Source organism: Chenopodium quinoa, unplaced genomic scaffold (genome assembly GCF_001683475.1).
Source record: "Chenopodium quinoa cultivar QQ74 unplaced genomic scaffold, ASM168347v1, whole genome shotgun sequence".
Classification (NCBI taxonomy): domain Eukaryota; kingdom Viridiplantae; phylum Streptophyta; class Magnoliopsida; order Caryophyllales; family Amaranthaceae; genus Chenopodium; species Chenopodium quinoa.
Genome location: NW_018743175.1, coordinates 1,438,959 through 1,583,137, shown reverse-complemented (window position 1 = coordinate 1,583,137; position 144,179 = coordinate 1,438,959). Strand labels below are relative to the sequence as shown.

Sequence of the window (144,179 nt, the reverse complement as noted above, 5' to 3'; positions counted from 1 at the left end):
AAATTGAGATAAAAAATACCTCTCATTAATTCCTTTATGTGGAGTAGTTCAATTTACTTAGTAGGGATAAAAATTTAATTGTACAAAAAGCATGTTTAATGATGGTATAAAACAAATTCTTGTATAGAAAGAGATTAGTTGGATAATTAAACGCCACTCTTTAGTATTCTCAACTGCCACTCCCCTTTCGAGACCAATCAATTTTTGTATATAGAGTACTAATTTAGTTAATCACCACCAAATCAACAAAATGGGCAAAATGATGGGTGAGAAGGCAAATTTCATTATTATGAGTAGTAGCTAGGGTTGATTATCCCCAATACAATTGGAAAAGAAGATTAATTAGTTGCATGGTGAGCACATCAAAATCAATTCATACTCTGAATTGGTTGTGTCTTCATTTGTGTAAATTTCCAATCAACTTATGACTTGTATTGTTATACCAAAATATATTATTTGAAATACTTGTTCTTTATGGTCTTCTTTAATACGGAGTAGATTTAGATATGTGGAGTAATAAATATTTACGGAGTAATTGCTAAAGATCAATAGAATGTTTTATAAAGTTTTCCACCTAAATTGTTGTTTTACACCAAGTATTATAGGGTGTGTATTCAGCATAAGTTGGTGATTTTGTCATTTTCATGTCCCGTCTCTTTGGTGAAAGGGTATAGGTATGTATGGCTAACTTTAATACGGATTTAGCCCCCTTCCAATTAGAAATGTTAGTTTTTTCTTTGTAAAATACTTGAATTTAAATAATTTCGATGATTAAATATTTAAATATGACTGTGTTTTTATTGATAATTGATTGATTGAGAGTAAAGCTTAAAAAAATGAGAAAATTAATTAAATGAATGATTGGTATAATGCTTTCTTGTAATTGGACAATTGCCACCGGCAACTCAAAGCAGACCTCACTTTAAAATAGGTTTTCAAAGTGTGAAATGTCTACGTTGTAGCCTAACATGTCATCATTAACTAAGAATGTCACCTTTTCTCAGCTAAAACATCCATATCCATAACTTCGATTGGAATATTCTTATTTAGGAGTTATGATTCAATGGGTTTCCAATCGTCCCCTTTTTAAATAGCCTCAATCCATTTATTTATTTATTTATTTATTTTTTCCAGATATCTTGTACTCCTTGTAACATTTCTTTGCTATTTACATTTGTTTTTAAATGTCTTTAATACACATACTATACTACTCGTATAATTTGAAATTACATCATTTTTTTTTAAAAAAGTTATTTGTTAAGAGATTTTGAAACGAATATAATGGGATTTCAAATGATATTTTTCTAATTAGGTATACATATAAATCAAGTACAATTAAAATTTAGTATGTTTACTAAAAAGTTCTATATATTCCCTCCGTTCTTATTCACTTTTCGACCGTTTTTGAATACTTGCTCAATTTTTTTATTTGGAGAGCTTTTATTCTTCTACTTACCCACTACCTTAATATTTTATTACTTTTCTCCAATTTCTCTTAAAACTCTGCGTGTGAAGAAATAGAGCAAGTATTTAAAAATGGATGGAGTACTTTATTTTTCGTACACCTACTGCGATACTTTGAATTATTTTATTTTTATTTTTTGTGATTTGTAGTTTGATTATGTACCCTTTTTAGTAAAATTTAAAAAATTACAGTAAACATTTACCTACATGGCTACATCCAACTGAAAATTGTAGATGCTAATAATAGTTAGTTGCCTGCATCAAAAAAATCTAATACGTAAAATTTTCAATAAGTAGATGAAAATTGACCTAACAAAAAAAACCCATGAACTTCAATTAACATGAATGTCACGTTTGGTTTGCCAACTTTTATAGCAAGTCCTTGAAGACCCGCACTAGCTTGAAACATCCAAAAATCCAAATAAAATATCGAAAGATCATTCTAATCTCTGTCCTCACGATAAATTATTACAGGTCGATTTGAAAATTCTACCCGATTTACGTAAACCTATGGTTAAAACTAGTGTAGTAGCTCTTGGGACAAACGGAGAGAGAAACAAGACTCCACCACGCAAGTGGGGACAAATTGCAAGCAGAGTGCCAGCCAAAAATGATTATCCCAAAAGGCAAAAAAACCCTTCTAACCATATTCCCTCTTTAAGACAATGCTCAAATGATAACTAAATTGACAAATGGACCACAATTATATGAGATGTATATGGCCCAATTAGACAAACTGAGGTTATGATAGTGCCACTAATGTGGTCCTTTTTCATCCATTACGCAACATTACTACATCCCATATGATCTCATCTCAGGCGGCCCAAAAGTTATTCCCCCCCATTTCACTCATCTATTATTAGTAGCCCATTTTATACCACCTTTTTTTTTTTTTAATACAAGTATTTATATTTACATTTGTATTTAGTTTCAAGGATAATGGGGACCAAGATTGTGACAAACTAAACAAGGTTCTTCAATATATCATATGGTATCCTATTCCTAAAGTAACTACTTTAATGGAAACATAGAGCTCTTTAGGGAAGGAATATAAATAAAGAGATGTACACGTTAAGGGATCTTCTATTACGAGTCACTCCATATATATATATATTGATCTGAATGAGAGACAATTTGATAGATCGTTATTCTATGTGGAATGTGCTCGCGCTCATACAACCAATTTGAATCCATTGGGAAGAAAAAGTACATGAACATTGGTGATATTCTTGATTACGATACAAAATTCAATCAAGTCGAAAGTGTTACACAAATCAGCATAAGAATACATACATATATTGAGCATTCTAAGAATATATTCATGCAAAGAGGTTTTTAACACGCAATATCTAATCTTATTGTCTATGCCTCTCAATGCAACTTGATCTTTAAATCTATGCCTTTATTTTTGCTTAAAAAGGTAGGACATTAGCTATTTATATAATTTGCTTGATTTTTTGGGTGTCCTTTGGTCATATTTTTTCCATTTATAACTAAACATGTAATTGGTATATTATAACCTACTCGTATAAGATTAATGAACACATTTATGAAGTTATTGAAGAGAAATAAAGATATGAAAATGAGCTTTCAACAAGAGCTGTTTGCTTTAATTTTATTCATTTCAAATTTTTCTATGGCTATTATCCCTTCACCCCCTCCCCAACCCCAAAAAGAGGGGCCAAAAGAATTACAACCCCACTTTAAATGTGAATGGTGTTTAATTTGTACTTCGTATGAAGTTAAATGTTACTCTATCTGGTTCTAAAAGTTTTTCTATTTTGATTAATTTTTTTTATTTCTTTTGAAAGAATATTTTGATTATTCATATACCTAATAGAATTGTTGTCAAAATTTAAAAAATAAATTAAAAAAATAAAATTAAAAAATTAAAAAACTTTAAAAGATGAATGAAGTACTTAGAAATGGATAGACGAAGAGGATCAAGACTAAACAAACAAACAAAATGTTAAACTTAATTAAAGGCTCATTTAAGAAAACATTACATGTAAAAGTTGAATTTGTTCTACCAAAATTAGTAAAAGTAGTCTTAGAAATATTTTGTTTCTGCATCTAACACTATTTATAGTCAGTCAGTCTTCAAGTTTGAATCTCTTTTAATATTATCTCAACATTTTTGAGTTGCTTGCCATCGTGATGAAGTCCTTTTTTGTATCTTACTTGTTGTGTCTTGGTTTATTTTACATGAATTGTACATTATTTGATTGGCAATAAATGCTGTGATAGTAACTTTCGGTCTTAATCTAGTGTTTGAATGTTATGTATAATATTTAATATAGATAATTTTGTGGACCTAATATTTCATTTCAACTTTAATTTGAACCAATTATTATGTCCGAATACATAATATTTATAGTTGTGTTGCTATCAAATGAGTGGCAAGGGCAAGTTTCATCCATGATTGTGAAGTTTTGCGTAAACCCAATAGTTTTTTTTTTTTTTTTTTTCCTCCCTTCTGATAAGAATTCCAATTATACTGAAAATGATTTATTGTTATTATTATTACCACATATTGATGTTCTTAGGGAAAGATGAATCAAGATGTTATATGATCGTGACATAAAATCTAAAGTAAGTTTAATTGTGTGAAACAATTTACATGTAAATTCTTTTGTCACGTTTAAGAACTACATAGAATTTTGTACTATTGGAGTATATCAAGTAAAGAAGTATAATTTTCCCTCGATAAAATGATTTAAAAAATGTTGATTGTGGCTTGATCATGATAAGAGAGGAGATATAAAGTCAATAAACATTTTATTACTTGTAATACAAAACTTTGATCATTAGTATGTTAAAATTGTATGCCGTAAAAATCATACTGAACATTTTTTTATTTTTTTTTTTGAAACAAATACTGTACATTATTGAAAGTATACATTGAGACAAGCAAGGAAATGTGAGGGAAGAAGTAAGAGTGAGAGACATGAGCTGAGCTGAAAGCAAAAGTGAGGATTTCAGCTAAGTGTAGTGGATAGTTTTATTTTGACTGGGCTATGTTTTTGAATTTCATGGGCCTACTGTTCACATTTAAAGCCCACATTCGGCAATAAATTGGGCCCCCAAACTTGAGGCGGCCAATAGTTCAACCCGAAAAAAAGGCAATGTAATCTACGAGATAATTTCAATGTTACTATTTGCACAAATCCTCATACGTGACTAGTCTACTACTTTAATACGGAGTGTAAAAAAAAAAAAGGTTCATAAATAAGCACGAACTTATGATTAATACTCCTGTGGCATTAATATAAATATATTGAGTATGTATTCTATGTAATTAAAATTTAGTAGTTGATTGTTAATGATGCTTTGTCCTAATAAATCCACAATGGTGGATGGGGTATCCCGTGTACACCACATTTAGCTTCTCCAATTGGATGAAGTGATGGTCCAAGATTGATTGACAGAATTCAAACCAAATCCTACCAACAACACTTGGGAGTGATCGTTTCCTTATCCTTATAATTTTATGTATTGTATTATCCACTAACAACTTCAATTAAGATTACTAGTGCAATGATTACTCATAACCATGTGAATCATAAAGGAACAAACACATTACAGATGTAAGCAACCAAAGATCTAAAGCTATCCGATTGCAGGATGAGATTCGTGCTCAAGTTCGATCCAATTTCAAAGCTAAATGGCTAACATATTAGGTAATCAAAGTAGAAAGAATATCAATAGCAAATAAAGAAATTAAAAGATAATTATGTTTGCTTGCTATTGAATATGAATATTATCATTCTACTCTGATTTGTTTGCAACAATGCACTAAGCGAACTCCTGCCTGTTTTTCAAACTTTTATACGAGGAAGATATTAGCATAGGGAACCTTTCACCGGGGCTATTTGGGGTCCGGTCCCCCCATAAATTATTGTAATTAATTAGCTGATGAACTAAAATAACCTACTCGTATATTACTTATAAATTATTGGGGCATATTGATTAGTTTTGAGCAAGAGGTTAAATATTTAAATCTCGGCCCTTCTAATGTTTTCAGCCAAGATCCACCACTGAAGATTAGTACATTTTATGCTCTCTGATACTCAGTAATGAAGTCCCATATTAACCAAATATACCCCTATTAAAGAATTAAATAAATTAAGGGTGTGTTCTATTCATTTGATTTTTACTTATCTGAACTTATTTGATCTTAACTCAACTAAACTTATTAAAATTTATTTTAGTTGTAACTTTTTTTTTTTTTTGACGGGTATTATTGTTGTAATTTAAACTTGGGTACTCCTTATCAGAGCTTATTTTCCTTCATCTGAATTTATTTGAACTACGAAGTACCGAATATCAACCCTCAATGTTTTTACGATTCGGTATTTGCGATCAGAGAGGGGGGAAGGGTAAGGGTAAGGGATCTCCACCCTCAAAGGGTCTCTACTGGGGATTGAACCCCTAACCTCAAAGGTTAGAAGGTACAATATTTTCCACTAGATCAAGTTTTACTTTGTTGTATATTCGCAGGAAGTCAGATACTTGGTTGTATATTCGCAGGAAGTCAGATACTTCGTATATTCGCAGGAATCGGTGATACTCCACAGTCCACACCATAAAGAAACAGCACGTGAAAGCATCTGAGTTACCTAAAATAAGGTCATATCACGTGATACTCCTAAATGCAATCTATATCTTCCACCAAACGCAACATAAAACACACATCTACCGATCTACGAATACAAAATATACGGCTCAAGTCAATTTGGTTGAACAATACTAACCCATATCTGTAAACATTTTAACAAAAGCGAGTCAGCAAAGTACAACACATGACAGCCCTGTTGGTCAAACAATTTAAGCAGAACTGATTATCCACCCGAGAGGCGAGAGTAAATCAAGGAAGATACAATATATCCAGTATCGCGCATGCTATAAACGCTCTCAACACAAGCAAAATGCCTGAGTGTATACGACTCTACGAGTATGCGATTTGGAAAACCTGCCCTGTTGAAAATGTAAACTCCAGATATAATATTAGGAGTATTTACTTGAGCCAGACCACATATTACACAACCCCCTTTCAGAGTTCTACAATTGTAGGTATCAAACAATTTCCACATTTCCACCAGAACAACATATAAACTTCCACATGACCAGCCAATAATGACGGTATACCAACCATTCACTAGTCCACACTCCAAACACAACAAAGAAAGGGAGGGGGAGGAACAAGTCCAAGCACACTTTACCTATGAAGAAGGGGAGGAACAAGTCCAAGCACAATTTAAATATGAAGAATCTGTAACAAACATGGCATATGATTGATCCTAAAAAGAAAGAATGTAGAATATTCATGTGAGCTATTTCAAAGTCAGAACTATATTCTAATTTCATCTAACTTACCTTTAATAGAATCTGACTATCCAATAAACCTAAAAGATGACGACTATCATAGCAGTAAATGAGGAAAATTCGACTCAATCATGAATATTCTTCACATCTCCACATTTCTGTGTAAGAAGTAACCACTTTTCTGCGACTCTAATATAACAATCTGACCCTTGCGCATCATCTTACAAATAAATGCAAGAAAGTGTGCGTATAATCAGGACTAAATACCAATAAGACATAAACTTAGACAAGTACTCCCTCCGTCACTTTATTAAAGATTTATTTGGGTTTTTTCACGGAAATTAAGAAAATTGGTGGAAGTATATAAGTGCATGTGGGATGAGAGAGAGAGGAAAAAAAAAAGTGGTTAGGAATAATTGAAGAGATTGAGATAAAGTGTTAGAAATTGATGCAAAAATTCATTATTAATACAAAAAAGTGATGACAACTTATCAAAAAGTGGAGAATATTCTCAAATAGTATAACCTTAAAATAGAAATAGGTCTTTAATTTTGATTTGCCAAAAAAGGAATACAAGTCTTTAATAAAAGGACAGATGGAGTATTTCTAATCTGAGACAATACAGCAGCCATTAAGCATAAAATGTAACCTCTAGCCAGCATAGATCAGATTGATACAAAGAACTAGGACAAAAAAAAAAAACGCCAAAGCTGATAGATAAACAGAAAGAGGACCAAAATACAGAAGTTAACAATTTAATATAGAGAATGATAAAGAATTATGGACAAGAGAAAGGAGATATAAATGAAATAGTTAGACACAGGAAAAAACTGCACCGAAAAGACACAATATGTATCATAAACCCACTCAAATATTCAGGAAAATGTAAGCAAGATTTGAATATGGAAACAAAGGGGAATCCTCGGAAGATATGCATTGTATGGCCAGAGAAAAAGGATCAAAGACTTCCAAACAATCTATGTTTTCTACTTATAAATAACTAGTTACCATTTTTACATAGGATAGAAGGGTTAGTAGAATCACAAGGCATTGTGAAGTGGGATTGTTTCCTTGGAGGAATGAGTAATTGAAACCCAACATTAGTTATTCCTCAACATTCCATCACAGTCCTTTGTCCATGCCATGTAACAGCAATGTCATCTATTCATGAAGTCTAACACCATCTCTCTAAAACTAAAAAATGAAAGCTGTATCAAAATTGTATTTAGTCATCATTTTGCTACCAATGACAAGCAAGAGAACATAACAGGTAAAAAAAAATAACAACAACAACAACAAAAACGAGAGAGAATGAAACATGCAAGAAGCACATGAAATTTGGACCTCGACTGATATTCCCTTTGCCAGAGAAGAATGATGGAATAGTTCTTCACATAAACAATAAGCTTGGAAAACACAGATAAGATTTTCAATTTTGTGATTTAGGGTTTCGAAATAAAGAACACGAATGCGAATCTGTTCCCGAACAAACTCAGGAAGCCCGTCACACATCATAATCCATAGTAAATAAACCACCTTTTCCCAAAACCTTTAAACAGTCACCGAAAACTGCTGCAACTATATGAAGCTCACAGGCTATAATCAACACCATTTCATCATAACATCAAAGATCCTTGTTATACATACCGCAACTACCCAAATCATCATGAAATTAATCTAAAATAAAACTAACTTACCCTTGCCATTGCTCTAGCTCTAGTTCTAATCTACTATGTATACCAAAAGATATAAAGCAAAAAAGTCAATGGGCATCATTCTTCTATATATCCAGACGTCCCAAATCACCCCTCTTTACAGAGAACTGTACCTCCAAATCGAGGCCCGAACACAGCAATCGGTAAGCTTTCAAAAAATTCACACTCCCCCTTTAATCATCCCCATCCTATGCACCTGCAAAATTCAAACAGCAGAACGATCTTAACATCCAAACCCTCAACAACGTCACAGTTTACAACATTTGACACAACTCAAAATCAATGCTCAAAAAATCCAGAAACAAACACTTTACCTTCTACCCAAACCAACCAGAAATTAAGCAAAAATACTTTGCAATATGTTCATATCTACCTCTGCAGAAAACAACCCAATTCAACAATCAACCAAAAATAACACAAACCCAGAAAAATCAAAGAAACCATGAATTAAAAACACACCTTTGGCGGCACATCAAGACAACGATAATATTCAGGCGAAAACCCAACCATCCATAACCCTGGAAATACATTCTACAAAAACACCCAATAAATCATCAACTCAAAAATCAGCAAAAACAACACAACATCATCCAAAAATGAATAAAACCCAGAAATTAAAACTTACATCCAATTGCTTCTGAACATTTTTAGGGCGACGAGAAGGCTTAGAACCAGTCATAGAGTAAATATCTTCTTCAATCTCTTTATTCGATAAAGAGATCCAAAACCTCTTAATCCCTCTTCTCTCACTTCCTCCTGCGCCGTTAACTCCGCCATTTCCTTGCGTCTCCAACCCTCGCAACCTTATCGATTTCAGCAAATTATCACCTCCACTTTCTCCCACAGTAGTAGCAGCACCAGAATTAGTATTCGTTGGAGTAGAATTAGTAGCAGAAGCCCCTTTCATGGCGGCAGCTCTTCTCGGCCGTAGATTCCACCCTTTCTCACCATCTCCTTCACCTTCATTTACAGCAACACCAACACCTTCTTCTGCAACTTCTGGTTTCTTCCCACAATCTCTTTCCTCTTCATCATCTTGCGCAGGGGTTGATGGTGGCGGTGTAGGTGGAGGATGGTGGTGGTTGTTGCGGCGGTTGCGAGATGATCGAGATCCTTTAGAGTTGGTTGGTTCGGCGTCCGACGAAGATGGCGGCGGAGGAGGTGAAAGAGGAGAGTTGTTAAAGTGGAGAAATATGGGAGAAAACGCTTAGCCTTCTGTATTCTATTAATCACAAATATATACCAATATACAATAGAATATCTAACTTGCCTAAAACTCCTAAACAAGATAAATTTTTCAAATATACAATATTTAACATATATGAAAAACCAAACTCTAATACTCCCCCTCAAGTTGGAGCATGTAAATCACGAATGCCCAACTTGCGTAAGAGAAAACCAAACTGTTGCCGTCCAAGAGCCTTGGTGAGAATATCTGCCAACTGATTACCTGTCGAAACATATGAGGTAGAAATATTACCGTTGATCAACTCATCACGAACAAAATGACAGTCTACCTCTATATGTTTCGTACGTTCATGAAACACTGGATTCTTAGCGATATGCAAAGCCGACTGATTATCACAAAACAACTACATAGGCTTTGAATGCTTAATACCAAGAACAAACAACAACATTTTCAACCATTTTAATTCACGAGAAGTAAAAGCCATAGACCTGTATTCAGCTTCAGAAAAGGATGTGGCTACAGTAGGCTGTTTCTTAGTCTTCCAAGAAACAGGGGAGCGACCTAGGAAAACAAAATAACCTGACAAAGAACGCCGACTCAAGGGGCATGCCGCCCAATCACTATCTCAAAAAGCTGTCAATTGCAAATCCTTCGTAGGTCGCAACAAAATACCTTGTCCCGGACTACCCTTAAGATAGCGCAAGACACGAATGGCCGCATCCCAATGAGAAACCTGAGGAACACTCAAAAACTGTGCCAAAACATGCACTGAATAACTCAACTCCGGTCGAGTGACCGACAAGTAAACCAAACGACGATACTGCTCCGGATGAACAAACGGCTCACCGGAGGCAAGTGCAAGACGATGATTCTGCTCCATCGGAGTATCAATGGGTTTACAACCCAACATTCCTGCCTCAGTCAAAATATCAAGAGCATACTTTCGTTGTGAAAGAAAGATGCCCTCGGGACTCCGAGCAACCTCAATGCCTAGGAAATACTTAAGCAAACCCAAATCCTTCATATAGAAGCATTTGCTCAAATAGGCTTTAAAATGAACGATGGCATCATGAGAGTTGCCTGCAATTATCAAATCATCGACATAAACAAGAACATGCAAAGAGACACTGCCCTGTACATAGCTAAATAGGGAGTAATCAGCATATGAGTTTTTAAACCCAAAACCTCGCAGAGCACTTGACAGTTTTGCAAACCACTGTCTCGGGGCTTGTTTCAAGCCGTATAAAGATTTATCCAACCTGCAAACTTTGCCAGGTGTCGAAGTACCGTACCCTGGAGGCAATTGCATATATACTTCTTCTTCCAAATCACCATGAAGAAAGGCATTATGAACATCCATCTGATGTAACTCCCAATTCAAAGAAACTGCAACAGACAACAAGACACGTACCGTAGTCATCTTTGCAACTGGAGCGAACGTCTCATTATAATCAACACCTTCAACCTAACGGTTGCCACGAACAACCAAACGAGCCTTGAGACGTTCCACCTTTGACTGGTCTGTGTACTTGATTTTGTACACCCAACCACAACCAATAGCCTTCTTGCCTGGAGGAAGATCCACAACGGTCCATGTGCCATTGCGTTCTAGAGCATCAATCTCATCTTGCATAGCCTTACGCCAACCGACGTCCTTAACCGCCTCTTTGAATGAAGACGGTTCCTTTCCCTTAGTGATCGTCGCCAGAAAACACCTGTGTCTGTTAGAAAAACGATTATATTCAACATGACAAGCTATAGGGAAAGGTTTACCTGAGGAATGTGATTGAGGAGGGTCGATATTTGGCATAGAGGGATCTATATTTTCAGTGATGATAGTATGAGTGACATAATTCCGATGCCAAGAAGGAGGCCGCTTTTCACGATGACCACGACCTAAATTTTCCGACGAACTCCCCCTCAAAAATTCCGGGTTAATAAAAATAGCAGAACCATCTAATTCTTGCTCATCAACCACACCGGAGCGAGAAACATCGTTAGAAACACCACCGAAAACATTAGAAACACCACCAAAAAATTCGCCGGAGCCCGGACCACCACCGGCGGACTGACCGGAGCTCACTGGCGCCACCTGCTGCCTGGAAGCCGCCTGCACAGGCTGGGCAGCATCCTGCTGATGCGTGCAGGGGTGCTGCTGCCCACCAGCACTGCCAGCAGGGGGTGTAACTTGCTAGGCAGTGAGCTCCGCAGCCTGGCTGCTGCTGGGAGCTATTCCCCGCGGCCTAGTTGCGGAGTTTTCTGCCTGGTGGGGTTGCGAACTCTGCTGGGCAGAGCTGTCCGCGGTCTGGTCGCGGTGTGGGGGTTGTTGCCGCGGCTGGGTTGCGAACCTTGCTATCCCGGGATTCGCACCCCCTTCGTTAACAAAATCACCCCGTAAATCATCCTCTTCGTCATCCCATAAAAAGAGGTTGTGCAAAATATTTTTCCCACAACATTCTCCTCTCATCCGGAAGAGACTCAAGAAACGGGAATTTATCTTCGAAAAATTGCACATCCCGACTCACAAAAAAATCATTCGTCTCCAAATCATAAAGACGCCAACCTTTCTTCCCATGGGGATAACCAACAAAAATGCATTTTCGAGATCGCGAATCAAACTTATCTTTGACACGAGGACGATTCGCAGCATAAGCAAGACAACCAAAAACTCGTAAACTGTCAAGAGAAGGCAACTGACCAAATAAAAGCTCATGAGGGGTCTTACCTTTCAAGACTGGAGTCGGAGTACGATTAATGAGATGCACCGCAGTCATAACGCACTCACCCCAAATATACTTGGGCAATTTAGCCTGAAACCGAAGAGCACGGGCCACATTTAAAATGTGACGGTGTTTACGCTCAACTCTACCATTCTGCTTAGCCGTGTCGACACACGACGTTTGATGTAAAATGCCCTTCTGAGCAAAAAATGACCCCAGACTCAGAAATTCTTGGCCATTGTCACAACGAACTACCTTGACTTTCTTACCAAATTGAGTCTTTGCCATAGCACAGAACTCACGAACCAACTGAGAAGCCTGATATTTACCAACCATCAAAAACACCCAAGTAGCACGAGAAAAATCATCAACAATGGTTAGAAAATAAAGAGCATCACAACTAGAGGCAATCTTATTCGGACCCCAAATATCACAATGAATTAAATCAAAAATTCCAGATGCTTTATTCATACTTAACGGAAAAGAGTTTCGGGGTTGCTTCCCCATAAAACAAATGTCACAATTAAACGAACAAACAGAGTTACTACTATGAGTACTATGACTACTAGAAACTCCCGGAAGAGAGCTCACAACTTGCATTGACGGATGCCCGAGACGCCTATGCCATAACAAACTTGCATCTGAAATAACCACTTTGTTTGCCTGCAGAATCCGAGCACGAACCGGACGAAAAATATAGACCCCATCACATTGGACCCCCGCTCCAATCAGGTTCCTCAAACTGCGGTCCTGAATAATGCATAGCTTGTCAGTGAACATAATAAAATAGCATCGTTTTTCTAACAATTGAGACACAGATAACAAGTTGCATGTAAGAGCAGGAACATATAAAACATTATCAAGAGTTAAATTATCAGACAAAATAACTCTTCCTTCCTTCGTTGTCGTTGTGCTCTTCCCATTGGGTAAACCAACAGGCGAAGAGATGTCATGTAAATCAGTGAAAAGATCAATATTACCAGACATATGATTTGAAGTGCCAGTGTCAATGAGCCAATCAAAGGAATTATACGTACCAAGTTTGTTGCCATCTGACGAAGAACCAGACTTGGCACCCTTTACCGCAGACATGAGTTCCTTCCATTGAGCATCAGTAATCGTAGGAACACTCCCACGATCAGAATCCGAAATTGGCTCATTATTACCACGAGAATTTCCAGCAGCACCAGCAAACTCACCCTTGCCCTTACCAGATGACCGACCACCACTACCTCCTCGACCACCACGACCACCACGACCTCCACGCCCCCCACCCGGGAAGCCATGAAGTTGATAACAATGGTCCTTATCATGACCAGACCTTTTACAATAAGTACACTCAATCCGTTCGGTAGTTTGACCGGAAGCCGTACCTATTGCATTAAAACCAACAGTCGTAGAGGAAGAGGTCTCATGTGCCTCAGACACAGATTGCTTACGCTCATCAGCAACAACTTTAGCATAAGAAGCATTCATAGAAGGCAAAGGATCACTCATCAACAAAGTAGACACAACAGAACCAAACTTCTTAGGTTCCAAACCAAGACAAAACTGATGCAACAACTCATTCTCATGCAACTTAGCATATTGTTTCGCAGCGGAACAAGTACAAGTAGGCAATTTCACATAACTAGACAATAAATTCTGCAATTTATTCAATTCACCATAATAAACTGCAACAGAACGACCTCTTTGCTTACAATCAGCAATATCATGTTTCAATTCAAAAATACGAGGACCGTTACCAAGAGAATAACGATCACGCAAATCATCCCATAAAGTTTTAGCATCATTAGGAATAATAACAGTAGAACGAATTGAAACATCAAGAGTATTATAAATCCAAGCAACAACAGTAGAATTAACAATACCCCACTGACGAAAATCTGGATGCTTGGGATCGGGTTGAACAATAGAGCCATCCACGAACCCGAGCTTGCTCTTGGACCGAAGATTGTTGCGAATTGACCTCGACCACTCTTCATAGTTGTCAATGGTAAGAAACACTAGACAAATCACCAATTGAGAGCCCTCACTAGGATGAAAGTAGTAATCGGTGAACGGCTCGTACTTAGAAGGAGGATTAGGAGGTGTGTCATCATCACCCGTCATCGCACTACACCACGATTAACCAAACCACAACTCACCAAAAAATATAAAACAAATATCAACACACCACCACCACAAGCGCACCTCACAGCACGACCAAACCAAAACCAACAAACACAAAGCACCACGCACACACAGCAGCACACACACCGTAGCACCACACACACACATCACCCCCACGCACCACACAACAGCAGCACGCACAACAACAACAACACCGCACTACCTCACGCAACACAGCACACGCACCACACAGCAGCAGCACACACACCAAACAACACCACACAGCAGCACCACGAAGCAGATCGCAGCACCCCACAAACCAAATAAAAACGCCCAGCAGTACACTCGAAGGAATGCACCACAAAACTGATCAGAATTGGGGAAAAGAAACCCTAATGCCGAAAAAAATGTAATCTTTGTAAAGTTGTAACGAAAAATTGAAGCCTAATCTCACAAACAAATGAATTTGCGGAAATAATTCAAACAAACAAACTAAGGATCGAAAAATTCTCTAAAAATTAGAGAGGCTGTGATACCATGTTAAAGTGGAGAAATATGGGAGAAAACGGCTTAGCCTTCTGTATTCTATTAATCACAAATATATACCAATATACAATAGAATACCTAACTTGCCTAAAACTCCTAAACAAGATAAACTTGCCTAAAACTCCTAAACAAGATAAAATTAGTGAGGCTGTGATACCATGTTAAAGTGGTGTTGTTGGTTTCTCTACGTATAAAAGAAGGGACTGATTGTAAATTTTTTATGTGACGATTATGCCCTTTGAGTAATTTTGGGGAGGGGTGGTGGTTGTTTTATGGGATATGGATTGTCGTTTATGAGCGTGTTATTCATGGGAAGAATGTGGTGTAAGAAATGGTTTTGTTACTTTTGTACTATGGTGAAATTGGGAGGTAATGTGGAGTAATATTACGTAGCTGCTTGGAAAGGTCAAACATCCTTCTCTATCGAGCGTTCCTAGGTCATTGAAGTTCACCGAGACACTGTAGTTTTGTCAAAGATCATGGTCGTTTATTTTGTTTAAGGTGGTATCTTTGACTTGAGATAAAAAATCTCGTCTTATATACGAAGTATAATATTGAGATTTTATAATTTTGCATAACATCGATTTTCTGTTATAGGAGTTTATGTTATATTTGCAAAATTATTATGAATTTTAATTTTTTATAATCGTAGGCCCCTATGAAGAATACTCAAGTGTAAACTTTACATGTCATAATCTCAAAACATTTTGGTTCATGTACATGCCTTTTTGAAAACGAAAATACTGAATATTGCAATTATATTTTGGTTCATTTACACCAATTTTATGTCTTTAGTGTTTGTAAGATTATAGAATACAAAGTATACAACAACAAAAGGCTAATCATGAATAAGTAAAAATTAAGTAATCCTCTAATTCTATAAGAATGAGTGTTCAAAAAAAAAAAAAGGTTCTAAAAGAATGAGATTTACACCACCTTATTGTTGTATGCTTGTATTCACTTACACCTTTTCTAAAATGACTTCCAATGAATTAAGATATAGGATAAAATTTAAAATATAGTAAACTCTTATACTGAGCTTAGCTAAGTAAAAGCCATAAACCCTTTGGAATGATTAATAATGTGAATGTGAAACAAAATGAAACCAAAAGGTTGTGTATATGCAAGTAATGCCACTACAAGTTGTAAGTGATTTACAAATGACCATTGTAATTATTTCTCTTTGAAGCTAACAACAAGTATTGTTGATAATTTGACTTTATGCTCTGTAAATTCTATTGTGTTTAAACTTATACATGTATATGATGAAAAGGACATTCAACTACTTTCTTAATATATTACACACCATAATGAAACCAATGTCAGTAGGGAAACCTAATTCAAAAATACAATCAACTTGTTCAATACAAATACACAATTTGCCAATATTAGATGCACACTCATAAACTTTAAGTTTCTTGCATATAGTTCTTATATGTAAGTCAACACACTGATTGAAGTTGAAAATAATAGAGGGATATTTAAATCCTTTCAATTGAGAAGTTAGTCGGACAAAGGAAAACTCATTAATTGATTTTAAGTAGTATGGTGTAAGACTTGTCCATATTTAGGACCATGATTCCATGCATAGGTACATACATGTTTATAAGATCGAGCTAGATATTATCTAATCTATTAGGAAACATTATCAATTGACTTTAATTATCTCTGCTCTTTTGAATATGCTTAATCACAACTCATACAAAGTTTAGGCAACTTTAGAGGATGCTATCCAATTTAATAATTCATCATACAATAAAAAGTGTATAACCATGACCTTGTTGAGTTGTTGGTCATTTAGAGTATCACCCTTGGCTATATATGTCGTTTCACATGAAACAAGGTGTTTAATTTTAAAATTTTAAGGGGTAATCTAATATTTTTGAGTTGGTTTAATCACTTGTTGTGATTAGACGTTGATGACCGTATTTATTTGCAAGAAGTATTAATTAATTTGTCTTAATGTGTAGTTTTTCTAAATATATAATTTTTACATTTCTAAATTAATTAGGAAAAATCGAAACTAATAATCCCACCTTTGTCATTTCCGCTCAAAACAATCCCACCTTTTCAAATTCTGGAAACAATCTCACCTTTAACCCCCATATACTCAAAACAGGCCTTTTTACCTAAAACCTATTGATCCGGTAATTTTTTTTTTTCAATAATTAAATTTTTTATTCCTTCTCTTCCCACCTCACCATCTTCTTCAATGGCCAACCCACCATGAGTCCATGACCACCACCTACCCCTCTATAACCACCGTCTGATCACCACCCCAAAATTCTAACCGAGCTTACCCTACCCTACCGGACCTCCACCCAAGGCTCCACCCCGAATCCCCACTACTATCACGACTCACGTGCCCACTGCACCCTTGAATTGGAACCCCTACTTATATCATGACTCACGCAAGGCTCTACCCCGAACCCCCATGAAGAAATTTGCTCCTAATTTTCAGGCTAAACCAGCTTATTTGCAAATTACATCAGAACGCCGTTATTTTGTTTTTTTCGCTTGTGTTATCTTCTAGCAGTTTTGTTTTTTATTGTTTCCTTAAGGACAGATGTATGCTCAGGATTGTAAGGCCTATAATATATAATGCTGGTCCTAGGTTGTATTTTTTAAGAGAGTGCAATTGCATAGCCGCCAATTGGCTTGAATGAAAAAAAAGGTTTGAGGAGGTGTTATTCCCAACCACCAAAAATACAAAAAGACTCAATTTTTATTGTTTGATAAAATCAGAAAATCAATTTCTTTGAAATCCCAAAGATTTCTACCTATCAGAGCTCTCTGGGATTTCTTTCTTTTTCTTTGTTTTTTTTTTCTCTTAAAGGTTTCATCTTTATTCTAAGATGGCTGGAGATGACACTTCAGAACATCATAATGCTTATCAGGATCCACTCTTTGTGGCAAATTCTGATCACTCAATTCCATTATGTTGTTTAATGGGAGTAACTTCATGATATGGAGTAGATACGTCAAGATGGCTTTGGGTGCAAAGACAAAAATGAGTTTATTGAAGGGAAGGTCAGTAAGCCGAATCCAAGGCACAAGGATTGCAATAGATGGGAAAGAGCAGACTATATGGTGAGGTGTTGGATTTTTAGGTCCATGACAGATGATGTTGCTAGAGGGCTCAGTCTCTTCAAATTGCAAAGGAGTTATGGTTTGAGTTGATTGAGAGGTATTCCAAAAGCAACATACCACTCCTTTTCCAGTTGAAAAAGGAACTGGGAAAACTTGAACAAGGTGAAAAGATGAGTGTGGGGGAGTATTATTGCAAGCTTAAGAAACTTTGGGATGAGATTTATAATATAGAACCTATACCAGAGTGCACTTACGGTATACTTGGAAAGTGTACATATAGTATGTACAAGAAGTTGTTGCAGATTGTAGAAAGGGATAGAGTCATGAGCTTTCTTATGGGTCTCAAGAAAGATTACCAGAATGTTAAGGAGAACATTATTGGTATAGAACCTCTGTCCACTGTCAACAAAGCTTTTCATTTGGTGTTGCAAGTTGAAAAACAGAAGGAGATTATAGGAGAAATTCAAGGAAATGCCGAGTTGAGTGCTTTTTAGGCCTCAAGACAAACTCAAGGTGGGAAACAATATTCTGAAATCTTTCAGAAAAATGAAAGCTTTTAGAAAAAAGGGTTTCAAGGAGGAGAAGAGAATGAAGCAAGAGCTTAAGTGTGATTATTGTGGAATGAAAGGACATATAAAGGAAGGATGTTTTGAGTTGATTGGGTACCCACCTTGGTACAAAGGGCCAAAAGGAAAGAATGTGAACAAGATGGCTGCAAATGTGGGCAGAATTGAACAGAGTGCACAACAGGATACTCCGTTTGATCAAGATGGAGAAGCTGGAAAAAATGGAAACGTCAAACCTGATAGTAATCTTATTTCAGCTGTTGTGCAAGAAGTTATTAGAGCTTTCCAGGACAAGCAGGGAGGTGCAAGCACATCTGGGAAAACAAATGGAATGAGCAATTTTGCAGATATAATATCAATCTCAAATGTAGCCACTTTTAATGACATTTTTTTATTGTAATTCATGGATTTATGATTTCGGTGCTTCTGATCATATGGCTGGAAATAAAAATCAGTTTGATGTTTTGAAAACTCTTGAAACTCCTTTGAATGTGATGTTTACAAGATGGGACTATGAGAAAAGTGTCTCAAATTGGAGAAGTCACTTGGGTCCTAAAATCATATTAGTGAATGTGTTGTATTTGCCTCAGTTCAAACATAACTTACTTTCTTTAAGTAAACTGATTCAGCACAACCACTTGAGAGTTATTTTTGACAAAAAGGGATGTGTTTTTCAGGACCCTACTAATCAAAATGTCGTGGCTTATGGAAGAAGTGCTAATGGCCTTTATAAGTTTAGTTGAAGTGAATTTGAACCCCAAAATGGATGTTTTGCGGGAAATAATGGTGTAATTAGAGCAAATATGGCAGAAAAAGAAGTTTTTTTTTTTTTTTTTTTTTTTTTTTTTTTTTTTTTTTTTTTTTTTTTTTTTTGTAATAAGTCGATTACTTTGGATGTGATGCATGCTAGGTTAGGGCATGTATCATTATCTAAATTGAAACATTTAATTTTTTGTAATCGCAAGAATGTTGAAATTTTTTAATGTGATACTTGTCCATTTCGAAGCATCATAGATTGCCTTTTCCTATCAGTCATAGCATTGCAAAGCATATCTTTGATCTCGTACACATAGATTTATGGGGACCTTATAGGATAAAAAATATAAATGGATCTACTTATTTTCTCACTATTTTGGATGATTATAGTAAGGTGACTTGGACACACCTTTTATCAAACAAATATCAAATGAAAGGGGTGATAGAAAGATTCTTAGCTTATACCAAGAATCAATTCAATGTCAGAGTAAAAATGGTAAGGAATGATAATGGGACTGAATTGTCCAAGAAGATTGTAGCAGTATGTTTGCAGAGAGAGGAATCATTCACTAAAAAAGTGTTCTAGGGGTTCCACGACAAAATGGAAGGGTGGAACGAAAACATAGTACTCTAGTAGAAACAGCCAGGGCTTTGAGATTGCACTCAGGACTTCCAAAATACTTTTTGGGGGAATGTATACTGGCAGCAACTTATCACATTAATTTGCTTCCAAGTAGAGTCATAAGTTGGGAAACACCTTATGAGAGATTGATGAAAAGAAAACCAACTTATGATCACTTGAGAGTGATAGGGTGTTTGTGTTATGCAAGTAGGACTGATAATAGCCATGATAAGTTTAATGAAAGGGGTATAAGAAGTGTTTTATTGGGATATCCTTTTGGTACAAAGGGATACAGATTGTATGATCTGCAGAAACGAAAGATTTTTATCAGCAAAGATGTTTATTTTAAAGAGCACATATTTCCTTTCATTCACTTGAATGGAAATATGAATGAAGTGAAAGCAAAAATGAATCAGTTGCCACTTGTAGAAACAGAAATTCTTATAGATTCTGATGAAGATAATGGAGAGAAATACTGCCAAATTGTGCAAAAGGATCAAGTTGATCCAGGGAATAATAAAAAAGATTTCCAAAATGAGACAGACTTAGAAGTGGCAATTCAAGAACAAACCAGTCAGTGAGAAGATCTCAGAGAGGAAGAAGAGTTTAGAGTAACTTGAAGGGGTATGCTTATGAACTCCCACCAAGTAATTTGGTTGAACATGATGAAGTTACACCTTCTTTTTCGGTCTATAAGCTGGAGGAGAGAGCACATTATAGCCCCAAGTATGTAATTTCCTTTCATAATGTAATAAAAGTGAATGAACCAACATCCTATAATGAAGCAACATCTCAAGAGGGATGGAAAAATGCTATGGAAGAAGAAATTCAAGCTCTCGAACTAAATGAGACTTGGGAGTTCGTTGATCTTCCAAAAGATAAAAAGGCCTTGGATTCCAAATTGGTATACAAGGTAAAATATGATAAGGATGGGAATGTCATCAGGTTTAAGGCGAGGCTTATGGCAAGAGGTGACAAACAAGTCAAAGGGAAGGACTATAAGCATACTTTTTCCCCCGTTGCAAAGTTCACTACTGTAAGAATTATTATAGCCCTTGCAACGATCATGAATTGGAAATCACATCAGCTACATATCAACAACGCCTTTCTACATGGATATCTAGATGAAGAAGTATATTTAAAGCCTCCAAAATGTTTCAATAAAGCTCCTGATGGGAAGGTCTGCAAATTAAGGAGGGTCCTGTATGGATTGAAGTAAGCTTCAAGGCAGTGGAACATTGAGCTGACTAAGTTCCTGAAAAAAAAGTCCTTCAATTAATCCTTCATAAATTACTCCATGTTTTGCAGAGAGCATAATGGAAAGATGTGCATAGTGCTTGTCTACGTTGATGATTTACTGATTATGGGAAATGATGAGCAATACATACAAAAGCTGAAAATTGATCTGGATAGAGAATTTACAGTGAAAGATCTAGGTAAAATTAGGTATTTCTTGGGTTTAGAGGTGTCGAGAACTGAAAAAGGAACACTTCTAAACCAAAGAAAGTATGTGAGTGACATTCTGCAATTTAATGGTTTGCTGGAATGCAAACCAGTAACATATCCTTTTCAATAGAAGATTAAACTCTCAACAGACGAGGGTGAGCTTATGAAAGATCCAAAAAGATACATAAGCTTAATGGAAAAACTTTTATACCTGAATCTGACTAAAGTGGATATTTCCTACTCTGTCCAACAATTAAGTTAATTTATGGCTTGCCTAAGAATGCCTCATTGGGAGGCAACTCTTCATGTTGTGAAGTACCTCAAGGGTACACCTGATTTTGGTCTTTTCAATCCATCTAATTCCAAGCTGGAATTGGTGACTTATTGTGATGCAGATGGAGGAGCTTGCCCCTTTTCAACTAGATCTCTCACAGGCTATTGTGTCTTCTTAAGGGGATCTCTGGTGTCTTGGAGGACTAAGAAACAAAAGACAGTCTCAAATTCTTCTTGCGAGGCTGAATATAGATGTATGTCTCAGACCACAAGTGAAGTTGTGTGGATAGATGGAGTCTTAGAACATCTGCACATCAACATTAGTCATCCAATACCTTTGTATTGCGATAACAAATTGTCCTCCACATTGCTGAAAATCCAATTTTTCATGAGCGAACAAAGCACCTTGACAAAGACTGTCATTATGTTCGTGAGCATTTGGAAGCAGGATTCATATCTACTGCTTTTGTTTGATCTTCCCTGCAAATTGCAGATATCATGACTAAGAGTTTATCTGAGCAACATCACAAATTTCTATGTGGCAAGTTAGGACTTGTTTCTCATATGCTAGTCCAACTTGAGGAGGGGGTGAAGAAATTTGCTCCTAATTTCCAGGCTAAACCAGCTTATTTGCAAATTACATCAGAATAGTCTATTTTTTCCTTTTGCTGTTATTTTGTTTTTGTTTTTTTTTGCTTGTGTTGCCTTCTAGCAGTTTTGTTTTTGATTGTTTCCTTAAGGACAAATGTATGCTCAGAATTGTAAGGCCTGTAATATATAATGTTGGTCCTAGGTTGTATTTTTTAAGAGAGTGCAATTGCGCAGCCGCCAATTGGCTTGAATGAAAAGAAAGGTTTGAGGAGGTGTTCTTCCCAACCACCAAAAATACAAAAAGACTCAATTTTTATTGTTTGATAAAATCAGAAAATCAATTTCTTCACCCCACTACCACTCTTAGCTTCATCTTGTGCAACACAATGAATTTGCAGATGATGGCGGCGGAAATTTTCAAGGTTCGAACCCCAAGCTTTGATAAACAACAATGGCGTCCGAGATTTCCTGAACTTGAAATTTAATTGAAGCTGATAACACCATGTTGTTCTTGTTGGTGGTGTTGTTAGTAAACTCATTTTAGAAATCCCAGAAAATTAAACCCAGACATTAAAATAAACAAGAAAAATTAAAATGTGTGAATTTGTTGGGGATTCCCCAATTTGCAAATCAAAGATTGACGACAAGCCTTAATTAATGGATATTAAGTGTAACTCGTTGGGTAAATTAATTTTCAAACATTTAAAAGTGTAATTGCAAAGCTTGTATCGATTTTTCCCAATCAATTACACCTCTAATCAATGAATTATACAGTACAAAAAAAACAAAAAAATAATAATTTGAGGACTGATGTTCAGTGGACGGCCAAGAAGGGGGTTGCTCTGGCAGGGGAGGAAGGTTGCTCCGGCTAGGGAGGAGGCTGCTGTTTTGGTGGTTGTTGTTGTTTTTTTCTTTTTTTTTCAAAAAATAAAAACCAATCATTAGAAGACACGTGGCAAGTAACCTTGTTCAACAGGTTACCAACTTAATAATCTGGTTAAAGGACTGTTTTGAGCAAATAGGGGGCAAAGATAGGATTGTTTTGAGCAGAAATGACAAAAATGGGATTATTAGTTTTCATTTTTCCAATTAATTAATGTATAAACACCATACATGCTAATGTAAATGAGTATGTAAACACACCATTATCCATAATTAAAACATATAAAAATACACTTTATTATTGTGTTGATCATATTTTTGAATCAAAATTCAGTAATTTTATTTTGAAGACCGGAAATCATATTTATTAGAAGAAACGAAAAGAAAAGAAAAAAAAAAGTATATTCATTCATTTGAAACACAATGACACACTACTCAGTACTCACATGACTTTTGATTAAAGATAGGCATTGCAAGAAAAAAGAAAAAAAAGCATAACATGAGAATAAGTATGCACAGCGTTACACGTTACCATATGTGACGAGTTGTAGATCGTTCACGAGATACAATTTTAGTTAAAAAAGCACGAAAAAAATGAAATATTATCTAAGCATGTAGTTTCCGCACGACAAACACAAGCCGTGCATAGTTTACTACGGAGTATTTTGAAATTTGCAACAGGACATGTATTTAATTGAGTGTGCCATGGGTTGAACCTAGCCGAGCACACCCACCATTTAACAACCTTTGTCTCTATGTTTGTTATGGTTCCGAGTTAGGTGTATTGGGCTTAGAGCTGGACATCGTGTTGTGTGGTGCCGCTGCGGGCCGTGCCTAATAGGAGACTGTGCTGTGCCGTGCCGTGCCTGGATCTTGGCGGGTCGGGCCACCAATTGGTACACCTCAGCCCACGGGACAGCACGACCCACGGGCGTGCCGTGTCGTGCCGGGAACCGGGCAGCCCATATTTTTTTTAAATCGATATATTATTTAAATAATTTATTAATTTATATTTATGTTTTTTATTATTAAATTATTATAGTTCTATTTATTATTTTTATTTTTATTATTATAGTTCTTTATTATTATTTATGTTATTTTTATTATTATAATTATTTTTATTTTTTTATTACTATAAATCTTTATTATTATTTAGCAAAAAGCAACAATGCATATAATTAGAGAATATATAGATGAGTTGATAAATGAATTGTGGGAAAAATTGGATGATGAAGTGATGTATTTATAGGGAATTAGATTAAGTAGCCGTTAGGAAAAGAAACTAGCCGGTAGAAATGGAAAAACTAGTCGTTTTATAGCTGTTGGCGCATATTAACGTTGAAAAGTGGTCGTTTTAACAGTGTCGTGTCGGGCCGTGCCACGGGCCGAATTGGCGTGCCGCCCGCGGGCTCGTGACGTGCTCATGTCGAAATTTCCAAACTTTGTTCAAGGCCCGACCTGCGACCCACTCTTCGGTCATCGTGTCGTGCCGCTGGCGAGTTCGTGTCGAGCTGAGCCAATGTCGTGCCATGCATGTGCCGCCCGCGGGCTAGCAGGGCCCATGCCCAGCTCTGTTGTCTACCTTTAACAGTAGATAAAAATACAATATGGTAGGGCATACAAGAGTTACTCCCTTCGTTTCATAATGTTAGTCCCATAACTCCCATTTATATATATTGATACAAATTTTTTATCGCAAATATCTTAAATCTCACACTAGGAAAAATTATAAAATTTAGACATTAATAATTTACACAAATTAAATTATATCTCATACAACTATGTTTAATATGTTCTTATACATAGAGAGAAATGAACATATCCTCTTTCAAATGAAATTAACATTATGAACAGAGGAAGTACATGGAAAATTGTCATTTCAAAAATATAAATACTAATAGAATAAAAGTAGATAGAAAGATAAAAAAAAAAAAAAAAAAAAAAAATCTTGAAACAGAAGAGCAAAGAAATAAAAAACAAACGAAGGGAAGTAAATCAAATGCTAAATGTCCTTTTTTGCAATATAGAAAAACATACAATAATAGTTCGTAAAATTAAACCATAAATCAATTCTGCCTAAAAATATGACAACTAATATACTCAAATTTTTTAATAAAACACAAAGTAATCAATCTTCCTACGATTATAAGTAATTTAGAAAATATCATATCACTAATAAATAAAGTCGATCTCGCAGTCAGGCTACGAGACAGCGACACTTGGCATTTCAGTTTTTCGCCAAATGTCGTGCCACGTAGGAGATTAATAGGTATTATTACGACACATATGATGCTAAGTAAGCGATTTTTGGATAGATTTTTTAAGATAAAATTGTTGCATATATAGAGTTTTATTATCGATAAAATTATAATATGTCAATATGTCAATATGTCATATATACAAAATTAATCATAATTTTTAATAAATATCCTATAACTCAATTCTATTTCCATCATCAAATTCGTTTTAAAAAGTTCTTTAAAATAAGATCCATTTATAATGTATTTAATCACAAACTTTTATATGTAGCTGGCCAAACCGTGTCACCAACTATTACAAGATCAGAGTTATAGCGGTTACTTCGTTAGTGCTATAGGAATTACTTGGTCAGTGTTATAGGGGGTTATTTGATTAGTGTTATAGTGGTTACTTAATTAGTGTTATAGAGGTTACTCGATTAGTTTTATAGGGGTTACTTTGTCCGGCCATATGGGTGTGGTTAGCCGCATACAAAATGCATTGTTATTTAATAATATTAGATAATCAGTAAAAAAAATTATCGTATGTCCCGGCACAAATTTAATTAGATTATAATTTAAATTCAATAAAAATAATTTCAAGTCAATAATAACATAAATATCTATTTACAAACAAAAGTACACTTCATATGATTTCGTATGTCTAAATATCCTACATTATCTGAACGATTTATTTGACCGTATTTAACATTCATGTAAAAATGCTATCTTAAAATTTAATCAATCATCTGGGCATCGCTTGAGCACAAAATTAGTAAAAATATAAACTTAATTAATTATTTAATTATACTTGAGGCTTTTGGGAGAAATTTACTTTACAAAGGGGGTATATATATAAGTAGGAATTGTTCATAAACTTTGGAAATATGTATATAAGAGGAGAGAAAGAAATAAAGAGAATAAGATATCGCTATTAAGACACCATATATATAGTGAAATTGATGAAGAAATAATAAACACTTTAAAAGAGCTTATTAAACAAGACAAATGGAGAGGTTAGAGAGTAATTAGGATTACTAATATGTTCAAACTATAAAAGAAAAATTAAGGGAAGAAGAGGGAATAAAAAGGTAGGAGAGAGAGGGATAAGAAGTAAAAAAATAATGATAAAGTGGAGTTGAAATATATTGACTATACAAAAGTCCGCGGGGGAGGGGGGGGGGGGGATCAAGAACGAAGGTGGGAGGGACTGGGAGCTAGAGGGATAGGGAGGAAAAAATAATACAGATGCAGAGAACTTTATAAAAGGTTTTTTTTTTTTTTTTTTTTTTTTTTTGAGAAATTATAATGGGGGGTTATATAAATATAATTAGTACTTGTTTAAAGATAATAGTTAAGCCTTTTATTAAATACCTAGGTATTATTGAACTAAGTCTGAAAAAAGGGTAAAATAGCCTCCACTATTAAAATGTTTCATTTTTATTAGTAATAATATTTAGTATTTTAATTATATTTTTATTTTTAAAAACAATACGTTTATTATTTTTTTACAAAGATTGTCATGCATTTTAATTTACATTTTACCACTACACATCTCAACCACAAATTTTGCATTAATTTGTTCAAAGGATTATAATTTTATAAATTAGGCCTTGTTTGGATTAGGGGTAATATATTAAGGGGGTAATAAAAGTCAAACTTGAAAAAACATAAGTAATTAAAGGTGGTGTTGTAGGAGACATAGTGTTTACAAATGAAATAAAGTATTTATGCCATGAGGAAAAGATAGAGATGGAGGGATTATTACCCTCATAATGAGGGTAATAGTTACCCACCCTCCCTTCAGTGTAACTATTACCCCCAAAATGAGAGTATTAGTTCCTCTTTCTTCACCTCATATCACACCATCACTACATAATTTTCTTTATTATCACACCATCACTATCTCCTCCTTCCCTATTTTCACTTTCATTTTTGCTTAGTTTGACTATTATTACCCTAGTAATACATCTCCCCCAATCCAAGCATGCCCTTAATGTAACAAAATAGTTACCACTGCAGCACATCAAATCACACAAATCATATCGCCAAGTAAAAAAACGTTGGACTATCGCGCGCGAGAGGACGACTAGTTTTTCTAAAAAATAAAACTTAGATTTTGGAAGCACGCAATATAATAAATCGAAAATCGAAGACAAGTCAAATTCAGGGTTAATTGGAGGATGAAATGGAATCGTTTGACTCTTGAAATTGCCCTTTTCAATCTCTTTAGTTCTAAAAATAATGTGTTCCTTTAATGGGAGAGATGTTACTTATATTTGTTGGGAGATTGAGCAAAATTTCAATTTCAGGTTTACATAAACCCTTGTTGAAGGAGGATGGTAGTAGGTGTTGTTAAACCCATTTGTATGTGATGACGGTAAAAATCATTACAACATCATGCCCTTGTATGAGAATATATATAAGATATGGTTTTGTCAGATCGCAAAGAAATGTGATTGACATGCATGAAGCAAAGATCTCAAGATGATTTTATCCATTTGAAGTATTGGGGTCCCTTAAGGTAAGACATTATTGATTTTGGGTCGTCTCCGTCATTTCAGCAACATTCATAGACTTTTAATTATAGGTTAGAAAAGACCTTGCACAACACGAAACATCATCACCAACTTCCCTCGTTCTATTAATAGTTCCATCGCATGTTTAAATGTATGTTGGTAAGCCTTATTTATGTTGTCTTCACTTGTTGTAATAGTTTAAAGGTAAATATCGTTAATGACCATAGTTGATATTGTGTAAGGGCTTCTTATGCCTATAGTAACTTATGTTACTTTACTTTCCTTTCGTTTGTTGTAAACTTAGTTTAATTAATGTAATTTCAGCTGTTTAAAATTTTAAAAAAAATATATAAAAAACGAATTGATACAAGCTTTGGTGTGTGAAAATAATACTTGAGAAATGGAAGAATCAAGGAAAACTAATTCTTTTAAAATAGGTTTACGTAAAACCCTTATAAGGTCCGCCCTGCTCATAATTAGACGATCATATAAAGGCCCTGCTTGGTAATTTGCGGTTAGCTGATTGGTAATAGCTGGTTGCATTAGCTGAATTGACTAGCTAGTTGCATAAACTGTTTTGACTAGCTGATTGGTAAGAACTTATTATGTAGAGTTGTTTGGTAAAATTAACTTATTAGTTGTAGCTGTTTGTTAGTTGAACACATAAAATGACAATTTAGGACATTGCAATTTTTTTATCATTGCAAACTATGATACCATATATGTATCTACCAAACAAAATGGTTAATTTTTTAAAAAGCAATAAAATGAGATATATTTGTGCTATCATATTAAAAAGATGATCATAGAGGTTTGAGTTTACTAATAAATCGTTTATGCTACACTAATCTTCTTTCTTTCTTTTTTTTTTTTTTTTTTTTTTTTGACGAAATGCTACACTAATCTATGTCTATCAAATTCAGTTCCTTCCCACATCCTTCAACACTCAAAGGACAGCAACATATGTTTTTTTTTTTTGAAGCAAAGGACAGCAACATATGTTAAAGCAGAAGAATATAATTTTCCATCATACAATAATCCTACATTTTAATTATGCTCTAAACAAAGTAACATACTTATTCAATATATTATAAATAACCAAAACTTAACATATGTTAAAAAAAAAAAAGCTCACCGGAAATACACAGGATTTCTCCAAGGACTGACTAGTAGCATCCCCATCCTTGGAAGCCGATGAACATCCCATCCAAGAATCTTACAAATGACATGCCCATAAGCATTATGAGCTTTCCTCTTCTTGGTATTAGAAATAGTTACAGAATGCTGAACAACAGCAACACAATTCTTATACTTCCTCAAAAGTTTACCAGCTAAAGCCCCAAAAACCAAACAATAAAACTCCCCATTCTCACAATTCTTCTTGTAATAACCCCTCAATTCCTCTTGTTCTTCAGAAACTTTCATAAAAAACTCAAATTCCTCAACATCATCACCATCATCATCACTATCACTACCTGCTTCTATATGACCCTTAAGATGAATCTTCACACCTAACACCCTCTCCTTCTCCTCGGCTGTCACGGGCCGAGAAGCCGGAGCCGAATTAAATGGGGCTTAAACTCAGGCCAAATCGACCCAGAAGAAGATGGGCATTTGGGTATTGATTCAGCAGGCCACTCCTTATCAGAAATGAGATGGGGTTCGAGGGATTTTGAAATTTTCTGGGTTTTCTTGAAAATTGATGGGATTGAGGGTTTAAGATAATGGGGTATTTCAGAATTAGGGTTTAAGGTTGAAGAAGGTGGACCTCTATGCCATAAAGAATGAAGGTAAATAACTTCATCCCTCTAAATTCTTTCATATTCTGGTGAAAAGGGGTATTGAGGAGGCAGTGGCGGATCCAGGATTTTCAATTCGGGGGACAAAATGCTTAACTTACAAAAGCTTAACAAAAAATAAAAACAAAAAAAACTCAAACACACAAATTGGTTAATACTTAGTATTAAAATTTCAAAATAAAAAACATACTTAGTCATACAATTCAAAATGATGAAAAAAATTACATTTCTTGAATCAATGAACACTAAAGCGACGTAAACCAGACACTTGTCTTTGAGGAAAGTCATGAGTTTTTGGTTGGCAAGGTTTTTTAAAAATATAACCCCTCTTAACTGCATTTCGTTCATTTGCAGGGTAATCCATTATGTTTATTCTTTTTCCCGGATCATGAGGAAGAAGTTCAACATCGTATACCAAATTTTTCTCCAATGGTACATTACAAGTACTTGAACCACCCATTTCCATATCATCTTCTTGACTTTGAGGGGAGCTTAATGAGGGGGAGTTATTGGACTCATTTTCATGGAGTTTCTTTCTTTTAAACATGAATTGTCGAAGATCGGGTTGTTTTCTAGTAGCCTTGGATTTGTTTGAATTAGGTGAATCATTTGACATTTCCTAATTAAATTGAAAAATATATATCAATTTCCACAATTCACATCATTGCATAGAATGCATACTAATAAAACGGTAAAACCTAAGATTAAAATTGCAATTAAAATTAAAATTCAACAAAGATTGCAATTAAAATTAACAATAATTAAACAAAAATCTAGAAATTAGGGTTAACAATTGTCAATTGGGGATTTCAAATTGGGAATTTCGAATTAGGGTTAGCAAATAGCAAGACATACCATCAGTGACGGACGGCCGAGGCTCGACGGTCAGAAGGTGGTTGCCTAGTTGCACGCAGGCGGCGCCGATGCACGCAGTTAGTGAAGAGGCTTCCGATTTGCGAAGACCGAAGTGGTGCTGTGGTGACTTGGTGAACTGGTGAGTGGTGAGGAACTGAGAGCAGCGACGCAGCAGGGCGGTGGTTGCCTGGTTGGTGGAGCAGTGACGCACGCCTCGACGGTCGATCTCAGTGGAGGCAATGGCGAATTGGAGGAGTTAAGACTGAGTGTTGTTGGCTGTTCTTCGTTCTGTAGCAGTGTCACGTTTTGCTTTTTTTTTTCACTTTTTTTTTTTTTTTTTTAATTTTTTTTTAAAAATGGGGGGACAACTGTCCCCCCATGTCACTTAATTGGGTCCGCCACTGTGAGGAGGAGGAAGATGGTGGATTGGGTGGTTTAATGGGGGATCGTAGGGGTTGTTAATTGGTGGATTTTGAGGAATTTGAGGAGGAATTTGAGGAATTTGGTGGGTTTGGAAGGGATTAATGCTAGGATTATAGTTTTCCCTTTGCATTTTTCAGTGAGAAATTTTGAAGTTGTTGTGTTGACCAAATGAATTGTTTTTGCTACAAGAAATTCAAAAAGTGTATCACTGTATCAGGCAGTTAGGCCGCATGGCGTGTGATCAGCTGAGATATGTTCATTTTTGCTTTCAATAATTAACCCAAAGTACTGTAATAAGGGCATGAGAAAATCTATGTTTATCAACGTGATAAACGAAACTTATTTCATCACGAAAATTGTTTGCATGGTGATGGTAATGTGCATGGAATTACAAGTGTCAGAGGATGGAACTACTCATTTTTATAGTTCTTGCACACATCTTTTCTTTTTGAGTAGTTCTTGGTATTGATGATATGTATGAAATTACAAATGCCAAAAGAAAACACAAAAGATGTGAATAGTGATCTACCGATATAACAAAGTCTGAAAAGAAAACTTTTTAGACATATCAAGCATTTCAATTCATTCATATTCATCCTCTCTCTGCCTCCTTAAAAAGAACCCAAAAATGGAGTTCAAGAAACAAAAATGGGTATTACAAGACTCTATTTATTTCAACAATAAATTGAACCAAAAGACTTCAAACTCATAAATTAAAAAGCTAAGGCCACCCACCACCACAACCACAAGCAGGTCGTTGACAGCAAGCAGCCGGCCTGGCGCCTGCAGCAAAGGGGCTGGTGCGTGTAGTGAAGGGAAGCATGCCCTTTTTTTTTCCGTTTTTATGTTATTTCGAAATCAATATCAATTAATCAATCAATATGTATTATTAAACTCAATGACAAGACACGTAATTTTGCCATGTGTCGCCATTAGTTGGCATATGATATGGTGCCATTAAATAAGATTAATGATCAGAATTATTTCCTTAAATAATTTTTTTTTGCTAACATTGATATCTGAACCCATAACCATATTCATTACTTCATAATGATTCATTTTGCCACACTCCAATAGTTGAACATGTTTATAAATTTCAAACTTTAACAATGTATATAAATATATTTAACAACAATATAAAATATAATGACAAAATTAATCTCATCTCTTTCATTTAATCAGACAAAAAATAACCTTACACTAGGCAAAAAATGGTAATGAGCACCAGTTCAAAACCCCCCTTTCGCACAGGTTTTGAACCGGTGTAGATTTGAGGGAAGCTAAAAAAGAAAAGCTTTAGCACCGGTTCTTGCTGTGAACCGGTGCGAAAAATGGCCCAAAAAAATAAAAAAAATAAACTTTTGGCACCGGTTCGGTTTTAAAACCAGTGCCAAAAATGCCCCAAAAAATTAAAAAAATATAAAAAAAATTTGCATTTTTTTCACTTAAATTTATATAGAAACATTAACATATATATAAAGTTATATATTTTCATTAAAAAAAAACTGTAATATTACAATTTTGTTCAAAAAAATAAAATAAAATAACATCATGATTTGGTTAGGCTGTAATAAAATAATACATTGGAGCATCACTTAGGCTTCAAACTGGACGTTTTCTAATCTTACCATTTTACAAATTATACCTGTTGATTAATGATGATCTAAACATCGAAGTTAAGTAGGAAGCAACAATAACTTGGAAGGGAAGGGGTAATGAAAGGCTAAGTGGCTAACCATCGTCAAACGATGAGAAATCAGGTTCAGTTGGCTTTTGCAAGATGAGGAGGGGTGACCTTGGTGGAATTTTGTTATTTCCAGAAGTATTATGTCGCAGGTTACGAAGTGCATTGGTAGCAAACCTTAATGCATAAACTGTGACACCAGAGCTTGGTGAGCTTCCAACCCCCTTTGCAAGAGTGTCTCGTAATGATTTCCCATGCTTCTTTTTGCTGTATCGCCGCCATGCTGCCTGTATGAAACAGGTTGTCCATGTCCTCCACTGTTGTGAATAGAACCTGAATGCATCACTATAGACATATAAGTTCTGGCACAAACATTAAAAGTGACAGTCATCTCAAAAGATATGAATATATATGACAAACATTAAAAATGTACAAATTTATTGAACACAAGTCTATCATATCAAACAGTTTGTTACCGTGAAATACAACCAAGTGATTTATTGTTAGGATTTTAGCATATATATGATCTATAATTTGTTACCGTGCTTTCACAATTTCCTTATAAAGCTTTAAGAATAATCTTTGATCCCCTGAGCTCACGATCTGCCAATAAGTTTGGATGCAAATGCAAAAGACGATGTCAATTACTTAGTTAATGTCACGCAAGACAACACAATCAATATTTTTCACCTGAGACATCACAATCAATATTTTTCACCTCAGACATCACAAATTCATAATCCCATGTGCTCAATTCCATAGAAGAAATAGGTGCCCTATTCACTTGACGTGTATGAACAATAGTCAAAATGTGTATGTATATCAATATCACATTAGTTTTGGATTATTTACAAAATGAATGAAATTAAAGAGGTTAAATAACTTCAACTTCATACATTCTTTACTGTATATGTTTTCCTCCGGACTTTCTGTTTTTATTAGTTGGTGCTGGCTACTTGGCTGGACTGTGAGATAATAAGATTGGTGTTGGTATATACGTAGTAGCAGGGGGTGATGGAGATGGTGATGCCATGATGGGTGCGTTGGTGCTTATAGAATCTGGCTGAGGTCGCGAAGATGATGGTAAACTGTACAAATTTATTGAACACAAGTCTATCATATCAAGTCTACCATAAACCAAAACATGCAGAATAAAAGAAAAATTATAATAAATAAATAAAAACACAATTACATAACAAGTCGTATGGTAAGCTGTTACATGCAGGATAAAGATCATCAGTTAAAAAAAAAAAAAAATGTCGTGGTGCATCTATCTTAGCTGCACCAGATCTTCGTCTTCTTATTGGTACTCGCCCAACAGATCTTCTTCTTTGTTTAGATTTGCAAGCTTGGGCCCCTTCAAGCTTAGGTCCAATTTCCTTCCTTGATTGGTCCGTAATAATAATAACTCGTAAATTCTTGGACCTCTTCATGTATCGAGCCCTTACTCACCGAACTAAAATCCTTTAGCTCGATCTCGGGCTCAAATACTTGGTCATAAAATACGATCAAACTTCAGTATTCTTGTAGTGGCTTAATAAGTGTGGGAATTATCATAAATCTGTAATTTCCTACAAAATAATGCCAACTCTACAAAAACACTAGAAAACGTATAATAATAAAAAAAATAGCTCCGAAGAGCTCAAATAAGCACAAATATGACCGTGAGACAAGGAATAAAATTATATATAAAATAGACCCATCAAGGTCTCTACTTAATTCTTTTGATATTCATGCACGTTTTTCGATCAACATACATATATCAAATTAATCCTAAACCTGTTTAATCTACGTTGGTTGATTATTAATGCACAATTAAATCTAATGTTGATGATCACTTGAATTTAAATCATGTTAAACCTAAAATCAATTATTAATTAACTTATTAGGTGTGATTTCAATTATAGATTCCCTTTAAACCTGCAAAAAGAGGCGTGATCAAGCAATGAATCATTGATAATCAAGCAACATATAATTAATATAACAATCATCATCATAAGAACATCATCAAAGCATCGTTAGTAGTAAGATCCTAGGCATGATACTAAATAGATTAATAACAAATCCTATCATGTCTAATAACAAAATCAAGCGTTATCCTAAACATGATACCAGAAATCAAAATAACATCCTAAACATGATACTAGAAATTAACATAACATTGTTAACATGATTTCTACTCCAAAATAAAAAAAATATAACAAAAGGGGTGATTGAATTACTCACTTTGATGCCCCAACCTTCTTGTTATTAAAACAATACACACATTAGTAAACTTCAAAAAAGTTAAATCAATAAAGTAAATAAATCAAATATGAATTGAAATATAGATTTGGGACCAAACCCTCAAAACTATCAACCTTTCATGTCGAGGTCGAAGGCAACGTCGAGTATGGTTCGGAGTATTCGAATCACGCAAAGGAATATGGTGGCTAATTTAGAGGAGTATTAAGGATGTGTTTAAGCTAAGGCTAAGAACATGGGTGTTGAAGAATTTCGATAATTATGATGGTTGTGACTAAGGATTCTTGATGATCGTTGCTGATCTGAAATCGGGGAAAACGACCTCTATTTAGAAGGAAAAAAGAGAGTCTGGACGATCAGAAAAGATCAGAAGTTCTAAATAAAATAGAACAACTTTTGACACGACGCGACAGGATTGTCGCGCCGCACTGGGTGTAGTCGCGCCACGTCAGGATTGTCGCAGTGCGATGGTCTTGGCGTTGCACGCTTGTTCTAAAGGATATTAAAGCTATATGGAGTTTGATTTGTAATGGAATTACGTTTGCAGAAGATATCCGAACATCTTCGTATTCGAATAGAACAAGGATTATTTTATGAGAAGTTTTAATCAAGCTCGAACTTCTTTGATCTTTATCTTTTCGAAAAGGATAGATTATAACCTTCTAGAGGATTCTAGAAATTCCTAATTGATTTAGGATTGGGAATATGATCATATAAGGCCTAAACAAGATATTTGGACTCCATATAATCATTGGGTCGTAGCTAAGGTAGACCTAGGCCCGGTTTGGGCTTGGTTTAGTATTTTGGCCATAACTTATTCGTTTTAAGTCGGATTTGGGCTTATAACATATCGTTGGAAAGCTCTTTTCAAGCCTTATGCAAGTAAGATATAATTAGAGTAAGATTATGGACCAAAATAACTTGGATTGGATGTTTTTATGATTTGGACGCGAAATAAATGATTTTAAGGACACGAAATGAATAATTTTGGATTAAAACATTTTAGGAAATGTTAGGAATATGGTCAAGGCTTAAGGAAATTTCACGTGACTCTTCAACTCTTTACCGAACTCATCAATCAAAGACGTGAAAGGTACTCATCACTGAGTTTGGTTTTTGGAGAGACACAATCAAGTGTCTACAGTAGCACATTTAACATAAAAGTTCAACATTATGGTAGAAACGTGTTAGGTTCATGAGTAAGTACCTTTTTAAATGTTTGTGCAACCATAGAGAGAGAGAGATAAAGATAAAGGGGGAGATAGAGAAGGAGAGAAAGGAACTGGGAAATAGAAGGGTTGGAAGAGAGAAAGAGGGGCCTAGAAAAAGAGAGGGCAACTGAAAGACAGAGGGCGCAATTCAAAAGAGAGAGGGGGTAGTCCTGGAAAAGAGAGAGAGAGGCCGAGAGAAAAAGCGCGAGAAAAATAGGGGGACGAGAGGAGTTGGGAGAAAAGAGATATAGGGATAAAGTGCAACCTATAATTTTCAAAGCCTTTTAGAGGATGGAACAACAATAAGAAGGATTGGGAATTTTCAAAGCTTTTTATAATTTTCAATGCCTTTTAAAAGATGGAACAAGGACAAGTAATCTAATTAGTAGCACATTTTACATAAAAGTTCAACATTATGGTATATTCATGTTAGATTCATGAGTAAGTACTTTTTTTTTTAATTTTTTTTTTATGTTTGTACAACCATAGGGAAAGAAAGAGAGATATAAAGATAAAAGGGAGAGGGAGAAAGAGAGAAAGGAACCGGGAAAGAGAAGGGTTGGAAGAGAGAGAGAGAGAGGGGCCGAGAAAGAAAGAGTGTAGCCGAAAGACAGAGAGGGCAATTCAAAAGAGAAAGGGGGTATGCCAGGAGAAGAGAGAGAGGTCGGGAGGAAAAGAGTGAGAAAAATTCGGGGGGGAGTTGGGAGAAAAGAGAGAGATAGAAAGAGGGGTTAGGAAGGAAAGAGGATGAGATAGAGGTAGGAAGAAAGAGAAATAGGTCTAGGAGAATTATAGGGGGTTGGAAAAGAAATAAATGATCGATAGAGAGAGAGAGGGGCTGAGAGAAAAGGAGAAAGAGTGTATGATATAGTGATAAAAATGAGAAGGTGAGAGAGAGAGAGAGAGAGAGAGAGAGAGAGAGAGAGAGAGAAGGACCAGGTGAGAAAGAGATATGAGGAGGCCCGGTAGAGCCCTTCTCCTCACCAACAGAAAAAAAACATATGTTACGATTACAAATTAGTATTGAACCTATCTAACTATAATCAAGATACTTAAATCAACTTTATTATTAATTGTGATAAAGAAATTATGATAAATTGGGGTAGCAATTGCAAAAAAAAAAAAAAAAAAAAAAAAAAAAAAATAACTACACCGATTAATAGCATACATACACTTACGCTACATAATATCCAAAAAACTACTTTGCATGCATATCATTTCGTTTGAAAAAATTAAACCTTTACAATAAAAGCATTACTAACATTGAATTTATTATCACAATAGAAGTATCTTCACAAACAAACCAAATAGTTCATTCCAATTGTACATAAATTAAGATCTTTTTTTTTTTTTTTTTTTTTTTCAAAATTTCAATATTCGATTTAAAGCTTCAAATTTCACATTGTACTTCTATTTATTTTTTTTCTTAAAAAAATGAAAATAACAATAACTACACTGCTTAATAACTACACTTACGCTCCATAATATCCACAACCGATATTTTACCGTATTGAGCTATCGCGCGCGGTGGCTCAACTAGTTAAGAAAGATAGAGGAGGGGAACAGTAGTGGAACAAGTATAAATGAAATAGGTGTTCCATAAATTTTAACACCCTAATCTACTCAGCAACACTCATCTCTCAAATCTAAATCCTAATCTACAAAACTCTATACCAGGTTAAGCATTCGGAGAGATTGAAGATGCAACAATTTCATCGTCTTTGCTAAATTTCATGTACTCAATCTATAAATACTTCAGCCTTTGCATGTTGAATCAGAAAAATAATAATCTCAACCACAAAATATCATTTTCCTTGCTCGTAATTGCAAATAACTTCACAAATTATAGCAATGTTCTCTAATTTAGAGGCTTTCCTACTATGAGTTTTTTTTTCCTTTCTTTTTAACCAGAAACCCATAATAGCAATTTTGCACAGACAACTTCAGGTCAAAATTGCTATTAGCCTCATTTAGTCACACGCAACTTCCGATTTGTATAAGATATATGAAAAATTAGTTGACATTTTAAGTTGTTATGATACTTGATATATACTACTACTAGCAATGTATCGTTCGAACATATCAAAACAGAAAATGCTAAAAGAAAAAATCCAACTGTTGGTGCAAAACTATTGATTAAGTTAATATAGTTGAGATTCACAGGAGCAACATGTCATTTAAACACTTTTCCCTAGGTACAAAATGGAAATATACGCTTCGCAAGATCTCTACTTGAGATATTAAGATTTATAGAATTTGAACTTGTTGTAGTTTTGTAACAATGCAGTGTGAACGCTGCATGAATTTCTATGACTATCGGCTGTCGGCCTTCACTCTACTGTTTTTATCAAAATTCTCCCATAAGGTTTCCCCAAGTGTGAGTTACACAAGCGGACCACCTATTTGCGTAATAAAATTGCTGATAATTATCTCATATCGATTTTCTTTAGTTACACGCAACTTCAGATTTGAATCAGATATATGAAAAATTAGTTGTGACATTTTAAGTTGTTAATGATACTTGATACATACTCTACTAATTTGTTAATTCATAATAATTTCATGTAATTTTTTATTTTACTCTCCGTTATTTTAATTGCACTATTTAGAGTTTTCCAATACAATTAACAAGTAATATAATCCATTATTTTATCATTATTCACTATTGGATTTAACACTGCTCTTATTTTAATTAGTTATTTACTCCGTTATTTATCATTATTCATTATTCATCGCATAACAGTTTTTAATTACTTCATCCGTTATTTTAATTGCACTATTGGGTTATATACTACTAGTTTTGTGCCCGGGCGATGCCCAAATGGTAGATAAAATTTTAAGATAACATTTTTACTTTAATGTTAAATAAGGTCAAATAATTCGTTCTGATAATGTAGGATATTTAGACATATGATATCATATGGCTTTTATTTATATAATAATACTTTTTGTAGTTTTCATTGTAAATATATATCTATGTTATTATTGAGTTGAAATTATTTTTAATGAACTTAAATTATTTTTAGAAAGTATTTTTACCAAATTAAAATTAATTTTACTGATTAAAACTTATTTTTACTAATTCTCTAATATTTTTCTAAATAAATTAAATAACAATGCATTTTGTATGCGGCTAGCCACACCATCTAGTCGGACAAGGTAACCCTTATAAAACTGACCGAGTAACCCCTATAATACTAACTGAGTAACTTCTAACACTAACTAAATAACCCCTATCTATATCATTGATTGAGTAGCCACTATAACATTGACCAAGTAACTCCTATAGAACTAACGAATTAACTCTTGTAATAGTTGGTGACACGGTTTGACCAGATACTTATGTGTAAATCTTTGTGATTAAATATATTACAAATGAATCTTATCTTAAAGAACTTTTTAAAACGAATTTAATAATGGAAATAGAATTGAGTTATAGGATATTTATTAAAAGTTATGATTAATTTTGTATATTACCTACGTTAAATGTTATGTGCAACTTTGGAATATTTTATATCTCACAAATAATATCCCAAAGTTGCACATAATATTTAACGGAGGTAGTATATGAAATATTAGAATTCTATCGATAATAAAACTCTATACAACAATTTTATCTTAAAAAATCTATCCAAAAATCGCTTACTTAGCATCATATGTGTCACAATAATACCTTCTACATGGCTCGACACTTGGCGAAAAACTGGAATGTCAAGTGTCGCTATTGTGGCCTGGCTGCAAGACCGGCTTTATTTATTAGTGACTAGTTTTGTGCCCGGGTGATACTCAGATGGTTGATAAGATTTAGGATAAACTTTTGACATGAATATTAAATACGGTCATGTAATCCGATAATTTATATAGTAGTGTACTTTTTGTAGTTTTGTTTGTAAATAGATATCTATGTTATTATTGACTTGAAATTATTTTTATTGAACTTAAATTATTTTTACTGAACTAAAAGTATTTTTAGCAAACAAAAATTATTTTTACTAATTAGAACTTATTTTTACCAATTAGAACTTATTTTTACATATTCTCTATTTTTTCTTAATAAATTAAATATATCTATGTTATTATTAACTCGAAATTATTTTTATTGAACTTAAATTTCTTTTACTGAACTAAAAGTATTTTTACCAATATTCACTATTAATTTTTAAAATAAGTTAATGTATTATGAATGGATCTTATTTTAAAGAACTTTTTAAAACGAATTTTATGATGGAAATAGAATCGAGTTATAAGATATTTATTAAAAGTTATGATTAAATTTGTATATGTGAAATATTAGAAATATATCGATAATAAAACTCTGCACAACAATTATCATAAAAAATCTATCCAAAATTACGTACTTAGTATCATATGTGTTACAATAATACCTTATTTTCGTTTACGTGGTGCAACACTTGGCAAAAAATTGAAGTGTCAAGTGTCACTGTCTCGTGACCTGGCTGCGAAATCCGCTTATGATATGATATGATTTAGAGTTTTGGGCTATTATTACACCGTTCTTGGGCTTACTCCGGATAATATTTCAGACCTCGGAGTAAAAATACGCCGGAAGATTCCCCCAAATTATCTCTCATGGTTCTGTAAAAAGTACTCTCACCACTCCCAACCAAAACCCCGTTTCAATTTTTTTTTCTTCCCAATTTCTAAAACCCTATTTCAATTTTTTCCCCAATTGTATTAAAATTATCTCACCTCCTAGAACAATCTTAATCATTATTCACCAAATTCGAAAATTTACGCTAAACCCTAGCATTATCTTTCTCACTATTACTCTACTTCCAATTAGGGTTTTTGTTTGATTCATTTGTGCGATGGACCGAATTCGATACAACACCGCAAATTACCCCTCTGAATCCACTAATGGTGTCAGATTTGCTTCTTCTTCTTCGCAACCAAATTACAGCTCCAAAGCTGTTCAGGTTTGTTTCTGAAATCTCAGTTCAGTTCGTTTAGTATCTACTGCAATTTTTGCGCTATATTTCCTTGATTTGCGGACACCCCTTATTTATTTATTTATTTATTTATTTTTTGGGGTAAATTTGATTTGCTATTGCGGGTTTGTTAATTGGTGAAGTTGTTTTGGAGCTTGGCATTACGAATAATGCAACTGGGTTAGCTATAAAATGTGGATTAGTTGTCGGTATTATTAAGATTAGTGAACTTAGTTTATCGGTGAGGAAAAACTGGATCATTTTAGGGTTTAATGGTGAATCAGAGTGGCATTACTGATGCAATTTGGAAACTATAGCTTATGTTTCTAGTATCTAGATTAAGTGCCTGCTCACTATTATGTGGAGTGCTGAGGGGAGAGCCATTTCAAGCTCGGTGGCACTCATGCTATCGCGAGAATAATGAATTTAGTTTTTGGAAATTGAAATTAGAGTTTAGGAGAATTTAGTTCATAAGGAGTATGTGGTAGATGCAAGCTTCATTGCCAAAAAGAGGGGTATAGTAGAATTTGTATAGGTGCTTGTGTAGATTTTGATTATGTTTAGAAAATTAGCACTATTTTTCCTTAGAATTTGCTAGTGTTAAGTAAGAAAGTCTATGACTTAAGTCCAAAGAAGAAAAAGGAAGGAAGTTGTAGGAAGAGTGGGCATTTTGGGACGAGACTGCTGCTGGAGATGTGTGTTCATAGGAGTGGAATCGGTGGTTATAGGATGCTAATAATTGTTCTAGGTGGCACTCGAACTTGTTTCCATCTGAAGATTGATAGCTATGGCACCTCATCTGTAAGGAAACTAGCTGCTATAATTCTCTGCTACCTGTATCTCCTTAGAGCTTGCTTGTGAACACAAACAACAAAACTAACACATGGTTAATCTCATTATATGATGTTTGGCAAAGTTTGGATGTATGTAGCCTTTCTCTTGACAGTCCCGAGTATAGTTGCAGGTTATTACTGAAATGCATGTGTTGGTATTGGATTTAGTTCTCGTTGAAGGAATTTATGTTACTTAAGATTTTAATGTGGATTGCACATGTTTGTCCACGCCATGACATTTGATTTTTGGGGGTGCTGCTTTTACTATCTGTCAGCATTGTAATCATGTAAATTTACATTCTAACGCTTCTTGCAAAATTTAGGATGCTCTGCGACACCTGGCATCTATTGATCTGATTGATTTGTGCAATGAGGCAAAAGTTGAACGATGTCGTGCCAGCAGAGACCTGAGGAGTTGTGGTTGTCTTGTGGAGTCTGTCCTTAACTCATGTGGGCATGCATCTTTATGTGCAGAGTGCATTCAACGTTGTGAAAATTGCCCCATCTGTAGAACTTCTTTGCCTAAGAACGGAAACATACTGCGGCCTCGACTTTACTATGAGTGTGTTGAGGCAGGTCTTATATCAAAAGATTGCAATGTCAGATTTCAAGAAAAGGAAGATGGTGAAACACACCTCACTGCTGACGTCCAACGTCTTTATTCTTTGTTTGATGTTGCCATGGAGAACAACTTATGTTGTTTGATAAGCCATTGTATCCTCTCATATTATTTCTAACATCTTTGTCCTTAGTTCTTTTGTGTATTAATTTGTGGGCACATATTCTAGTTGTTCACCAAAATCTGTTGATCCCATTTTTTCTTTTGCTTTAATTTAAATTGACTAAAACTCCTTTTATAAGAAAAGATTAGCCTTTAAATATCCCTTGTCCTATTCAATTATTTAAAGTCAGGGGGGATTGCATTAAATCTTTATGAAGAAATAGCATGTTGAATACAGTTTTACTTTATCTTGGTCATCAATACGAAACAATATTTTTTCCTAATTTGTTGGGCTTGTACTGTACTTTCTTTTCCCTACCTGCAGCCATTTTATGACATGATTTTTTTGTAAGACTGATGTGTTGGAGATCGTATTTCCTTGACAGAAATATTGTAGATGTTACCGATGTTTGCATGGATGAAAGTGCTGTATCAAGTGATCCTGTAATAGCATTTCTGCTGGACGAGGTGGTTGTCAAGGACTGGTGCAAAAGAGCATTCAAAAACATCATAGAACAAGTTCAAGGGATATGTATCCGAGTTGCTTACGCTTTCTTAGTTTCTTACTTTCTTATTCCATTCTTAGCTAGCATATTCTTGATTGTTTTCTTCTGTTGCTTGCATTGTTTGTTTCTTGACTTTCTGACCAGATAATCTTGAAATAACTGAGATGAAAACAAAAATGGATGCACTTCTTAAGGTCTTGGCAAAGCTAGTTGGCTTGTCCAGTGTGCTGGAAGTTTTGAACTTGTCATTTAAGGATACACATTCAGCCAAGCTTGATGATCTTAATCGCCTTCAAGAGAGCATATTGAAGACCAAGCAGGTTTAGTATGTAAAATTATCTGTTTCCTGTCCAGATTGTCAACACTGTTGAAATGTTTATATACGCACACAGACACGTTTGTATGTATAATTATTCCTCCATTTCTCAATACATGTATCATTTTGGCTTTTTACACTATTCATATACTAACTTTGACCACAAGCTATTGTTCATATGTGAAAACTATTATCATTATTGTAATCTTTGTTGGATTAATCTCAATGTATGATTTCAAAATATCAAATTTTTATAATTTTTTTTATCTTATACTTCCTCCGTTTCTTTTTAGTTGACACGTTTCTTTAGTCACATTTGCCAATGCACAACTTCAACCATTAATATCTTTAATTACCGATAAACAAAAATTATAAAAAGTTGATATTTTGAAAATATATATCGTGACGAATCTAACAAAATCCCACATGACTATATTTTTCATTATGTATAAAGCACAAAACACGGTCAAAGGAAAGTGAGTGAATAGTGCTAAAGTCAAAACGTGTCAATTAAAATAAAACGGAGGTAGTATATAACTAAAGTTATTGATAGTTAAAGTTGCGTGTTGATTAGTGTTGCTTTGCATTTATAAAGACCATCTGAGTCTGCTATATGATTCTAATTCTGCTCTGATTTCTGTTGAATTTCAGCATATGGATATGATGTTGTGGTGCATTAGACATCAGTTTTTGGAAAATGTCAGGTCTCGCCATGACAATGTTTTTACATGGCGTTCAGTTGTGCGTGAAAGGAAGTCAGCTGCTGTGGAGCGAGCCTGGCCTGAAGCAGTTGAGCTTTATGGAGAGTCTACAGGACAAGATAATTCGAGTCTCTTTATTGAGGACGCATTGTTGAATCTTGAGGTTGACAAGGGTGATGAGCAGGCAAGTGCAATTGAACTAGAAGTTGCATCTTTACAAAGGGATGGAGGTTCATCTTTCTTCAGATCTAAGATTGAGGGTTTGGGAGGCAGCTACCCATTTGAAAACGTGAGGGCTGCCATTGATACACTCTTTCTTTGTGGAGGTTCTGATATGGTGGTTGCCAAACGTGCTATTGTATCCTTTACTTTTCATTTATATATGTTAAAATTCTGCCTTTATGCAGGTTTGTTTTAATTTAACATGAGAAAAATGCTTCTTAACTCCTGTTCAGTTGTTGTATTATCTGTTTGATCGCCATTGGATGATGGCTGATGAGGAATGGAGGCATGTTGTAGATGATTTTGCTGCCACTTTCAGTATAACTAGGCACTCTTTACTAGAGTCTTTTGCCTTTTATCTCCTGGACGATCACACTGATGAAGCCCTACAGGTACCTACAAGTAGTTTTCACTTGATTAATATTGTATTACTGTTTTAGCAGTGTGTTTGATGAAATGAAATGACCCATCCTCTGGATTATGAACTAAATTGACTTTCAATTGGAATTATGTTAAACATCTTTAGTGTGGTACTGTTGAGTTAATTTTTCGATAAAATCAATGCAACCTGAGTCAGCTAGCATTATTTATGTCTATCAGCTTGAATATTTTTTTATCTTTCATACAAGTTACTTGCACTGAATAACACATTAATTAAGCATTAAAATGTGGCGTAGGCCAGTGATCGAATTTTGTGTACTACTGTTATGGGCATTCTTGGATTGAAGGTAATGCATTAAGGGGGTGTTGAAGGCTAAATAAGATGAGGAAGTTAAGTTTAGGTGGTGGTCATTGGGGTGATGTAGTGATAACTCATGGAGGGAGGGTAGGAAGGGAAATCATCACCCATGATGGGTAACTATTACCCCCAATATGAGGTTAATAATCCCCTCATTCCTCCCTCCTCCTTACACAATCACTATATCATTAGATCTACTACCATGCTCATCCACCTTCTGTTTAGTATTCCTTTTTTTTTACTCTCTCTATACGTTACCATCAACCTAAGCGTGCCCAAACTGTTTATCATTGGCTGGAGAATTTTGTGACACGGCTTTTAGGTCCATGTGGTTATGTGCTAATGAACAGTGAAGCTGGATTTTTTCTTCTGTAATATGTGGTCTCTAGTTTTTTGGTCATTGTGGTTTGTTGCAAAAATTCCTGCAACTCTTTTTTTTTTTCCTCTGTTTATATATTACTGTATATTGTTGTTACTTCTACATTTCTGTTTAGGTAAGTTTAAGGGAAATTGTAACATTGACTCTGCCTACTGGAGGTCATTACTTCTGCTTCAATGAATTTTAGATTTTTATAATCTACAAAGTTACAGATACATTGTTGGAGGCTAACATTTGTAGTTCCAAACAGTTGCTTTCATGTCATCTGGCATGCTTCTATCTTATAATGCTCAAAATGTTACATTGTGTAGGAAGCTTGCCACCTTCTTCCAGAGATAGCAGGTCCAGAATCTCATCCTAAGATTGCAAAAGTTCTGCTAGAAAGGAAAGCTCCTGATTCCGCTCTTATGTTTCTGCGGTGGTGTGGCCGTGATGGTGGAGCTGAGATATCCTTGAGTGAGGCAGTCACAGCCATTAGGGTCAGAGTGGAATGCGGCTTATTAACAGAAGCTTTTATGTACCAGAGGATGCTTTGTATCAAAGTCAAAGAGAAGCAGTTGAATCATAAATTGCCAGTAGATGCTTTGGATGAATCTGAAGGTGAAGTCAGAAGTTGGACAGATTGGGTGCTTGTACTGGTAACTGAGATTTGTTATCTTTGTGTAAGAAGGAATATTATAGACCGTGTCATAGAGTTGCCCTGGAATGATGATGAAGAGAGGCATCTTCATAAATGCCTTTTAGATTGTGCTATAGTTAATCCTCTTGCAACTGCTGGAAGTCTTCTTGTTGTGTTTTATCTCCAGGTGATTACTCCTCCCCCCCCCCCCCCCCTCCCCTCCCCTCTCTCTGCCTCCCCTCAATTGTTTTTTTTATGTACATCTATAGTCTCAGTAAATCCAGTTTCTTGCCCCACCCCATGTGTCATCTCGCTTACAAGACTTCCCATTTTCTAAATTATCAAGTTGATGCAATTCTGTTTGTTTCTGAAGAAGAATTCTATTCAGACTGGTGTAGGCCTGGATCTGCATATTATTCAAATTAAAGCTATAACCATAGTTTCCTGAAAACTAATATAATAATGTGGCTGTTTAAATACTTCAGCGCCACCGGTATATTGATGCATATCATACAAATAAGGAGCTTCAGTTAGTGGAGGAGGATTTATTTTCAAAGAACAGTGTTGATGAAGAGGGCTTGTACAGAATGAGATCATCAGCTGACTGGAGATCAGGATTGGTTGTAAGTACTGCCACTCTGTACTGATCTCTTATTTTAATCTTGATAATCTTGTGTTTGTAGAATATTGTTTTGATTTCTTTCTCAGTTTTACCGGACTTGCCTGAGTTCTCTCTGAGCTTTATACTCTTGTTTTTTCAAAAAAAAAATTTTTTAATTTTTTTTATAGTGAGTTTCCAATTTTAATTATTTCTGGGGACGATCTTGGGTTTAAAGTGTTTTGTGTATATTGGCTCAGTTGCATTCGCCGCCATCATGGAGTAAATGACAGGGATGATTCTTCTCACGTGCATAGTGTGTTACCGTTGGTTATGGAAATTACTTTTAATTTTGTTGGTAGTTTTTTTTTTCTGGCCATTTTTCTTTCAGTCAAGCATACTGCTTTTGTGCTGTTCTCAATATTAATTACTTTCTCTGTTCCCGTAATATTGCAACAATTACCGTTTTCAGATGTTTTACCAAAATAGCAACATTACCATTTATGCACATGTTTTTTCTCTATCTCTATCCTCATCCCATAAGCCACCCCCCGCTTCTCTCTCTCTCTCTCTCATCTTAAATTCTGTGCCTTCCCCCCTTATTGCACTATTAGGGGAACAGAGGAAGTATTTAATTTTAGGCAAGCTCAAGAGTAAAAATTTTCTAGCCAAGTGTTTGTTGTAACTTGATGCTAAATGCTGTCTTTAAGAGCTTAGATAAATTTGTTCAGAGTTCTTATGCATCTTTTTCCCCATAATCATTTTCTTTGCACTTCCACTGTTTCATATTAGTTGATATGTGTTTTTTTTTTATTTTTTTTTATTTTTTTTTATATATATATTTTTTTAGCAGTGTTCGCATAAGTTAATTTGACTTCATATTATGGATAATGATTTATACTTAAAAACATGGTCATGTGGGGTTTTGTTATATTCGTCTCAATGTTATCTTTTTCAAATACAACCTCTTTATAATTTTTTTTCTTATACTGATTGAGGATGCCTAGAAATGTGTCAACTAAAATGAATTGGAGGAAGTATTTATAGTTTTCACATGGTACCTCCATTAAAAGGCCACCTCTGTGAACCGACCTCTAGTAGAGTATATTGTATAGTTTAAGTCTCTCACTAATGCACACTTTTGATCTTGTTTTCCTTGCATGTATACCTGTTTGGCTTTGACTGAATTGGTGTCGTTCTCTTGATCAGAATAAAGCTGTGGAGCTGCTTCCGGAAGTCGAGCAGCAGCTATTGAAGGCTGGAAAATTGCCGGAGGATATGGCTTTATGCGTAGACAGGGCTGATTGTCAAAGAGAAGCAGATGTTGGTAGGGTGCTAGAAGAAGCTGGTTCTATGCCTTCAGCATCCTCTTCCTTGTGCTCTTCCCTTATTCTTCAGATGGAGCATGACCCTTCTTTCAAGTCATCTAGGTTTCCAATTTTGAAACCAGCTGGACATGTTGGTGTTACTGAACCTGAATTTCAAAATCTTGCATCTCCCTCTACTTCTCATGGAAATTTTTTTATGGATTCTGAAAAATCATCAAAACCTCCATTCAGCATGGTAAAAAATTACAAGCTTGATGATGTATTGACCTCTGGAATTCGTTCCATGAAGGCTTCAGCTGTTAAAGATTGTAATAGAGCTTCATCAAGGCTCTTCAATGGTGAATTTCAAGATGCCCAACTTGATGAAGTTTCTTCCCCAGTAGAGCAAAATGGTCTGTTTGGATCTCTTTCAAAAGTTAGCCCTCCACATTCTCGAAGGGTTATGGCTAAACCAACAAGGACGCCAAGCAGCAACCGTGGCTTACTTGATGACTCACCTGAAGAAAGATTCAAAACTGCCTCTGGTAAGAGGTTCTTACCAAGAGACCTAGATAGACCTGGAAATACGGCTTCTTTAGGTGATGCAATGGATATATCATGGAGGTAAAAGACTTAACCCTTTGATCCTTATGTTTTTATTTTGTTTTTAGCTGAAGTTGATTCCTGACGGGTTAATATCCCCCCCCCCCCCCCCCCTTCTCCTCCTCCTCCTCCTTCCCTTGAGGCAGGGGTGCTATCAATTTGATTCATAGGTGAACTTATGCAGCTTTGATTTTTGCCCATCTATCATCTCTTTATCATAATTCTTACATATGCTTTATCTCGTCACAGTCGAGAAGCATACAGCTCTCCTGCCGCTGATTTCAACACTAGTGCTCAAAGATGGAGGTCAGATGAAACTAGTGATGAAGAAGAGCAGCAAAGTCCGGAAAAGTTGAGGGTTGTTTCCTCTCGTCTGACAACAAAGAAAAGAAGTTCTATAAGGGGTCGACTGTCACGTAGATAAATTTGTGAATGTTGACTGTCGCAGGTCCTTGATTTTTTTGAAGTGGGCCAAGCTGTGAGTGTTTGCAATACTTGTTAGAAGATGAGACAAAGTCGTACACATAGCTTGCAAAGGAAAGAAATATAGCAATACTTTGCTGACGTTGGTCTCTCGACTACAACTTCTGATGTTTCGTGTGCAGGAAGAAAAAAATTGGTAAGAGAAAACCAAGTTGCACGGTTCAACCTGTGTTTTTTCTAATTTGAGGAGGAGAGTGATTTGCAGAATCATGCATCCTAAGTTGAACAACGTGAGGCCTGATACTTTGCCCTTGTTCCTCCTGCATTTGTGCATCTTCTCATAGCTCCTCTACTCTCATCTGATGTAATTTATGTGCTATGAAATTTTTGAAAACAGAGAATGTGAGCTTGGCTTGGGCATCATATGCCAATCAGCTTCAAATTGATGGGATTTGTTTTGGAAGGTGTCCAAGCTCAAGTAACGAAACGGTGAAAGTAATTTTTTGTCCATGCTCTATCTATAGTTCAAATTACCTGCAATTTTTAACAGCATGCTTAGTATGAACTTTGATGAGCCTCTTCGTATCGTTGTTCATCCTCGTCTCGAATTTGGGCTTTAATTGGCAACTACAGCTTGAAATTTTTTTTCAAGATCTGAAATATAGGTTAGCCAGTGTGGGTTCTTTTTAAGAACATTTAATTTAAATCTGGAATTGATACGATTCACTGCTTAATCAAAACTGCAACAAAAGTTTTTGAATTACTCCAAAGATTTGCTCTTTCAATTTTCTAGAATGTATTCTTCATTTATCATACTTAAGTGCGCATGAGAACAATTACAGTATATGATTGATGTGTCTTTTTGGAGACATCTGATAAAATTGGAACGATATAGTAAATGAATGATGTGATATTTGTGATACATTGAGTGACTTATTAACAACGCCTGGAATTTGAGGGGTTATAAATCATCTACATTTTTACTAAACTAATTATCATTAAAAAAAATAATAAAAATAAAAAAGTGTACTTTTATACAGAAATTTGACGTAATGGTAGACAGAAATAAAACGTGGTTGCTTAGTGGAGTGTGGTCACTAAGCCACTAACCGTTTTAACCGCCACTTTTGAAAATCAAAAAGTAACCTTCCGTACAAAAGAATCACCCTTACAAGGGCTTAACATCTAAACTCTACATTGGAGTTACGAACTTTAAATCAAACATCATATGAATTTATGATGAAAAATAAAGGTTTTAAGGATCAGTCAAATATTAGGAAGGGTCCATGGTCTGCAGAAGAAGATGAAGTTCTTATCGACTTCGTCAACAAAAATGGACCTAGAGACTGGAGCTCCATTCAATCCAAGGGCCTTCTTCCACGAACTGGCAAATCTTGTCGTCTTCGTTGGGTCAACAAACTCCGACCCAATCTTAAAGTGTGAGTTATTCCTTATAGTATTGTATGGTTGAAGAGCAATGTAGGGTAATCTCGATAGTATTGCATGATTAAGTACTTCTAGAAGAGAGCAATATAGGATGAATTACTTGAAAAGTAGAGGATTTGAATAATAGGCATCTTATTTGTATGAATTATTAAAAATATGTCTATGATGTAGAGGATTTGATTAAAGTCTTTTATAAACAACCATTGTAACCAAGCAACCACAATCTTAATATTCGCAATTTGTAAAGGCGGTCCATGGATGATGTAGATGAGCAACAAAGTTGTGGCTATGCTTTAATAGGCAGCCATTGTATAAATTTTGAAGATACATATTGTTTGTAGAGAGCCATTTTAAGTTTTTAGTAGTTTGAACATTAACATTTGATTTTTCATTTGCTTTTATACGGTAATCTTTAAATTTTGACATGCTTTTAAATATTTTGGGTGTTATTTTTTTTTGTTTCATCTGTTTTTTTTGGGTAAAGAGGTTGCAAATTTTCAGCCGAGGAGGAGAGAATTGTGGTGGAATTACAAGCAAGGCTTGGGAACAAATGGGCAACGATTGCTTCGCATTTGACAGGAAGAACTGATAATGATGTCAAGAATTTCTGGAGTTCGAGGAAGAAAAGGCTCGCAAGAACATTGAATTCTTCTTTACAGCCCAACAAGTGCCTTTGCCTAGATCAGAACAAACAGAAATCAGCTGCGCCACCTCCTCAACTTCCATCAAAGTTGGAGGTAATACTCTCTATAGATTATTACCAATGATTAATTACTGTGAATAATGTACGAAGTATATGTAGTATCTCTGTTAATTATCAACTTGTGCTTAGAAATTTGTTAGAAGTTTGAAGTAGTGCTTAAGGATTATTAGAAGTTGTCAATAATATGAATTTTCTGAATCGTAAAACTGTATTCACATTGTAAGTTAACTGCTTCATATATATATTGGCTGTCTGTTAGGAATTTTGGTTTTGAAATCTTATCTGCATGCCCTAATTTTCTGTTGATATTGTCATGGTATTACATGTGTTGTATCTATCTTGTACTCTCTCCGTTCTAAATGTAGGATAAAATTAATCCCACGATCCCTTGAAATAATGTTAAACTAGTAAGACGGAAATAATACATTATAGCATCATTTTGTGCCTACTTACTCATTCCTTCCGTATACTATCCATAAACTCGTCTAGTTTAGTTATGTTTACATATGTTTAATCAGTAGCTTAGTTATGTTTACATATGAGATGATCATTTTGTGACATCATTTTGTGGAGTAAGTAATCCATATACTCGTCTAGTTTAGTTATGTTTACAAATGTTTAATCAGTAGCTTGACAGTGATTAAATTTGGTGCTAACACATTACATACACTAACACTTCAGGTTTCTGATAGCTGCACTTCCATGATTCTAGTGGGTGCACATCCATCTTCAAATTACGACCTTCTTGGTTCCTCATCCCGGCCTTTAGATATCGAACCAATAAGCTCATTACTAGCACCAGATACAGTAAGTAGTAGTCCACTGATAATAAGCAGCAACCCTTCAGCAGAGTCCACACTATCAGAGTCATCTTGGTTTCCCCAGCAGCCTAATCCTGCACCAGTCGGCGAGTCATCATGGAGTACATTGTCATACCCTCTTCCTCTTTTACAAGATCATCACATGAACGATTTTGAACCAGTGTTTACTGAACCAATAAGCTTCTGTCAGTCATTCCCATACACAAATACTTGTGATTTTGAGATGCCGATTTTCGGAGGGTCAATAGCTGAGGGAAGCTGCAGCAAGAGTATTGTGCCTGTGCAAAGAGATGCAGTGCAAAATCTGCCCAATCACCCAGATGGTTTCTTTGATGATTTTCCAATTGATGTATTTGACAGTCTTGATCCTTTACCAATTTCTTTGGATTACTTTCATTGATTATAATTGTCTAATTGATATAATATTTACTCTTTTAACACCTATTTCAGGCTTAATTACAGAGTTAGCGTATAAATTTTCAATATACAGTATAATACATGTACAAACTACAATGTAGTGAATGTTGAAAATAAATCTAGAAAATTCTTGAAATATCTTGTACAAATTTAGGATAAATATCTAGCAATATAATAGGAAGGATCCAGATAAACTAGATAAAAGTCTACCACCTAGAATAATCTAGATAGAAAAAGAAACATGTAGAGGCAATTTGGTGAAGTAAGTCGGTGGAATGTCACCGACATTACTTACTATAAATAGGAGCATATACTTGCATGTATACAGTTAAGCCATGCAATAAGTCCATTACATCATCATTCACTCCATTTCCCACAATACAAATTCATCAATTACAATTCCACTCACTACAACAAATTGACCTTTGTGTCACAAGTTTCAAATTTCCATGCCTATATAATTCAACCACAAGAATTTTGAAAACCTCCCGTGATACAAGAGGTCGTGCCTAAGAATTTGCCACGGGAAAATAAATGTTGTGGAAAATTTTAATTTTTATGTCACGAATATTCACGTGGCAAACAAATTAATTTGCCATGATTATTAAAGTGGCTAACAAATTATTTGCTATTGATAATAGTATAGCTAATTAACATTTTTGTTTCACTTAAAATGATCATCAGTTATCAATTTATCACAGAAATAAGCATTACCTTCTTTCCAATTCATGAAATAGAAACAAATTAAGACAAATTTGACTAGTTATCGATCCAACATAATTTCAACAAATGAAATCAAAGAAGCAAACAAGCAATTAAATTGAAATCAAATCCAAACATATAAAAATACACAATAAACACAAATCATGCATAATGAAACACAAAGGTAGCAATTTAATAGAGAATAAACAAAATTCAGTTGCCCTAATTACTAGATCATATAGGATTTTAGGGGAAACAGGTTCATCCAAATGAAACTACTAAGCATGTTACATTAGCTAAATCCAAGAAATCAAAGCATTTAACATGAATAATTAGACCAAAAAGCCAAAATATAACGAAAAGATAAATAACCCAGAAATCCTAACCTCAAATTTCTGATTTTTGGTTCGGAAATTATTCGAATTTGTTGTTGCTTGAAATATTGCAAGAAAACCCCTAAAATTGGCTCGAAATTAGGTTTGGTATTTTTCGATTTTGCTCGAATTAAGGCTGGATATTCGAACTCCACCTTATTAATCGCAAAAATTGAATCCAACACTTGCAGACGAGGGTGGAGGATGATGTGAAATGGAGGAAGTAGTGAGATGAGAAACCGCTTCATGGCTTTCAGATTAGAGCCCGAAAAATCACCGACACGCCACCACCATCAGTCCACCACATTGCTAATGGGATTATTAAAATAACGAATGAGTTTCTAGAGGCAAGAGATAGCGTCATGGGGAACTGGGAAAATTTTGGGAGGAGAGACATAAAAGCATATATGGGGTAGGGTAGAACGAATTTTGAAAGGAGAAAGAAAAGGAATTCGAAAATTAATCAAAGAGAAAATACAAGTTTCTCAACACGTATTTGTCTAAAAAGGGCAAATTTGACATTTTTAATTAATAAATTGGGTTACTGTTGTAAATTTGTCTAAAAAAAATCTGTATTTTCTAGCAAATCAAAAGTTTTCATTGAATAACCACAGTCAAACGATAATGGAGAAGCAAACCTTCAATGGGGAATCGAACATAAGATGTAACCCTTTCCTTTAGGGGTTAACCATACCCTTCTTTTCACCATTTTCAGTTAGGGTTTTCGTTTAATTTGGCAGTGAAGGCGCCAAAAATATGGTGGTGAAAACGGTGTTCATGAGCTACTATGGAGGAGCAGTAAAGCAAGAAGAAAATGGAGTATGAAGAAGTTGGAGGATGAAGAAGATGGAGGAGGAGGAAGAAGAAGATGGAGTACGAAGAAGAAAATGACAAAAAAAAAAGTGCCAAAAAAATATTAAAATAATCATGAAATTCCTCTTATTTACAGAAATGCCATTTTGAGAAACACCTCATGTTTCTCATGTTGAGAAACTGGGGCTCCCTCTTAATCAAAGCACCACCTGTTTAATGAAATATGCCAGCTTTGAGTTTTTTGGGCACCGATTTTCATCTAACCGACACCTTTATTTATGCCTAGTAATTGAAATATAGATGCTTCTCTATAATATAAGTCATTCTTAGGCCTCGTTTGGTTGCATATGGGTATTAAATGTCTATAGGAAGTTACAATACATGGGAAATTTTATTGCCTAGAAAATACTAAAATTGTGTTTCGTTGACATATAGGAAATCATATTTCCCATGAATTAGTTTCCTATATTTTGTTTGGTTAACTTATGTAATACCCATGTATAATTATAAGTTGAACTACTTTTCCAAAATTTTGAGGACAATAATGTAATTTCACCTAAAATACATGTGGGAAATTTGAGTGACCAAGGTAGGGTGTGGGAAATTAATTCCCATGTTTTATAGGAATTCCAAATTCCTTAGGAATTTCCACTTCCTGCATTTTTGCTAACCAAACAACTACTCTTAAACACATTTCCCATGAATTTGTATTTCCCCCTATTATTGAAGTGCAACCAAACAAGACCTTAAATAAGTACCGCAACGAAGTTTCTAGATAAATTAATGATTTTGTAAGGAAAAAAAAAACAGTAGAGTTTAAAGGGAAAATTCCCTTTAAAAAAATCCCACTTTACTACTTTAGTATAGGTACATTATTACTACACTAGTGTAAATTTCGCCACGGGAAAAACTACACGTAGCATAAATATAAAGTTTGCCACGGAAAAAGAGTTACTCGTGGAACAAATACAAAGTTTGCCACGGGAAAAGTGCTACTCGTGGCACAAGTGTGATGTTTGCCACGGGAAAATAAATACCCGTGGCATAAATTATTCTTATTACATAGGTTTTGTATCGTAGTTCATTTTACTCGTGGCTATTTGAAATTATGCCACAAATTTGGAATTCCAGTGACATAATTCGTGGCACAAGTGGTGATTTGTTGTACTGATTACAAACCCAGTACGTACCTACTCTTCCAATTTCCAACCATGAATGATGACAATATGAAAAAATAAAATATAAAACATATTATTGTTAATTTCATGTAATGACCCGGTGCCAAATAAAAAAACATATTATTGTTAATAAAATATGATGATAAGACCAAGTCATGAATCAAACGTATTATTGTTAATTTCATGTAATGAACCGGTGCCAAATACTAAAAATCTTTAAATAATTTCATTTGTATTGAGTATTCTTTTATGTCTCATTTATTAAATATACTACAATTTGAGTTATGGGTTTCAAGGAAGCCCCAGTTTCTTCTCACATGACATTTTTGTAAATAAACCAATAACTTTATTCAATTGTGGAGCCCACAATAATGAAAAAATTGTTGATTTATTCACTAAAATGCCCCCATGAAAAACAGGGAATTTCCCATGGGTTTCAGTTCTACCTAATCAACATCAAATATTTAAAGCTATAATAATTGGCAAAAAAAAAAACAATACACATGAAATAAATTGTCTCACTCTAATTATATAGTAACTTGGGCAGTGACTGTAAACACACTACATACATACTCTTATAAAAGAATTGATTCCCATGCAACAAGATCAGATATGGAGTTGTTGCCTGCCAACTGCTCCATAAAAGTGACATAAACTTACAGCATTAAACAAGTTAAGTCAGATGTAATCCAACCGCTTTTATTATTTCTAAACGTCGAAAATAATTCAGTGAAGCTACCTTAATTAATTAGCTTTTGTGTGTGTAAAAGACTAGGCTTTAGGAAAATGGGAGAAGAGAGTATTGCTATTGCTAATCTTCCTATCATCGACTTATCGTCGCCTGATCTTGACACTACTGCTGCCACACTTCGCCAGGTTCGATTTATGTTCATATTACTTACTCCGAGTATTTAGTGGCTTTGTTCTCTTTGCCTAATTTTTGCTAGACTAACATTATATATTGCTTGTTGAAAGTGGTTTTAATGATTTTGTGGGTATAATAGGCATGTATCAACTTTGGCTTCTTCTACATAGTGAACCATGGAGTTGACAAAGAAATGTTTAAGAGATTATTTGAGGAAAGTAAGAAGTTCTTTACACTTCCTTTGGAAGAAAAGATGAAAGTGGCTCGCAAGGGAATTTGTGGATATACACCTTTATATCATGAGAAGTTGGATACCGCCAGTGCTACCAAAGGTTTAATTTTGCTCATTTATCATCCTATTGGTTGAAATATGTCGCGACAGAGGGAGTAATAGAATAAAGAATAAATGAAATCGTGGTACAAAATCTTCTTACCTTGATTTGGTTACTAAATGCAACAGGTGACTCAAAGGAGTTTATGGACATTGGTCCGTTTCATGATAAAGACAACGATTTGAACCAGTGGCCTTCTAAAGGTATTTCTAATAATTTTTGCACGCAAAATTCAAGCTGGTTTAGGCACTTACCAATTATCTCCATCCAAATTAAGTTGACACAATGCTATGAGTAGTTGACAAATTTTGTATGGTATAGTTTACAATAATGTTGTGAGATCGATTTGGGCTCGTATATTTTTATTGACTATATATTTCTTGTGTAGGGTAGCTTTTAATCGTCCCATGATGTAAAAAAAAAAATAAAATAAAAGAAGAAATAAGTAGTGTGACTAGACAACTAATTCCAAACAAAAGATTAGTTGTCATGGTTAGTTCATGCTTTAAAAATTACGTGAAAAATATGGATCTTTCTCCTCTAAATGTAATTTAAAGACCTTCATATACAAAGACTAATTACAACAATCATGATGGCAAATCAGAGCTTCTTCCAAATTGGAGACCAACCGTGGAAGCTTACCATGATAAAATTTTGTAAGTTATACTTCGGATGATTTTATCATTGTTTTATCTATACGCTTTCCTAGCATATAAATCATGGAAATTAATAAGGGGAGAAATGTCAATAGCATATAAATCCAAGTCTATTTACAATTTGCACATTACAGTAAATTTGGACATTTTGCCTCTTATTAGTTGCATATTATTAGATACATTATTAATTTCTTGCTTTGTCCCACTAATAATGTGTACCATGGTGCTTTAGGACTGCTGGTAAAAGATTATATTCACTTCTTGCTCTGGCCTTGAACCTAAGTGAGAACTATTTTGAGGACATTGGAGCTCTGGATCCACCTATGCCTTTCATTCGCCTCTTACGTTACCCAGGTACTTCCAATTATATACGTGTGTCGTGTGATAATTCAAGGTCTACACGAATTTTTTTTATCATTATCATCGTAATTTTTCTTCTTTGATTTTACAATTTCAGGGGACCTAAGTTATTATACTGATGAAGTTTTAGGAGCTTCTGCTCACTGTGATTATGGAATGATGACTTTACTAGCAACCGATGGTGTTCCTGGACTGCAGGTACATACTTGTACATAACATGATAGTTTATTTGCTAATTGTTACGTTAAGTTACATTAATACAACCCTCGCGCAGAGGGGCACCTAATGTAATTTTTCCTTAGATTAACCAAAATATTATGTGAAGTTGCAACTGATTATCGATCATGCATGTTTATTACCTAAGGTTTGCCGGGAAAAAGATCGCCAACCTCGTATTTGGGAGGATGTTCGTCATATTGAGGGGTAAATTTTCCACTATAGTCATGAAACTACAAGTTAAGGTCTTGATTTTAATTGTGACAAGTTTGATACATTTAATTTGCAGGGCTTTAGTTGTCAACATTGGTGACCTTACTGAGAGGTGGACCAATAATGTTTTTAGGTAAACGACATTATGTTATTTGTCAATTACCAAACCATTATTTACATGACACTCTTTTGTTGTTGTCTGTGGATATCGACTAATAACTTAACACGGGTAGTATTGTATTTAAAACTCGGGATCAAATATAATCAATCTAAATTGCGGCATACACTATGGTTTTCCTATCCTAGCTTCTGGATGGAGTAAATGTAATGCCAACTTATGTTTTCTCCTTACACATATTGTCTTGTTTGCTGGTTGCAGGTCAACATTGCATAGAGTGGTGCCAACGGGACAAGAACGTTACTCTGTATGTGTTACTTTATTCTTTTTGCTTCAATGATCTTCTATTGTTCATTTATTTTTACCGTACCCTTGTTCAATAATAATTCAATTTGTTATAATCCTTTATAAAAACTGTGCCACAAAAAAAAAGGTACTTCATTTTTTTGATGAAATACTTTATATATATTTACAAGTATAATTTTCAAGTTCTTCATATTAATCGATTCTGAAATCTATGTATGTGTTGCATTACTAATTGACAAAGACTACTAAAATGTCCTGCAGGTGGCTTTCTATCTTGATCCATCGCACGATCTTATAGTGAAGTGCTTAGAAACTTGTTGCAATGACTCAAATCCTCCAAGGTTAATTTCAACCTTTTTATGTCTGCTTTTATTTTTGTAGTTAATCGTTATTTTTTGCATGAATTATACTCGTAAAACACTTGATCCCTTAATGTGCATCATCTTATTTTTTCATGAAATCGGCTATTTAATTAACTTTCTTCTTTCATCAATGGCAGATTTCCTCCATTTCGCTATATTGATTACCTTCTAGAACGCTTCAAGGGCACATTTGAAGCTTGAAGTTACACGGAATATATCATGTAAATAAAGCCTTAGAATTTACAAGGATAGATTATTATTATTATGTAAAAACGCTTTGGAAAGGGTGTTAAATAGCTTTGTCTCTTTGATGTTAAGGGCTTTGATGATTTTCTCTTGTTTGTTTGATGTAAAATCCTGCTATGCTCATGCATGTCTCAAACGTGATTTGCGAAGAACACACTTCGTTTTTTCAAGTTCAAGCTTGTGAAGCCTACTTTCATTTAAAGCCGTTTATGTTTGGTGAAAAAAAATTAAAAAATTTAGTGCCAATTCGAATTTCGAATAGTTGAATTTTTGAAAGCTCCTTATTGGTGCCAATCTACAAATTAGATGGTGTTACGTTGACCGTGAATTCAAGAGCGATCATTTATACTTTGTACGAAGTAAATGTTTATGAACCATCCACCAACTTAACAGTTTATAAGTGACTTGTTTAATTTAGGGTGTGTTGTATTCACTTTATTGAACCTGAACTTATCTGAATAGAACTAAACTTAAATCTTATTGGAACTATTAAACCTTATTTACTACTACTAGGTCTACTACTAAACCTTTTTAGGGTCTAGTCTAATACACGAGATGTTGGGCAAGTAGGGTCAATCTTTACTCTTTAGAGAACAAGCAAAGATAATCAATTAACGAGTCTATGCTAGGTCGAACTCTCGATTTATCAAGCAAATAATAGATAAGATCAAGCAAATAATCATATCTAAAAATGATACACTCGTATGAGTAATATGAGAAATTGAGATAAGGTTAAGTCTTAACACTTTGTTTGGATTGAAGGAAATAGAGGGAAAGAAAATGGAGGGATAAATTATCTTTTACGAAGTATTTGGATAACAAATGAGGGAAGAAGAGAATTGAAGGGGGAGAGAAAGGGAGGGATTAAATTTAAAAGGAAAACTCATCATTCTTCCCTTCCCACCCCTTGTCCCCTTCCCCTTTCTCCCCTTCTTTTACTTCCATTTTCTATATTCAAACCCACCGTAAGAGGTTGTTTGGTTACACAAAGAAAATGGGGAAAATGGAAAATCATGAGAATTTGAAAATGTAGGAGTTGTTTGGTTGACAATAAAAAGTGTAAATGAGGGAATTGCAAATTAATGAGAATTGTGACTTCCCACAAAACATGGGAAGTTAATTACGCAACTTCCCCTAAGTAAGTCAAAATTCCCATGATTTACAACTTCCTTCATTCCAACCAAACAACTTTATGCAATTCTCATGAATTTGATGTAGTAATTTAAATTCCATGAAATACAAATTTCTATGAGAAGTAAATTCCCATAGCAACCAAACGACACCTAAAAGTGATAAAAGACACGTTATATATGAAAAAGTATCCAATAAAAATTTCTATTTTTTCAAATTCACCTCATTCATTATCGACTTATCATTAGATCAATTGATGTATTTGATTGTAATATTGTAATTACATATTGAAATTGATGTTGATGGTTGTTAATTTGACGTGTGTTGATGGTTAAAGTATTAAAAGAAGAGGCGAAGAGAGTAGGGAAAAGAGTTATGAAATGAAAGGAAAATAAGTAAATTAATACTCCTACTAAAAATGAATACACATACTTTATCGATCCAACTCCAACCATTAGAATAAATGGAGCTGATAAACGTGTCATGTCCTGTCATTTTCGTGTTCGAAGTTAAAAGAGTTGATAGGCCTCAACACTAACCCAACCCATTTAATAAACATGTTATGTCGAGTTGACCTGTTTAACTAATTGTGTCGGAAACTTTTGACACTAACCCGCTATTTTCGGAGCTCTTTCCCAAATTAAAGTCAAGAAGAACCGCAATTCCCAAATTGCAGCCAAATCTTTTTATTTTCCCATTCTACCGTCCACGTAAGCACTGGTTAAAAAACCGGTTTTTTTTTTTCCGGTCCAGGGTAAACCGCTACTTGAAGTAGCGGTTTCTTTGCAATAAACCGCCACTTCAAGTAGCGGTTTCTTAGTTTAAAACCGCTACTTGAAGTAGCGGTTTGTTTACAAAAAACCGCTATTTTATGTAGCGGTTTATTTTGGAAAACCGCTACTTCAAGTAGCGGTTTACTTTGAAAAACCGCTACTTGAAGTAGCGGTTTACCCTGGACTGGTTTTTTTTTCAAACTTGCATAATCACTCAAAAAAAAAATCTGCAAGTTGTGTACCTGTAAAACATGAGATATATAGCATATTTTCAACACAACCACCATAAATAACAAGTTTATGAAGATCTAAGGAAGTCGAAATTGCAAAGTCGAATATTTTTCAATTGATTAAATATAACAAAATCCAATTCTAAGCATTTACAAAAAAATTAGTTTAGTTCCAAAATATACACTTAGCTCGGGCGTTGCTTCTTCCCATGAGGTGACGATGAAGATGATGCAGCTGTCTCCTCTGGAATGTCATCCAGGCCAACTCCAACCCCAGACGTAGTGTTGCTACGCCGTCGGTTTCTCTGATACTGGCGATGCACTAGTGGAGGAGATGTCATGATAGTATGCTGAGAAGGAGTCGGTGGACGGAAGGCACGTGCTGAATGGCCTCCACGATGAGGTGGTGGTCTGATCGGCATAGTGTGCACAGTAGAAGATGAAGACGTGGACGGTCGAGGCTGCTGAATAAGGTGTGACTGCCCCACCCTAGACAAGGTTTGGCCACAAAATGATGTAAAACCCTGCATCGTCTGTATGGCAAATGGTATAGCCGTCTCTGGTGGCAAGTGGGAGATGGTCTCAGTAGCTCCCGATAGCTGGACGTGCAAATCAGCAAATGCATGTGCCTACATTTAAGTGTAGTTTTAATGTTAGTAAAATGAAATCAAAAACGTAAGAACTAGATTGAAATGAAGTGAAGTTCATACAAGCAGGAGGTCAGAGGTAGCTGGCTGGTAATGACTCGGGGGGCGCTCCTGCGAAGGTGGAGTAATGACCAGTCTCGTGATGCGACGGTACCAAGCCATGTACTCTGTCATGGCCGGGGAAGAAGTCCCAGTGAACGGGTATCCCTGGACGACTAATGCCTCTCGTCGACTCCACTCGTGTACATGGTCCGAATGCCGAATCTCCCAATTATGCTGTCCCCTTCGATCCTTCCTGTGTAGAGCAACGTCCGTGTCTACATCCTGTGGGATCGGCTGGTCTAACCCGAACTGACGAAGGACTCGGTCTGGGAGGTGGAACTCAACGACGTCAAAGCATATCAGAGGTGCCCGTGAACGCCAAATGTGCATGTCTGAGCGACAAATCTCCGGAAGTCGATCCATCACCGCCTCAGTATATGGCTGCCAAATCATCTAATTCCCAAAACAAGTATGTCAACATGTATATGACTAACATAATGGAAGAAATACAATGCACAAAAAAAAAAGAAACACCGATTGTACCTGGTCCTCGCGCTGATGGTCAAACGCATCTCTGTAGTATGGTAGTCCAGAAGCAGTATGCGCACACGATAGATGGACACGTAACCACCTGTAAAGACATGTTAATAATAATTCTTGAAAGATAGAACTGTAAGAACATGAACTTGAAGCAAACATTGTACCTGCACGCCAAAGGGTCAACACCTCGCTGATGCTGAGTCCCCAAAATGTCATCCTCATCCTCAGCCTCAGGGTCCTCCTGTGGCGGATCTCGAGGCCTCCTAATGTATGGTCGGCCAATAGTAATATGCTCCCACGACCACAACTGTAGTAGGATGAGCGGGCCTCCAATCTGTCTTGAATCTCGCTGACATGCTCGACATAGCTGCCGATACAAAAAACCAAGAGTCGCACTCCCCCAGCTGTAGGTCGAAGCTGTCTCCCAGTCTCGAAGGAACGACAAGTAGTAGAGTGACACAGCATCGCCACTCTTGTCGGCGAACAGAATAGATCCCATGAGAGTGAGAATGTAAGCACGGCTATGGCGCTAAACTGTCAAGTCATCAGCTCCCTCTGGCATCTGTGAGAAGTGACGTCTGAGCCACGTCAACTTCAAAGTAGATCCCTCCAGAAATGGCTTACCGTTATCATCATGGCCAGGTCGAACTCCCAGCAACTCCTCAACTAGGTCATGCCATCCCTCAAATGGAGGTCCAATGAAAGGAGGGCCGTGCACTCTCAGACCTAACAGGACGGAGACATCCTGTAAAGTAATGGTGGCCTCACCTACCACTAGGTGGAAAGTATGTGTCTCCTGCCTCCACCTCTCAACCAACGCCGTAAGAAGAGATCGATCAAGCAAAAACCCTCCTCCCAAAATCCTATGTACACCGTAAAACCCAGCAAGCCTAACGTACTCTAGTACTCCGCCATCTACCCTCCACTCACGTCCCACGCTGACCATATGCTCCCTAACTGAGAGAACTCTATCAGCTACGCCACTCCAAACATCGTGGCTCCTATGGGAAGTCTGCAAGCGTAGAACAGATGGATCAACTGGACCTGGACGAATCACCGGCTCCATGGGACCTACACGATAACAAAAAATTGAATTAATGTTAAGCGTTCGAGAAAAAACATAAATATTAAACAAGAATATATAATTAATCATGTTACCCAGATGATCCAAATCCACCAATAAGAGTAGGACATGTCTTCTTGTTATGCCCAGGTCGCCGACAAACACTGCATGCCTTCTTCACACGATAGGGACGCTCATCCATTTCATTTCGAATTCTAGTGGACCGTCGGCCTGGGCCTCTTTTCAAATCTGGGTTGGCAATAGTAGTAGGACCATTGTAAGCTGACCAGTGGCAAGGATCAGGAACTGGTGCGAAACACTTTGCGTATGAACGCCTATATTCGGCGGTCATGAAAAAAGAATCCACAAAGTCTGCATGTGATAGGCTTCTATGACGACAAACTGCTAGTACATGAGAGCATGGGAGCTTGTATATTCTCAATTTCTCACAAGTACATGTCTTGCTCAACAGATTCACAGTGTGGGAGTTACCACCTTTACCAGCTTTTCTTCTTCCACGACCGGTCCTAACCTGATACAACCCGATGGCATCATAGTCAAAAGCAACAACCTCATGGTGCGTGGCTTTCTCCATGTTGGCTTCTATTGTCTTCTTAGCCTTTTCCGATAACTCATGGCCCTCTTCAAGTCTTCTTTTACTCCAACTTCTTCTAGTTGCAAAATAGGAGTTAACCCGGAAAAAGGTCATTTGCACTAAAGCGGTTATCGGGAGACATCGAGCCCCCTTTAAGACTCCGTTGAAAACTTCCGACATGTTTGTAGTCTTCACACCAAACCTGAAACCACCATCATGATGAATGGACCACTTACTGTACGGAATTTCCATCAAGTACCTACGGGCCTCTACATTCAAGTCACCAATTTTGTTGATGTAGTAATCAAACTTCTTCTTCTGCCTTGCAGTAGCTGCTTTGCCAAAGAGGTTCTTTATGACGACACTTTTAGATTTTGAGTTCACATTAGAAGCCAAGTGTCGTGTACAGTACTTGTGGTAGGCATTGGGCTCCTCCCAACCACTTCCAACTTCTTCCATTGCTGCTAAAATACCAGCATGTCTGTCAGATATCACACATAGCCCTTTCCTATCTGTAACTCGAGCACGAATACAAGTCATGAACCAAGACCAACTATCATTGTTCTCTCCTTCGACAACCGCAAAAGCAAGGGGGAATATTTGAAAATTGGCATCCGTTCCCATAGCAATGAGTAGAGTGCCTTTGTATTTGCCATATAAATGAGTGCCATCAATGGTGATAAGGGGTCTGCAGTGACGGAATCCATCAATACATGGCTTGAATGCCCAAAAGACTCGTTGAAAAACATGTGTTCCAGGAACCGTACACTCTAACAACCTCCACTCAACAACAGTTCCAGGATTTGATTCCTTGAGAGCTTGCATGTACTTAGGCAACTGTTCATATGAACCCTCCCAATCCCCATAAATGAGTTTTATTGCCTTTTGTTTCGCTAGCCATGCTCTCTTGTAGGTTATTTGGAATCCATCAAATTTCTCTTTCACAAGTTGCACCATTGTCTTGATTTTCAATGAAGGATCAACGCGAATGACATCTAGAAGAGCATTGCAAACGAACTCGGAAGTCAGTAGCTTATGATCTCCCGAGTCGATTGTCACCAACACAGTTACTCCTTTAAGCCTCCACGAACAACTACATTGTTCTTTCCTCTTGCACTCAACAACATATTTCTCTGGCTCTGCCTCCACAACTCGAATTGTTTGATTTCTAGCTATGGAGTAAGATTTCACAGCATCTTTCAGTTGTTGCAATGAGTCAAACTGCTGACCAACCTCAAATTCTCCCCCATTGTTATATGTCTCATTTCCTAACCAAGACATCCATGAGTTATTCAAACGAGGATCAACTTGCGCCACTTCATTGAAGTCTGAAGTGGGGGCGCTTCCTTTAATTGCCTTATCACGAGCTTCAATTACCTCTTCATCATCATCTTCATCAGTGTCATTCATCTCTGCATCGCCAAATACATCAACATTGTTTGGGTCAAGAGAATCAAGAATGCCTTGTGGTTGTGTGCTTGTCGAGGTTCCAACATTAGGCGATGAGGCCGGAGACCTAAACTGTGAGAGATGGTCATTGACATAATGTGGATCAACAAGCATTCTTGTGAATGACCCTATGCCCACACTTTGAACACCAGTGGAAAACGGTTGATCCACACTACCAAAAAAATCCATCCCCGGAAAGGAACCAGTGTTAGTTTGCACAACTGGCTCCTTTGGAACTTGTTCAATGAACAATTGCATTGCAACAGAAGAACTCTGAGTCACAGCAATCCACATAGCTCTAACAGCGTTGTCGTCATTTAACGGAATTGCAACATATGCCCCAGCCATAGGATAACGCATAACCACCTTCAACTCCACACCTCTAGGATCAACACTCAATTCTTCATATAGCTTGTTCAGAACTTGTGAATATGTCATCGCAGAATGTACAAACACAAATTTTTGATTCCCACCCCTATACGTTATATCGCTATCTTTGTGGACAATTTCTCCACCCCAATAGCAATATAGAGGGTAGTTCGGAACCTCCATGTTTCATTCTAGAAAAGACCATTATTAATCAAAGATATTAGATTGCAAAAATTCATTAACAGTGTGGCAATGTCCTAACATCAAGCAAGCAAACTACACAATTATAGCAACCTAAACTGAGCTATGAAGGTCTTAATACCTCTTGAAGCTCAACATGGGCATAAGTCATGACTACATGTACTTTGAGCTCATGTACTTTGTGTATAGAAGCTCTATTTTCACTTTCAAAATCAGCAATTATAGCAACCTAAACTGAGTAATGTGATCGAAACCATTAATAATTCTACAAGGGTTATATGTAAGGTAAGTAAATCAACAACAACAACCAAAACCAACCACAAACATACATACAATTCTGAAACTCAATAACAACAACAATAAACAAGAACACTAACAACAACAACACAACCAAAACCGAAACTCAATAACAACAACAATAAACAAGAACACTAACAACAACAACACAACCAAAACCGAAACTCAATAACAACAACAATAAACAAGAACACTAACAACAACAACACAACCAAAACCGAAACTCAATAACAACAACAATAAACAAGAACACTAACAACAACAACACAACCAAAACCAACAACAACAACACATACATACAATTCTGAAACTCAATAACAACAACAAACTCAATAACAACAACAAACCCAATAACTGAATACAAAAAATAATTAGGGCACTTACCACAAACAAGAAGATCAGCACGTTTCTTCTGAAATTAGCGAAGCCGACCACTAAAGTCGAACCCTCGGCGTCAACAGCGGCGGCCTTCGTTGCTGAGGAATGCTCCGGCGGCGTCGGTGGATTCCTTGGCTGCGCCGGCTTCCGTTGAAGGAGGTGTGATTTTGGTGGAAGGCGTGGATGGGATTTTGGTGAGAAGACGAAAATGAAAGAGGAAAGTGAAATCAGGAAATTATACCTGCTAGAAAACCGCTACTTGAAGTAGCGGTTTATTAAACAAAAACCGCTACTTGAAGTAGCGGTTTATTAAAAAGAAACCGCTACCTGAAGTAGCGGTTTATTAGTAAAAACCGCTACTTCAGGTAGCGGTTACTTCAGGTAGCGGTTTTGCTGTAGACCGGATTTAAAATTTCTTCCCCCTGAACCGGTGACGTGGACGGTACTTTGGAAATTCTTAAAACTTTGGCTGCAATTTGGGAATTGCGGTTGTTCTTGACTTTAATTTGGGAAAGAGCTCCTATTTTCGTATCCGGTTCATGTCGTGTCATAAGTCAAAATATAAGCCCCATTCAAGATAATTATCATAAAATCCATTCATTATTTATTATTTTAAGCGGCTTGATTCGTGTTAGTTTCGTGATGGAATTCAAAACTTTAACCCAACTTGTTAAATTAAACGTGTCGTGTCGTATTCACCCATTTAATCAAATATGTCATAAACCTTTGATACTAACTTAATTTTTTTGGTTCATGTTGTGTCACATCAGCTTTTTGCCAACTTTAATGATAAATGAAACAATTTTAATTGACGGTGCTATTGTATGATTGATATCCCACCTAATTCAATGATTGTGTGCTAAAATAACTAAATAATCAACCTAGCTAATCCTATTTGAATTGATGCCGACAAATTTCACTTGCTTTCGTTGTAACAAAAACAATAAACACCTCAGACCAAAATTAAAAATAGAATAAAATAATACCCCATTAAAAAAAAAAAAAATAACTTTTTTGGATGGAAATAAGTTCTTTTAAATCTTACAACGAGAAGGTTATAGAAAGGACAGAGAAAGTGAATTGGTTGAAGAAGCAAGAGCGGAGCAGAGAACAGACTAGTACTCGTAGTAGAAAATAATGGGAGAAGTTAATTTGATTGCAAATCTTCCCATCATCGATTTATCGGCAACTGATCGATTTTCTACCGCTGCAACACTTCGTCAGGTTTGCTGCTTAACTTCTTTCTTTCTATATATATGTATATGAAAGGATCACAATGGTGATGGAATAAACATAATAATACTCTAGAAGAGGGGGGGTTGAATAGAGTATGGGCAATTTTCGTAAAACTGATAAGTCAAGACCTTGAGATCAGTTACAGGGCGGAATAAACTGATCTCTGTTTTAAATTCAAGACTTTGAAAACTATTTATAATGTAAAACAGCTACTAATCAGAATGTTAGAAACGTTTGTTTGGATTTTGCTAAATATATTTAAAACAAAAAAACGAAAGCAAGAACAAGGCAAAAGTAAATGCAAAAATAAACAGAAGAGACACAAGGAATTGTTACGAAGTTGGCCTACGTCTCCGCCTAGGGTTGTTAGACCCGTAGGATTTTAAACCAACTTTTATTTCCTCCTTTAGAGCTCTAAAGCATCCTAGAAGATCTCACTATTTTCTCTCCGTAGCATCCCAGCTACACCTTAGACACTCAATTCCTAGAAATAAAAGGCTATCTCACTTTTACTATACTTTGAGTATTATAAATTTACTCTAAGTATATCACTCTTTTGATATATTCTTTTTCCACTCTTAGATACACTTTTCTTTTCTCTCAATCTAATCACACAATAAGGTATTAAAGAAATTAGAGAGAAAATATTTAACACTCTTGCTATAGTGTATGAAGCTTGATAATTTTTGAGTGTTCTTGTTCTACGTTGTTGTTCTTGTCGTTATTATTTCTTCAGCATATCTTGACGCTATTTATAAGGCTTCAAGACTGATTTCAAACGTTGTAGATTTGATTTCAAACCTTTGAAAAACACCAACCGAATTCCTTTAATCTTGCTTCTTCAACAACCTTCGGCTATTTGAAATTTGAACGTTGCTAGCGGTTTGTTTCTGTTTCAACGTTTATCTTTGAATATATCTTTGAATAAATTTCCAGCCTTATCCTATGCAACAGCAAGACTAACAACTTTCTTGAAACAAGGTTAGGTAATACAGGATAAATTAATTCAAAATATAATCTGAAAAATTAAATAGATAAGAAATATAATTATGAAATATTATTAACAAACTCAATCATATCATATAGATAAATAATCAAAACAGAAAATTAATTTGTTAGAGATAAAATGATCAGAATAATTATCACAATATATTTATGCAAAATAATATAATCATCCAAACTAACAAATCCAATCTATCATGCGTATTGGGCTTTAAAAATAAACCAATTCGTACAGTCCAATGCAACATAATATATTAATATATGTTTTGACTTCCATCATAAACTTAAATAAAAATATCATCAAGGTGGAGCCTTCAGTATATGTACTCCTTATGTTCCCGGATTAGTTGTCACATCAATAGTGTAATTTAAACTAGCAATACGATAACTTAAACATGTTGATAGTCGTGAAAAATCCCAACTCACCTTCATATTTTGATGATTAAATGAACAATAATCATCAAAAGGAGCAAAATGTTACATCTGGGTGTATATAAGAATCTCTCTGAAATTTTTTGCTTGAAGAACCGAGAAATTGATCTTCTAGTATTATTTTCCCTCATTTTCCTGTGTTTGTATTCTATTCTTCCACAAACCAAGCAAAGGAAAATGAGGATAAATGGGAAAATCATTTTCAGTTAAAACATTTTACATCAAACCAAACGCACCCAAACAACTCATCCTACCTTCAAACTCAGGTTGACACACAAACATGTCACCCTGAGTTCAAACTCAAGTTGATGTCTAAACACATCACCTTCAAACATGTCCTGCAGCATAACAATCGTCATTAGCAGTGTATTAATATGATTGTTTAATCAACTTTCAAAATTACTCATACTTTATCATGATCCAATTCTTAATGTGATCTCATGACATAGAAGAATTATCTAGAGTTGCATTTCTTGTAGAAAAGCCATTCAGGGAAATACATTTGCTAACTTGTAACATTTGGTGGTTTAGGCATGCATTGAAGTCGGTTTCTTCTACATTGTAAATCATGGAGTGGACAAAGCTCTATTCGAAAGATTGTTTGATGAGAGTAAGAAATTCTTTTCACTTCCCGAGGAAGAGAAAATGAAACTTGATAGGAAGAAGGAACTCAGTGGATATACTGCATTATATTCTGAGAAGTTGGATACTTCTTTAAACACTAAAGGTTTTGTTGATCCATGATCTTAACTACTACTATTTGCTTTTATAATTATTAAACCACCTTATTCTTAGTTACAAGAGTGCAAAGAATTTTGAAGATCTAGCAACTTACCTTATTCAATTGCAGGTGACCCGAAGGAGTCTTTCTACATTGGCCCGCTTCATGATGAAATCTGCAATTTGAACCAGTGGCCTTCTGAAGGTAAGCTTGTTATCCAGTTTGGTTTGTTAATTTGGGCTTTACTTTGAAATGATCATTCCTTAATGGAAAGATGTTAGCTCAGACTTTTTTTGTTTTTCCTTGTTTGATTAAACTTTATCAGAATTCAGATACTAATTTTAACGCGTACTAATTGTGTCATACCAGAGCTTCTTCCAAATTGGAGACCAACTATGGAAGCATACCATAGACAAATTCTGTAAGTTAAACAATGTCATCGTGTCCAATACATGCATTGTCCAGGCTTGTGGTTTGTTGAGGGACATTACTCTACTGTCAGCTTTAGGTTGTCTGATCTTGTTAGTTTCTACTTTTTAACTGGAAATGATGCTGTCAAGGCAAGCTGTGTCTTTTCATCATTTTACTTTTCCAAGTATTAATTGTTTTGTTCAATGTCGCACCTTGTACCCTTACACCCTGTGGTTGCATACGGCATTAAGGTTGAAGTGGAAATTCCTTGACAAAGATCAAGTCAGTCTAATCCTGATAGCATACACAATGTCTTGAAAACTAAAGGGAATGGGGATGGTTAGCTGATGAATAATATGGATCTGATGTATTAGTGTATTTCAGTTTATGGCTTCTACAGTTCAATAAAACGCTTAAATGTGGTGCCTCAGGAGTGCAGGAAATAGTTTACTATCACTTCTTGCGCTGGCGTTGAACCTTGATGAGAAGTTTTTTGAGAATGTAGGAGCTCTGGATCCACCAATGCCTTTTCTTCGCCTCTTACATTATCCAGAAGGTCTGATGAAATATATGTATTTACCATATCGATACTATTTTTCAACTTGATTTCCAATCCTTCCCAGCATTTCCTATTTATATTTATCCTTGTGGGACTGAACATTCTGTAATTCGCTCAACTTGAATCCTGACTTAATTTCAGGAAGTCCATCTTAATACTTCTTTTCTTATTTGTATGTTACTATCAGGTGACCCCAGTTGCCACAATGATGAAGTTTTAGGGGCTTCTGCTCACTCTGATTATGGAATGATCACTCTGTTGGCCACTGATGGTGTTCCAGGATTACAGGTATGTCTAAATTAGTCAAAAAAAAAAAAAAAAATTTAATAGTTGCTCAATGATGAAAACACATTCTGTTATGTTTTCTTAGGTCTGTCGGGAAAGGGATCGTCAGCCACAGATTTGGGAGAATGTTCCTCATGTTGAGGGGTGAGTTTCCAGTGAAAAAAGTGGCAAAAATGCCGAATTTAGTCTATGGAGCTGCACTTAAATGAACTTTTCCCTTGTTGCTCATAGAAATTTTTTGGAAAATGTGATGTAGAAGTACTATACTGAATCATTCATTACTCCAGGAAGCTTCACAATTGTAGCTCTTAAATGGGTTCTTGACTTCTCTTTACCATATCTAACTGTCTAACGGTTGCCTTCATAGCTACACATGTATTCAGAAGAGCCAAGAACAATGAAGATTTACTGTTTTCTCTATTTTCTTTTTACTCTTTACATGTTAGAAATATTTCAGGCAACATAGACCATGTATTACGTTCCAGGTCTAGCTACTATATCCTTCCCTGCTGATTCCTCAGTTATTTGCATATGATTGGCGATGGCTTAGGAAATCTGATTAATATTTTTATGTTTTTGCAGGGCAATAATTGTCAACATTGGTGACATTACGGAGAGGTGGACAAATGGTTTGTTTAGGTAAAGTTTAATGGTGTTTGTCAAAGAACTTGCTTGATTAAACATTCTGTTCTTATTACCAGGATCAGTTATCAAACCTTACATTTCTTCATACTTACACACACACACACACAGAGTCACTGCTAGAGTTACTGCTTCATTATGTTATAGGGATGTCAGCTAGTAAGGTCTCACCGTCTCAGTAGGTGATAAACAAGAACACAACTACACAAAATTTGGGATGTAATTTCTTTTGCATATATACCCATGTTTTTGCTTTTTTCCTTACCTGTTTTGTGTTATATGACGACAGATCAACATTGCACAGAGTGGTGCCAAAGGGACGAGAACGATATTCTGTAAATAATCTCTCCCCTCTTCTCTCCTCTCCTTTCCTCCTTTTCCTTTCAGTTTTTCTAATTAACTCTCCAAGTCCAGCAGGCATTGATCATATGCATTTCTTTTTACCTTTTGCTGTCGTCACTTGCATGTGTATGTCATGTTTAAAGTTGATACTAGCATCGATTCCCACTTGGCAGTCTTATTATATTATTTAGATAGATGCTAACTTTGTTAGACTAGAATGTCTTAGCATTTCTCAAATTTGTCAAGAAAATTGATGTTAATTTGTTGTTAAGATGAGACACAGAAACATTCTTGGTGTATTTGACTACTGGTCATACATAGTAAGCTAAGACTCATGTGCTGTTTTATTTGGTGATTTGTCTTCAGGCTTTTCAGCTAATTAAAGTACATACAATAATGTTAAGTGAGATTTTTGCAATGCGTTATTGTAAAGCTGTCTTGTAAATTAAATCGAATACCTAAGTATATTGACAATTTGTCAATAGAATTTGAGAAGATGAGAGCAAGAGGCTTTGCATTTACTGAGGACTAAAATAGCTGCATTTTCTATGATATCATACTTGCAGCTTTCGCTTTGTATTGTTATTCTAATTCAAGAGTACCTAAAGTAACAAATACGAGTACTGCTAACTTGTGCAGGCAGCTTTGTTCCTTGATCCTCCACACGATTTTTCAGTGGAGTGCTTAGAAACTTGCTGCAGTGAGTCAAATCCTCCCAGGTAAACAAAATTATGGTTTATTCTTAGTCTGATCTTTGTTTTGACTAATTCATAAATCAGCGGTATCCCATTCCGCTCCACCATTCTAGAGTTAGCCCCATGCTCACTCCACCATTCAATATATTGTAAGCATAAAGCATTAGTATAGATCAAGAAGGGTTTTTATCAATATATTGTTGATATTGAACACCCATCGACCCAGTGTGCTTTCTCACTAGTACTGTTGTGCCTGTGGCATCACAGTTACATGTATTGCTAAAATAGATGCGTTTTCTTCCTTCCATCGTAGATGTCTTTAACCTGATAAAATTATATACTTTGTATCTTAGAGCAAGCTAATAATAAATTATGACTTTACTCTTACCTTTCTATTGACAGATTTCCCCGATTCGCTACAGTGACCACCTCCAAGAACGCTACAGGGTTACATATGGAGCTTAGGAGCCCCCTTGCCAATCACTTACGTACTCGTACCTTAAAGAACAAGTGTTGGTTGTTCTGGGGAGTTCAAGTATGGTCATACGGAGTATGTCTCACCACTATTAATGTATAGTTGTGGAGGAATAGGTGAAAGATGGAGCTTGGAATTCATACATGTATAAATGTGTTCATCTTGTATCTATTAAAAATGTAAAATTTGCTGGATGATTTGCTCTCTTTTAGCTTCATATGAATGTGAAGTTAAAGTATATCAAGAAATGTTTAGTGTAATGTGTGAACTGAATAATGAAAGGAATTCCATCCCACTAATGACTTGTTTTAGCCCTTAGCTTATTACCTCTTAACGTAATTTGTCTGATTATTAAGAAATTGATGTGCAGATTAACTATTAAATTGTTTTTAAAAAAGAGGTGAAGAGAGCATGAAAAAAAGAGGGAAAAAGTTACGGAATTGATCCCTATTGACCATATATTCATGGATCAAATGAGAAATTGATGTGGAAGTTATTTGAATTGTCAAAAAAAGGTGAAGAGAGAAATTTTTTTATTTTTTTTAAATTTTATTTTTTATTTTTTGGTGTTTAGAGAGTCACAAAGCGGTGGTGAGAATCGATCCTAGAATCTCCTGAAATCGGAGGGAAACTCTAACCACTCGAGCTATAAAAAAAGAGAAAAAAAAAATGATAGAATAAGAGAAGTAATGAACAGTACGGAGAATTAATTGATCGAACTAACTCGGAGTTCATAAAATAAAATGGAGCAATTTTAGTAGGACATTTGGAAAAAAAACAACCTAAAGTACCAAATGATACGAGTATCAACCTACATAGTGACACCCACCTATTTTATTGATCGCGTGCTAAATTATGTACTCCAGTAGATAAAAGTACAGATGATATCAGCCTAGCTATTCTTCTTTGATTAGACGCCGACAAATCTTACCTACTAATTTATTTATTTATTTTTGAGTGGTATCAAAAACACCTCAAATCAAAATATACTTGAATGGAAGTGGTCAAAGAAGCAAGAGCGTAGCAGACGAGAGAGAAGAATAAAGTAATGGGACAAGAATATTTGATTGCAAATCTTCCTATCATCGATTTATCGTCACCTGATCGAATTTCTACACCTGCTATTCTTCGTCAGGTTTGCTGCTAGTTGTACACCTTATGTTCTCGTATTAGTTAAACTAGCAATGCAATAACTAAAAGTGAAGAAAGTAATAATAATAATAATCATGCTAGTATTAGTGACGATTCCCAACTTATCTTCATCGTTTTACCAATATTAATTACTATCATCTTGTCACTCATTTACATGAAATTTCTGAAGGAAGAACAGAGATATTTTTTTACTCTTATCAATCATTTTCCTATTTTCAGTATGTTTGTGTAATTGCAAGTTCTATTATGAAATGCATAAAGTTATTGTTTTCATGAAGAGAAACTGTTCTTCATTTTGTTTTTTTTTTTTTTTTTTAATGAATGATGCACATTATATTGTTTCTTAATTATTTAGACATGAACTTTGTTTATACAAATATCATGCTATGTTTTGTAGGATTTCATTTGTGGACAATTTACACATTTAGGATGGCCATATTTTGAAATGAATCAATGAATTATATTGATTGTTCATTGATACATGTCCACACTCCATAGTAAAATTATTGTGAGATAACCTTGTACAAAACTTGTCCGGCAGGCGGCAGCATAACAACTGTCATTAGCAGTGCAGTAAGGTAGTGGAGTCAACTTTCTACATTATTGGCATTTAATCGTGATTCTATGAAGCTGTCAATTGTTGATGTTTTCTCATGAGTGTCATGGCATAGATAAATTATCTACAGTTGCATTGCCTGTAGAAATGTCGTTCAGGGTGATACATTTACATGTTGCTAACTTGCTACATTTGGTGGTTTAGGCATGCATTGAAGTCGGTTTCTTCTACATTGTGAATCATGGAGTGGACAAAGCTCTATACGAGAGATTGTTTGAAGAGAGTAAGAAATTCTTTTCACTTCCCGAGGAAGAGAAAATGAAACTCGAAAGGAAGAAGGAATTCAGTGGATATACTGCATTATATTCTGAGAAGTTGGACACTTCTTTAAACACTATAGGTTTTGTTGATCCATGATCTTAACTATTTGCTCTTGTAATTATTAAACTACCTTATTCTGTGTTACAAGAGTGCAAGAAATTTTGTAGACTTATTAAACTTACCTTATTTGATTACAGGTGACCCGAAGGAGTCTTTCTACATTGGCCCGCTTCATGATGAAATCTACACTTTGAACCGGTGGCCTTCTGAAGGTAAGCTTGTTATCCGGTTGGTTTGTTAATTTGGGCTGTAGACTAATTTGTTTATGCCTTAATGGAAAGATGTTAATGCTCACACCTTTTTACTTGTTTTTTTCCTGCTTAATTAAACCTTATCAGAATTCAGATAATAATTTTACAGTGTGATGATTGTTTCATACCAGAGCTTGTTCCAAATTGGAGACCAACTGTAGAAGCATACCATAGACAAGTTCTGTAAGTTCAACGATCTCATCATGTGCAATATATGCGTTGTCCATGTTTGTGGTTTGTTGAAGGATATAACTCTACTGGCAGTATTAGATTGTCTGATCTTGTTAGCTTCTATGATTGTTCTTGTATAACTCCATTTTTAACTGAAATTGGCGCTGTTAAGGACAGCTATGTCTTTCTGTCGTGTTGCTTTTCTATGTATTGGTTTCTTAATTCAATTTTGCACCCTTACACCCTGTGGTGGTTGCATACTGCATAAAGGTTGTATTGGAGGAAGTTCCTTGAAAAGAAAAAAAAATAAAATCAAGTCAGTCTAATTCTGGTGGCATACGCAATATGTCCTGAAAAATCGAGGGGATGGGGATAGTTTGTTGATGAATAATACGGATCTGATGCATCAGTCTATTATGTTTATGGCTTCTATTGCTCTATGTAACACTTAAATGTGGTACCTCAGGAGTGCAGGAAAAAGTTTACTATCACTCCTTGCACTGGCATTGAACCTCGATGAGAACTTTTTTGAGAATGTAGGAGCACTGGATCCACCAATGCCTTTTCTTCGCCTCTTACATTATCCAGAAGGTCCAATACTTCCCATCATTTCCTATTTATATTTGTTCCTAGTTGGACTAAACATTCTGTAATATAATTTGCTACCAGGTGACCCCAGTTGCCACAATGATGAAGTATTAGGGGCTTCTGCTCACTCTGATTATGGAATGATCACTCTGTTGGCCACTGATGGTGTTCCTGGATTACAGGTATGTCTAAATCAGTCCAAAAAAAAAGTCATTTGATAATTGCTCAATGATGAAAATCACATTCAAATATGTTTTCTTAGGTCTGTCGGGAAAAGGATCGTCAGCCACAGATTTGGGAGAATGTTCCTCATGTTGAGGGGTGAGTTTTCAGTGTAGAATGGCAAAAATACCGAATTTAGACAGCTGGATGAATCTGCACTTAAACGAACATTATCCTTCTGTGAGATTTTATATGTATTATGCTTTTGCAGGGCAATAATTGTCAACATTGGAGACATGACAGAAAGGTGGACAAATGGTTTATTTAGGTAAATTTTAATTGTGTTTGTCAAAGAACTTGCATGATTAAACATTCTGTTCTTATCAGGATCAATTATCAAACCGTTAGATTTAGCTGACATTTCCTCATTCACATGCACGCGCGCGCACACACATTGTCATTGCTTAATTGTGTTCTAGGGATGTCAGCTAGTTTAGCTCCTGGTAGGGTATCAGTGGTTGATACACAACTACATATGATTTGGGATGTAATCCCTTTCGCATTATTGCTTGCTATTTTGCTTCTTTTTTTTTTTCCTTACGTGTTTTGCGTTATCTAATGACAGGTCAACATTGCATAGAGTTCTGCCAAAGGGACGGGAACGATATTCTGTAAATAATTTCTCCTCTCCTTTTCCTTGCAGTTTTTATAATCAACTCTCCAAGTCCAGTAGGCATCCATATGCAGTACTGTTTTCCCTTTTCTGTTGTGCACTTGCACAGTTGCACGTATACGACATGTTTAAAGTTGATTGTAGCATCTACTCCCTCTTGCCAATCTTATGTAGATGCTAACCTTTGTAAGACCAGAATGTTTTAGCAGTTCTCAAATTTGTCAATAAAGTTGATGTTTATTTGTTATTTCGTTAATTCACAGAAATGTTTTTGGTGTATTTGACCACTAATTATACATAGTAAGCTAAGAATTATGTGCTGTTTTACTTGGTGATATTCTAAAGCTTTTCTACTGATTAAAGTACGAACAAGCAACACTGTCCGTGTAGGCTGTCTAGTGAATTAAATCGAATACATGGAAGCTAGATATATAGAGGAGACTTATACTTAAAGTACCTGCATTTTTTCTGATTTCATACTTAGTTTTCATTAGTTGACTTGTATATTTAATCGTAATATCAGCAATGCCGTAAGAAACAAAAAATTATAACATGTGCAGGCAGCTTTGTTCATTAATCCTCGCCACGATTTTTTCGTGGAGTGCTTAGAAACTTGCTGCAGTGAGTCGAATCCTCCCAGGTAAACAGAACCATTGCCCAAGCTCAATTGTGTTTGCGGCATCACATCTACATGTATTGCTTAAGTAGATGCATTATTTCCTTCCAGATTAGATGTTTTTCATCAGGATATTAAGTTATGACTTCATCTTCCCTTTGTAAACGACAGATTTCCCCCGATCCGCTTCGTTGACTACCTCCAAGAACGTTACAGGGCCATATCACTTACATATGGAGCTTAGTAGTATACTAGTATGTCTTGCCACTTTTACTGGATTTTCGTGGATCAATAGGTGTAATTCGGAACTTGGGATGGAATTCATTCATTTATAAATGTGTTCATAATTTATTGTACGTCTATCTGATTATGTGTCTCGTAAAATTTGCTACGAGTAGATAATTTGCCTCTCGTAGCTTTTAGCTGCCAGTTGTACCCCTTAGTGTATAATTAGAGGTGTCAATTTGGATGTTCGGATCGGATTTGGTGAAATCGGGTCGGATCGGTTTGGGTCAATTTTTAAAGTTGAGTCATGTCAAATTATTGTGTTCACGCGAGTCGAAATTTAAATCAGATATTTTCGAGTCGGCTTCGGATCTAGTCGGATTTTGACACCTCTATGTATAATGTATGACTAGTGAGTAAATAAAAATAATTTTATCCCTCTAATGATTAATTTAGGAGAGATTGTTATATACACCCGGGTGTACCGTAAGTTTAGCCCAGTCTTATTATCAAAACTTATCTTAACTTATAAATGTGTAGTACTTTCACTTCGTATTTCCAGATTAATACTTGTGTATGATTTAAAATATTTTGAGCTAACTTTAATTCCAAATAAGGTGAACAAAATACAGCCTAAACACTAAGTTTTAATTAAAAATAAAATAAAATAGAGTTACCTGTAATACCCCACATTTTTTAATATTATTTTCTTAATTATTTTAATTTAGAAAGGGTATTTTAGTAATGTTATATTATTTGAATATAAGAGCCAAAATATGCTTTCAAATTTAGGCACCAAAATATTGGAGTTGATATAAATATTTTATCTCTTTTAGATTTTAAAGTGTTATTTAGTTATATTTGGAATTTAATGTCTAATTTCATAATTAATCACATAATAATATTCCAAAATTTATTTAATTTAGTGTTTTATGAATTTATCTTTAGATTTTATTTATTTAATTTTGGATTTATAGATTAATTAAATCTAATTGTTAATTATTATCTTAAAAATTCTGAAAAGTGATGATTAATTATGGAAATTAATTTTCTGATTTTCAAAGGGATTTTATCTTTTGAAATCAATATTTAATTAAATATTTTGAAATATCTTGAGCTTTTTACAATATTTTTACCATGCAAGTCAAAATTAATCATTTCCGGTTTATAAAACTTATTTAGCTTCAAATTCTTGTTCATGATAATTATTAAATGATATCATATTTATCCTAAATTTTCAGATTTTATAAAGTTATTTTCGGATTTTTACTTAATTAATTATTGAATTTCCGAATTAATTATGATTTTTGATTATCATTATTATTATTATTATTATTATTATTATTATTATTATTATTATTATTATTATTATTATTATTATATATATATATATATATATAGTTATGGCTGCCAAATATTTGATGTATTTAACCAGATTTTTAGTTGTTATTTTACCTAATTTATTAAATGATAAACTCTTGTATTTTCCTAATTAATTTACTAAATTTAAAACCAATGTAAATCCTATTTATTTTCACACTTAAATGCATTCCTTTTCACACTTTAAATTCTATCTTTTCACACCTTAAATTATTAAATGATAAACTATTGTATTTTCCTAATTATCTTTGTAGAAATATATATATATATATATATATATATATATATATATATATATATATATATATATACGGGGAGGTTCCGCTAAAAACAGGGCTTATGGTGAAAACTAAAAACAGAAAATCTCAACCATCCATTATTACTAACAAGATCTAACGGTTTAAAAAAAATAAAATAACATAGAGTCACTATATATAAAAATAACGTAACTATATACAAAAATAGGGTAACTATATCAATTTTTACAACATTTGTCACTATATACAAAAATAGGGTAAATATATCAATTTTGATCCTATTAATAGAAGTCACTATATACAAAAAAAGGGTAACTATATCAATTTTGACCATATTTACATAGAAGTCACTATATACAAAAATAGGGTAACTATAACAATTTTTACAACATTTACATTAAGGTCACTATATACAAAAATAAAGTAACTATATCTGAGTTTTTGACACCATTTACATAAAGGTCACTATATACAAAAATAAAGGTCACTATATATAAAAATAAGGTGATTGAACCAAAATTTACAACATTTCCATAAATCTAAGGTCATTATATCGAAAATAAGGTAACTATATATAAATTTCGGGTAATTATATATATCAATTTGACACCATTTACCCAGAGGTCAATAAATATAAAAATAAGTATTAAAAAAGTCTATGTAGGATTCGAACCTACATCCCGTGATTACACGGTGCTCGACCAATTGAGCTAATAGGCTTTCAACATGCCAAAAACGTAGAGGCTTAAAACCAACACATATTTTAGATTCATAAACATATTCACTAAAGTCAAGTACCTTTACCAGATTCATAAACATACTTTGCCTGTAAAAAAAAATCAAGGAAACTGAAATAAAACATATACATTAAAAAAAAAATAAAAAAAAAAATTAAAAAAAAAAAAAAAACAGTTATTACACTAGATAGCATAAGCATTAAGCTGAACTTCCAGTATAACAATGCAGACATAACATCCAAATAAACAAGATCAAAGCAATTACCTTTGCTAGCAATTTAGCAACCATTTTGAGAATCAAGGGCAAAGCTGGTTGGTAACTTTGTATGTATAGGGTGTAGAACCTAACCTACTAACAGCAATCTGATTGATGATAGAGGCCAGAGAGTCTCAAGGAAGCTATTTGAATTAGAAGGGGCTAATGTTAATCTATGGAGTTACTTACTATTTTTTTAAGAAGGTTTATAATAAAAATGTCAGGCTTTATTTGCACTAATAACGAATCACTCATCATGAGAACATAATGAATGAATTACACTTGCAGACTTAAACTATAGCTTTAATAAACAATGGATTACAAGATTTGCGGTACTAGTAAACCTGTAGACTTCAAAAAAATGACCGGTTTATTATCAATTACTTACTTTTGCTAAAATCAACATAAGCCATAGACTGTAATTTGCTAAAATCAACTATTTCATGTTTGCACCATTAGTCACTCCAACCAACTATGCAAGTCCAAGTAACATTCACCATAAACTATATGGAAGAAAAACAACAATTCGTCTTTGACTAAAAGATAGAAATTGAAAAGCAGTGGCTCTATTTGATATATTTTGAAATTGTAAGACCATATCATCTAATTTAGCATTAGCTGCAGAAATAATTGTAGATTCAGAAACATTAACAACCAGCTAATATTGACTAATTATATGCAGATCAGAACATACTGTTACTATTTAATACATGCAGCTAAAATCGCATTTACAGAAAGCTTTATCGGACGCCCACACAACAGCCACCAATTGCTCCACCAATTCGCCACCAAAGCTCGACTCCAACATCAGTAATTCAACCTCCAACAATCAACAATTCAGCCAATTAGAAAATACAAAATTAAACGAAAATACAATTGCATTCAAAACCGGAATAAAGTCGAGCAAAAATTACAAATAAAATACAATTGAAGCTCAAGAATGCCAAACAAACGAAGAAATTAAGTTGAATTATAACGTAATTACACTCATATGAAACTCGATTAAGAATGAAATAGCTCAAATAAAGTAAAGAGTAGAATTTCGAGCAAAAAATTACACATAAAAACCTAATTTACTAAGATCAAGCAAAATCAAATAGGAAATCGAACAAAATTGAACAAAATCAAACACGAAATCGCAAAATCAAACAAAATTGTTGAAAAAAACTTAGCACAAAAAATCTAACACAACTGAACAAATTAAGCCGTAAAAATCGAACAAAAGTGAAAACTAAAGCCGAAAAATCGAACTATAACTGAAGAAATTAAACCGAAAAATTAAAATAGTTAACTAAATTGAACATATACATTTAAACAATCGAAGAAATTGATGATGAAATTGATAAACTTACCAATTTGATGATAGAATTTCCATCCAAAACATGAAAGAGAGAGAAAGAATTGCTTGAAGTTTTAGAGAGAGAAGATGCATGAAGGAGGAAGAAGTGAGTGTATGTCTAACACACGAAATTAATCTCCTCCGTTAGATTAGAATCAATGGTCTAGATCACTTGTTTTTAGTTTTTAGCCTTAGACTTGTTTTCACATGATCCATTCCCTATATATATATATATATATATATATATATATATATATATATATATATATATATATATATATATATATATATCAATGATAATCTTATTTCTTTTCACACTCTAAATTCTATCTTTTGCTATTCATAAAACCCTAATTCCATACTCCCTAAACACTATAAATACCCCTCCTCACCTCTCATTTTTCTTCACACAAAAACTCAATTCTCTTCTTCTCTCATAATTTACTTTCTCTAAACATTTCCTTACTTTTCTTAACCTTTTTCGTAGAAAAATCAGCCTATTTTCTGGCACTTTTGCTCATTTTTAGCTTTTTACTATTTCACAGAAAGTTTCCTCTCAAAAAATCCTTGAGGTTAGGCACAAAAATCACCCAATTAGGAGTTATATTCTAGGAGTTATGGCCTTCACAAGTTCTGCCTATTCTTTCCAACACGAATTCAATCTCTTAATCCTATTCCTTTAATTCTTCTATGGTTAGTTTTCTAAAATATATATTTCTTTTCAAAGTTATAACTTTATAAAGTTTGGATCTTTAAAACATATTATAATGTTTGTTTAGGAGATCGTTTGTGATTGTAATTGGTGGGATAATAATTATTAAAGGATGAGGTACGTATAGATGGCTAGACCTTTGATAAAGGTTTTTCTATATATGTATATGTTTGAATCATTGTTTGTTTGAATGTTTGAATAAATTGTTTAATGTATTGATCTTGAAATCATGTTTGAATTAAATTGAATTTATTTAAGATTAAGGGAATTGAATTAAATTTGCAGCTCATTATAGGCCTGAATATTTAATGTTTATTATCCCTCTACCCGCGACTGGTTAAGTAAGACCATGAACTTTGTATGATCTGATCTTTCCTCGAGTATAGTCTTACTTGCTTGGGGGTTGCACACTTAGGAGAGGAATTGATTTTTGGAAAGTTCTATCTTTAAATATTTCTTTGTTGGAAGTCTATATTTGGAAAGTTTAATTTTGGAAAGTGATGAATTTTGGAAAAGTCATATTTTAGCGTTTGAATTATAGTGTAACTATTTCGGAAGCGTGTTTGCCTAATAAAAGAATTTGACATGTCTTGCATACTTAACGTTTTTGCTAACACGTATTCCTATTTGTTTTGATTCGCCCTATTTACCAATTTTGGTAAGCAATCGTGATTTCAGGTGGAGTCTATGTGGTGCATCGTGCATCGGGAGTTCGGGATTGATCACCTAATTTAAGTTTTTTTTTTTTAAGTTTCATAATGAGTTTGTACTCACCAACTTTGGCCAAGTGTTTAATAATATAAAGTTAGTTTTGATTTCCTCAACTTAGTTAGTTGGTTTGAGTTAGCCTTATGTTTTCACGTGACGATAATATGCCCAAATCTATCTCTACGGTATTTTATATGTATTATTCTAATATTTTTGTAGAGGAAAACTTGGGGGTGTTACATTACCTTTCTTGAATAATTTAATCGAATAGACTAGTTGGGAAAATAATTTTGGCACATCAAAATTTGAACACAGTGTTACGATATTTTCTCACAAATAGATGTGCCAAAATCAATTTTTTCTGGTTAGTTGACATCTACTTTGAATTGTACAAGTGGATAAAGTGTAATAATTATCTGATATTAAGGGTAATTAAAGTCTAATGAGTTAATTTTAAGATAATGTATCCATTAAGTTTGGATGGGTGTGGATAGTGATAGAGCGTAAGGAAAAGATAGGGACAAGGACATTGTACAGTAGTAGACACTATAACAGCATTTGCAAACGACTTGGGCTAACCACGTGTTTGGATTCCCTCAACTCATGCCGTTAACTTTCATACCCACCCGTTTTCTCTTCTCTCACGTGATCCCGGAAATCAGCTATATTTTGGATTATATGTGTTGCATTAATTAAATAAAACCAAACAGCTGATTTTAGACTAGGCCTATTTTGGCCCAATAATCGGCCGATCATGATGCTTCTCAATTTCTCATTAAAGACTAAAATGTATCCATAAGACGGAGGTTTATCGGAGAGATAAATGAGGAAGTTGCAAATCGGATGATAAACTAACGCTAGCTCTGAACCTCCGTCAGCCTGGGTTGTTCAAAGATGCTTCAACAATTGCCCCCCTCCTGTTCTCTGTACTTTCGAGCTTTGTTTGTTCATACTTTCTTCTAATTATTTTTTTTTTTTTTTTTTTTTAATTACTATTATTATTTTACCTATGTTTGGATTCCCTTTAGTTCACTTATGTGAATGTAGGACTAATTGTACGAACAGACGAAATACCCATCTAATTGTACAAACAGACGAAAAGACTCTTGGATAAACATTTTATGTTTATGTAGGGGATAAACTTGACCCTCGAATATAGATGGGGTAGAATTGTAAGGACGGGGCTTTGGTTTTCCGTAGGTAAAAGACCTAAAAGTGGAATAAAAAAATCTCTGCAATTAATATATAGATTGCCTTTGTTTTATTTCAATTTATATTTACCTCACATCATAATTGATTACGAGTAGACTTGTCAGTTCGAGTCAACGGGTCGGATTCGGGTTAGATTTCGGATCAACTAAAAAAATTGTCTTAAATAGTGTAAAAATGATTAATATCACTATAAAATATGTTAAATGAGTCAAATCGGATCGAGTTGAGGGTCGGTTTGTGTTCGGATCGGGTCGGATTATTAGGTCGGCCGAGGACTGGCAACTCTAATTATGAGGGATTATTATTTATTTTTACCTAATTTTTTATCTCATCCAAATATTAAAAAATTACCATAATTTTGTTAGTAGAGATGGGCATAGGTCGGACCATTTAGTCATATGTCATGCCTAAAGCTCAATCGAATTGTGTCTAGAACGGCATAAGTCTTAACATATTGGGGCAATCGGAAATAATATAAGTCTTGGTAAATTCTATCTATAACTTTTTTTTTTTTTTATTTACTCCGTAATGAATTTATTCAATGCTTCTTTAAATTACCATTTTTAAGTCCTTGATGAATTTTCCTTTTGTTGGCAAATTACTAATATAATGTATTGAGTTACAATATTTAAGAATGGTCACTTTTTTTTTTCTTTTTTTTTTTTGAGAAATTAAGAATGGTCACTTAATGATACATTAAGGTCGACATATTATGATGTTTACATGATCTGTCATAGAAAAAAAAATGCTAACACGATAACAAAAAAAAGCTACTCACCTAAAATATAAACACAATGCTTCAGTTTAACAATATTTCTAACAAGTGACCTATGGGTAATGGGTATTTGTTAAAATTTAAATATATTCTAATTTTTGTGGCTTTGCCGTCAAATTTTAAATAACTTCTATAACGACCATCAAAATTAGAGAATGGTAAACCAAATGAACATATAAATTTTGTAACCTATAAAGTTACTAAATACTTTGTATAAAATACAAGTATGAGATAGAGTAATAAGTTCCCCCATATAGTTGTTATGGTTTATTAATAAGAGGTTGATTATAGTTGTTTTTTTTTTTTTTTTTTTTTTTTGGGTTGGTAAGAAGAAAGGTCTTACTGGACTTGAACCTCTTACAGGTCCTTTCGGCCCGGCCTGAGTTAGCGAGCTAGGCATTTTGAGAGTGGAAGGGGGAGAAAGGTAAGGAAATCCCTATCTTAAAGTTTCTCTAATGGGGTTTGATCCCATAATCTCAAAATTGAAAGATACAAACCTTACCATTAGACCAAGTTTTGCTTGGTACGAGGTATATTATAGTTATTAGAAAGTATTATGCACTAGAAGATTGAAGCTCACAAGCCGAACTACTCCATAAAAAAATATCGAAAGCGCACCCATAAGGCCATAAGCATGTAACAACTTTATAAAAACGCATGATAAAATATACTGTAATTAGCACATACTATATTATCTGATTAGATTCGAGGAGATTAGGGATGTGATAAAGTCTTGATGACTTTTGGATAACATAATTTATTAATTATGTTATCTCAATGAAAAATATGGATAAGGTGGATAAGCTTATTTAAATAATACAAGTAGTACTAAAAATTGATATAAAATGAAATTGGTGGTTGTAAAATAGGGACCGTGGAAAGCGTAGTAAAGCCAAAGTATGTGAAATGAAAATGAGAATATGCGTCCGTCCTATCACGTGGATTCTTATTGTAAACCCGACCAAGATTTACAATTTTGACACTCTCTTTCTTCTTTACCTTTCGACCGCTCACGTGCTTCTTCTTCTTCTTCTTTTTTTTCACGTTCCCATTTCGATGCTTTGTGGCTCTATTAAGTTTCCTCTTCATTTCTGACCGTATATAAAGATAAAGATTTCGTATTTTATACTCTGTAATTCGTATGAGTCTTTACTACGGAGTAGATCATATACTTTGATTGGTAAAATCGGACTATTTTGATATTTAACATGAAAGATATAAACAAAGTATATATTTTTTAGCATTTGATGATTTGTAATCAAAAGCTACAAAGTACAAATTTAATTTCTTTATTTATATACAAAATTTGTTTTTAAATATTATCTAAGTAACTATATACTACTTCGTAAATATTATCTACCTCGATTCAAATGAATACGAAATATGCTTTCACACTAAATGCCATTGTAATGTTGTTTAACTCTTTGTATAATTTTATCCAATTAATTAATTTGCTTTGACACAAACTTCCAAGTGATAAGTCAATGGTTCATTTTAGAGAAAATAAGAGGATACATCTTTATAAATCAATTTTTGAAATAGTAGTGTCTTAATCATTCAAAAACACATGATTTTGCACGTGTATTTTTAATATGCCCATGCTAATGTTACAAATTTTTTTGTTTTGTTCACATACCTTAATGGATTGATGGGCACCTTTTAGGTCCAATTTTTTTCACCACTTCACCCTACTTCTTATGTCAAAAATATATGTTTAGATAAATTCAAATAAAAATTAATAAGCTTAGACTAGTTCAAATAAATAAATAAATGTAAGTTATGATTAGAGTTAATACATATTAACAGCTTAGTTGACAACTAATTTAAATTCAACTAAGTGTTTTTATTTATGAAATTAATTAGGTGAATCAAAAATACTACCGAGCTACGTATAATAAATGTCACCAATTATTTAATTAGTTTTTTTCTCCAATTTTATGATGAGCTATTCTTATACATGTTTATAATCTTTACTAATGGGGTTATCCATTAAAATTTGCTCTGATATCCACTATCAAACAAGTACTACCTCCGTTAATTTTTAGTTACAACGAACAAAGGGGTATAATTAGTGAGACATAAAAAACATAAGACTAAATTGTAATATTGACGTGCACAATAGAGATTTAAGACTAAAGAAAATTTGACCTTATTTTTGTATAATTAAATATTAATGATTTTCTTAAAAAAAAATTATATTATTAAACTTAATTACTACCTATCTAATAAGCTATTTTATGATAAAAATATGTTTTTATTATGTTAGTAAAAAACTATAGTTAAAATTTTTCGTTAAAAAAAAATAATAATCAAAGTTAATACGAAGTATATAAATAGTGAAAAAAGTTCAACATGTCCATTATTTCGTAACGGAAGGAGTATTTAACATGTAGATATACATAACTACTATGAAAATGATGGAGTAACACTTTATAACTCTTCATAATTTTCACAAAATTGATCTATCGTGTAACTATATACAAGTATTGACTAATCCAAGACAACTTCAAAGGAATAAACAAAACACTTGTTAATTTTGAAAATATCAACCAGATATTTCTTCAGGAGAAAAAAAAAATATATAATCTCTATTTGAGTGAACCACAAGGCAGATTAAATACATCATAATATCATATACAAGTATAAATACTCAAATACACACCAAATTTCTTTTTTATTTAAAAAATAAAACTAATTTGTAATATTGACGTGCACAATAGAGATTTAAAATAGATGAAACGTTGATACATATTTAAAATCAACGGCTGAAACACACCCACCTAAAAGTGGGACCTAATTATCCGAACCACACCCAATAAAACCTTCCTTTTTATATTACTTATATGGTTATACCTCTTCTTCCTCCGAATTCATTTCATTTCCCCAAATTTTCCTCTAACCTAAGCAAACCAAAACCCAACCCGACCCGAACCCAAAACCCGATAACAAAACCCACTTAAACCCGGGTTGGACTCCAGCCGCCATGACTCGACGGTGCTCCCATTGCAGCCACAATGGGCACAACTCTCGAACCTGTCCGAACCGAGGGGTCAAGCTTTTTGGAGTCCGATTAACCGATGGTTCAATCAGAAAAAGTGCTAGTATGGGTAATCTCTCTCTTCATCAAAACGGTGTCGTTGGGAATACTTCTCCTGCCGCCGGTGATCTTACTCCTGATCACGTGCCTCCTTCTGCCGACGGTTATGCTTCTGAGGATTTTGTTCCTGGTAGTTCTTCTAGTCGTGAACGTAAAAAAGGTTTGTTTTTTATTTGATTTGGTGGGAATTTGGATTGATTTAGGTTTAAAGTAGTAAAGGGGTTCTATTATGTTTTGCTGATTTTGGAAAAATGTTGTCTTTTTTTATTTTTATTGTGGGATTGATTCAGTTGGTGTTAGTTAGGTGGTGGAATAAAGTTTTGTTTTTTTTTGGGTTTTTCCCCAAATAATTGATTTTGGTCCCTGGAAAATGGGGGGTTTATTTGTTAATTTGAGATTGAATTATTGGGAAATGGGAATTTTTAACACCTGAAAGTGGTTGATTGAGATGGATTGAGGGTTATTTTCGGGAAGTTTTGATCAGGTGTGTTTTGTGGATTGACATTGATTGAATAAATTGGATTTATGTGCGGGATTATGAAATTGGAAATTCTTTTGGAGTTTTGGTTGATTGATTTCGGTTCAATTGAATTTGTTTCGATTTATTTCGTGTTGATTGATACTAGGCCTGGTTATTGGATGAAGAAATGTATCGATTAGCTTGAGCAGAAAGCGAGTTGGAGCTGTTTGTCGTGTTCGAATTATCTTGATTGGATTGGATATAGAAGTGTGTATGGTGAATTATTATGGAGAGTAGTTGGAATTCTTGTTGAAGCATGAGCAATATAAGATATAATTGAAATTGGGGAAGATTTTGTTGTAGTGAGAAGATGATTTGGTGAAGAAAGTAGAAAACTCGCTGTAAAATCCGGTGGCATTCTGCTAGTGTTTGTCACATGCCATTTCCGGCTTTTAGTAGTGACTTTTTCCAATCAAAACTTATATTTGCGATCAATTCTGAATTTGTCTAATAAAAGATGGATTTTACTGAAACTGAATTTTATAAGTTGAACATTTATTTCACTGTTTGTGCTCCAATCACAAGTTTTGATAAGTTACTCTTTTCCCTTCTTTGTCAGTTGTCACTGCTTAAATTGTCAATCTTTCTTGATCAGGTGTTCTAAGCTCTTGACATTTTTGTTCAGCAGTCATGTTATTTCATGGCATGACTGCTATAACTTCCGTGCTCTGTACCTACACCTTGATTGGTCTGGGAAATTTCTTTCATTTTCCTTACATGTATTATGAATGTGATTGTGCAGGATAGGCAACAAGCTGACACCCAAGTCTGTTTCATTAGTTTCATTGTATGTTTATTTACAATAACAGTTCTCTTTTTTTCAATAGGTGTTCCATGGACAGAGGAGGAACATCGAATGTTTTTGTTGGGCCTGCAAAAACTTGGGAAGGGTGATTGGCGGGGGATATCACGTAGTTATGTGATATCAAGGACGCCAACCCAAGTCGCTAGCCATGCACAGAAATATTTCATTAGGCAATGCAATGTGTCTAGAAGAAAAAGACGCTCTAGCTTGTTTGATATTGTAGCGGATGAGGTGATAATCCTTTTCTTCATATTCTTAATAGCTCACTTGGAATTTTGGTGAGTTTGCATAGTAGCTACTCAGAGAGTCAGAGTAACCAGTTTCTGATGGGTGGTAGATGTAACTTCTTTCTCATGTATTGCTGAAAAAGATCCCCCATTCCCACCAAAAAAAAAAAAAAAAAATTAAATAAAGATTCAGGATGTCTTGATCATTGCCTTTTGAGTTTAGATGCAACTTTTTCTAACTTGTGAAACTTTTTACTATTTGACTATTTATTACATGCTTTCTGTGTCTTCAATCTCCTTCATCCATACACAATGAATTTGAGCAGAAGTTCTCGATTGTTGCACAGAATTTTAGTTGCTCTTTAGGTTGATTATTATTTCCAGTTTCCAACACTGTGCTCTAGAACTATTGATATGCATGTTATTTCATTGCTCACTACACCCTCAGACCTGTTCCTCTCTAGCCCATTTTTTCTTCTCATTGGTACTGTTAGTTTTTATCAATCTTTGATAACCCCCCTGCCGCGTTGCTTATGTTATTGTTTTTATCGTTGCTTTTATAGGAGGGCGATACACCAATGGCGGCACATGATTTCCTCCCTGAGCATCCATCTGATGCTCAAACACAGAATAATAACCACCCATTGCCTCCTGCTCCTATTCTTGATGAAGTATGTGAGTCAATGGCATCTAGCAACTCAACCTCCAATGAGGTGGAACCTGATTTACCTAAGCAGGAAGGCGTGGAACCCTCTCAAAGCAGCTCTGTCTCAACCAACCCTCCCCCAAACTACTACCCTGTTGTATACCCTACTTATGTGTCTCCTTTCTATCCGTATCCTGTCCCATATTGGACCGGCGGTAATCCCGAACCAACCAAGGAGACACATGAGGTGGTTAAGCCTACAGCAGTACATTCAAAGAGCCCAATCAATGTTGATGAACTTGTTGGCATGTCAAAATTGAGCTTGGGGGAGACCATTGGCAGTGGAGAGCCATCGAGTTTGTCACTGAAATTGCTTGATGGTTCCTCTAGACAATCTGCGTTCCATGCTAATCCTACCCCTGGTAGCCCAGATATGAATTCTTCTGGTGGCAGCCCAATCCATGCAGTCTGATTGTATAAGTGCAGGTTAGTGTTGTTAGGTTTTAGCTCAAAGCTCGAACTCGAGCGCAGCAGTTCTAATGTCAATATAAGAATGATATATGTGCAGTTTGTTTTTTTTAGCATAATGTTTTTGTTCGTGAGATTATGTATAGGTAGGTGGTATGTTCTGTTAAAACTCTTATTCTTTTTTAGGGTTTGGAATTGTGTGTTACCGTATACAAATGTTCACCAAGTGGCCGATTCGTATCCTGAAGCTGGAATCATGCCTAAAAATTTTATACATTTTTTTTTTTTATTAAGCCAGTACTAAATTAATAGACCGTCATATTTAATCTCTGTAGTTCATAGCTAGTTAAATTTCTCAATTTCTGTTATGATTATTTTCTCGACCAATAAAAAACTCGTTTTTGTTGGGAAATAATAGTCACGCTGTCTAGATTTGTACTCTAATTAACTATTGTTGCAGGGAATGAAAGAAGGAAGTAACACTGGATATTGCAACTTCAATGAAATTTCATTGACTTGTCTAGTTGTCTCAGTCTCTTTTTCTCTACTCCCCTATTCACAGAACATCTGATAGGAAAATCTAACAGTACTACTTCTGTTTCACATTGTGTGCAACAATCGAGTATTTTGTGAGATAAAAATTATTCAATTGTTGCACATAATGTGAAACGGAGGTTCAAAACATTGTGACCTTATAATTCAAGGGTGTAAGAATTCATGAGGAAATTGATGAGCTATCTGATTTTTGTGTCCTCCCACGTTTTACAAATAAACATGAATAAAGGGAGCCAAGTATCTGGACATGTAATTTGGATCCATTCAAAGTAATAAAAAACTAGATGACCAAATTCTCTGGACTAGACCCTGTTTGGAAATTAAACAACTCATTTGCCACCTATAATTCAGTTGTACGAGCAATTGGTATTGTAGCCTATGAAAGTTGTACGTACATTCGATGATATAAAAATCCGGTTGAATATATCAGGATATGAATTTGTTTTATACTTGTATTGGAGATGTAGTGAAATGTTATCATTGGGTGGGCAGGGCCTAAGCTTAAAACTTGCAGCACCTGGTTGCTCAGAGCTGAACAATTGTTCCCTGTTATGTAAGGGAAGTATATTCCTTGCATTTTCTGGATAAGAGCACTTCCTTTGGAGGCCACTACATTAATCCATGCGCAACGCAGCGCTCTTCTCATCCCAATCATGAATTCACGGCGTGTATTGTGTAGCGGATTATGCTTGGGCTGTCTGGGTTGGGTAGGCGATCAATCTGTCATTGCTCCAAAAAATATCACAAGGTCACGACAAAAGCTCATACAATAACTCGAATCAGTTAGTAGCGATGATGCATTGCTACCTCAGGATAGAGGGTAAGCATTAGAATAGAGAATTAGGGAGTAATAAGAGTATAGAGAATTAGAGACTAGGACGTGTTTAGTTCACCTTATTTTAGCTTATTTGAAATTATCTGATCTGATTTGGTCTGGTCTGGTTTGGTCTGATCTGATCTGATATGATCTTTTTGTCTGATTTGACCAAATTTTGATCTTAAGTATACGATAATATGTAAGGAAAAAAGTATATCAATTGGGATCTTGATAGATTCGTAATAATGTGTATTTTATTAATATGTAATTTTCATAATTTTTTTTATTACGAACTTAAAAATATTTTATGATAAAAAATTGCACATAAAACGATGATCTGATCTAAACTTATTTTTTCTGATCTGAACTTATTTTTTCTGAAATAAGTAAAACTAAGTTGAATTAAACAAGGCCTAAGATGGTAAAAGGATCAGTTTCGAAGGAGAAGCTGCATCATATCTCCTTGATACTTAAGCTGAAGCAAATTAACTTGGATGGTAATTATGAAGGTGAAAATAGAGTTATATACAAGGAGCTTATCAGCTAATTGTGGTTGTAAGATGTAATTGGATCCCATAAACATGTAAATATATGATTATTGATTTGTATGGTCATAAAATCAATGTTAGGATTTTCTTTCTTTTTTTTCTTTTTTTCTTTTTAATGATGGAAGTACATACTAATGTAATTCTAACTGTCAGAGGATAACAACAAATGAGAGATGTTAATTATATTTTGGAAATTTTATGTCTGTCTTCATTACTCCGTTTGATCACACAATTCAGAAAACCAGGTAAAAGTAAGTTCATTCCCCCATTGTAAATAAAAGGGACTTATAGCTTTGGTCAAAAGGAATCACTACCAGTAGTGTAACAATAAATAAGAAATAAGCGGGCATGTTTATTTCTCAAGAAAATACACGCCGGACTCACGTGACAAAATTAGAATTTTCTTATGTAAGTTGATTTAATATTTAGCCAAAAACTTAATAATAATAAGTAAAAGATTTAAAAACGGAATATTCACAAATTCTTGAATACGGCGGACTTTCATTTACTTATTGTAAGACGCTTTAAATTTTTTTTTTTTTTTTTTGTTAAATACAAAAGTTATCCTATAATCATTTAAAATTACCCTTATATACCATAAAAGTTATCATTTTATAACATAAATTTTACCCTTAAAAACACTCATAATGTATTATACTATTATTTTAAAACAGGAAGTTGGAAGGACATCCTCTTACTATTTTTCCTGTTTTAAAATAATTTTTTTTAATTACAAAAAAAAAAAAAAAAAATAAATAAACAAACAATCATACATCTTTTCCATCCCAATCCTTTAATCATGCCTATTTAACAAAATAATTTTTTTCATCATAAAAAAATTACAACAGAAATTCAAGCAAACATCTCTTTTACATCTCTTCCATCCTAATCCACTAATCATGCCTATTTAAGAAAATAATTTTTTTCATAAAAAAAATAAATTAATTATTAAAACAGGAACTCAATAAAACATCTTTTCCATTCACAATTTTAAAATTTATTAATCATGCCTTTTCAAAATACATGTGTAGGATTATTATTAAATTTTAATCAATATCAATACTAATATTTAATAACATGAACTTTGTGCCACGTGGCCATATTTACATTCCATTTTTTTTTTCATTTTTCACCATTGATTTTTTTTTTTTTTTTTTTTTTTATTTTTTTTTTTACAATTTACCTTTAAAAAAATAGTTCTCTCTATCATAGTATCATGTTGTTTCATGAGGGCAGTTTCTCCTATCTTCTTTTAATCTTCTTCCTCTCATCTAAACATATTTTTTTATTTTACAACTCATATCCCCCTCTCTCCTCAAATCCCTCCTCTTTACAATCAGTGATTTTTTCCCAATGTAAATTTTAAATTGTATTTTTTGCTCATGGAAATTAAAGTTGAAATTTAGTCAAATTTGTCTTCAATTAAGTTTATTCCCATCAATTTAAAGTAAGTTCATTATGTTTCTCTTTCAATGTTGTATTCAAATCCTAATGGTTAGTTCATTTAATTTCAGGGAATTCCAATAGTTGCAAGTTGGTTATGATGGACTGACAGTCGCTTAGTATTTGCCATTCAAACTACTTTTTAGGTTTCCTTCTTTTCAATTTTTCTTCTTAAATTGGTATATTCTTGAAGTTTGTTGACAATGCTTTAGTTTTGGATTTGAAGGATTATTGATCGTTTATTCCTCTACTACTAAAAATTGAAGAGAAATTCAGTGTTAATTTTCATTAAGATTTGCTATATATTTTTTTTTATATAAATCTTTTTAGCCCAAATTTAATCCGTGTGAGATTTATGGAAGACAATATCAAGAGTATACCTTGATTTAATCTTCAAAATATAATATTCATTGTATATAATCTTGTATGTACATTATATTCTTGCTAGAATAATACTTTGTTACATTTTATTATCAAGTGTCTCTTTCATAAATAATTTTTTTTTTCCAATCTTTTCATAACATTTCCCTCTCTTGAATTTATTTTACGGAGTTGGTGACCTTTACATTCATAATATGTATTCATATACTATGTCATTTGTATAAGTATTTTAAGGCATTCTTCAATCTATACCAATTCAATGTTTTAAACTTTTAATTAATTGCTCCTATACATACACAGGTATCGAAACTCAAATTTATTTAGTTAACAAGTTTTTATGATTGTAAAAAATTGTGGTAATGCACAATATAGATAAAGATGGCTTTGGATAGGGTATTATAATGAAATGGTACTATAATCATTGTGTTTTATTGCTTATCTTTAAGTTGTTGATTTTTTTTTTTTTTTTTTTAGTCTTGAATTTTTAATAGTTATTAAATCAAAGGTTTCTTGAACAACCCTTCAATAATAAACATTTTCAACAAAAAAAATATAACCCATGCATTACCAGGTTTAAATTAAGCACTTTTTAAAAAACCTTTGTCAAAAGAAAATAGTCTTCTCGAATTTTAATAGTTTCGGTTTTTTTTTTTCAAAAATATAAATATAGAAAAGCTAAACCAAAAACAATGTTTTACCTCGAAGGAAGTTAATTGTTCATAAACTCACAGTAAATTCCTTTCTATTTTCATTTCACTATGCATTCATACTTAAAGTTTTGCTTATGTACGATCAAAATTTATTTTCCACATTTAACAGAATTGCTATGTTTGATTTGCAGAAAGGGCATTGTGGACCAATAGTGATTGAAGTTCAAATTGGGCTACAAATCCTCTTTAGGTAATAAGCATGTTTCTTCTATTTTACGTATATTGCAAAACAATAAATTAGAAAAAATATTTGTAGCCTTATATGTATTTGTACTATGGAGTACAAGATTTCTGTTTAAATTGTGACTATTATAGATGACATATTGTTTAAATTTGACAGACTTTAAGTGATTTGTATTTTAAAAACGCTAATTTAACACTATTGTTATAATATATCCTATTAATATAAGATTCGATAGTAATGTTTATATATTAAAAAATATATATATATATCATTATACAATGTTGAAATTCCATATTATTTTATTAATGTGTATTTTCTTAAAATAAAAAATTACAATACAATAAACAGCTGTGCATCGCACGGGTTTAATACTAGTTAACCTGTAACATGTATTCATTAGAAAATACACAATAAAATATAATCAAACTCATTACAAAATTACCCTTAAACGGGTTAGAGTTAACTACTAAGAAAATTGTTAAGATTACCCTTAAATTTTATGTCATTCAATAAAAATTGGAGAAAGTTCGCTATATGCGAGACTTATCACTTATTTTTAAACATTTCATTATCAGGATTAGGAAGGGAGTTTTAAAAAATAAATACAAATCCAAACATATGGTTCGCATGTTACATGAGAGTTTTAATAGAAGAAAATCAAGTAGAAACTTTATTTAGTGCAAATCAAAATCTGTCAAGATTATGATATCTTTTGGGGGGACAGGGGTAGACTTACTCATTTACATATAGAATTGGTCAATTTGGGTTTCATGAAAGTCTAGTATATCAGGTAAATTTTGGTCAAAATTAATAAATTGTTTTCTTAATGGACCATTGGACCCAACTTATTTTTAAATTTAGTTTGAAAGTAAGGTTAAAAGGCGTCAAAGTGATACTCCCTTCATTTGTAAGTGTTACACTTTAAAAGAGAGATTATTTAACTCTATTGTAATAAAATATATTCCCTCCGTGCCTATATAACTAGCTGACAGTCTTGATACACGACCAATAAATTTTTTTTGTCAAATTTAATTGGCTTCCTATTTTATTATGTGAGGCAATGAGATTTTTTGTATTTTTTTTTTTTTTTTTTGACGGGAAGCAAATTATATATTAAATGGCAATAGCATCCATAAGTACTTGCGGAGATACACATGGGGGAACCTCATATTCCCAGAATTGCTCTAGTCCGAAAGGGATATATTGAGCTAGATTATGGGTTACCGTATTTCCTTCTCGTCTCACATGGCTCCATAGTAAGCTATGATAGGGAGTGCTTTGTGCCATTGCATCACTTAGTACCATGTCCAGATCAGTACTATAAATCTCTTCCTTCGTAAGTCTCGTGACAAGGCCTTGGCAGTCAAATTCAATGATCACATTGCTGTATCCAAACTTGGAGCCCAGACTTGTTGCCCATACTATCGCCTTTGCCTCTGCAACTTCAGCCGACCACCAAGCACGGACTCTCCTTGATGCTGCAAACAGTATTTCCCCTTTATCGTCTCTCGCCACCACTCCCAATCCTACCCGGCCTTCCCCTGTGACAGAAGCATCCGTGTTTATCTTGATTAACCCTTGTGGTGGAGGGATCCATCGTTTTGGGCTTGAACAGGGCCTTGCTACAGCTGCTCTTTCAGAGGAAATCTTCAGCTTAGTACTCTCTTCAACCCACCTCGAGACACGAACTGCTAGCATTTCAATAGCAGCTTCCTTCCCTTGGAATACTTTCAAATTTCTGTCCTGCCATATCCCCCATAGCAAAAAGATGCCCCGTATTTTTACCTCACTTTCTATTTCTCTCCAGCTTTCCAGAAGATCACACGGTGATAGTTGATCCACATTCTTTCTCATTTCAGCACAACCCATATTGTACCAGAGATCTCTAACTCTCTCGCATTCAAAGAAAACGTGCTGCCACGTCTCAGCCTCATTGTTACACCACGGGCACAGGTCTGATTCGGTGAGGTGACGGTGCATCAATAACCTGTGTACAGGGATGGTGTTCGTACACAGGCGCCACAGGAAGTTCCGTACTTTTGGAAAGACATCCATCTTCCATATGTCCACCCATGCCCGATGAAAATTATCAAGATTGCAGCCTTTACCCAACATATAGGCAGTGGCGGATCCAGGATTTCCGAGATAGTGTGTCACCATCAATTATTGATCATTTGTGAAAGTACAATTTTTTTTTTCCATGTCTTGTTCATAATTAATTTCAATCCAAAAATTATATATATATTTCACCAAATTGATTTCAATCCAAAAATAGGACACAAAAATTCATACCACAACCAAATACAGTACTTAAGAATTCAATTTTACAAGTCGAAAATAGTACAAATAACATGTTATAAACAAATGGTACAATAAAATTATTATATTGAATTAACTTTATGATTTTTTAGTTAATTGATAAGCTTTATGGGGAAATATTAAAATTGGTTGTACAAATATAAGATATAAAAAGGGAAAAAAAATGATTAAAAAATTATACAAAAAAAAGTGAGATAACTTAAGAGACCAGTTATTAAATATAACTGGTCTCTTTAATGAAAAAAAAAGTAGCGCAAAAAAATTGCGAAATGCAATAGCAGCATCAAAGAGACCTCTTATATAAATAACAGGTCTCTTTAATATTTAAAAAAAACCACAGCTAGCAGCATTAAAGATATCTCCTATCTTAATAAGAGGTCTCTTTGATGTTGTTTGTTGTTACCAATAGCAGCATCAAAGAGACCACCTATCTATAATAAGGGGTCTCTTTGATATTTTATTTTTAAAAAAAATACTGTGTCACCGGACCCACTATGACTAAAGGTGGGTCCGCCCCTGCATATAGGTCGTTTTCACATTATACATACCATTCTTGGAAAAGGCCCATGTCAGTTCATCGGGTGGGCTTCTGGAACTTAGGGGAATCGCAAGGATACTTCTTACGTCTCTTTCATTGAAGTGTGCCTGCAGAGTTTGGTAGTCCCATTCCATAGTTTCAGATTTTATGAGCTCACTGACATTTGATAGCTCTGTCGACGGGTCACTTGTTGCAAATCTGCCATCATCGTCCCAATGCCAAGGATCAGTCCATATGTTAATGGACTTTCCGTTGCCAATCCTCCATAATATCCCTTCTTTCACAAGAGCCTTTGACCTCCATATACTTCTCCACGAGTAGCTTCCACCGTAGCCAAGGGAAGACCCCAAAAAATCCGTATTAATGAAGTATTTTGCCTTCATCATTCGGCTTAGTAGGGAGTTTGTACTTGTTAGTATTCTCCATGCTTGCCTTCCAAGAAGCGCTACATTAAAGATTTCTAGATCACGAAAACCTATACCTCCTAAGCACTTCAAGGTACATAGATGATCCCAGCTTTTCCAGTGAATACATTTCCTCCTGTCACTTTGGCCCCACCAAAAGTTTGCCATGGCCGTATGAATTTTCCTAATTACCTCCGAAGGAAATTTATAGACCCCCATGACATAAGTCGGAATCGCCTGAATTATCGCCTTTAGCAGAATTTCTTTCCCGGCTTGAGACAACAGCTTCTCTTTCCAACCTAGCAACTTTTTCCATACCCTATCCAGCAGAGCTTCAAAAACCCCCCGTTTCGATCTCCCCAAAATGCTCGGTATGCCTAGGTATTTTTCATGACGTTCAACCTGTTTCATTTTCAGGGTCCCCAAAATTTCTTCCTTTTGCTCAGCTCTAATCCCTTTACTAAAAGACACTTCCGATTTTTCATAGTTGATTTTTTGCCCGGATGCTGCTTCGTACTGGTTGAGGATATCAACAATGTGTGAGCATTCCCGTCGGTTTGCCCGGGTAAAGAGGAGGCTGTCATCTGCAAAAAGAAGGTGAGAAATTTCTGGACCCCTTCGGCTAGGTTTTGCACCATGAATATCACCCTTTGCTACCTTACTTTGAATCATATGAGAGAAAGCATCAGCCACAATAATAAATAAGTAAGGAGAAAGGGGGTCACCTTGTCGTAGACCTCTGGAAGGAGTCACCATACCACAAACTTCCCTATTTATTACGAAAGAGTATTTGACCGAGGATACAAGCTTCATCACCAAATTGACCCATCTTCCATCAAACCCCATCTTCAATAGGAGTTGCCGTAAGAAACCCCATTCAACCCTGTCATAAGCTTTGCTCATGTCTAGCTTCATGGCAATTTGGCCTCTTCGACCCTTACTTCTTTTCTTCATCGTGTGAAAACACTCCAAATCAATCAAAGCATTGTCAGTAATTAAGTGACCCGGCACAAAAGCACTTTGATTTTCTGAAATAATTTCAGAAAGTACATTTTTTAATCTAAGAACTAGACATTTTGAGACAAGCTTATAAAGTACATTACATAAACTGATAGGTCGAAACTCCATAGCATTCCGAGGTTCTTTGGCTTTTTGGATGAGGGCTATATTTGTTTTATTGATAATTTCCGGGAAAGGGTTTCCATTCAAAACACCAGTAACAAAATTTGCAACATCTTTACCAACAATGTGCCAAAAACGCTGATAAAAGATAGCATGCATACCGTCCGGGCCGGGGGCCTTGTTAGGGTGCATTTGCTTGAGGGCAATGTGAACTTCCTCCTGTGTATACGGCCTTAAGAGCATGTCATTCATAGCTTGTGAAATTGTGCTGGGCACCCTGGACAGAACCTTCGAAATGTCATCATCAGAAGGATTTGAAGATGTAAAAATACCTTCAAAATATTCGCCAATAATAGCAGCGATGTTCTCATCTCCAGTTCGCCATACACCATCTTTGTCCCTCAGACCGTTGATAGTGTTTTTCCTCCTACGTTGAGAAGCCTTGTGGTGAAAATATTTAGTATTCCTGTCTCCTTCGCTGATTTCCGCCACTCTAGACCTCACATGCCAATACGCCTCATACTTTGCTTGTAGCTCATCAAGGTGCTTCTCTATCTCGTCACACTCCTTGCAACCCTCCATAATATCAAGGTATTTTTTGGTACTTCGTAATAATTGTGGCTAGTGGATTACAAAAGACTGGAGAAATATTTAAAAATGAGTACATTCCATTTGTGGAAAGAAAAAATATATGTCAATTATATTTAATAGAGACACTTTTACACATAAAGTTTAAATTTAGAAAGAGTAAGGGGAGTAGTTTAGTCATTAAATTAAAAACAAAAGGAGTATGAAAGGTTTAAAAATGATAGTGTATCAGTTAAAAATAAAACAAACTATTAATAAAAAAATAAAAAATAAATAAGGTACTAATTAAATTAAACAAAGCAAACTTCAATTTGTGTAAATTGGTTTTCCTTACTCTCGATGTTTTCATATTTAGTAATAAGTTAAGACACCTTTTAGACTTTAAGCATTTCAGGTTACCAATAATATCGATAGATATTATTCATAGATGTCATCGGATTATTCATGTCAAATAAAAAAAAATAAAAAAAAAAAAAATAAAAAAAAAAAAAAAAAAAACAAAAAAGGCCTAGGATAAATTTCAAAAGCTGGACTGACTCTGACTATAAATTCCTTTAATTTCCGGAAACAAAATCTCTTAGTTTATGTCAAAATAAAAAAAAATCTCTTGAATTCTGTCAAATTCTTGGATTTGAGTTAGGGGATGACAATTCAAGATTCTGTCAAATTTGGGAAAATATTTCTACACGATTTTGTGATGGAAGAGTAATACAAGTAGAAATAGACAAGGATCGATTGAATTAGGTTATGTGTTTGATAAGCGCGGAACATAGACAACAATATATAAAACGTAAATTTGAGAAATAATTAGAAAATAGATGAGATGAACACACGGATATACGTGGTTCGGTCAACCAGATCTACGTCCACAAGGTAAGGGATAGTATTTTCTTATAAGCTTTTATGGAGGATAAACAAGAGAGATAACAAAAGGGGATACAACACTCTCCATCTCACAAAATCTCGCAATGGAGGAGTTACATAACGGCTTGAATTGGCTAGACTAATTAATCAATATTTAGCACTTCTAATTGTCTACCCAACGGCTCCTTATATAACATAAGAAAACCCTAAATTATTTCCCAAGGAATATCTCTGGTAGTCGTCATAAACAAACCCGAAAATAGGAAGCAAAAACATCTCATTCGACTAGGGCACGCCCGTGCCTCTTCCCCAGCTTCGACAGTCTTTCATAAAATGCCTATAACTTTCTCGTTTCTTATCAGAATTGGGCATACGATCTACCGTTGGAAAGCTCTTGAAACAAGCTATAACCTCCAACTTGAATCACCTCAAGATAACTTCTGGATTGAGAGATATGTGCATTTGAAGTTGACCCTTTGCCATTGTATTAGATTTCATGTCATAATTAACATTAAGTTTGTTATTTTCGTTTGAAATACTCCCTCCATTTTTTTTAAGTGTGTATGTATTGGTTTGTCCAACAAATAAATAAATGTGAACATTGAAGAGAGAGGCTCAATTATAAAAATTAAGGAAAAAATGTCTATAAAAAAAGTGATGCACTTAAAAAAAAAAGGCAAATTTAAAAATTAAAATTGGTGTACTAATAAACAAGGAGAGTAATGTGTTATGGTTTAAAGTTTATAAAAGTTTGATTATATAGTTTCATTAGGTGTGGTCAGGTTTGTTTAAGAAAAAAAAAAGGTATGGTCAGGTTTGATTTGATCGTTTGATTTGACTGAACCTTAGTCATAGTAGTGTGTTTACATGAAAGAAAAAAAAAATTATTATTAGATAATATCTTGTTATATTCGTTTTAATGATTATTTTCACATATCCAATTTTCATATTTTTTTTTTCAAATACAAAACTAAAGATATATGACAATAAACAAACACAAATATGGACAGTGTCTGGCCTGATTTCTTTTTATTTGATCTAATTTTGAAAATAGTAAGTAATAAGAATAATAATTACTTGTAATTAGGTTGAACTTGTATATATGAGTCAAACCTAATCTAAATAACTCTTATGGACTAGACTTGTATAATTATAAATTATGATTATATATAGTATAAGCATCACACATAATGATATGACTGAGGAATAAATTACTTATTTTAAATAATACTCTCTCCATATTTTATTACTTGCTCCACTTATAATTATTTTAAATAATACTCCCTCTGTATTTTATAGTACACCCGAGTGTATGATGAAATTTTCAATTAAGAGATTGGTCAATAAAAAAGAAAAAAAAAAATGGAAAAGAGGAAAATCAAGAAATTCTTTATAGTTTTGATTCTACGTCTCTACCAAACAATAATTACAATTATAAAGACCTAATCTTTCTCCCCAGCAGGGTTACAGGAGGTATCCATTTTCTAGAAAGGAACACATAGAATCTTAGGCAAGGCTTTATCGGAAGTAACAGGCAAAATAAATCTCAAGGTTGAATATTTGATCAGCATTATAATCATCTACATTAAGGATTATATCTTGGATGAGAAACAATGCAACCTATTCGACGTCGACCTCATGGATCTTGGCTTTGCTAAACAATAAATGGATTACTTGAGATCATATCATAAGCTGGATAACTCAACTTTGACTTAACATGGTCATCCGATCTTCTCTTAGCCTTAAAAAATGAAGCTAGGGCAATAATCTCCAATTCCATCTCCTAGAAGAATGCATGATTTTCGATATTCTAGCCACTTGGTATATCATAATAGTTGCATAATATATTTTACCTTGTACATGTTTGGGGTTAGACTGTTAGAGCAGGGGTTGCTGAGATGTGCATCGATCCATGAGTAGATTTAGTATAAAATCATGTAAAGGCAATAATATATCCTTAATCTTCCTTCGTCAACATAACCCGGATTCGTGTTAATCTCCGAGAAACGATCCTTCAACTCAAAGTATATGTCACAATGAAGAACACACTCACTTACAACGTAGTTGTCTCCAAATGCAGTTGTTTAAGGTTGAGTTATGCATGTCTCTAGAATGCAAAGGAAGGAGGTTACGCCTAGGTGCTTGACAAATTCGTTGGCCTAACCTTAACCAATGGAGAACCAGTACTAGACCGATTATAGCATACATGGTATAAAGAGCGTAGTGTTGGATTGAGCTAGGAAAAAGGAGGGATCCTAGAGATGCCAATGTTAGTGCCCCAAATTTAATCATCATATCTTTATGAGGTTCATTAGTAGTTGGTGATGATGGCAAGGATATAGTTGGTGGTGGTGGCGGCGATGAAGATGATGGTGATGTTGGTGGAGATGGTGATATCAATAATGACTCTGGTGGCAGCGAAGAGGATGGCATTCGTGGTGAGGATATTAAGCAAGCAGCATAAGCCCAACAATAAAACAAAAGCCAAACAATAGAGAGTAGTATAGTGTAAGGATTGGTAAAAAACGGGGAAATTGTATGATCTCCTTGACTCTTCAACTGAAGCAAGCCAAGTAAGAATGTGGCTATCAAGGTAAAGATGATGTTTAAGGCATTCGGGTTGATCGATTTCGGCTCTACAACAGGTGGTGGTTGATGATAGACGTTGTTAGGACACATATAGAAGTTAGCAAAGTTGCAAATTACAATCGGCTGAAGAGTTGGATGGTCTTGAGGATTTGTTTGCTCCATTTGAGACTGAAAAGGTTGATGTTGGATAAAATGAGAGATTGTTATTGGTTGATGATGAAATTGGGACATTATATATTTATAATTAGCATAATAATAACTATATTTTCTCCTTTTATAGGAAGTAGTGGCTATTTCGGTAGTCTCCGGTGGGCCAATAATCAATATCAAGTATCTACGTCAGTAGAATAACGTCAGTAGAAAAGTCAATTATTCGTAAAATGATTCTTTGTTGACATTAAGCCGCCTTCATCTAGACTCTAGAGAGAAGCTTTTTGCTTTTTTCCTCATAATTGGTACTCCATATTCCGTAGTGTACTTATGTAGTGGTACCGGTACGTAGTGTACTTAAAATAACATATAAGATCTCCTTGGGTAAATCTCTGTTTCTCATGAGGTATGTGTCAAGATATGGGGCTCCCACTCATGACACATACGCGATTCCCACTAATGAAAAATATCACATTATTTTCCAAAATGTCATTATGAGAAACAAAAGTGTTTCTCATAATGAGGAACTGGGGCTCCCTCGATCTCCTTACCTCGTGTATAGTGGCAGCTACTGTCAACGATTAGGAGTACTTGGCGATAGGGATTGGCATTGAGGACGGCTGGAGGCCGGAGACCGGGGCGTGTGAGGCGCCAGGCTGGTGGTGGTGTTGATTGTGATGTGTGGCAGCTAGCTTAGTGGTGTCTAGCAAGCTACGACTGGAGGATTAGAGGATGGTGCCCATGGTACAATGTTGGTTGAATTGTTGAGGTTCAACTTTCAACCATGTGTGCTATATACATAGAGGTAAGAGGAGGTTTATTTTTGAAGTTGCGTTAGGCAATTTCAAGAAATAATTGATATATATTATGGTTTTAATGCGCTTGGCTAATTTGCTTTAACAATGGTAAGTGGTTTAGCTTCAAAATGAAAAGCTGCACCATAACCTTGATACTTACAGCTGTTGCCAAAAGTAAATTACTAATAATTCGATACTGATTCGTATTAGGAATTTTTGGACATTGCGGGAATAGAAATTAATCCCATTGATAGATAGAACTTAGATGTTAATTTGATTGACCATACATTAGATTGACAAAATATCATTAATATAATGATTGGAGAAACAAGTTTTTAACACTTCTTTGTTACAGGTAGAGATGGCAATAATAGATTATACTACGTATAAGTTTTATGTGTCACTAAAAATACATTTTCATTCATTGAATAAGTTGCTCAATTGGGCAACAAAAGTTAATTACATAAACCTCAGATCAAAACCTTAAACAAATTCTCTATAGTTTGAATCTTTTGATTCTACTTTGCACCAAACAAAAAATTACATCGATTGAAGTCATTGAACTATTCTTTCAACCTTTTTAAATAGTATTACAGAAGGTAGCCACTTTCTAAAAAGGAACACATAAAACCTTAGGCCGCAACTCTATATCAGAAGTAACAGGCAAAATCTCAAGCTTGCAATCAAGGTTGATTAATTGATGATCAACATTAAAATCATCTCCATTAGCGAGGTTATCTTGGATGAGAGACAATAGGACTCGCTCAAGATCGCCGCCGTCGGCCCATTCATGGATCTTGGCTTTGACAAGCATTGGATTACTAGAGATCATATCATAAGCTGGAAAGTTCAACCTTGGCATAACATGGTCATCTTCTCTTAGCCTTAAGGAAGGACAATAATCTCCAATTCCATCTCCTAAATAGATCAACTTCTTGTTTCCATGTTCACATAATAGCCTTTTGATAACTAGACCCTGCAATTAATTCATAACAAATAATTAGACTTGCTTACATAAAATTTAATTTATTATACATTAAGGTTTGATAAATAATTAATTAAGCGTTACAAAATATATTTACCTTGCACATATTTGGAGGGCAAGGGTTACTGCATCCATGAGGAGAATTAGTAAAATCATGTATCGGTAATATCCTTAATCTCCCTTCTCCATCAACATAACCTGGATTCGTGTTAATCTCCGAGAAATAATCCTTTAACCCAAGATGATCTAGTATGGTCTCGATGAAGAACATATTTGCGTCACTTACAATTCTCAAATCACACCTACACGTAAATAAACATTCACAATTTAGTCATAACATCAATAATTTTAAACTCGTATCACATATCAACGTGACTATAAATTCCGAACCAAGAAATTTAAATTACCCTGCAGCATGGGCGGCTTTGATTGCGGGAACAAAACGAGGATGAATCGGAACTCTTTTCAAGACTCGTGCAATGTCATCGATTGTTACGCCTTGTGTATGCATTTCTTTCATCAATGTATCCTGTAACATGATCAAAAAAACAAACAATATATCAAATCGCTTGAACTAATTAAGGAATAAAAACAGTGGAAAAACATAAATTTAATTCAATCGAACAAAATACTAACCATCATAGTGTTCCAAGGCATGATTTTTACGAGTTGTGTTGATAAGTATTAGGTGACTCGTACTTCGTTGCTTTGTCCGCCCGATCGGGCGGACATTGCCCGGTCTGACCGGGCGGAAGAAGAAGAGGTGCCTGGCAAATTCGTTGAAGAAGCTGCTCTCGCGCCCGACCGGGCGAGCCTTCGCCCGACCGGGCGAGCCTCCGCCCGATCGGGCAGACCTTGCCCGGTCTGACCGGGCGGTGGGGGTTGGATACGTTGAAGCATTCGTATGGAGTTTTCTTCTCGCGCCCGATCGGGCGGACATTGCCCGGTCTGACCGGGCGGAGAAGGATAAATACGGAACACGGATTTTGCGATTTTAAGTTATCTTATTTTATTATCTTTCTGCCCAAGTATCTTTTATTTTAGGGATTAATATAAAAACTCCCTAATATTAGTATTAGGGTGAGAGAAGGGAGAGAAACACAAGAGAGAGCATACTTTGAGTGATTAAGTTCTTCATTGTAATCTTTGTGATCTTTGCCAGTTTATAGTGAAATCATTCGATCTCGGTGCCCGTGGACGTAGCTATCACATCGATAGTGAACCACGTAAATTCTTGGTGTTGTTCTTATTGTTTGCATTGAATTTCTTTATTGTTTTCTTGTTTGTTTACGACCTTTGCTTCCGCTGTCGCACAACAATTGGTATCAGAGCTTAGGTTCAATCCTTGGAGAGTTTCTTGAAGATAACAATGGCAGGAGATTCAACAATAAGAATTGAGAAATTTACCGGGAAAAATAGTTTCGGGCTATGGCAAATTAAGATGAAGGCTCTGTTAAAACAACAGCAGATATGGCGTCCGTTGGCTCCAAAGAGTACTACTTCGGAGTCAGAAGACGGACCGACTGACTCGCAGTTAGAAGTTATGGAAGAGAAGGCACACTCTACCATATTACTTAGTCTTGATGATCAAATCATCACGGAGGTGGCTGATCAGGAAACGGCGGCTGGATTGTGGCTGAAACTGGAGTCATTGTATATGACTAAGTCGTTGACCAACAAATTATTACTGAAACAGCGGTTGTTTAGCCTCCGGATGCAGTCAGGTACTCCCTTACGGGAACATCTAGAAAAACTTAACTCTATTTTGCTTGATTTACGTAATTTAGATGTTAAAATTGATGATGAGGATGCTGCGTTGATTTTACTTGTATCTCTACCGTCTAGCTTTGAGAATTTTGCAGAGTCTTTTGTTGTTGGTAAGGATTCTATAACCTTAGAAGAAGTGAAGGCAGCACTTCATACTAGGGAACTCAGAATGAAAGCTACGAGTGATAATGGGGATAATGGTAGTGGGTTGTTTGTTAAGTCCGGAAAGTCTAAAAAGAATAAGGGGTTTAACAAGGGGAACAATGCTGGGTCGGGTGCTGGAAACGGCAAGGATGGATCTAGTAAAACTACTACTAAAACATGTTATTACTGTAAAGAACCGGGTCACTTTAGGAATAATTGTCCGGTGAGGAAAAACAAGTCCCAGGCTGCTGTAGTTGAAGAGAAACCGAATGAGAGCTATAATTCAGAGGAAGATTTAGCATTAGTCAGTTCTGCTAGGTCTGATGATTTATCTGATAACTGGGTTCTAGATTCGGGGTGTTCGTTCCATATGTGTCCACGTCGAGATTGGTTTGATACATATGAACCTCGCAATGGGGGTATGGTTATAGTCGGTAACAATGCTCCATGTAAGGTCACAGGTATTGGTTCCATGAGGTTGAGGACTGTTGATGGGCGGAGGTTAACTTTGACTAATGTACGGCATGTTCCTGCTTTAGGAAAGAATCTGATTTCATTGGGTACCCTGGATGACTTGGGGTACAATGGTGTGTTTTCAGATGGGGAGCTGTGTATTTTCAGAGGTTCTGAGTTGGTACTTAAGGGTATCAAAAGGAACACCCTCTATGTTTTTGAGGGTGTTACACTGCCTAGTTCTGCGGTTTGCGCATCTGTATCTCACCAGGAGATGACTAAGATTTGGCACATGAGGCTTGGTCATATGGGGGAGAAGGGGATGCAGCTATTGTCCAAGAGGGGTCTTCTATCCGGGGTCAAGGTTGCCAACCTTGAATTTTGTGAGCATTGTGTGTTTGGTAAGAAACACAGGTCAAAGTTCAGCAAGGGTGCTCACATTACTGATGCAGTACTCGATTACATCCATTCAGATTGCTGGGGTCCATCTAGAGTTGAAGGTATGGGAGGTTACCACTATTTTGTGTCATTTGTTGATGACAAGTCCCGATACACATGGCTTAGGTTGCTTAAGTCAAAGGATGAGGCCTTCAAAGTTTTCAAGCAATGGAAAGCTTTGGTGGAAAATCGACAAGGAAGGAAGATCAAGAAGCTACGAACGGACAATGGGCTAGAGTTTTGCAAAGACGAGTTTAATCAGTTCTGTGCAGATGAGGGTATAGGTCGGCATCATACTGTCAGGAATACACCACAGCAAAACGGTGTAGCAGAACGGGTTAATCAGACACTGCTAGAGAGAGTTCGATGCATGCTCTCTAATGCAGGGCTTGGGAGGAGGTACTGGAGTGAAGCTGTGTTAACAGCTTGTTATGTCATTAATAGGGGTCCTCATTCTGGAATTGATTCCAAGATTCCGTTTGAGATCTGGAGTGGTAAGTTGCCTAATTCTTCGAATTTGAAGATTTTTGGTTGTGTTGCTTATTATCATGTTATTGAGGGTAAGCTGGATCCACGAGCCAAGAAGGGGTGTTTTGTTGGGTACGGGGATGGTGTGAAGGGGTTTAGAATTTTTTCACCTTCGGAGGGTCGGGTCATTCTTAGTAGGGATGTTACTTTCGATGAAAACACCATGTATTCAATTAAAAATGCAGAGATTTCAGATTTGAGAAGGGAAGGAGACAATTTATTACAGACAGATGGGGTACTTGAGGTACATCAGTCTACCATTGCTGAGTTACCTCGGGTACAATATATTGATGATGATGCTGATGTTCCAGTGCCGGGTACTCCTGAACCTGAGATTACTCCTACTCATTCTAACTCTGGGGATGAGGTGGAGCAATCTAATCAGGGGTCATCTAGTCAACCTGACACCATTCTTGAGATGCCTAAACGAGTTATCAAGAAGCCTGTTAGATTGATTGAAGAGATGGAGGGAAGAAATTGCTGTGTTGATGCGATGACAGGTTATGCATTGAGTGTAGCTGATGATGTAGAGTCATTTGAACCTGCCACATATAAACAAGCAATTAGTTGTAGTGAGTCTGCGCAATGGCTTGCCGCAATGGGTGAAGAGATGCAGTCTCTTTACAAGAACAGAGTGTGGGAACTGGTAAAGGTACCGGAAGGGAGGAAGCTTGTGGGTTGTAAATGGATTTACAAGAAGAAAGAAGGGTTGTCGGAAACTGAGCAAATACGTTTTAAGGCTAGGCTAGTTGCTAAGGGGTTCAGTCAGGTAGAAGGGGTTGATTTTGTTGAGATATTCTCACCTGTGGTTCGACATACTTCTATCCGTGTGTTATTGTCAATTGTAGCACATTTTGATCTTGAGCTGGAGCAGTTGGATGTTAAAACGGCCTTCCTTCATGGCGATTTGGAGGAGGAGATTCTGATGAAGCAGCCCGAAGGATTCGAAGTTCCTGGAAAGGAACACTATGCCTGCAGATTGCTAAAGTCATTGTATGGACTTAAGCAATCTCCCCGACAGTGGTACAAAAGGTTTGATTCTTTTATGGTTTCACAAGGTTTTGACAGGAATTCATATGATTGCTGTGTGTATCATAGTAAGCTGGATAATGGTTCCATGATTTATCTGTTGTTATATGTTGATGACATGTTGGTTGCCACAAAGAATAAATCTGATATTGCTAGATTAAAGGAGATGCTTAACTCGGAGTTTGACATGAAAGACTTGGGTGCAGCTAGGAAGATTTTGGGTATGGAGATCTACAGGGATCGGGCTAGAGGTAAGCTTTTCTTGACTCAGAAAAGCTACATTGAAAAGATTTTGTCTCGTTTTGGGATGGAAAAATCGAAGCCTATAAGTACGCCAACCACTGTTAGTTGTAAGCTGTCTTTGTCTATGTCACCTCAATCAGAGGAGGAGTTGTCTTATATGTCTAGAGTTCCATATGCAAACGCGGTTGGTTGTTTGATGTATGCTATGGTCTGTACTAGGCCGGATATTGCGCATGCTGTTAGTGTTGTAAGCAGGTTTATGGCTCGACCTGGGAGGGAACACTGGCAAGGGGTGAAAAGGATTTTTCGCTACCTGAGAGGGACAACTGATATTGGTCTTGTGTACGGGAATGGTAAGGAATGCTTGGTCACTGGGTACAGTGATTCTGATTATGCAGCTGATGTGGATACCAGGAGGTCTGTGACTGGTTATGTGTTCACTTTGGGTGGTTCTGTGGTTAGTTGGAAGTCTACATTGCAGTCATCAGTTACGTTGTCAACTACTGAAGCTGAGTATATGGCTTTAACTTCTGCAGCTAAGGAGTCTATTTGGCTCAAAGGCCTAGTAGGTGAACTGGGTATTGCACAGGATTTTGCTACAGTGCATTGTGATAGTCTAAGTGCAATTTGCTTAGCTAAAGATCAAGTACACCATGATCGGACGAAGCACATTGATGTCAGGTATCATTTCTTACGTACTGACAAGAGGATTAAGGTGAAGAAGATTGGGACTGCTGACAACCCGGCTGATTTCTTCACTAAGCCTGTTCCGTTTAGCAAGTTTAAACATTGCTTAGACTTGCTAAATATTGATTACTACGTGATGTAGTAGGCCCTGAGGGGCGAAGTTGGGGAGCTCCTGGTGTAGGTGTGTTGGCCTTAAGGTGGAGCTTGCCCGGGGCTTGTGATGCAGGTGGAGCATTATGAGTTGTTATACTTGGAGACGAGTATGTGATGGGTCTTGGTTGAAGACTTATCGGGATGTTTGGCTTATGCATGAGTCTTGCATCGGGTTTGGCTTGAGATGTTTTTTTCACTATGTCTTGATGGGGTCGTTTGCTGACTACGAGTTCTCGTCAAGGTGGAGATTGTTGATAAGTATTAGGTGACTCGTACTTCGTTGCTTTGTCCGCCCGATCGGGCGGACATTGCCCGGTCTGACCGGGCGGAAGAAGAAGAGGTGCCTGGCAAATTCGTTGAAGAAGCTGCTCTCGCGCCCGACCGGGCGAGCCTTCGCCCGACCGGGCGAGCCTCCGCCCGATCGGGCAGACCTTGCCCGGTCTGACCGGGCGGTGGGGGTTGGATACGTTGAAGCATTCGTATGGAGTTTTCTTCTCGCGCCCGATCGGGCGGACATTGCCCGGTCTGACCGGGCGGAGAAGGATAAATACGGAACACGGATTTTGCGATTTTAAGTTATCTTATTTTATTATCTTTCTGCCCAAGTATCTTTTATTTTAGGGATTAATATAAAAACTCCCTAATATTAGTATTAGGGTGAGAGAAGGGAGAGAAACACAAGAGAGAGCATACTTTGAGTGATTAAGTTCTTCATTGTAATCTTTGTGATCTTTGCCAGTTTATAGTGAAATCATTCGATCTCGGTGCCCGTGGACGTAGCTATCACATCGATAGTGAACCACGTAAATTCTTGGTGTTGTTCTTATTGTTTGCATTGAATTTCTTTATTGTTTTCTTGTTTGTTTACGACCTTTGCTTCCGCTGTCGCACAACAAGTTGATTGAAGAGTTGTGTATAACCCAATTCATCAACAACCCAATTATCACTATCACAATCGATAATCGTTTTATCGAAGTCAAAAACCACCATTAATCCCTCCATTGCTCAAAAAAATTACCAAGAACAAATTCAAAAACTTTGAAGAATTTATAAGTTTTCCTTTTCTTCTAAATTTTGGTTGTGTTTAGTAAATCTAAAGGTCCCAAGTATTTATACTTTGAAAATTTACCCTAAGGAATATACTGTAGAATATTTTGATATTCTGAGGGTTATTCTAAATCGTTGGATGAGGTGTAACAATCGAATCCAAGGGTTAAAAATAGACGGTTTAATAAAGAATAAAGGAATTAATTAGGTGAATTAATTGAATGGGAATAGAAGATAAGTAAAATGCGCGGGAATATGAGGGAATATTCTTTTTGTTTTGAGGCAGATATCCTGATTTGAGTGGAACTATACCCGTTTTCCTAACAAGATTTAAAGAGGATAATAGAATATTCTTTGTTTTGTTCTGTGGAATATTGAGATTCTTCTTAGCGTTTTTTGTAAGGGTTTAACTTTGAGAATTTCTTTGTTCTTTCGTTACCTCCAAGGAATTTGTGCTCTTTAGTCTTTACTTTACCATCAAGGCATCAATTAAGTGACAATTCGAATGGACAATTCTGCTAAAAAAAAGGGAAAAAAAAAAAATATGATAATTCTACTATAGACATAATATAGAGCATGGATTTTTTGACCCAAAGTTATACTTGTAGGTATGTATTGCATCGGGTACCGTATGTCCAAATCTTACATACTCCGTCTCATTTTGTTAAAGTAGATTTTTAAATTAATACATCTGTAAAAAAAAGGATATTGTTATATGCAGCCATGCCCCTAAATACGCGAAGATTAATGTAGTTAATGTTTTTTTTAAGAAAATATCTTTACATCTTTTGACATTAATTCATTGATTTATACACATTTTTAGAAAAAAAAATTTAGTTTATCCTCGTGTGATGCACGGTTAGAATTAGTTTTTCTTGTAACTAGGGATTCTGGCGTGCGCGATGCGCGTTGTGGCTAGTCTTTGAAAAGGGTTTATATGGTTGGCCTTAATGAATTTGCATGATATTATTATAATTATTTGCATATAGACAAATGTGTTAGATTTTGTAATTGTGCAATATTTTTCGAAACTTTAGTAGAGTTAATTTAGATTTAGCGAGGAAGTGACAAAAATTATCCAGTTCTAGAAAGGTAAATGTTTAGATTTAGAAACGTACATGTTTGGTATACTATCTTCTTTTCTTTTATTTGAAGGCTGATATACTACTACCTAGGAGTACTTATTAGGGGAAAGGTACTAAACATTTTTATGAAAAAAAGAGCTTCTTAAACTTATAAATAGGGGTAAGTATGTAAACAAACATTTTAAGGGGTATAAATGTCCTCACACTATTAATAAGAGCTCTCTCATACTTTTTAAAAGGTAAGGAAGAAAAAAAGAGCCTATTAAACTTATAAATAGGGGTAAGTATGTAAACAAATATTTTTAAGGGGTATAAATGTCCTTACACTGTCCATAAGAGGATATTAGAATATTCTTGGTTTAATTTTGTTCTGTGGAATATATTGAAATTCTTCTTAGCGTTTTTTGTAAGGGTTTAACTTTAAGAATTTCGTTGTTCTTGTTCCGGATAGGACTCGACAACCCGTATCCAAGATCAGTGATGATCCTATCGTCCAGCTGAGCACCTACACAGGAAATAAGGATTAGCTAACCCCGAGGTGAATTCGGGGATAACCACTCCGATGATGAAGTCAGAAAGTGTTTAAGAAGAAGAAAAGGAAAAAGAAGAGAAGATATCAAGAAAGTGATTAAGAAAATAAGAGAGAGGGGGAGTAATAAAAAATGCCCCCTTTTTATGAAGACCCATATTTTCTATTTATAGAAGACCCACCTACCAGGTGGCTGCATGCCATGCACCTAACATTCGTGCCAAATGTTGACCGCCTGACACCACGTGTTGCTCGTTAAACGCCCGCTGACTGTGCCGTTATAGGAATTTGCCGACATATTCATTATGACTTGTAAAAGGAGCCCGTTGAGTCTGTGACAAAGATTGATATCGGCATTTATTTATATGTTATCGGTATCTTCCCGTATAGTTCTTTCGTTACCTTTAAGGAATTTGTGATCTTTACTTTACCATCAATTAAGTTATGATTTAAAATAAACAGAAGAATATGGATTTTTTTACCCAAAATTATACATGCAGTATGAATTATATCAGTATCATACTTCCAAATGTTACTTACTCCTTCACATTTTGTAATCACACTAGGTAGTACAATAGTGAGAATGAAAATTATAATGATACCGAACGGTCCTTTAATTAAATTTTGAACGGTGAATTTTTAAAACCAAAGATCAAATTTTGTTTACAACATTTGTTCTATGAAATCTCTCTACACCAAAATATATGGAAAAAAAAAAAAAAGTGTGAACATCAATAGCAATAAACCTTAGCCGTAGATCAAATATAAATTTATCAAGAATAACAATGGAAGTACATAGAATGTTGTATCAAGTATATGAAATTATTTACTATGAGCATTAGCTTTTACCAAACTTTCAATCAAAGTTTGTCCCAGAGGTAAGAATTTAGTGGTCTAAGCTCTAACCTTATTTTTTTTTTTTTTGGAAATGAGCTAGTAGACTTATTATTGCAAATCGAGTTCCATCAAAGTTTTGAGACTTTGAGGGAAAGAGTTTATACATATTGTCATACTGGTTTAGAACTACCCTTGGTATCCCATCTCGCTACTAGATAGGCTACAAAGTAGTTACTTACTCGTTTAACATACATGAGAAATAACAGAAGCATCAAAATCATTAGCTAGAGAACTAATGTCATCATAGATATTCTAACCTTAAAGTTGGAATCGGATAGAGATTTCTTTCTTGCCCCCTACCTACCTTAGGATGGTTCTGATTAAAAGGTTAATTATATATATTTTCTTAAAAAAACCTTTAGAAAAATTTGTAAAAAAAAACCTTTTAAATGCACCATTTTCCAAAATAAAAAAAAAAAAAAAAAACTTTTAAAAGTTTTATCATAAAAAAAAAAACCTGAAATTACAAATTTTTTGTTGGAGACAACCTATTGCCTCTAATTCACTTAATTAACCACTAATTTTTTCTAATTATATGCTCTCTAACTCTCACTAAACCATTTAATAATTAAATTAATTTATAAATAGAATAAAAAAAAAACCTACTCCCATCACTAGCCAGCCACCCCCTTTTCTCCCTCCCCTGGCAGCAGCTCCCTTCCTTTTCCCCTACCCCTATGACCCACCTCCACCGCCAAGGTTGTAACGGGGGTAAGGGGGAAAGGGAGGGGGGGGGGGGGCTAGTCGGCGGTGGAGGTGGGTCACCGGGGCTGGGGGGTTCAAGGCGGTTGCTGCCAGGGGAGGAGGAAAGGGAGAGGGGCTGTTGCTAGAGACGGGGGATTGGAAAGGGAGGGGGTGGCTGGCTGATGGTGGTTTTTAAAAAAAATAATAATTTAATTATTAAATGGTTAAGTGAAAGTTAGAGGGTAATTAGAAGAAATTAGTGGTTAATTAAGTGAATTAGAGCCACTAGATTGTCTTCACAAAATAAAATTGGAAAAATTGCATTAAATAATACGACCTTTACCCCATCCGTTAATAAAAAGTTGACCGTTTGTTTATTTCAAAATAATACGACCTTTAAGTGGTGTCCGCTTTAAACAAGTCATGACCTGTTGTTGACTTGATTAATAGGTATATGGGACACGTGTCAATGTTTAATTGGGTTAAAAAAAATTAATTTGTTTTTTTATTTAATATTTTATTTTTTAATAGGTAATAATATTGATTATTATTATTATTATTATTATTATTATTATTATTTTGTGGGAAGGGGGAAGGGAGTTCGGTGGTCAGCCACCGGAGCAGTAGCCCACAACGCCAGCCAAAACATTTCCGGCCGACGCACGAGTCCACGAAGCCGCCAGCCAGAAGTGGTGGTCGCAGCCAGGCCGAAAACCCACCACGACCATTTCCACAACAACAACAATAACAGCAGCGGCATCAACAACACCAAAACCACCACGCAACTCTCCACCACCAACCAGTCGCACCTCCGAAATCACCAAACATCGCAACTCTCCACCACCAACAATTCGCCACCCACACAGCCCCACAAATCGCATCAATTCGCACCCCAGTGCCACCCTTAAACTCCCTGAACACCGCGAAACCCTCGCCACCACCCAAAACACCAACCACCACAAACCCTCAACACCAGACCCACTAACCACAACAGCAACAACACTCACAAACCCCGACTCTCCCTCGCAACCAGCAGCGCCGCATCCCCTTCACCTTCACCACCGAAATCACCATCCCCTAGTTTCGGTTAGGGCGGTTTCGGGGCTGGGTTTTGGAAAGGGGGGTTTTCAAATCAATTTGGGGGTTTTGTGGGTGAATTGCGAGGCTCCGAAGAACTTGTTGCTAATTGGTGGTGCTGCGACGGCCGTTGGTGGTTGCGGTTAGGCTTTGCTGGCCGGAGCTTGCTGCTGCGTTGCATGGTGTGTTGAGTGGTGGGGGAGCAGTGGTAAGGGAGGAGGTGGTGGGCCTGATTTTTTTTTTTGTTTTTTTATTTAATTATTAATAAATCATAATTAAAGTTGTTATTAAGATTAATTACATTGTTAAATGAATTTATTAAAAAGAAAAAAAAAAATTAACCGGTTACTCAGGTTGTAGGTAAAATAACCTGTTTAAAGCGGAGTACCCTTAAAGGTCGTATTCTGAAATAAACAAAATATCAACTTGTTATTAGCGGATGGGGTAAATGTCGTATTATTTAATGCAATTTTTCCAATAAAATTTCATAATCGGGTTTTTTGCCAAAATGTTAAAAACCGGGCTTTCTTTTGCCAAAAAGGTTTAAAAAGATTTTTTTCGCAAAATGGTGTATTTAAATTAATTATTTTTTTTATTTTTTTAGTTTTCCTAAAAAAATTGTTTTAAAAAATAAACTTTGTTTTTTTAAGGGGAAAAAAGAAAAAATTACTTAATAAACTTCGAATTTCCAAATGCTAGTACTCGTACTCCGTACCCGAGTACTCCCTACTTCCCCAGTCCCTACTCCGTTAGTCCGCTGCGATCATACATCTAAAATTACAATCTCCAAAACCCTAGGAGAGAGATTTCCTAATTGCTCCAGATTATTCTTCTCGGAGAATAAAGCTCTGTAAGTTGACATCTTTTGTAATTCCCTTTTGATTTTCATCTTTTATTTAAGAATTTGTGTGATTGGGCATCAACCCATCCTGTTTACTAATTTTTCAAATTGACTTGATGTTCATCTTTCTGGGTTCTCGAATTCTATTAGTTACCCTTTTAATAAAAAAAAACTATCAATCAAAACCATTTGTCAATCAAAACTGCCCTGTTTGGCTGCTTGAAATCATTTGACACTGCATATTGTGCCTCTTTGTTGGTATTTGATGCTTGATTTCAATTGTAGGTGTTGGTGTTTTTAATTTGATTCTATTTGTTAAGGTCTTGTTTGGATTGGGGGTAATATATTAAGGGGTAATAAAAGTCAAACTTGAAAAAACATAAGTAATTAGAGGTGTTGTCGTAGGAGGCATGACGTTTGCAAATGAAATAAAGTAATTGTGCCACGAGGAAAAGAGAAAGATGGAGGAATTATTACCCTCATAATTAAGGTAATAGTTACCCACCCTGCCCCTAGTGTAACTATTACCCTCAAAATGAGGGAATTAGTTCCTCTTTTTCACCTCATACTACACCTATCACTACATAATTTTCCTTACAATCACACCATCACTATATCCTCCTTTCCTATTTTCACTTTTATTTTGCTTAGTTTGACTTTTATTACCCTAGTAATACATCTCCCCCAATCCAAACATGCCCTAAGAGTATGGTCTTTGAGGCATATTCCCAATTCCCTATCATATCTTGTATTTATGATTGCATTACTAATTTACTACATAGTGCTATGTAGTATGTACTATGATATGGATATGATTTCTGATTTTTCAAGTGTTCTGTAGACTTAGGGCGAACACGGGATATGTAGCACTGTTAAACTGCTCGGAAGAGCTGGCCTATTCGATCCGTTGTGTTATCACATGAGGTGGTATAGTGGTAAGGGAGGCTCATGAGACTGTAGCCAATGGGCACTGTGTTCATATAAGGGCTGGTTCCGTCGCTCAGATAATGCTTGGATTAAACCACTTGCAACTGCTGATGTCCGAAGTGGAAGGGTAATTGGGTAACTAGCTTGTTTATTTTCAGATCTCTTGGCCTCCACAGGTCTGTTGTCAAATTCAGTACAACATTTATATCAATTGTATAGTTTCATAGAGACAAACATATATTCTGGCATTTTAATGAATGATTATGATCACTGGTTTCTTGGGTCTTCTGTGTAGAAATTTGTTCTTTTCAATTGTCTGATATTTTATGCTATGCTTAATCATTGGCTTAACTCTTATATATGCTTGCCTTCTGTCATTTAATAGCATTTTCGAGGCTTTGTGATGCATTTGTGAAATATTCAATATGCCTTATGTTTAAGAAAAATTAGTGAATGTCACCATATGTCCATATGATAACAAGCATTTTGTTTGAATATAGGGAAATTCTCAACGGTACCCCTACACTAGTATTATATGGTAGATTTCTTCGGAAAAAAAAAGTATTATATGGTAGAATTAGGGTCATTTGTGGGAAACAACCTCAATGGGTTTCTACTTGTAGCCTTAACCTTTGCATCTATACATTATACGGAGTATTAGAATAATTGAAAAATTGTAGGTGTATATTTAATTGATGAGCTATTAGGTTCTCAAGTCGATTTAATTTGTATGAGTCGAGAAATTTTCGACTCAGTGTGGCTTAGGTCAGATAGGTGAATATGAAACCAGGGCTGAAAGTCCTGTGTTCCAAACCCAAACTTAATGAATATTGAATCTTTACTTTGCTTGATCTGGTTGTTTGAAGGCCTAGGTCCTGTAAACATACTACGTAATATCATCTAGGGTAAATCATATTTCTTTATTTCTCTCTCTAGGATCCTCCTTAATTCAAACTCTGGTAAACCATTGGCAATGAAGCACGAGGCCCACTTCATTTGTTGTATAAAGTGTGTAGAGAGCATAGGATGACTGAGAAATTGTGGTCAACTAGTCACCCAGAAATCCATAATGCCTCTCGAAGATTATAAATTAACTCTTCATACATCTCCACAAAAAGAATAGTAGATGCAATTATAATTCTTCACTAATACAAGTATGTAGTAATCTGTCATCACTTGGGGCTTTGGTTTGTTTCATGTTTATATGTGTACATTCACCTTAACATATGTATATATGCACAAGTACTTCAAATTTTTGATTTAATTTTCTGTAAAAGCTCCTTGTGCTTTGTCAGAATGGCAATTTTGTTTTTGGTTGTGGAATTATGCTTTTGATTTGTAGGATTAACATAGGATCATGAATAATACAGAACTGAATATCAGGGCTGTATGGGTGTGTACTTTTGTGCATAATTCTTTTTTCATGTCATGATTTAGTTCTCTAAAGCAAACCTTTGGATGATATATTTACTCCTTATACATTTATATTGGAGAAAAAACTAATTAGATTGTGTTGAGACGAAGTCAGAGATTTGTAGTTGCATCTGAAGACACTTATGATGCAGAAGCACTATGATAGGACAAAGAGCAAAATTCTATTTACATTTCATGATTACACTAGGTTTTAGGACAGGCATATCTCCTTGGCCCTTCAAATATCTGTCTTGTCCAATACAAATAATGAATACACATAATGGAAGAATGTAAACTACATCAGATCTTAATCTACCATCTTTGTCTGATTGGAGACTATAGGATTCACAAAGAAATTCTTTGTTCGAAAACCTAACTTGCCATTGAGAGCTTTAGCGGTGAGGCTTATGCATATCCTCTTAGTAAATTTGGTTTCGAGCATCTATGAAAATTGAAATAACAGCTAAACATACATATGCTACACTAACTGCAGTACGTGTTATGACTTTTCCTAATATTCACTGCAGCTGCTGTTTAAGGTTAGGCTATCTCTCTGGTATGCAAAGGAAGGAGGTTCCCCCTAGGTGCTGGAGAAAATTTCTGGCATAACCTTGCCCAATGAAAAACCAGTCCTAGTCCTATTATGGCATACATGGTATAGAGAGTGTAGTGTTGGGCTGAGCTAGGGAAGAGGAGGGACCCTAGTGATGTCAATGTTAGTGCCCCAAATATAATCATCATTTCTTGATAAACCTCTTGATAAGGCTTAGTGGTTGTTGTTGATGATGGTAAGGGTATTGTTGGAGGTAGAGGTTGTGATGGCGTAGGCATCAATGATGGTGGTGGCTGCGATGACAAAGATGATGGCGGTGGGGGTGAGGATGACAAAGAGTTTGTCAATGGTGGTGATGGTTTTAAGCAAGCAGTGCAGGCCCAACAATATAGCAAAAACCAAACAATAGAGACTAGAATAGTGTAAGGATTAGTGGAAAAGGGGGAAATTGCATGATCTCCTTGACTTTTCAACTGAAGCAAGCTAAGAAAGAATGTGGCTATGAAGTTAAAGATGGTGTTTAAGGCCTTTGGATCGAACGATTTTGGCTCAATAATTGGTGTTGGTTGATGCCCTTGATGGACGTTGTTGGGAGTCATGTTGGAGTTGGAAATTACTATCTGCTGGAAATTTGGCCGGTTTTGAGCACTTATTTGCTCCATCTTAGACTGAAAGGGTTGCTGTAGGAAGAGTGGGAGATTGTTGATGTTGGTTTTATGACGCTTTATTTTGTTTTGGGTAGACTTTATAGGTTATGTGACTTGGTAAATTTGGCGTTAATGTGGGCTCTACTTTAATTCCAGAAAGTCAGTCCACCATAGCTTGAAGCTTCCACCAAAAGCTTCCACTTGTGTCGTGGTCGGTTGTTACCATAGTATAAGACTTTTTATGTGAGAAGGGTTCTTTTATAAAAAAAAAGTTGACAAATTGAAACCTTAAAATGTATTAATTTTTGTGAAAAGGGACCAAGCTTTGACTTGATTTATTTGGTGTTGACCCTCGTATGCAGAGCATGTTGCCTCATTTTTATCTCTCAATCACCTCCCCAACTATCATGTTAACTATCATCCCACAACTAGCCCACCACCACTCGCCTGTCACCACCATATCAAAATCAAACTTCATCGTATTTGTTAGGAAATTAACGACAACTGATTGATTTAGGTAATGTGTTTGATATGCGTGGAACATAGAAAACAATATAAAAAACGCAAATTTGAGGAATAACGTAGAGAATAGATGAGATGAACACACATATTTACGTAGTTCGGTCAACATGACCTACGTCCACAGAGTAAGGTATATTATTTTCTTACTAGCTATCATGGAGGATAAACAAGAGATATAACCAAAGAAATACAACACTATTTATCTCATAAGATATCTCAAGCGGAGTTACATATCGGCTTGAATTGACTAGCTAATTTAATCAATATGAGCACTAATAGTTGTCCATCAAATAGCTCCTTATACAATATAAGGAATCCCTAAAGAAACCCTAAATCATCCCCCAACGAATAGCACTAGTAGCCGTCGTAAGCGTACTCAAAATTAGGAAGTAAAACGCCTTCGAAGGCACGGACGTGCTATGCAAGGCACGTTCGTGCTTTTTCCCCCACCTTCGACAGTTCTTCATAAAAAACAAACATAACTTTCTCGTTTCTTATCGAAATTGGGCATATGACCTATTGTTGGAAAGCTCTTGTTACAAACTATCACCTTCAGCTTGAATTACCTCGAGATATGTGCGTTTGAAATTGGCCCTTCGCCATTTCACTGGATTTCAAGTCTCAAATAACAGTATCCCCTACTTCTTCCCCTGCCTTATTTGCCCTTACTCCCTTTCCCTTTGCTTTATTCTCTCCCCTCCTCGATTGGACCCAATCTTATCCACCCCTTCACACTACCTGCTATAAATTGTCGTTGCTCAAGCACTGCCCATATCATGCCACCTATCATCGACCTATGTACAAATATATCTGATTTTCTCTCTCCTCCAATGCTAGGTTTGCAAATTGTTTGCATACACCAATGCTGTAACACCCTACAAATTCCTTTCTTTTAAAATACCTATTATGCCCTTATTAAAATACGAAATAGGAAAAATCTAAGGCATTGCCGCCACCGTGATAACGACTAAGGCATTTATCATAGACACACAGTGGAAGATATTTTCAAAAACCATTCAAAACAAACCAAGTTCAAAAGTTCAACTAAACGAAAGTAAAGTCAAACCAAAGTCAAACGAAGTCAACTTACAATTTGGAACCATTGTAAGCCCTTTCAAAACCAAATAAATATTTAAAACCAATGCGTTAGTCTCATCAAACAATAATAATAATCCAACAACAAATAATAATAATAATAATAATGCATATTCAAAACAAAACTAGAATATGATTTGCTTTTCACTCAAACCCCAATATGAATATGTCGCATCACTTGAAAAGCTTCTCTTTAAACTGTCCCTACTACTCGCCATTTGAAATGGGTCATCGTAGGCAAGATAAAGACAAGACTAAACAAACACACAATCAGCAATGATGAGTACATAAGCGTAAACGAATCACACTAACATGCTTACATCCTAGCATTACACAACTTACCTTGTTGCACTTGTTTACAAGCATACAACATACAACCCAAACAATAGATAATTCAATTGCTTATTTATTTGATTACGCATTGAACGGGTTTCCCACCAAATCTTTACCTCGAATAAATTGAGGTAAACTACATCGGGAGCTAACCGGGTAGGCAAAAATGTCACTTGTGAGTGACGGACGTCCTGCGCATAAAATAAAAGGAAAGTACAACATCCTATACTCCCAATAGAAGTTATGATCAAATATAAAGTAACATAACCCCCCCCATATGTTCATACTCGAGGTATATACATTCCAAGAGTTTTGGTACGTAATCTCTTTCACTTTACGTTGTTTACATATTTTAGACTTGGTGATAACTCTTAATCCACAACACAACCAATCCATACATGTCAATGAAGTAATCAAACATTTCAATTTAGTTCTTGAATATTTAGTGATCACATTTAATTTAATGTTGAATCCTTTCTAATTAAACAACATGAAAACACCTTAGTGCATAAGGGTGCACTCCATCCCATAAACAAGGTCGTAACCTTAGTGCATAAGGGTGCAATCCATCCCATCCTAACAAGGCATAAAACCTTAGTGCATAAGGGTGCACTCCATCCCGTTCATTATATATATAGCTCCTTGATTTCACCACAACATATTTCATTATTTCCTTACCTTTCGTGCATAAAGCACCGATAATATTTTATGAACCATATCAAAAATTCCCTTTCTATATTCTCAATCAAATTAAACTTTTAGTTTAATTAAACATGCTCTTAATCATGCCAATAATAAAATTATGGTTCAATAACAATATTCCATCATCACCAATTTCATTACATAATTCGTTTCAACCAACCATGCTTCACAAACAATTCACCAAATTTCAATTCAAATCAACAATCCAATCAATTCACCAAATTCCAACCAATTCCTAGCATGCTTTTACACGTTATATAAAATTCTGAGTACGCGTACATACCTCGAAATAGCCCTTAAAGTAGCCGAATACACTATAACATTTCCCGAACCAAGTCTCCTACATAAAGGGACAATAATACTATATTAATAACCCTTGTATACACAATTTCTAGCAACTTAAACTCTCCCTAAATAACTTATACTAATATGAAAATTATTTAAAAACCTTTAATTAAACTCCTCTTTAATGGGTAATTTTACCCTTTTAATAAAACCATCAAACTAGTACTTAAAATCAATTTTCAGCACTTTAGAATAATCAAAACCCATTAAAACTTCATTAAAACATACTTTATATGCCCAATTATAATTAAAAACATGAAACATATAAACCCCCAAATTAATTGATATTAGAACCCTAAAAATCAAGTCTTGAATAAATTAAAACCCTTACTTTATAATAAACCCAAAATCTAAAATTTAAACCCAAGCTACTAATTTGAAAATATGATTCAAACCCATTAAAACATTATTATAAAACCAATTAACAAAGTTTAAACAATAAAACCAAAACCCATAAAAATAATTATAAGCATAATTTAAATAAGGAGGGGAGAGAGAAGGGAAGAGGAAGGTGATACGGTGGTGGTGGTGGTCGGCTGGTCATCGGCAGCTGGTTGGGCGGCCGAACTCTGACAGTGGGCCGGCTTGGTGACGTGGCAACACTAAGTGGAATTGGATCCACTTGATCCAATTCTCACGTACAAGGAGGAAAACAAGAGAAAAAGAAATAAGAAGAAAGAAGGAAAAAGAAAAGGAAAAATAAGGAGAAAATTAACCTTTTGTTATATAATATATGTATTTAGTGGATGCCCATTCCCTTATGATAATTCTAGGATATTCTAGATATACTATGTTTATTATTCTACAAGGAAACCCTAATTGTATCACACACACACACACACATATGTATATATATATATATATATGTATATATATACATATATATATATATGTATGTATATATGTATACACACACACACACACACACACACACACACACACACACACACACATATATATATATATATATATATATATATACTACATCATTGAATAAGAAGAATATATAGATCTATTCTCTCTCCTATTTTCTTCTCTTTAATTTCATAACACGTTATCAACACCAAAGCTCTAAATAATTAATAACTCTTTTGATTCCTATACATATACATAATTGCTAACTTCCCTCAATCCGCCGTCTCTGTCCAATATCACTCTCTCTCTTCCCCGCTCGATTTGGTTATCACTCTCTGAATTTTAATTACTCTATACATTCTATCATCTTATCACACAGTTCATCATATGCAAGAAAGTTATTTGGGTTCAGCGATATATTATACTTCCGTCTTGATCTTTGTTTGTCTCATCAATTGGGTGTAGTTTCAAGCATAGCAAATTATTAAATACGATAAAACTTAAGCAGCCTTACCTCGCTAAGGAGACGAATTTAATAGCAACTTTACTAGTATCCCTATATTCTTTTCTCCATACTTTACTGAATTTATCAGATTATTGTCCTTATTGAAATAAAATAATTATAGGTTATTAGACTAGTTATTTGATTGATTTAATTTATATGCTCCGTTTTTTTTTTATTGAAATGAAATACGAAGTTTATTAAATTTGGGATATGGCTATTGATTTGTTTTAGCTAAGTTGTCGTATTTGAATATGGCTAACTATTGATTTGTTTCGACTAATTTGTCTTATTTGAATAGCTACAATTTTGGAGAATGAAATCGGTGTTTAATCATCAATCTCTGTTGAATTATGTGATGATCATAGTATATTGATTTTTTTTTTTTTTAGTTTTAAATTCTTGGACATGATGATCTAATATATACAACCTGTTGCTTTCAATTGTGTGTGGTTTACCATCATCATAGAGTGTTCAAGCATATTAGTTATGAACTGTTTTAATAGTTGTAGATTTTATTTTATTTTTTGGATCTAGCTAAATTCCTATGAAATACATAAGATGTTAATCTAATCCTTCTTGAATTAGGCACCAAAGCTTGACTGTTAGATATGTGTTATAGGATTTAATGAAAACCCAAGTACTTTTATTCTATGATAAAGCTGAGAGTTTTTCCTTCATCACTTCTTTAGTACTGGTAGGCGTGTCGCATACCTATAAAAAATAACCTAACAGACCAATACTAATGTAGACTGGCAAGTAAGGGTCGGATCCCAAGAGACTAAGGTTCAAAAATAATCAAATAGACTCGAATTTCTACTAAGCAAGAATCAATTATAATCAATTATCTACGGAACTAAGTATGAGAAGAATTCGCAAATAAACTAAATAAGATGATTAAATCAAGTACTTAAAACATCCAAGATCTAGTTTCACCACAATTATTATTGATGCAATTGTAATTCTACCCTTAACATACGATTTCAATCGAACGGGGAAAAGTAAACCCTAATAAATACCAAGGATCTCTCTCGAGTATCAATGGCTTCCCTAACATACAATCAATCCTATTCTCATGGTATCATGCATATTATAGACATTAAACACATTACTCCCACTTCCCAATTATCAAACCCAACTACTCTCGTGTTGAGAATCAAACCCTAAATTGATTTACTCAAATCCGTTTATACCCAACTCTCGCTGTGATAAAAACAATGGAATAATCGCAATACTATAGTTACGTCTAACCCAGCATTGGCATAATCACAATCAATTTAGCAATTCAATTGTTAAAGTTATTAAAGAATTTAAAGATTTAATTCATGCATCAATAATAATAGGGCTACACTAGATCTTGAATTAAAGAATCTACTCACACATGATTAAAGAAACAAAAACAATAATAAATAATGAAAGCATAATTAAATAACAAAGGATAAAAAATAAATATCAAATCTTGAATAAAATTGAAAGTAGAAAGCTTGAATCTTGAATTACAAAAACTTGGAAAATAATAATGGATAACTAGTGCTTAAGGAGAGAAAATAAAATAAAACAACGCTTAATTAATTAATGAATGAATTAAAACAAAGCTTAAAAGAGTATATAAATAAACCTAAAAAGATAAGATTTAACTCCAAGCTTTGGCGCACTAGGATTCCAGGAGGCACGGACGTGCCTAATAGGGAGGCACGGACGTGCCTCACTGCGTAGCAAATTGCTATTGAGTCTGTCTTCCAGGCACGGACGTGCCTGGTTCTGGGCACGGACGTGCCTGCTCTGCTGCGCGTATCACTCATCTTAAATCAGTCATAACTTCATATCCGGAGCTCCGTTTGAGATGTGTAATATATCGTTGGAAAGGTATTCAAGTCTACTTTCCAATGCAGTTTTAATCACTCCATTAATATTTGTATACCAAAAGTTATGAGCATAATAGTGAACAGGTGTCATATTTGTCAAGTATTTCATCAACGTTTTGCTTCATTTTCACTCAAGTTCGTCTCGAACACATGATTTGATATTATTAAGCAATATGTTTTCGTACTCCATGATTAGTATACTCAATATTAGCCAACCATACTCCATTTGCATATAAATCACCTGAAATTCATCAAAACACACAAACGAAGAGTAGTAGAGCACAACTTAAGCAAATAATGCAAATATGCACCAAAGATCTCTAATTTTGTAATCAAATGAGCTTAGATACCCACCTAAAACATGTGCAAAATAGGACCTATCAAGTACCCACTAGCTCATATGGAGTACTGAATTGAAGATAGCGATTTTTGTTGTGTGCCTTGTTCCCTTTGATGTTGAGTGAGTCTGTGAATATCAGGAAGGTGTGATTTGGAGAAAATGGTTGTTAAGCCGTGTGATAAACTATGTTACAAAGTATTAGAATTGCATTTGGTTGGATTAGTTATTTCATTGGTTTTGGTTGACATAAAGAATAATCTTAGTTTTAACTTGGACAAGTTTGGTTGCTTCTTATTGTTTACTTTGTATTTGGTTTTATAAAAGGTATTGTAAACGAATTATGCTATTATAATCATTGTTTTTATTTCATGATTATGCCTACTGATTGCTACCAGACTTGATTAGCTTTATCGCATGATATTTTTTTTGTGAATGTGATATGTTACTATTAATAATCTAAGGTTATTAATTACTCATGATAGTTTATAAATTATGAATATATTTATCTAAGCTAATTTCTAATTCCTCATTTATAATATTATAAATTTCTCAAGGTATGTTTATTTTATAGATATAGATGGCATGTGTTTGGTATATTACTATATTGGCGTATTAAGTTCATTGCTAAAGAAATTCAAAGTGATTTTGAATTTGAGGACAATTCATTTATTTTATTAATTAGATGGGAAAGCAGTTGATTGATGAATTAGTATTGTTTGTGATGACAATAATGCCTATTACATGAGATAAATATAATTTCTACGAAATGATCAAAGACAAGTATTGTACTACTAGTAACTAATACTCTATAATTGTATACCCCCCCTCCATTTTTGGGACTAAGTTTCAAATTTTGTTTAATACTGACACGATTTCATTGTTGAAATATTGATTAATGTGCGATAGGATTCGATTATATATATATGATACTCTATGCCTGCATTAAGTTGAATTATATGAATGATGATGAGTAGATTGAACATGAAATACTCATATCTCAAGTTCCTTAAATTTATGAAGGGTCATAAATAATAATTGAAGAAAAATGAAGGTACGTATATGATTTAGAAATTTCTAATAGTTTCTAAAGTATAAGAATGAATTTATATACAGATAATTTTGAATAGTATTCTAAATACCAAACTTTGGGTGAGAACTGATGATACTAGATTAACTCACTTTCAGAAGTAAACAAGAATTTGTATGATTGAGAAGATAGTAAACACGTTTGCATGATGTTTTATTGATCATATATAATGGAGAAGTTCATTAGAACTGCAAACATGATAATATATTATCTATTTGAGCAAGAAATAGTGTTACGAGTTCAAGAATTTAAAGATGACATGTTGAGCAACTTAGCTGAAAAAATGTATTCATTATGCCCATACTTTAATTTTGAGAATTTTCGATATAAAGATTCATATAATTGGGCAAAAGAAAAGAAAAAAAATAACTTTGCTTTGTTTGATACATGCATTGCAAAGAATTTATGGCTTAAAAGGAGCAAGGGATTTAAAGATGGTTGGACTATTTTTATACCCCCATATGCAAGGATTAGGGGGAGATAGTATTCATTCCATTATTTTTATGTAATCCTTGCACATGAATAATTAAATATGTTGATGGTCATACACTAGCATAAATATCAATAATTTATTTAATAGAGGTGGCCACGCACATGATAATCAAATATTTAGAATGATACCATCCTGAAGATGGATATGAATAAATGTCATTAACTATATGTACTAGCTATAAATGTATATATTAAGTTGATGTCCTAGAAGGACAAGATCAGTTGCTATTGAAACTAGCACACCTGAAGTGTGGTAATCCAAAGGGTTACAACGATAAGAATCCTTAGAAGAGGAAAGGAGCAATATTTGAGAATGACAAATTTGAGAAAGTGACACATTTTGGTGAATCTCCTGAAGAGATCATTTCTAGTACATTAAAATATGTTATGATTATATAAAGTACTCCAGAAGAGTATAAAATGTTGTCCAACAAGATTAGCATGTATCAAGATTACAATCAATTGAGTATTAATTAATTGTCTTGCTAATTGTAGAAAGAAACACATGAATTGGTGTACTTATATCACATCATACTCATTTCCATGCATAAAGTCTTTCTAATAAGGTGATCACCAGTATTATAAAACTGACCATAATTTAAATAACTAAAGGAAAAGTGATTGGATGTGATAATTAAAAATTAGGCCATCTCGGGTTTAATAAATTCCTGTTATGGAAACCTGAAGTTTCATTTGATATGAAAGAAATAATGTGCTGACGCTCTCTCATGTTAAATATATGAAATAAATTGAATGGCAAGACATAACATTGAGATTGAGCTATATTTGGATTGTGTTAAAAGAAATTTTCAAGAGTTAATAGGTTTTGATTTTTATATATACGAAAGAGTAATAGGTGACCAGAAGTTCACCAAAATAACTTATATATTATTGTCAAGTGTTAGATGACCAGAAGCTCACCAAATACACTATTTAAGTCTTCAAAGATCCAGGAGATCACTATATAGTGGCTTTACATACAAGTGATTTCATTATTCTTGATTGGGGCTATTTTATGTCAGCACATAAGAAATAGAATAAGAAAATAGACAAATGCACAATTCATGACTCCCTATTAATATTGATCTCTAGAAGAGAACACAATTTCATTATTCTCCAAAAAAGAAAGAAATTTGTTGATTATGATTAATCCTGCAAGATGAAATTTGTTGCACATGAAATTTATATACTAAGTTGGTATAGAATTAGACGCCCCTATAAATAGGATATTTTACCAACTTAGGGGGAGAAGAATCAGCAAAAGTTAGAAAATCGAAAAGAATTTGATGATCCCTATAATGGTAGTTTGAAAAGTTATATGCCAACTTTTGTCTATATATTATCAAGATATGTTGCACATTTATGATTTGATTTGTATTCAATTATGACTCATGTTGCATAGCGTTGAAGATACATTTTGGTCATATTATGTGTATACATTGAGATAAAATCTTTCCAATTATACTTGAATCACTACGCCTGAAGTGGGTTGTATGATCGGTTCCAAAATAAAGATATGATATGTGACAAGATAGTGCAGTTAACACTTTTAATATTGTAATAGTATATAGATATCATAGTGTATGAAATACCCCAAAAGTGGTGTAGAAATCTGAATTATTACAATAGATGGCCTATGATTTAAGAAAATTTATGATAGTACCAATGAGAAATGTATTCAGATATCATTGTCAAAATATCATGCAAATTAAAATTGTACCTTGCGGAATTATATGATGATACCGATATATGATGGAACTGATATATAATATGCATATGCAGAAGGAATGGACTTGTGCATAAGGGATCCGAAATATATGTCCATTTTGATGTCAACATGAAACTAAGATAATAAATCAAAAGCTTATCATGGACAAGAAGTCCAATGAAATATGAATGCTAATGATCAAAAGTTTATCATTTCTAAAATCCACACTGAACAGTGTTTGCATTTTTAAGACTTTTATTATATGCATGTTTGAGTTTCAAATTTATGAATTACTCATTGTATGTATAGGATGTAGTTTAATGCATTACTCATTACATATATATTTTGTTTAATATTTTATCATGAATTCTACATCTCATATTGCATGCATTAGTAATAGTTCTATACAACAACAATTGTGTTATATGTGAATGTTTGTGGTATGACGAGTTTATAATTATGATGAAGACTTACAAGAAGAAACTTATACCCCGATGGGCTTATAATTGTGATGAAAGTTTATATGATGACGATCCAATAGCACGTTATGAATCATGCATGAAAAGTTCCGGCACAACTTATATACAACGTATTCAAATATCTAGTCCTTCAAATTCTATATTCTGAAAAATGACAATGTTGATATTGTTATCAAACTCATGGAGAGTATTGGTGACCAAGTTATTGAAATATCAACCTGAAGTTTAACCAAGTGAGAGTTAATCGATTCTTATATTCATTGGAAAACTCCCGTATAAAATGCAAAATGTCTAAAGAAGAATATTAATGAGCTATATTGCAGTAAGGATAATCTTCTTATGGTCCAGAAGAACCATGAGTAAAGTATATAATAATACTTATGTTATATTATTACTAATTCATATAAGCTTAGATAATGATATCAAGATATCACAGGTTGCTATAAATTATTATCAATATTTAATTATCAATAGCTACTTTTATGACCTCCAGAAGTCATATAAGATAGTGGTAAATGCAACATAGGTATTGTTCTCACAAGTATGGATAAATGAAGATGCTTTACAGTGAAGATTCAAGTTTGATCAGGGAGGATGAACTATCAATGAATGATATTCAGCTACAAGTGTGAAGTTACTAAGGCATTGGATTCATTACATTGGAAGATCTCAAGTTATGCATTCATCAGGGAAAGAAAATACGCGTTGCACTCTTTTTTCCCTTAACCATGGTTTTATCCCGCATTGATTGGTTTTCCTGTTAAGGTTTTTAACGAGGCAGCATGTCAAGGCGTATTACGATAGTGTTGTACTATTTTTCCTTCACTAGGTTTTTATCCCTTCGGGTTTTTCCTAGTAAGGTTTTAACGAGACACACTATTCGATAATGGTCATCTAAGAGGGAGTGTTATATAATATATGTATTTAGTGGATGCCCATTCTCTTATGATAATTCTAGGATATTCTAGATATACTATGTTTATTATTCTACAAGGAAACCCTAATTGTATCACATGTAAATATATATAATCCAATTGAATAATTATTAACCCGAAAATTAAAGCTTGTTTATTTATAATCCAATATTAAAATAATTTGATCCAAAATATTTTTTATAAATAAATTAAATAATTTATAAAATACATAAAAAATACGGGATATTACAAATGCCTCATATTAGCTTCTCCAAAATCACAACATCATCAAACACATCTTCGAAACTTAAGACATGTGAGATGGATGGAGTTTCTTTTTTCTCTGTTCTCTCTACACTGGTATTCATCAACATTTTATCTATTTCCTCCTTCAGTTCATCAGAAAACTTTCCCCATAAACCCTAACAATAAATAATCCCCTGAATTCAAACTTTTAATTTCGTCACTAGTTACTTCCAACCAGAGCTCCCGATGCTGCATTTACAATGATCATATTTAATTGTATCAACTACTCTCTCTGTTCCACAATGATGTTCCTGTTTTTCCATTTCGGGTTTTTCAAAATGATATTCCTACTTTCTATTTTAATTCCTCACATATTCTTACATATTATTTTTCCATAAAACCATCATTTTAGTAGTTCCAATCCAAAAAAGATAGTTCTAATGTGCTTTATTCCAAAATAATAAGTGGTCCCAATGTACATTTTTCCAAAAAAGGATGGTCTCATAATATTTAAATGGTCCAAATGTACTTTATTTCAAGTTTTTTCCCTTACCTTAATTTACAAAAGATTTCAAATAAGAACATCATTATAAAACGGAGGAAGCTAAAATAAGTATATATTAAAGTATTGAACGGAGTAGTACGTATATTCAATTTTCGGTCTATTGTTTCTTAGTCCTCAACCAATTAGTAATATACTGAAGTACCATACTCATGGTACTCCAACATATTAAGTAAAATAACATATCTTTAAAACAAAATAACATAAAAAGCTATGAGAGTATATATATGAAAATAAATCTAAAATAATCAAAATTTCAATTTAATTTCTCTCTCCACTTTCTCTCTCCCCACCTTTTCTCTCTCTAATTTCCCAACCCACCATTTTAGCATCATCAAATCCTTCACTCTTCTCAACAAAAACCACAAAAATTCTTTTGATTATTATTTTAATCACTCAAACAAGCACAAAATTGCTCAATCGAAATTGTAAATCAATTTCACTACATAAAAAATGGTTAATATTCATGAATAATATAAAGAACGACAATCATGAACAAGAATGAGCAAAACAAAGTAAGTAGATTTAATTTGTTTTTTTTTAAATTTAATTAATTGAAAATGTGCTGCTAATTTGAACTAAATATGTTAATTTGATTTGATTCAATCGAATCTATGTTATTTTTGAATTTGCCAAAAAGTTGTGTTAATTTATGAAAAATTTATGTTATTTAACTAATTAAAATACTATGTAGTTCTGCTAAAACATTATGTTATTTTACGCAAATCTTGTGTTGTTGTTTGCTAAAATAACCTTATGTTATTTTGCTAAAACACTACTAGAAATAGGTCGTTTTCCGACGGACTTAAATTCCGTTGGAGAATTCGAAAATTCCGACGGAATTTTGGTCTGTCAGAAAAATCCGTTGGAAAAAATAAGTTGCGACGGAAAATCCCTCGGAAATATACTGACGGATTTTTTTCCCTCGGAATTTATGTCTTCCGACAGAATATTCCCTCGGAAAATATCTACCGTCGGAAGCTGTAAATTCCGAGGAAAAATAAATCCCTCGGAACATATTAATTTCCTACGGGTTTTAATTCCGTAAGAAATTTCCGACGGAATTATTTTTTAAAAAAAAAAATAAAAAAATTACCTAAATCTAAATAACACGGAAAATCTTACCCCCCCCCTTAATTCTTTTTCTTTCCTATTCTCTCTCCACACCCCTCTTCTTCTTCTTCTCTCTCCTCTCTCCTCTCTTATTTCTCTTTCTTTCCCTCTCCTCTACCTAATTGTTCTTCTTCTTCTTTCCCTTTAATTTCTCAGCGCTCCTTCTTCTCTTCTCATCCCTCCTTCTTCTCTTCTCATCCCTCTTTTTCCCCCTTTCTCTTTCTTCTCGATCTCCTTATCACTCCTCTTTGCAACACCACCACCACTACAACAACCACCGTCCGCAACAACCGCCAAGAAGAACACCACCGCAAGAACCACCGGCTACATCAAGGCCGCGCAAGAACACCACCACCGCAACAACCTCCGACAAAACCAACACCGAAGAAAGATCTACATTTAATTTTGGTTAGAATTAGATCTAGTTTTATTTTGTTCAAATTTTCAATGTATAACTTTTAGTTTTTGAAATAATTGTATATTTAAGTTAAATCTTTGCTAAATTTTGAATTGTTAAATTTCAATGTATATTTTTGTTAAATTTCGAATTGTGTTGATTTTAGATCTATTTATTTAATTTTTAATTTCTGTTTTTTATTTTATGTTATGAATTTTGTTTAATTTTTTTTTTCACGGGTTAAGGGTTTTTTTAGTGGGTGGTGAGGTGGGTTCGGGTTAGTGGGTTATGGTGGGGTTAAGGTGTAGTGGGTTAGGGTTTGGGAAAAGGTGTGGTGGGTTACGGTGGTTAGGCGTGGTGGGTTAGGGTTTGGGTTAGAGGTTTTGGTGGGTTACAGTGTGGTGGGTTACAGTGGGGTTAAGGTGTGGTGGGTAGGGAGGCAGCGTTGGTGTGGGTGGGTAGGGGGGGTAGTCAGGGGGGCAGGGGTGGGGTGGGATGGTGGTGGTGTGGGTAGGTAGGGGGGTAGTCTGGTGGCGTTGGGTGTGGGTGAGGGTGGGGGTGGTCTGGGCAAGTGGGGTGGGGGCTGTTTTTTTTTTTATTTTTTTTTCCGATGGAATTTTCCGTCGGAATATCCCGTCTCCGACGGAAAATTCCGTCGGAACATCTCCACCACCGACGGAAATTTTCGTCGGAAAATATCCCCATCTAACAGAAATTTCCGTCGGAACCTTGCGACGGATTTACTCTGAAAGTCAACAAAAGCGCCGACAAAACAAAATCCGTCGGAATAGACCTTTCCGACGGAATATCGCAATATACCTACAAAGGGTATTCCGGCAACGCTTTCCGACGGAATTCCGTCGGAAATGGGCATTTCCGACGGAATTTCAGGGTTTTCCGACGGATTTTTTTCGTCGTTGATTGACTGTTTTCTAGTAGTGAAACATTGTGTTACTTTACGTAAACCATGTGTTATTTTGATAAATTCCAGTGTTATTTTGTGTAAACCTATATATACTTGTGTTATTTCACGCAAACCTTGTGTTATTTTAATTTGCTGAAATCATTTGTTATTTTGCTAAAAGATTATTGTGTTATCTTACTTGAACTTTGTGTTATTTTGCTTCAATTTTTTTTGTTATTTTTTCAAATGTATGTTATTTTTACACAACAATATTTTAATATCCCTTTTCGAAAAAAAGGAGCTCAATTAATTTTCAGCAAATTAGTGTCTATGTCAAATTTCCTTAAAATTCTCATAAATTTGTTCGATTCTTTTTCTCTTCTTTAAATAAAATCATCTTCATTAAAATTGTTGTTCAAATTATATCAGATTCTCACAAATACACTCAATTTGATTTTTAGGGTTTTAATTTTTTTGATTTTGGTAATTTGAACAATTAGCTCTTCAATTCAACAAAATTTCTTAATAATTGACTGATTGAAGAAGATAGATCTTGAATGCTGTAGATGAATTATGAGATTATTTGAAAATTTTTGAAAAATAAAGTAAGAGCAAGAGAACAAAAATAAAGAAAGGTTTTTTTTAAAAAAATAAAAATAAATTACCAGCATTTTGACCCCCCGCAGTACCAAGCTCAAGGTACTCCAGGAGTACTATAGAAATTGCGGTCCTCAACGTGCGGATCAAGGTTATCCAAGGTTACTTGTGCATCAAGTATTTTATTCTCCTCCCATCTTTTTAGGTTTCCTCTTTCCACGCCGCTATCCGTTTTAGAAAACCACCGCCTATAAATAACAATTAACGGTAATCAGTTTCTCTATTTCCTTCTCTCAAATTGATAGATCGATCACTATATAATGCAGGAAAATAACAGGTCTTTTCCTATTAAGATGTTAGACAGAGACGACCAGGGTAATCTCATGTCCGCTGATGTGGGTGGTTCAGATCTTGTTTCGCGCAGCAATGGCAAAGGACCAGTGGCGAAAAAGGTAGCAGAAATTTCTGATATGTTTATGAAGCGAAAGATAGACAACCAAATTGCCTTTGATCAATTAGATGAGGCTACTAAAAAAATTCGCATGGAGAAAGCTGCTGTTTTTCCAGAACAAGAATCAAATAATAATAAAGAAGAAGACGTTACTAAAGAAACGGTACTTCTTGAAGCTCCTGTTGGGAAAGGATCATATGGTGCGCTGAAGTGGCTCAGGGAGCGAGGCGCGCTCAACCAAACTGTTGAACCAATGATCATGAGTGAACGAAACATGGACAAGAAAAAGTACGAGATTGCTGATGAAGGAGGAGCGAAGGAGATATGTATTGAGAGGAAGGACAAATATGGAAGAGATTTAACTCCGAAACAAGCCTTTCGAGAGCTTTCTTATAAATTCCATGGAAAAGAGCCTGGCAGGAAAAAACAGGAAAAGATGATGAAGTTGTACCAACATGAATTGAGGGTTAAGCAAGGGAGTTCCTTTGATGCGTCCGTGGAACGAATGAGGAAGACACAAGCTGAGCTAAAGACTCCCTATGTCGTTCTTGATGGATATGTTAAACCCTAGAATCAAAGTAAGTGATCATGCTGTGATGGATATTGTTTCTTGTTTATGATTAATTATGTCCTAGTTATGCTTGGGTTTCAGTTGTTTTCTTTATTTGCGTTCGTTGTTATTTGGTTTATTATCATGTATGGAGAACATTGTTATATGTATAATGTTTGACAGTATTTTGGGTTTTAGACTATTATTATTATGTGATAAATAAAAGGAGTTTATCTTCCTGTTTGCACAACTTTAATGGTATTTTCATGAGTTTTGTTAGTTGATTCTTGTATAGAAATTTAATGGTTTGTTACTTGAAACACAGGAGAACAACATTCATTCAAAAATCTATAAGAAATTCTGTACAATTATGTGTACTGCATTAGTGGATAATGTATGATACGGGCACCAATTTGAACATTACCGATCTTGCATGTATGTGTTCATCATTTGCGTATGGAAGATGTTTATATCATATGGGTAATGTACTTATTTATGTCAATAACTTGTTGCAATTGTTTGTTCATATGATTGCTAGATCTCTTTGTTTTACAAAGCATGATATTCCTTTGTCTTGCATTTGATCAAGACCAGCTTTGAATACTCCCCCTAAAAAAGGTGTATTCATCAATTCAAGTGATGCAACTGCAATTGCCTAAATCATATGAGACGTATCGAAGATAGTGTGGAGCTCAGGAGGATATTGAGGTAGCAGTGAGTTAAGTGCAAGAGTAGAGAGACCAGGTTACGTATGAAATTGAAGGATCCTTTGCCCAAATGCCAAAACGCAAGATATATGGTAAATTGAACTTCAACTTTATTTTGATAAAATTGTTTGAAGGAATGAAAGAGGAGGTTGTGAATTATAAAAATGAATATTGAAAAACATAGCTAACTATCAATTAATCTTATACAGATATACTATATAGTTGTTTAAGGTTGAATAATATCTCTAGTATATGTGCAAAGTTAGGAGGTTCCCCCTAAGAACTTGCCAAGTTTATTGGCATTGAAGAACCACAGCAAGTTGAATTATGGCATACACGGTATAGAGAGCATGGTAATGGGCTGAACTAGGAAAGAGGCAGACCCTAGAGATGCTAAGGCAATGATATTGCTGGTGGTGGTAGGGGGTGCGGCAATGACAATGGTGGTAAAATCGGGTGTGAGATTTTTACTATTGAAGGTTGTAGATATAGAGGTTACTATCTCCGTTTCATAGTAATCGTAACAGTTTGACTTTTGCACTTCTAAGAGTCTCTAATTAAGTTTAATTTCATGACCTTCAAGTAGTGAAACCAAAATCTTTTGGGTAATCACTTATCCAAAATCCTTGCTTGAGTATGAAAAAGTTAACCATGACAAAAAGTTGTTTCATAAATATTGCCGGGGGGACATTTTGCAAACTTGAAAACAACACATAACTTGTTCACTTACAGACTGTAGGTTACGTCAGTTTTATCCGACGACATTTGGTCGGCTCTTTTACAATCCTCTCTTATTCAAGCTAATATGTGATTGGCTGATCTTTCTATTTGAGACAATGCATTCTTGACCTTGGATTGACGTTTTGTTTAACCTTTCATACATGGAGTATATCATTCATTCCTTCTAGAATTTTTTTTGTTTCTAAACGACGGTATAATATTATGATTATTTAATTGTACTTTAAGAATACTTGTATTATTTAAAATGTGATTTATAGAGTTTTTTATCTTTGTTTTTAAAGAATAAAATGTTGTACCAAAATTGTTACTTCTGTAACAGTAGATTGATTGAAAAAAACAATTGAGATACAAATAATATCCTATGAATAAATATTTTCATCCTCAATTTAATCATATCTTATGTCATTTTTAAAAGCATAATGATAAATTTAAGGCAGTCTTAAACATGGTGAAGGCATTGTGTTAATTATTAAAATGAGTCTTATAAGTCAAAAGTATTATGCATAATTTCAATATGTAAATCTTTTTTTATATAATTAATTATCATTTTGATATTATTCATATTAACTCAAAATTAACTAAAACACATAGCTAATTAAGGATGTTGTAACTAAAACACACAATAAATATCGAAACCCTTATAGATGAAGGGCCATGTGTTGGGGCCTTGTGGGTCACTTCGAACACCCTAATCGGATCAATGGCTCTTGTTAAATTTTCAAGTCTACAAATGTTAGGAGCGGGAGTTGGTCTATAGTATAAAGCAAGTTCATGTTTTTTCTCTAAGACTCCATATTGTTTAATTTGACCTTGTTGCATGCCCAATAAAAAACAAAAAAACAATCCATCAATGAATGAGATAGATGATGTACAAGTCATTCATAATTAGATCTCATAGTTTAGGGCAAAACACTATTATTATTTCTCTTAGAGATCTCTAGCCTAACCTTACGAATCTGAATATTTGTGTTGATACCTATTATTGGACAACCTATTTTGGTAGAGTGTAATAAGTAAATAAAAGATCACAATCAATCCTTAGCCCTCCACTTATTGGAATACACGTCTGTTATTTTTTCTTCTCTTTTTTTCATTTCTGACGGTGGCTTTAAGCTCTCAAAATTGTGTGGAGTAACTTATATTGTCACTATATTACTACGAAATACTAATCAAGTAATCATACTATAAGGAACTCCGGCTCCGTTTGGTAGGGCGTAAAACATTTTCACTGAAAAGTGTTTTTTCATTTTACATTGTTTTGTTTGGTGTAAAACTTGATTTTCCACCTTATTGAAAACATTTTTCCCCCAATTTAGAAGGAAAACATTTTCCATCACAAGTGGAGGGAAAACATTTTCCCTCACAATTGAATTTTCAGTTCAACCAAACAATGAAAAATGCTTAAAATGGAAAATCATTTTCCATTCAACCAAACAACGAAAAACTTTTTTGAAAATGAGTTATCCATTGTAAAATGATTTTCATGAAAAACCATTTTACATTGAAAATATTTTACACCCTATCAAACGGACCATTTATTTTAAACACATTAAAAAGAGCGTGATCAGAACAATTCACGTAAGATGACAAAAAAATTAAATAAGATGACAAAATAATAGGCATTCAAGGGTTAAAAATAATATATATACGATAGTACCTTTATTTACGGCTATTATATGTTGCGTAATGCTGACGTGATTAAGCTAGCCTGGCAGGCTGGGAATTTTCTCATTGGGTAAGTTAGAATTGAAAGTCTTCGCCGCAACATCTTCGGTCCATGTAAGATTTTATGAGCTGTCAATTTATAGTTAACTTATTCTTATATTCTTAATATTTGCCATGCACATGGTTATCATTTACAGAATCTAATTGGTTAATAGTTTAATACTACTGTCCACTTATACTTAATTTTGTCTTCTATTGTTCACTTTTCTTGAAAAAGTTCAAAACCAAGTTACCATTATGTAAACCTCAAGAAGCTAAGTGATACCTCCATTTCTTAATGGCTAAACATTCAATAATAAAATTTACCAAAAAAAAAAAAAAAACCTCCTTAGAAAATTAGTCTTAACTTTGTTTATAGATACTCATATACGTAGTATAATAAACATGAAGTGAATTTACATGTGTGAAAATAGGATCAGAATTTTTGGATGTCGTGGCTACTATATATAATAGATGTGGGTATGAAATCTATTAAACAATAGGTAGACAAGTATATTATGGAGTACTTTAATTAGTAGCTTGAGATGATTTTGTTCTCAAAGTAATTTCAATAATAAATTGGAAATCTAAAACTAAGTTGTATCATGTTTGTCGCTATTAAAGAACCTCTTAACTATATATTTTGTGAGAATGGTTAATAACTTAATTAATGTTACTTTTAAAGTCTTATTCAGAATCCGTAGAAATTCAACATACGTGTAAAGCAGAATTTGTAAAATCAAGAAACTCATAAATTGCTAAAATTATCGTAAATCTACAATCCACATCTATCAAATGTGACTGAAATCAAATTGCAAGAAATAATGTATGACAACTAAATATTCGTATTACTTTAATTTATCTTTTTTTTCAGGGAACCGACCCAACATTGCATAATTTTGATTGGCCAAATGACTAGACAAACCCAAGTTGATCACTTACAGTGTATGAAGTATAAGGACTTACTCACATAAGTCACGTCTATCATTGTCAATAACGTTATTTTCTTATAACAAAAAAAGGGCACAAACATTGATGTTTAAATTAGCCCTCTATAAATATGAGATGCTATTTTTGGAATATTTGTTCTAAAATGCTTGCTTACTTTTTCACTAAATTTACTTAAAACGACCAGGGAAAGCTAAGTGAGAAGAAGCCAATTAAGTTATTGCATAATTAGCCAAGATAAGAGGTAATTAAGTGCTTAAGCTAAGTTTAATTACAGTTTATCTTTTTAGTACCTTTGTATTACAATTGCAAATTTGCATGTCATATGTTGTATGCCTGTTGCATCTGTATTGTTTGAATGAAGAATTAATTTTGTCATAGAAGATTCTGACATTGCAAAGGTTTATTTTTGGAGGATCATATATATACGGATATACCATGTAATAAAATATTCCGTCGTATATTCTAACCTAATAAAATAAATTGCATCCATTATGTATAATTTATTCACATCATCCGGACCAATATATACTATTGTCTCTAATTAAATTTGTTACATAATTGATTATTGATTACAATATGACTTAGCTTTATTGTAGTTTGTAATGCATGCACACGTAACTTAAATAATTATTATGCATGGTATGCAAAATAGATTGTGAAGGTATGGAGATGTGTAGAAAGAAGTTGACTAAAACAGACGTGAAGCACAAGATGTCATGTCCAATAAAATATCTGAATCAGCTGGAGGAGAAGCAGTCGATAAACCTTAACAATCCTCCACACAAATTTGAGTTTAAGGTGGTAGACGACCAAAGTGGCCGGAAATGGCGATTTCTATGCACCAGAAGAACTATAGGTTATAAGAAGCCCACCATCGCCGGTCAGTGGCTTCAGTTTGTTAAATTCCATAAACTCCAAATTAACGATATAGTCATCTTCCTTCATAACCCTAGTCATGGAGTTCCCTTTCGTATTCGATTTGAGAAGCAAGCTAAGCACCATGATGATGACGGATGAACTGCCGCTAGCTCCTATGTTTTTCGATAATCCCATTGCTATACGGAGTATTTGTTTTGGGATGGAAGTTGAATTGTATGTGTATTGTGTAACTACGAGTATATACTAATTAACTAATACATACGTACTTGTATGAGGTAGAGTGAATGTGTAATATTGATCGATCACTTTTATAAACTAGTTGATTCCTAGCCTCTTAATTAAAATTATCACTTTTATAAATCAACTTGCAACAAATTCACTTTCATGCTTGTTAATGCATACTTTTAATCAATGATATATTTGAGTACAAATTAGGAAATAATCATAATTAAATAGGCGATATAATTTGAAAATATGTATTGAAATAATCAACAATATATAAATATATTACATTGTTGTACCATTTTTGTTTATAATGTTAGTAAAAGTAGTCTTTATATTTAAACAGATAAACAAGGGAAAAAATAGTCTTTATTTGTTTTTGTTTTTGTTTATAAACAAATAAAGAAGTACGTAGTAAAAAGTATTTAAAAAGTAATACTTCGTAAAAAGAAGAAAAGGAAAAAGGTATATTAATATTGCATGACATTTGACAATGATGAATCATTCATTAACGGAATATTAATTTTGAGCAGAGAATTGTTTTGTCCCTACAAAAGATGGATATATAAGGTTCTTCATAATGACTCCCTCGTCTCTTAATATAGTTGTCATTTGACTTATTTGGGTCAAACTTTAAAAACGTTAATTCTAAATTACCGTTAATTTATAAGAGATTATATGTTCATATATATGGGATTTTGTTGGATTTGTTACATTGTATATTTTAATAATGCTCCCTCGGTCCCATAATACATGACGCAGTCAAGCATAGTTTTATATAATTAAATTTAATGAAAATTATTTTTAAAATTATATTATGAAACTTTATCTTAAAATCTATCTAACAACATATTTTATGATAAAATATACTTTTATTATGTTAGTGAAAAATTATGGTCAAACCTAATGCATGAATAGTGAAAAAAAGTCCACATCTCATGTACTATGAGACAGAAGGAGTATCAAGTTTTTAAAATTTTTACGCGTATAAAAATAAAGGTATAAACATTTTAAGATACATCTTGGAGTCTTTTTTTT

General features: G+C 34.6%; 10 protein-coding genes and 1 long non-coding RNA gene across 14 annotated transcripts; 7 read left to right on the top strand and 4 right to left on the bottom strand.

Moving 5' to 3' along the window:
- Window positions 1-8,149: 8,149 nt before the first annotated feature.
- On the bottom strand, window positions 8,150-9,730 carry LOC110732373. The gene is made up of 4 exons (XM_021912306.1): window positions 9,130-9,730; window positions 8,964-9,035; window positions 8,819-8,879; window positions 8,150-8,700 (listed from the first exon to the last, which is right to left on the bottom strand). Exons 1-3 carry the CDS (start codon window positions 9,409-9,411, stop codon window positions 8,874-8,876), a joined length of 360 nt encoding a protein of 119 aa, XP_021767998.1. The 5' UTR covers window positions 9,412-9,730; the 3' UTR covers window positions 8,150-8,700; window positions 8,819-8,873.
- A 31,063-nt stretch (window positions 9,731-40,793) lies between these two features.
- LOC110732371 (E3 ubiquitin-protein ligase HOS1-like) lies at window positions 40,794-49,759 on the top strand. Of its 3 annotated transcripts, none has more exons than XR_002513479.1 (11): window positions 40,794-41,206; window positions 42,375-42,765; window positions 43,170-43,304; window positions 43,423-43,598; window positions 44,246-44,653; window positions 44,751-44,909; window positions 45,947-46,441; window positions 46,740-46,877; window positions 48,062-48,783; window positions 49,012-49,475; window positions 49,583-49,759. XR_002513479.1 is itself a non-coding variant. In XM_021912305.1 (11 exons), exons 1-11 carry the CDS (start codon window positions 41,099-41,101, stop codon window positions 49,184-49,186), a joined length of 2,748 nt encoding a protein of 915 aa, XP_021767997.1. In that variant the 5' UTR covers window positions 40,794-41,098; the 3' UTR covers window positions 49,187-49,759. The 3 variants fall into 3 exon arrangements, 2 of the variants coding, with proteins under 2 accessions (XP_021767997.1, XP_021767996.1); XM_021912305.1 differs by having other exon boundaries at window positions 48,062-48,310; window positions 48,470-48,783; window positions 49,012-49,759; XM_021912304.1 differs by having other exon boundaries at window positions 49,012-49,759.
- Window positions 49,760-50,047: 288 nt separating this feature from the next.
- Window positions 50,048-52,755, top strand: LOC110732223. The gene is made up of 2 exons (XM_021912142.1): window positions 50,048-51,368; window positions 52,016-52,755. Exon 2 carries the CDS (start codon window positions 52,037-52,039, stop codon window positions 52,553-52,555), a length of 519 nt encoding a protein of 172 aa, XP_021767834.1. The 5' UTR covers window positions 50,048-51,368; window positions 52,016-52,036; the 3' UTR covers window positions 52,556-52,755.
- Window positions 52,756-56,243: 3,488 nt separating this feature from the next.
- LOC110732370 (2-oxoglutarate-Fe(II) type oxidoreductase-like) lies at window positions 56,244-59,489 on the top strand. The gene is made up of 11 exons (XM_021912303.1): window positions 56,244-56,515; window positions 56,644-56,836; window positions 56,965-57,039; window positions 57,441-57,492; window positions 57,725-57,846; window positions 57,950-58,050; window positions 58,217-58,275; window positions 58,358-58,414; window positions 58,661-58,706; window positions 58,967-59,046; window positions 59,205-59,489. The coding sequence occupies exons 1-11, from the start codon at window positions 56,426-56,428 to the stop codon at window positions 59,266-59,268; spliced, it is 939 nt and encodes a 312-aa protein (XP_021767995.1). The 5' UTR covers window positions 56,244-56,425; the 3' UTR covers window positions 59,269-59,489.
- Window positions 59,490-61,540: 2,051 nt separating this feature from the next.
- LOC110732369 (serine/threonine-protein phosphatase 7 long form homolog) lies at window positions 61,541-63,265 on the bottom strand. Its single transcript, XM_021912302.1, has 4 exons — window positions 62,841-63,265; window positions 62,680-62,767; window positions 62,158-62,589; window positions 61,541-62,076 (listed from the first exon to the last, which is right to left on the bottom strand). Exons 1-4 carry the CDS (start codon window positions 63,173-63,175, stop codon window positions 61,633-61,635), a joined length of 1,299 nt encoding a protein of 432 aa, XP_021767994.1. The 5' UTR covers window positions 63,176-63,265; the 3' UTR covers window positions 61,541-61,632.
- A 92-nt stretch (window positions 63,266-63,357) lies between these two features.
- LOC110732368 lies at window positions 63,358-67,360 on the bottom strand. Its single transcript, XM_021912301.1, has 3 exons — window positions 67,035-67,360; window positions 63,835-66,343; window positions 63,358-63,747 (listed from the first exon to the last, which is right to left on the bottom strand). Exons 2-3 carry the CDS (start codon window positions 66,333-66,335, stop codon window positions 63,711-63,713), a joined length of 2,538 nt encoding a protein of 845 aa, XP_021767993.1. The 5' UTR covers window positions 66,336-66,343; window positions 67,035-67,360; the 3' UTR covers window positions 63,358-63,710.
- A 457-nt stretch (window positions 67,361-67,817) lies between these two features.
- Window positions 67,818-79,010, top strand: LOC110732367 (flavonol synthase/flavanone 3-hydroxylase-like). 2 transcript variants are annotated; one of them, XM_021912300.1, is made up of 11 exons: window positions 67,818-68,252; window positions 70,230-70,425; window positions 70,549-70,623; window positions 70,789-70,840; window positions 71,262-71,386; window positions 71,577-71,677; window positions 71,760-71,818; window positions 72,257-72,313; window positions 72,606-72,651; window positions 73,298-73,377; window positions 78,550-79,010. In XM_021912300.1, exons 1-11 carry the CDS (start codon window positions 68,166-68,168, stop codon window positions 78,620-78,622), a joined length of 951 nt encoding a protein of 316 aa, XP_021767992.1. In that variant the 5' UTR covers window positions 67,818-68,165; the 3' UTR covers window positions 78,623-79,010. The 2 variants fall into 2 exon arrangements, with proteins under 2 accessions (XP_021767992.1, XP_021767991.1); XM_021912299.1 differs by lacking the exon at window positions 78,550-79,010 and adding an exon at window positions 73,756-74,151 and having other exon boundaries at window positions 67,822-68,252.
- Window positions 74,877-77,421, top strand: LOC110732253 (2-oxoglutarate-dependent dioxygenase mpl2-like). Its single transcript, XM_021912167.1, has 8 exons — window positions 74,877-74,963; window positions 75,741-75,936; window positions 76,055-76,129; window positions 76,300-76,351; window positions 76,806-76,930; window positions 77,009-77,109; window positions 77,190-77,248; window positions 77,361-77,421. Exons 1-8 carry the CDS (start codon window positions 74,877-74,879, stop codon window positions 77,419-77,421), a joined length of 756 nt encoding a protein of 251 aa, XP_021767859.1.
- Window positions 79,011-88,828: 9,818 nt separating the features above from the next.
- LOC110732366 (transcription factor MYBS3-like) lies at window positions 88,829-92,076 on the top strand. The gene is made up of 3 exons (XM_021912297.1): window positions 88,829-89,236; window positions 90,424-90,632; window positions 91,192-92,076. The coding sequence occupies exons 1-3, from the start codon at window positions 88,963-88,965 to the stop codon at window positions 91,744-91,746; spliced, it is 1,038 nt and encodes a 345-aa protein (XP_021767989.1). The 5' UTR covers window positions 88,829-88,962; the 3' UTR covers window positions 91,747-92,076.
- A 14,085-nt stretch (window positions 92,077-106,161) lies between these two features.
- On the bottom strand, window positions 106,162-107,402 carry LOC110732365 (inorganic pyrophosphatase 1-like). Its single transcript, XM_021912296.1, has 4 exons — window positions 107,373-107,402; window positions 107,144-107,265; window positions 106,834-107,038; window positions 106,162-106,727 (listed from the first exon to the last, which is right to left on the bottom strand). Exons 1-4 carry the CDS (start codon window positions 107,391-107,393, stop codon window positions 106,362-106,364), a joined length of 714 nt encoding a protein of 237 aa, XP_021767988.1. The 5' UTR covers window positions 107,394-107,402; the 3' UTR covers window positions 106,162-106,361.
- A 10,714-nt stretch (window positions 107,403-118,116) lies between these two features.
- LOC110732364 lies at window positions 118,117-119,553 on the top strand. Its single transcript, XR_002513478.1, has 2 exons — window positions 118,117-118,347; window positions 119,180-119,553. It is a non-coding gene; the product is annotated as an uncharacterized LOC110732364 (long non-coding RNA).
- The last annotated feature ends 24,626 nt before the right edge of the window (window positions 119,554-144,179 follow it).

What these genes read in the sequence shown, in the direction of transcription:
- LOC110732373 (XM_021912306.1), bottom strand. Translation starts at nt 9,411, where the DNA reads ATGAAAGGGGCTTCTGCTACTAATTCTACTCCAACGAATACTAATTCT. An exon ending in ATGTTCAGAAGCAATTGGAT is followed by an intron (nt 9,036 to 9,129) that starts GTAAGTTTTAAT and finishes GTGTTTTTGTAG; the next exon opens with AATGTATTTCCAGGGTTATG.
- LOC110732371 (XM_021912304.1), top strand. Translation starts at nt 41,099, where the DNA reads ATGGACCGAATTCGATACAACACCGCAAATTACCCCTCTGAATCCACT. An exon ending in AGAACAAGTTCAAGGGATAT is followed by an intron (nt 43,305 to 43,422) that starts GTATCCGAGTTG and finishes CTTTCTGACCAG; the next exon opens with ATAATCTTGAAATAACTGAG. An exon ending in TGGTTGCCAAACGTGCTATT is followed by an intron (nt 44,654 to 44,750) that starts GTATCCTTTACT and finishes ACTCCTGTTCAG; the next exon opens with TTGTTGTATTATCTGTTTGA.
- LOC110732223 (XM_021912142.1), top strand. Translation starts at nt 52,037, where the DNA reads ATGATTCTAGTGGGTGCACATCCATCTTCAAATTACGACCTTCTTGGT.
- LOC110732370 (XM_021912303.1), top strand. Translation starts at nt 56,426, where the DNA reads ATGGGAGAAGAGAGTATTGCTATTGCTAATCTTCCTATCATCGACTTA. An exon ending in GAACCAGTGGCCTTCTAAAG is followed by an intron (nt 57,040 to 57,440) that starts GTATTTCTAATA and finishes ATGGCAAATCAG; the next exon opens with AGCTTCTTCCAAATTGGAGA. An exon ending in TCGCCTCTTACGTTACCCAG is followed by an intron (nt 57,847 to 57,949) that starts GTACTTCCAATT and finishes TTACAATTTCAG; the next exon opens with GGGACCTAAGTTATTATACT.
- LOC110732369 (XM_021912302.1), bottom strand. Translation starts at nt 63,175, where the DNA reads ATGGGATCTATTCTGTTCGCCGACAAGAGTGGCGATGCTGTGTCACTC. An exon ending in GTTGACCCTTTGGCGTGCAG is followed by an intron (nt 62,768 to 62,840) that starts GTACAATGTTTG and finishes ATGTCTTTACAG; the next exon opens with GTGGTTACGTGTCCATCTAT. An exon ending in CTACCTCTGACCTCCTGCTT is followed by an intron (nt 62,077 to 62,157) that starts GTATGAACTTCA and finishes ACTTAAATGTAG; the next exon opens with GCACATGCATTTGCTGATTT.
- LOC110732368 (XM_021912301.1), bottom strand. Translation starts at nt 66,335, where the DNA reads ATGGAGGTTCCGAACTACCCTCTATATTGCTATTGGGGTGGAGAAATT. An exon ending in GGTGGATTTGGATCATCTGG is followed by an intron (nt 63,748 to 63,834) that starts GTAACATGATTA and finishes GTTATCGTGTAG; the next exon opens with GTCCCATGGAGCCGGTGATT.
- LOC110732367 (XM_021912299.1), top strand. Translation starts at nt 68,166, where the DNA reads ATGGGAGAAGTTAATTTGATTGCAAATCTTCCCATCATCGATTTATCG. An exon ending in TACTTCTTTAAACACTAAAG is followed by an intron (nt 70,426 to 70,548) that starts GTTTTGTTGATC and finishes ATTCAATTGCAG; the next exon opens with GTGACCCGAAGGAGTCTTTC. An exon ending in GCATACCATAGACAAATTCT is followed by an intron (nt 70,841 to 71,261) that starts GTAAGTTAAACA and finishes GTGGTGCCTCAG; the next exon opens with GAGTGCAGGAAATAGTTTAC.
- LOC110732253 (XM_021912167.1), top strand. Translation starts at nt 74,877, where the DNA reads ATGGGACAAGAATATTTGATTGCAAATCTTCCTATCATCGATTTATCG. An exon ending in CCTCTTACATTATCCAGAAG is followed by an intron (nt 76,931 to 77,008) that starts GTCCAATACTTC and finishes ATTTGCTACCAG; the next exon opens with GTGACCCCAGTTGCCACAAT. An exon ending in ATGGTGTTCCTGGATTACAG is followed by an intron (nt 77,110 to 77,189) that starts GTATGTCTAAAT and finishes ATGTTTTCTTAG; the next exon opens with GTCTGTCGGGAAAAGGATCG.
- LOC110732366 (XM_021912297.1), top strand. Translation starts at nt 88,963, where the DNA reads ATGACTCGACGGTGCTCCCATTGCAGCCACAATGGGCACAACTCTCGA. An exon ending in TAGTCGTGAACGTAAAAAAG is followed by an intron (nt 89,237 to 90,423) that starts GTTTGTTTTTTA and finishes TTTTTTCAATAG; the next exon opens with GTGTTCCATGGACAGAGGAG. An exon ending in TTGATATTGTAGCGGATGAG is followed by an intron (nt 90,633 to 91,191) that starts GTGATAATCCTT and finishes TTGCTTTTATAG; the next exon opens with GAGGGCGATACACCAATGGC.
- LOC110732365 (XM_021912296.1), bottom strand. Translation starts at nt 107,393, where the DNA reads ATGCCTTGGAACACTATGATG. An exon ending in TGCCTTGGAACACTATGATG is followed by an intron (nt 107,266 to 107,372) that starts GTTAGTATTTTG and finishes ATCATGTTACAG; the next exon opens with GATACATTGATGAAAGAAAT. An exon ending in AAAGCCGCCCATGCTGCAGG is followed by an intron (nt 107,039 to 107,143) that starts GTAATTTAAATT and finishes ATTTACGTGTAG; the next exon opens with GTGTGATTTGAGAATTGTAA.